The following is a 144,179-nucleotide window of genomic DNA, read 5'->3' as shown; positions in this document are numbered from 1 at the left end:
GTAAAATAAATAAATAATAATTTAAATAATGTGGTTCCCCCCATATTTGATACCAGCCAGGATAAAGCTGCAAGGCTGGAGGCTGGTATAGTCAGGATGGGGAGCTCCATGGCATGGGGAGCCCTCAAGCCTAACAATATCACCCAGCAGCCGGCCCGGAACTGCCGCATTCATTAGCTGCGACAGTCCCGGGGCTCCACCCAGCTCATCCCGAATTGCCCTGGTGCGGTGGCAATCGGAGTAATAATGAGTTTAATCATGCCAGGCGTCTCCCCGAGACACCGTCCATGATTAAACTGAACGTGAAAGTAAATAAACACACACAGCGAAAAATCCTTTATTTGGAATAAAAGACAAAAAACACCCTGTTTCACCCCTTTATTAATCCCCAAATACCCCTCCAGGTCTGACGTAATCCACACAACACTGTCAGCTCTGCTCCCTGAAGATGCAGCAGCACCGTAGAACACTATCGCGCTGTATCAGCTGCACATAGCAATGAAGTGAATCGTGCGGTCAGCAGAGACTTCAGCAATGCAGACTTCAAGATTACCAAATGTGCCTAACTTTATCCATAGAGTCAGTAGCTCAGTGGATAGAGTGCTCGCCTCAGAAACATCAGGTCGCGAGTTCTAATCCCGGTAAATAATTTATTTGTTTACTTTTTTTTTATTTTTAATTTTAAATTATAATTATTAGATATTTATAATTATAATTCAATTATGCACTGAGGGGAGGAGCCGGACATCAGCTGTGAGCCGCGGGACACATCTCTAAAATCGGAGCAGTTCACGGAATGAGGCTGCATTGCTCTCTCTCCTCTCTCTCTTCTCTCTCTTCTCTCTCCTCTCTCTCTTCTCTCTCTCTCTTCTCCCTCTCTCTTCTCTCTCACTCTCTCTCTCCCTCTCTCCTTTCTCTCCTCTTTCTCTCTTTTTCTCTCTTTTTCTCGCGCTCTCTTTTTCTCAGTCTCTCTTTTTCTCTTTTTCCCTCTCTCTCTCTCTCTCTCTCACACTCTCTCTCCTCTCTCTCTTCTCTCTCTCTTCTGTCTCTTTTCTCTCTCTCCTCTCCTCTTCTCTCCTCTTCTCTCTCTTCTCTTTCCTCTCTCTCTTATTTTTCTCTTTCTCTCCTCTCTCTTCTCTCTCTCTCTCTTTTCTCTCTCTTTTTCTCTCTCTCTCTCTCATTCCCTCCTCTCTATCCTCTCTCTCTTTTTCTCAGTCTCTCTTTTTCCCTCTCTCTCTCTCTCTCCTCTCTCTCTTCTCTCTCTTCTCTCTCTCCCTCTCTCTTCTCTCTCCCTTTTTTCTCTCTATTTTTTCTCTCTCTTTTCTCTCTCTCTTCTCTCTCTCTCAGACCTGGCGATGATCAGCTGATGCGTTCAGTGAGGCCGGCTAACCTATCAGCTGATGCTGTCGGACAGGAATCTGCACAGAAGTGTGTAGTTTGTTTGTTTGGTTTTTTTTTGCACTGATGCATCACCTGATTGTATAAAAGCAGTTTATACAATCAGCTGCTATGTCATGTGATTCAGGCCCTTGAACCTGACACATCATCTGATCGCTTTGCCTTCCAGCAAACTGATCAGATGATATTGGATCCAGATTGGACGGCGCGGGACCCTTGACCCAGGATTACTGCGGAGGAGGGGGGTGTTCTTTATTTCAATAAAGATGGAGTCACTAATTGTGTTGTGTTTTATTTGTAATAAAAATATTTTTCTGCGTGTTGTGTTTTTTTTATCTGTACTAGAAATTCATGGTGGCCATGTCTAATATTGGCATGACACCATGAATTTCGGGCTTAGAGCCAGTTGATAATATACAGCTAGCCCTAACCCCATTATTACCCAGCGAGCCACCCGTCACCAGGGCAGCTGAAAGAGTTGGATACAGCGCCAGAAGATGGCGCTTCTTTAAAAGTGCCATTTTCTGTGGCGGCTGCGGATTGCAATTTGCAGCAGGGGTGCCCAGAAAGCTTGGGCACCCTGAGCTGTGGATTCCAATCCCCAGCTGCCTAGTTGTACCTGGCTGGACACAAAAATTGGGCGAAGCCCACGTCGTTTTTTTTTTTTTAATTATTTCATGAAATTCATGAAATAATTAAGAAAAGGGCTTCCCTATATTTTTGGTTCCCAGCCAGGTACAAATAGGCAGCTGGGGGTTGGGGGCAGCCCGTAGCTGCCTGCTGTACCTGGATAGCATACAGAAACATGGCGAAGCCCACGTAATTTTTTGGGGGGGCAAAAAACTCCTGCATACAGTCCTGGATGGAGTATGCTGAGCCTTGTAGTTCTGTAGCTGTTGTCTGTCTGCATGGAGAAGAGCAGACAGCAGCTGCAGAATGACAAGGCTCAGCATGCTCCATTAACTAGTGTATGCAGGAGAGCAGACAGCAGCTGCAAAACGTTAAGGCTCAGCATACTCCATCCAGGACTGTATGCAGGAGTTTTTTGCCCACCGAAAAAATGACGTGGGCTTCGCCATATTTTTGTATGCTAGCCAGGTACAGCAGACAGGTATGGCTGCCCCCAACCCCCAGCTGCCTATTTGTACCCGGCTGGGAACAAAAAAAATAGGGAAGCCCTTTTTTTAATTATTTTATAAATTTCATGAAATAATTAAAAAAAAAATTGACATGAGCTTCACCACATTTTTGTGTCCAGCCAGGTACAACTAGGCAGCTGGGGATTGGAATCCGCAGCACAGGTTGGCCCGAGTTTTCTGGGCCCCTCTGCTGTGAATCCGCAGCCGCCCCAGAAAATGGCGCTTTCATAGAAGCGCCTTCATTTGGCGCTGTATCCAACTCCTCCAGCTGCCCTGGTGACTGGTGGCTTGTTGGGTAATAATGAGTTAATACTAGCTTTGTTTTACTAGCTAGTATTAAGCCAGAGATTCTTAATGTCAGGCAAGTTTGACCCGGCCATTAAGAATCTCCAATAAAGGGTTAAAAAAAAGACACCACATAGAGAAAAAATACTTTAATAGAAATAAAGACACAGACACACTTAGAGACTCCATGTTTATTACTCCCTCTTATCCCTCAACGATCCATAGTCTTCTGTCTTCTTTCTCCTTCAAGCCATGCAGCTCTGCTACATCAGCAGCGCTGCATGGGAGAAAGACGCTGCTGCTTCCCGTGCAGTCTTTTCACCCCGTGAGTGAGCTGAGGCTGCTGGCTGTAAGCGGTGACGTCACCGCTAACAGGCGCGTTGATATAGCAACGGTGATCTCCGTTATTGACCGGCTGTGGCAGCCGGTGAATAACGGAACAGGGAAGCAGAACAGGGAGCCGACCATGTGCCAGAGCATATCGCCGGTACACGGGGATGCACAAACGAGCACCGCGTACCGGAGATATGTACTGACAGGACCTAGCAATGACGTCTAGCCATGTGACCAGTCTGTAGCCAATGAGATAACAGACATGTGACTGGTCACATGGCTATTTTGACATCACGATAGGTCCTATGCTGGTGCTGGTTACCGGGAGGACGCAGCGATTATCGGAAGGAAAAGCGTCAGGAGACAGAGTGCAGGATGAGTCGCGGAGACCAGTGTTATGGCAATGTTTATTAACTGTATGTGTACATTTATAATGTGTTTTTATGTGTTTGTGATTGCCTCCCATTGTTTTCTATGGGGTTCGAGAGGTTCGTCGAACAGCTCGCCGAACCGAACTCGAACGCGGTCTCCGTTCGACAAACCGAACTGAACTCGAGCCTCTAGAGGCTCGCTCATCTCTACTCGCGGGCCCACACCACTGCCACCATTCTCCGTGCCTCCGCTTTCCAGTCCAGCATTTGTTGCAGTGACTGAGCTCGCACCTGGACACAGAACCTCGCTAGTTCTCGCTCCAGCCAGGCAGCGGTCCCCGGTGGTAAGCGGTCCGATTCTTGCTCCTCTGTGGGGGCCACCGCTCCGCCTCTGCCACTTCTAGGCGCCGACATCTTTCCGCTTCTGCCCCTCGGTTTTTCAGGAGCAGTCTGCAGACGCATCTCTCCAGTTTCGTTTTCGGCCTCAGGGTCTTAAGGGTGCTTTACACGCTGCGACATTGCTAGCGATTGCTAGCGATTGCTAGCGATGTCGCGAGCGATAGCACCCGCCCCCGTCGTTGGTGCGATATGTGGTGATCGCTGCCGTAGCGAACATTATCGCTACAGTAGCGTCACACGCACATACCTGTTCTGCGACGTCGCTGTGACCGCCGAACAATCCTTCCTTCAAGGGGAAGGTGCGTTCGGCGTCAGCGACGTCACAAAACGGCCGTCCAATAGAAGCGGAGGGGCGGAGATGAGTGGCCGGAACATCCCGCCCACCTCCTTCCTTCCTTCCTTCTTTTCCGGTGGACGCAGGTAAGGAGATGTTTGTCGTTCCTGTGGTGTCACACATAGCAATGTGTGCTGCCACAGGAGCGACGAAAAACATCATACCTACAGCAGCAACGATATTAAGGAAATGAACGACGTGTCAACGAGCAACGATTTTTCAAGTTTTTGAGCTCGTTGATCGTCACTCATTTGTGTCACATGCTGCGATGTCGCTAACGACGCCGGATGTGCATCACTAACGACGTGACCTTGACGATATATCGTTAGCGATGTCGCAGCGTGTAAAGCGCCCTTTACTTCCTTCCGGCCGTGTTCCCAGGGGGCGAGGCTTCAACTTCGCGCCCTTTCTCGGGGAAGAAGATGCTGGGTTGTCGTTTTTCGCGCCCAAAAATGGCGGCTTTTCAAAATTTTGCAGCGGAGCATCGCTGACAGTCCAGAACAAGGCGCACTTCCACCAGGTAGGTGGATGGGTTACAATCCTGTTCGTGACGCCAGGTTTTGAGGTGTGCCACCCCCGTGTCAGCAGCCGGGCTGCTCGGATCCGGATCCGCAGTGTGGCTCGAGGAATTCTACCAGACCCGGGGGTCGCGCGGACACGTCAAATAAAAAGGGAGGTATTTGTACGGGATTTGCCGTAAACAGTCTGTGACGCCACTCACAGTGTGTGGTGAAAAGTGGCACCACCGCTGCTGTTGTGGGGCACCCGGGGGACGATGGGATGGCAGCTGGATGTTAACCCCTCCTCCATGGGTAGGGATGGATGCCCCGGGGCCCAGTGTCTCTTATGCTGAGGATGGTGCCTGCAGGGGCTGGCGCGCCCGGTCAGACCGGGGGATGTTAGTTTACTCACGATTAAATGAATCACACAAGTCCAATGGTAAACCAAGGTGCTGGTCGCCGGCCGCCACGATCGTGTGTATCTGGTCCCACAGCTGGGCTGGTGGTGTGTGTCACTTTCCTCTGCACTCTGTGTTTGGTGTAGTAGACTTCCCGGTGTGAAACACGGGAGTCCGCTCCCGGTCCTTTTGTTGGGAGCCGTGCCCGCTGACGCTGGCCCGTAGGATCTACCGGGTCCTGGCGGATGCCCTATCCCCCGCGGTGGGCTGTTGTCTGCTTTTGGGACAGGACCTATAATCCTCCCCTCAATTGATTAATTAGCTAGGCTGTTGGTTCCGGTCCTGGCTTCAGGGTCCAAGTACCCCCTCTGTTCACGGTTTCCAGGTCGGTTCTCCGGTGTCGGTACCGGTGGGCTCAAACCCTGCCCCGGTCCACCTCGGATCTCCGGCAGCCGTCTTCCCGTCTTCTGACAGACACGGACCACTGTCTGCCACCTAGCCAGTACGTCGGGGCTCCAACCCCGACGCCTTTTTCTTCTGTCTCAGCCTTCACTTTCTCTTCCTCAACTACTCCACTCCTCTCCACTTGAACTTCAGACTCAACTCCTTGACTGCACTTCAACTCAACTCAGACCCAACTCAACTCTTTTCCCACCCCGGGTTCTCCAGACCCCCTAGGTGGGCGTTCTCCATCCGCCTGGTCCTGCCCACTGGTGTGCCTTTCCTTCCCTGGGGGGAGTGACAAGGGTTTCAGGTCGGCTGTGTGTAACCCTGTGTGGGATGGTGTTGTGCGGGGGCCTATTCTGTGTGACTACCTGGATTTGCCAGGGCGTCACAGTTACGCTTATAACACACAGGTGGATCATACCGGTCACCGCCTCGTCCTCTGTACGCTGAGGTCCACTTTCTCATCCAGGGGACGTCCTCTGGGCAATCCACCAGCTGATCTGTCTCGACGGGGTGGTCTTGGGCTTCAACTGCATGGCTTCCAAAATCCGGGCGACTTCCTTAGTTAGTTGTACTTGGGTAGATAAATCGGGTACTCCGCTCCCAGTTGCTGTTAAGGGGGCTGTTGTAAGCAGGGCCAGGGCAGGGGGCATCACTTGCGCTGGGGAGGCATCAGCCTGCCAGGCCGGGAGTGGGGAGTCAGGAGCCTCTGGGGGCTGTAGGGCCTTGATTGGCCGCTCTTTTAGGGTAGCAAAGTCCAAATCAGGATATTCCAAGGTCCATAGCCGGAGCTGCTTGCGGTCCTCCACCGAACCGAGGCCTTGCAGGAACTGCTCCACCAGCATCTTGTTCTCCTCCGGCTCTCCGACATCGTTAGTCAATCTCAGGGTCCGCAGCGCTGCTTGCAATTTCAAGGCGTAATCTCGGATGCTATCCTGGGGCTGTTGCTTGCAGCTGTAAAACCTCATTCTCAGCTCCGCTTCGGTGCAGGTTTCAAAGGCATCTCCCAGTCTCCTGAAAATGGCGGTTACTGATGTCCGATCGTCTTCAGTCCACGTCTACACTTCCAACTCGGCAGCACCGGTCAGCTGCCCCAGTACCACCGATGCTCGCTGCCGCCCATTCAAGGCATACATGTCCAGAACGTTACAGATTTTCCTCTTAAATCCCTGCAGGGCATCTGGTTTGCCGTCATACTGTGGAAGCCAGGCCGCAGCCAGCACATATGGCAATGTTATGGGCATGATGGGGACAACCGCCTCAGCTCCCAGCGCCGCCACTCTTACGGCCAGAGCGGCGCCCGTTGCTCCATCGTTACCTTGGTCAGGCAGAGGGAGCGCCACCACATTTCTATCATCCGGAGCTGACATCTCTGCGCGCCCCCTTGGTCTTTTCGCAGCACTCTCTTGCTACCCGTGGCCCTCTGGGAACGTCCGGTTCCGGCCTCAAAAGGAGGACGAAGGGCGGGGCTTAGGCTTTGTGCGCATTCCAATGAAGACAGCTTTTTGGTGCGAAAAGATGGCGGACAATGGCGGAATTGGCGGGAAAGGGACTCTTGACTCGCGGTTTTTGATTTTCAAGACGCACGTCACCCAGGTAAGTGGGTCCTGCTCGTATCCTGTTCGTGATGCCAGGTTTTTCAAGGTGTACCGCCCCTGTGCCAGCAGCCGAGCCACTCGGATCCCAAGCCGCAGTGGCTCGAGGAGTCTCCGGATCTGGGGGGTCCGCGCGGACACTCGAATTAAAAAGATGAGTGGGGGGAAGTATATACGGGGGGTTTTTAGAAAGTTCATGACGTCACCCACAGTGCGTGGTAATGTAGGAAATCACCGCTGCTGTTGGGGGAGCCCGTGGCAATGGTGTGGCAGCAGGATGTTTAACCCCTCCGTGGGTAGGGGGTTTGTGCCCCGGGGCCCGTTGGGAAGATGGTGATTGGTGTGCCCCTGGGCAGAGGAAAAGGGTTTTTCAGTGTACTCACTCAGTCCAGGAATAATGACACCGACAGCTTGTAAACCAGAATTCTGAGCACCACTGCAGCTTGGAGGGAGCACGCTGGGATCCGTGCCCCTTGGTGTTGCTGTTAGCCTGAGGCCCTTTCCTTGGCACCTTTGTCTCTATTTGGACCCTCAAGTGTAAAACTCTTTGGGTCCCGCTCACCCGTATGGCTAAGGGAGTGAGCTTGCTCTGAGGGTTCACGCATAGGATTTCTTTGGACTGTATTGGGAAAGTCCTATCCCATCGGTGCACTAGTACCCCGATTTTGGAGCAGGTTGGGGATGAACCTTGAAGTCTTCACCCCCGTCGGGAAAATTACTGGAACGCGTGAAGCTACTTTGCGGCCTGGGGTCCACGTACCCCGTCGTGACCTGGCCCCTGCCCGGTGATGGCTCAAGGCCGCCAGCTTGAGAGTCACCACACCCCTCCTCTCACTTTTTCACTTTCCCCTACCAACCCCCATATGGGCGGCCCTATTCCCTTCAGACCCCCTAATGGTATGTCTGGTGGGTTCAGTGTCAAGTGTTTCTAGGATTTTTACTGGCTAAGCTGTTAGCAACACCAAAGGACCAGGACCCGTAACCAAGGAGGAGTGGATACCGTGCAGAAGGGCAGGTTGCACAATACCCTGTGATGACCTGATAGGCCAGGGCATCACACATAGTGGTGGGCAGCCACCAGAAAAATGTAGCATAGCTAAAGCCATAACAGAGAAAAAGGAGCCAGCACGATCTGAAAATGGCATGCATCATATAAAAAGTGTAAAATCACATATTTATTTCAATTGTACTACAATAAAACAAAATAAGATTTTTATCAAATAATTGTGGAAAACAAACTTACAAACCTCCATCTACCTGGTGAAGAATCAAGCATTGAATGGAGAGGAGGTGAGTACTGAGGAGCGATCAGCTGAGATTTAATTAATCAGCTTTGCCAAATTTGGCAGTAAAATTCACTTCATACATATTTGATTAGCCATGATTCAGAAGTTCTCCAAAGCCTCCAATTGCCCAGAAAAAAATTGTATGTTTGATTGAATGTCAGCAGCACTGTAACCACACTGATCAACAAAGCAGTAGCTCTGCGTCCCTCCCTGACCCTGCCTTACAGACTCAGCCTATTCTCCTATTTCTCTCCATAGAGTTTAAATCTGTATTATTCTCTTTTCCTCAAACACTATTCTTCTTCACAGCTGTGTATCACACATTGTTTGTACAATTTTTTCAGTGTTTTATGCTTTTCTTTGCTAATTCCTATGGTTTGTGACCTATGATGTCCTCTCTCCATCCAGATTCATTAGAAAAATGTCTGCTGCATTTGCTACTTCTGCTTTTAAACAGGCTATGATAGTCCATCCTGATGGGACCTGCTATACCATGTAATGTGATAGCTGTAAGGAATTATAGGAAAGCCTGTCTGGCCATGCTTGACCACATGTGATCCTTAATCTGCTGCAATGTGTGAAATGTTGGTACCCATGTTATGAAAGTTTTGTGAAGTGAATCACATATTCTTCAAACGCATTAACTTCAGAGAAAAATGTGATTAAAACTACATTAGATTAGAAACTTTTATCTCATCTTTACTGGTCAGCATTGTGTATAGCTCTTTTCATCCATTTCTATGGGAGTTAGGGAAATAGCTAAGCAGTGTATCCCATTTACATAATGATCTCGGAGGTGAAACACGCATCCATCCAAAATGTAAGCCATACTACCATATGTGTAAGTTATAAATGTATTATGGTTGTCATATACATTACATAGTTGTCTCTCCTAAATACCCCATACACATGCCCAAATTTACCAAGACTTGCATAATTCAGCCATAACTGGTTTGATGACTCAAGGCCTATATGTTCTGTATGGGAAGACTGAAGTAAGACAGACAGTCTCTGACATTGGTCATCTCTAGAACAAAAGGATTGGGCATTGAAATGTAAACTGATCGATCTCTCAACATCATGTGTTGAGGGAGAGTTGGGAGCCATCACATACAGTTAGGTCCAGAAATATTTGGACAGTGACACAATTTTCGCGAGTTGGGCTCTGCATGCCACCACATTGGATTTGAAATGAAATCTCTACAACAGAATTCAAGTGCAGATTGTAACGTTTAATTTGAAGGTTTGAACAAAAATATCTGATAGAAATTGTAGGAATTGTACACATTTCTTTACAAACACTCCACATTTTAGGAGGTCAAAAGTAATTGGACAAATAAACCAAACCCAAACAAAAACATTTTTATTTTCAATATTTTGTTGCGAATCCTTTGGAGGCAATCACTGCCTTAAGTCTGGAACCCATGGACATCACCAAACGCTGGGTTTCCTCCTTCTTAATGCTTTGCCAGGCGTTTACAGCCGCAGCCTTCAGGTCTTGCTTGTTTGTGGGTCTTTCCGTCTTAAGTCTGGATTTGAGCAAGTGAAATGCATGCTCAATTGGGTTAAGATCTGGTGATTGACTTGGCCATTGCAGAATGTTCCACTTTTTTGCACTCATGAACTCCTGGGTAGCTTTGGCTGTATGCTTGGGGTCATTGTCCATCTGTACTATGAAGCGCCGTCCGATCAACTTTGCGGCATTTGGCTGAATCTGGGCTGAAAGTATATCCCGGTACACTTCAGAATTCATCCGGCTACTCTTGTCTGCTGTTATGTCATCAATAAACACAAGTGACCCAGTGCCATTGAAAGCCATGCATGCCCATGCCATCACGTTGCCTCCACCATGTTTTACAGAGGATGTGGTGTGCCTTGGATCATGTGCCGTTCCCTTTCTTCTCCAAACTTTTTTTTCCCATCATTCTGGTACAGGTTGATCTTTGTCTCATCTGTCCATAGAATACTTTTCCAGAACTGAGCTGGCTTCATGAGGTGTTTTTCAGCAAATTTAACTCTGGCCTGTCTATTTTTGGAATTGATGAATGGTTTGCATCTAGATGTGAACCCTTTGTATTTACTTTCATGGAGTCTTCTCTTTACTGTTGACTTAGAGACAGATACACCTACTTCACTGAGAGTGTTCTGGACTTCAGTTGATGTTGTGAACGGGTTCTTCTTCACCAAAGAAAGTATGCGGCGATCATCCACCACTGTTGTCATCCGTGGACGCCCAGGCCTTTTTGAGTTCCCAAGCTCACCAGTCAATTCCTTTTTTCTCAGAATGTACCCGACTGTTGATTTTGCTACTCCAAGCATGTCTGCTATCTCTCTGATGGATTTTTTCTTTTTTTTTCAGCCTCAGGATGTTCTGCTTCACCTCAATTGAGAGTTCCTTAGACCGCATGTTGTCTGGTCACAGCAACAGCTTCCAAATGCAATACAACACACCTGTAATCAACCCCAGACCTTTTAACTACTTCATTGATTACAGGTTAACGAGGGAGACGCCTTCAGAGTTAATTGCAGCCCTTAGAGACCCTTGTCCAATTACTTTTGGTCCCCTTAAAAAAAGGAGGCTATGCATTACAGAGCTATGATTCCTAAACCCTTTCTCCGATTTGGATGTGAAAACTCTCATATTGCAGCTGGGAGTGTGCACTTTCAGCCCATATTATATATATAATTGTATTTCTGAACATGTTTTTGTAAACAGCTAAAATAACAAAACTTGTGTCACTGTCCAAATATTTCTGGACCTAACTGTACATTAGGTGGTCTGCCAGTCATGCTGAAATCAGCGGGTTCGGCTAATTTTAGTCTAATGTGCACCTTGGAAGCAAGCTGCATTCTGTAAAGAATGACAACAGATATGTATCTCATATGAGAGTATAACATTGATGTGGATATGTGAACTGTCACACAATAACTAAATAGGAGAAATTCTGGAAACCCTTCGGGGCTGGTTGGAGAGTTCCATAGTGTACTAAGAGACGTCATTGATAGGGCACCTAAGGGGCCGGCAGAGGTGTATCTAGGGGGGGGCTGGCGGGGCATCTGCCCCGGGCGCAACTGTCAGGGAGGCGCTGTCAGGCTGCCTGATGCTGCGCTGTGAAAGTCTCCCCTTGGGCTGCTTTTGCCGCAGTAGTGGGAGCCACTATTCTCTGAGCGCAGCTGTCACGCTGACAACCGCACTCATAGAAACTGCAGCGCGCGGCTCCCACTGCTCAATTGTCCTTATCTGTCAGACGCGAGAACAATTGGAGCAGTGACGCCGGCGCTGACTTCCGGGTCACAGCAACGGCTTTACTGTGATCAGGTCAGCTGATCACACTGCTGACCCGGAACTCAGGGCCGCAGCGCAGAAGCGGTAGAGAGCGCTGATAAGTGCTCCAGTGTGGAGCTGAAGACACGGAGGAGGAACATTATGGGATGAAGGGGGAGATATCTATGCACACGGAATGGGGGGACAGAGGGTGGAGAGAGGGAACTATCAGTGGACACAGTATGAGGGGATAGAGGGTGGGGAGGGGTCAGTATCTAAAGACACAGTATGAAGGAGCGAGGATGGGAAGGGAGCAGTATCTATAGACACAGTAGGGGTGAGAGGGAACTATCAGTATGGTGGGAAGATAGGATGGGGAGGGGAAAGCATCTTTGGACACAGTATGGGGAGAGCGAGGATGCGGGGTGATGTATGGGGAGAGTGAGGGTGAGGGGTCATGTATGGGGAGAGCGAGGATGAGGGGTGATGTATGGGGAGAGCGAGGATGAGGGGTGATGTATGGGGAGAGGGAGGATGTGCGGGGATGTATATGGAGAGGAAGGATACGGGGTGATTTATGGGGAGAGGGAGGATGTGGGGTGATGTATGGGGAGAGGGAGGGTGAGGGGTGATGTATGGTGAGAGGGAGGGTGAGGGGTGATGTATAGGGAGGAGGGTGATGTATGGGGAGAGGGAGGGTTGGGGTGATGTATGGGGAAAGGGAGGGGTGACGTATACAGACATGGTATGGGGAGCAAATGGGAAAGAAATATTGAGGACAAAGAATAAAGAGTGACATGGTATGAGGAGCAAGTGGGCAGGATGGGGAGTGAGGTAGAAAAGTATATGGACACGCAGGAGATAGTGAGGAGACAGTAAGGGATGAGAAAAATGTGAGGGAGCACAGAATAGAGACTGGGTAGTGGAGGGGGCAGTATGGAGAGGGGATAGTATCAGGAGACAGTGTGAGGTCATAGCAAGGAGGGGGGAGTGTGATGCGGGCACAGTATAAAAACTGGGCAGTAAAAGGGGACACAGTGTAAAGGACAGTGTGAAGAGTATGCTCAGTATGGAAAGGAGAGGGTAGTGTGTGGGGCATGTACCATAAGAGGGACAGTGTGGGGTCATATTTTGTGCAGAGAACACAGTGAGGGCCATTATTTATTCTGGGGCACAGTGTAGGGCAGATATTTTTAAATATGAGTTTTCTAATTCTAATTTATTCTGCTATTTTTCAGGGCATCGTGTCGGGATGTGCTGCAGAAGACCGGAGAAGATGGAAGTCTGCAGAGATGAGATGTGAATTGAAAAGTCATCATGGTGTCAGGACAAGGTGATGAATAGAAAGAAACGACTCAGAGACAATATCATCTATAAGGTACCTGAATCTAAATGTTTATTTGTGATACTAACTATGTCTCATCATTAGGCCTTGGTCCCACTTGCGCATTGCTTCTGATGTGAGTGCAATGGGGCCCCCACTGATCAGCTGTTCTTGGTGCAGGTGGTCGGAAATGCTTATTTCTGGATCTGCTCCGTCCTCTGATGGTGTCCGTGGCCGGGTACTGCACATCAGCCTCATTGATTTTAATAGGAACCTGCTGCCACTATCAGAAGATGGAGCAGATCAAGAACTGAGCACTTCCAACCACCTGCCACCACCGGCATAGCACCTAGAACAGGTGATTGGCTGGCGTGCCAGGTGCCGGTCCCCGACCCCGACTAATCAGACATTGGTGATTTATCCTAAGGAAAGGCCTTCAGTGTTAAAGTAGTGGACAATCTCTTTAATAAAGTCTTGTGCCATCCGACAAGTTAAGGGTTACTATTTTTTATTTATGTTGTTAGGATCATTAAATGGGTTGTCCAAGTTTGTGATGAGCCTGCAGTCACTCCATGTGTCACTCTATGTGACTGCAGACTGCTGAATTCTCACAGTGCGCACACTGTCAGGATTTTCTGATGCTGGCAGTGACAGTGGGAGGTTACGAAGCTGCAAGTATGCGATTTACACAGATGTGGTCACGTGCTGAACAGACATGCTCAATGAAAATGAATTGACTGACTGAGGTCGGACACATCAAACCACAAAGTGGCCTGAAGTATACAAATCTCATACTTGTGCTCACATGATCATCTCGTCACTGGCAATGGAGAATTGTAAAAGTGTGCAGAGCATGCATTTACAGAATTAAGAAGCCTGAAGTAACGAATAGAGTCACTGCAGATTTCATCTCTAATCTGGACAACCCCTTTAATTACAAAATTAAGCAGTGTAGTATCCTCAGTTCTAACAGCGTGTAATATACCCACTGTCACAATTCAGCTCTGCTCGCTGGTCACCACATGGCCACTCCAGTCATATCTGATTTTCATACTTACATGTGACAATTAGCGTTTCTTCATATGATTCTCATTGAACATTGAGAGAAATATTAAGAGAAGCTCATTACCACGTGACTGTAAGGCGGGCTTTGCACGTTGCGCCATCGCAAGCCGATGCTGCGATGTCGCACGCGATAGTCCCAGTCGCAGGTACGATATCGTGTGATAGCTGGCGTAGCAAAAATTATCGCTACGCCAGCTTCACATGCACTCACCTACCCTGCGACCGTCGCTCTGGCCGGCGACCCGCCTCCTTCCTAAGGGGGTGGGTCGTGCGGCGTCATAGCGACGTCACACGGCAGGCTGCCAATAGCGGCGGAGGGACGGAGATGAGCAGGATGTAAACACCACGCCCACCTCCTTCCTTCCGCATATCCTACGGAAGCCGCGGTGACGCCGGTAGGAGATGTTCCTCGCTCCTGCGGCTTCACACACAGCGATGTGTGCTGCCGCAGGAGCGAGGAACAACATCGGACCGTCGTGTCAGCATAATTATGGATTACGCCGACGCTGCACCGATGATACGATTACGACGATATTGCGCTCGTTAATCGTATCATCTAGGCTTTACACATTACGATGTCGCATGAGATGCCGGATGTGCGTCACTTTCAATTTGACCCCACCGACATCGCACCTGCGATTTCGTAGTGTGCAAAGCCTGCCTAAGTGTGCAAATCACGTATGAGTGATTGGTCACATGACGACCACTCAAAGTGCCCCGGGGGGAGGCGCCAAACTGAATTCTTGCCCCGGGTGCTGGAAAGCCTAGATACACCTCTGGGGGCCGGTCATGTGGAACAGGGCTGAATTTAAAGGGGTCCTCCAAGAACAGAAAGAAAAATAAAGAAAATGTGTTTACAAATCACTTTCATTTTGACTAATTGGTCCATGTGGAAAAACATTGTTGAGACCCCACTAAGACCAAGAATACGTTTCTATACACCTTCCGAGAAAAGGATTCCAGCATGGATTCTGTATGGAAACCTCATCAAATCCACTGACATTCTACCCCTGAGCGGAATCCAACACAACAAGGAGTAGGGTCATATTTTTCTTGATTCTGCATAGAAATGCAGTGGATGGGATTAATCCTCATGTAGATCTGTGACATATCAACAGCACATCTATGGCAGAAATCCAGGTGTCAGCCATAGGAAAATCTGTGATGTGTGAACAAACTCTTACGGTGTGTGCATTAGGGTCATTTGTGGCGCCCCTGAGGCTTCAGTCGCCACAGGGGTGTGCCATCGTGGGCAGGACCCGAAAAGAGCGCAAAAGCGTGGGTGGAGCCCAGAAAGAGCACGACAGAGAGCCCCGCTGCCAGAAACCAGCAGGAAACCCTGTGCCTGCAAGGATATGTCAACTGAGGAGGAAGCTTCAGCAACCCGGAATTGGTGCCAGCTGCACCAGTAATGGTGGAAGCCAAGGAACAAACCTTGGGAAAGGACTCCATCAATGAACTGCGGCGTCAGATCCTGGAATTGATTAAAGGTATGACTACTCTGATCAAAGCGGTGCAATCCAAACAAGGGACTCAACCACCTGTAACCATTGAAATGGCTCCCAGTGCTGATGACCTCCCCTGGCGGTGACGCTGGAGAAACCCACTACCACAAGTCCTGGACCGGAACGATGCCGACGGGCACTGTGACAAGGTTAGACACTTTGCCCGGGGATGTCCCTTGAGTACCCAGAGCCAGGGGGCTGGGACCAGCCCTCTGGCACCACCAGCAGTCAAGATTAACTGTTTTACATATGCAAATGTTGATGTTTTATTGCGTGATGATACTGATGACTGGTAACCGTTGAAAATGTTTGAAATTGTTTATTGATGGTGCCTCCCATAACGTGAAAAATGTTATTTGTTAACCTGTTTATTGCATACTAAAAATTGTGGTGCACTAATTTTGTTTGGGTGCAGCCCGGGAGTGCTGCCATTTGCCATGGAGGAATGTGGCTCCCTTGAGGCTTCAGTCGCCACAGGGTACTGCAGCTCATTTTAAGATGCAGTATTCCTCTTGGGTAAGGAGTTAATCACCAGTGTTTCCACATTTACACTTTTTTATACAGCTTAGGAGCCTTATCACTGGGGAGCTGGACTAGGGTAGGCAGGGGGGTGGCATCACGACACATGAGACTTTCCTGGTCACTAGGACAGCCACCTGGGGGGCGGGATCCACTTGGGGTAGAAGTAGGAGCCACCTGGACATTAAGCCAGTCAGTCTAGCCAGGACTTCAGTTCTGGTGACACAACACCACTCTCAGCTTCTTCTTTTTAATTCACAGGGCCTGAGGCTTGGAGCAGGACGCTCACCACTGGAGGGGCAACTCTTATGCGGGCGTCACACGGTACGATCTATCATGCGATCGCACGAGCGATCGTACCCGCCCCCATCGTTTGTGCGTCACGAGCAAATCGCTGCCCGTGTCGCACAAAGTCGTTAAACCCCCGTCACACGTACTTATCTGCTGAGCGACCTCGCTGTGGGCGGCAAACATCCTCTTCCTGAAGGGGGAGGGACGTTCGGCGTCACAGCGACGTCACACAGCGGCCGGCCAATAGAAGCGGAGGGGCGGAGATGAGCGGGACATAAACATCCCGCCCACCTCCTTCCTTCCGCATAGCAGGCGGGTACCACGGGACGCAGGTAAGCTGTGTTCATCATTCCCGGGGTGTTACACGAAGCGATGTATGCTGCCCCGGGTACGATGAACAACCAGCGCTATGAAAAATAAACGATTTTTTAAAAGTAAGCGATGTGTACACGACTCACGATTTGTGATCGATTCAGCGTCGCTCGGAGGTGTCACACGAAACGACGTCGCAAATGATGCCGGATATGTGTCACGAAAACCATGACCCCGACGATGCATCGCACGATAGCTCGTCTCGTGTGACGCCCGCATTAGAAAGGACACTTTCAAACTACCGGTGATGTCACAGGCCGTTCACGATACTTCACTTGTAAACGCGGCGGACAATAGAAGTTAGTGACTGAGGAGCGCTGACGTCAGGAATTTAGCAGCGTTCATCACCCAGATAATGTAGCTAGCTAACCTCCTGAAGTCAGCGCTCATCATGGCCTGCAGTGTCCTGGGCTGACCTAATGATGTTAGCTCAGGTCACTGCACTGCTCTTCCAGCCAATGGGGAACATTCTGTTCTTCATTGACTGGGACAGTGAGTTTGGATCGTCGTGGGACGCTTATTGGATTTTTTTTTGTTTCCAATAAATTGGTGAAAGAGGGAATGTGTTGGGCAGTGTTTTTTCATATAAAAATGTGCTTGTCTTTTTAATTTTTTTTATTACTGACTGTGTTAGTGATGTTGAGTACCGGATAGACGCAGTGACACACTAACCCCAGGGCTTGATGCCAGGTGACATTACACAGCTGGTACCAACCCCATATATTTACCACTGCACCAGGGCATTCGGGATGAGCCGGGTAAAGTCCCGGGACTGTCGCATCTAATGGATGCAGCAATTCCTGCTGGCTGCTGGCTGATATTTTTAGGCTGGGGGGCTCCCAATAATGTGTGTCTCCTTAGCCTGAGAATACAAGTAAGCAGCTGTGAGTCTCTATCTTGGCTGGTATCAAAATTGGGGAGGACCACACACCGTTTTTTTTAAATGATTTATTGTACTGTACGATATAGACCCACCCACTGGTGACTGTGATTGGTTGCAGTCAGACAGCTGTCACTCGGCGTGGGGGTTGGTCTGACTGCAAACAATCACAGACGCCGGTAAGCAGGGAAAAAGTTAATATGAAATGAGACTAATGAGCGGCCAGCTTTGAAAGAACAAAGAGCTGCTGCGGGAGTATTGTGATCGTTGAGTATGTAGTGCTTCCTCCTACCCCTTTGCGCCAGATTCTTTTCCCCATAGACCTTATATGGGGACCAGCATATGGCCAGATACCCTGGACTGTATATAACTCTCCTTCCCCTTTTTTTTTTTTTGCAGTCCGCAAAAAAAAAACAAAGTCACACAGATGACACACACGGACCGTATACTGAACGGAACGGGATGGATGCGGTTGTCACACGGATGCCACATGGATGCATTAGTGGAGAAACAGGACCGTTGTTTTCCAGACCGCAAAAATGGAATGGTCATGTGAATGTAGCCTAAGGTAAATCACTGACTAAGGCCATTTGCGCATGCTGCGGATTTACCCACAGAATTGCCACGGTTTTCGTTGCAGAAATGCTACAGAAAATGTTTAGAACATTTCTGCAGTCCTTCTCCAGCAAAATCTATGGGGATTAAAAAAAAGCTGTGCGCACACTGCTTTTTTTTGTCCCTGTGGATTAACCCACAGAATTTCCGCTGCGAAATTAATGTGCATGTCACTTCTTTTCTGCAGGTCCCTGTGGTTTTGCCATTAATTATTGGTAAAAAAACGCAGGGATCAACCTGCGGCAAAACCGCAGAAATTCCGCCCCAAAACGCGGCAAAACCGCAGAAATTCCGCCCCAAAACCGCATGTGGATTTCATTGTGGTTTTGGTGCGTTTTTTTTACCGCAGGTGTGGGATTCTTTCACAGGGTCCGTTTTTTTTTTAAGAAAAAGTAATTTTCTAGTGCGCACATAGCCGAAAGGGGAAGAGGTATTATTACTCAGTCAAGAGCCCACCAGGGTTATCTGCTCACATTATAGACCTGCAGAGTCTGTCATATCTCAGATGTCTATAACAGTAATATTTGAGTATGAACACGCATGTAAATAGTGTGTTGGTGGGAAGGGTAAGAAGGTAGTGTAGGTATAACTAGTGCTGAGGTGGACACACACTGACACAAACTGACAGTGACACAAACACACTGACAGTGACGCACACAATCTGACACACAGACACTTGACATATAGTCTGATACACACAGACACAAACACACTAACACACACTGCCAGCGACACATACACACTACACACTAAGCTTAGTGTGTAGTGTGTATTTAAATGCCCTTTTATTATACTATCCCTCTGCTCTGTTTGTGTATATATTTGTGTTTCTGCAGATACTTTGTTATACCATGCCTGAGGAAGAGACAAAAGGAGCCTCGAAAGCTTGCTCTATAGCACCATTTATTTTATTTTAGTTAGCCATTCAAACGTAAAAGATTATAATTTTGTTTTTCTCACTGAGAGCAATCAACCATACACACTGACAATGACATGATGCTGAAGTTGGTTTCTTATTCGTCCAGTTTCTTATTCGGGGCTGAAGTTGGTTTCTTATTCGTCAGTTTCTTATTCGGCAATTTAGTTTTTTCAGTTTTTTACACGTTTAACAACAAAAACAACACATGACAATAATAAAATACAATGCACTGATGTGCCCTAATATACATACACTCAAAACCAGCTGCAAAAATTATAAAACTGGCATAAAAATGGGCATCAAAGTGGGCACCAAAGTATGTTAGTGAAAGGGCTAAATGGCTTTGGGCCACTGATCTAACACCAGAATTGCATATCTAGTGATGCCTCTAATCAAACTGAAGTGACTCCAGCCTGGCCAAAAGGGGTTCTGGGCATCAGAACTGGCATCAAAGTGGGCACACAGCCAATTTTCACAGATTTGAATAAGTAACTGGTGTTTTTGAGGGGTTAAATGGCTTTGGGCCACTGATCTTACACCACACTTACATACCTAGTGATGCCACACATCAAATTCAGATCACTCCAGCCTGGCCCAAACAGGTTCTGGGCATCAGAACTGGCATCAAAGTGGGCAAAAACCTAGTTTTACAGATTTGAATAAGTAACTGGTGTTTTTGAGGGGTTAAATGGCTTTGGGCCACTGATCTCACACCACAGTTACATACCTAGTGATGCCACACATCAAATTCAGATCACTCCAGCCTGGCCCAAACAGGTTCTGGGCATCAGAACTGGCATCAAAGTGGGCACACAGCCAATTTTCACAGATTTGAATAAGTAACTGGTGTTTTTGAGGGGTTAATTGGCTTTGGGCCACTGATCTTACACCATATTTACATACCTAGTGATGCCACACATCAAATTCAGATCACTCCAGCCTTGCCCAAACAGTTTCTGGGCATCAGAACTGGCATCAAAGTGGGCAAAACCACAGTTTTCACAGATTTGAATAAGTAACTGGTGTTTTTGAGGGGTTAAATGGCTTTGGGCCACAGATCTCACACCACAGTTACATACCTAGTGATGCCACACATCAAATTCAGATCACTCCAGCCTGGCCCAAACAGTTTCTGGGCATCAGAACTGGCATCAAAGTGGGCAAAACCTCAGTTTTCACAGATTTGAAAAAGTAACTGGTGTTTTTGAGGGGTTAAATGGCTTTGGGCCACTGATCTCACACCACATTTACATACCTAGTGTTGCCGCACATCAAATTCAGATCACTCCAGCCTAGCCCAAACAGGTTCTGGGCATCAGAACTGGCATCAAAGTGGGCAAAACCACAGTTTTCATAGATTTGAATAAGTAACTGGTGTTTTTGAGGGGTTAAATGGCTTTGGGCCACTGATGTCACACCACATTTACATACCTAGTGATGCCGCACATCAAATTCAGATCACTCCAGCCTGGCCCAAACAGGTTCTGGGCATCAAAACTGGCATCAAAGTGGTCAAAACCCCAGTTTTCACAGATTTGAATAAGTAACTGGTGTTTTTGAGGGGTTAAATGGCTTTGGGCCACTGATCTCACACCACATTTACATACCTAGTGATGCCACACATGAAATTCAGATCACTCCAGCCTGACCCAAACAGGTTCTGGGCATCAGAACTGGCATCAAAGTGGGCACACAGCCAATTTTCACAGATTTGAATAAGTAACTGGTGTTTTTGAGGGGTTAAATGGCTTTGGGCCACTGACCTTACACCACATTTACATACCTAGTGTTGCCGCACATCAAATTCAGATAACTCCAGCCTGACCCAAACAGGTTCTGGGCATCAGAACTGGCATCAAAGTGGGCAAAACCACAGTTTTCATAGATTTGAATAAGTAACTGGTGTTTTTGAGGGGTTAAATGGCTTTGGGCCACTGATGTCACACCACATTTACATACCTAGTGATGCCGCACATCAAATTCAGATCACTCCAGCCTGGCCCAAACAGGTTCTGGGCATCAAAACTGGCATCAAAGTGGTCAAAACCCCAGTTTTCACAGATTTGAATAAGTAACTGGTGTTTTTGAGGGGTTAAATGGCTTTGGGCCACTGATCTCACACCACATTTACATACCTAGTGATGCCACACATGAAATTCAGATCACTCCAGCCTGACCCAAACAGGTTCTGGGCATCAGAACTGGCATCAAAGTGGGCACACAGCCAATTTTCACAGATTTGAATAAGTAACTGGTGTTTTTGAGGGGTTAAATGGCTTTGGGCCACTGACCTTACACCACATTTACATACCTAGTGTTGCCGCACATCAAATTCAGATAACTCCAGCCTGACCCAAACAGGTTCTGGGCATCAGAACTGGCATCAAAGTGGGCAAAACCCCAGTTTTCATAGATTTGAATAAGTAACTGGTGTTTCTGAGGGGTTAAATGGCTTTGGGCCACTGATCTCACACTACATTGACATACCTAGTGATGCCACACATCAAATTCAGATCACTACAGCCTTTCCCAAACAGGTTCTGGGCATCAGAACTGGCATCAAAGTGGGCACACAGCCAATTTTCACAGATTTGAATAAGTAACTGATGTTTTTGAGGGGTTAAATGGCTTTGGGCCACTGATCTCACACCACATTTACATACCTAGTGATGCCACACATCAAATTCAGATCATTCCAGCCTGGCCCAAACAGATTCTGGGCATCAGAACTGGCATCAAAGTTGGCAAAATCGCAGTTTTCACAGATTTGAATAAGTAACTGGTGTTTTTGAGGGGTTAAATGGCTTTGGGCCACTGATCTCACACTACATTTACATACCTAGTGATGCCACACATCAAATTCAGATCACTCCAGCCTGGCCCAAACAGGTTCTGGGCATCAGAACTGGCATCAAAGTGGGCAAAATCGCAGTTTTCACAGATTTGAATAAGTAACTGGTGTTTTTGAGGGGTTAAATGGCTTTGGGCCACTGATCTCACACTACATTTACATACCTAGTGATGCCACACATCAAATTCATATCACTCCAGCCTGGCCCAAACAGGTTCTGGGCATCAAAACTGGCATCAAAGTGGGCAAAACCCCAGTTTTCACAGATTTGAATAAGTAACTGGTGTTTTTGAGGGGTTAAATGGCTTTGGGCCACTGATCTCACACCACAGTTACATACCTAGTGATGCCACACATCAAATTCAGATCACTCCAGCCTGGCCCAAACTGGGCATCAGAACTGGCATCAAAGTGGGCACACAGCCAATTTTCACAGATTTGAATAAGTAACTGGTGTTTTTGAGGGGTTAAATGGCTTTGGGCCACTGATCTCACACCACATTTACATACCTAGTGTTGCCGCACATCAAATTCAGATAACTCCAGCCTGGCCCAAACAGGTTCTGGGCATCAGAACTGGCATCAAAGTGGGCAAAACCCCAGTTTTCATAGATTTGAATAAGTAACTGGTGTTTTTGAGGGGTTAAATGGCTTTGGGCCACTGATCTCACACTACATTTACATACCTAGTGACGCCACACATCAAATTCAGATCACTCCAGCCTGGCCCAAACAGGTTCTGAGCATCAGAACTGGCATCAAAGTGGGCAAAACCCCAGTTTTCACAGATTTGAATAAGTAACTGATGTTTTTGAGGGGTTAAATGGCTTTGGGCCACTGATCTCACACCACATTTACATACTTAGTGATGCCACACATCAAATTCAGATCACTGCAGCCTGGCCCAAACAGGTTCTGGGCATCAGAACTGGCATCAAAGTGGGCACACAGCCAATTTTCACAGATTTGAATAAGTAACTGGTGTTTTTGAGGGGTTAAATGGCTTTGGGCCACAGATCTTACACCACACTTACATACCTAGTGATGCCACACATCAAATTCAGATCACTCCAGCCTGGCCCAAACAGGTTCTGGGCATCAGAACTGGCATCAAAGTGGGCAAAACCCCAGTTTTCACAGATTTGAATAAGTAACTGGTGTTTTTGAGGGGTTAAATGGCTTTGGGCCACTGATCTCACACCACATTTACATACCTAGTGATGCCACACATCAAATTCAGATCACTACAGCCTGGCCCAAACAGGTTCTGGGCATCAGAACTGGCATCAAAGTTGGCAAAATCGCAGTTTTCACAGATTTGAATAAGTAACTGGTGTTTTTCAGGGGTTAAATGGCTTTGGGCCACTGATCTCACACCATATTTACATACCTAGTAATGCCACACATCAAATTCAGATCACTCCAGCCTGGCCCAAACTGGGCATCAGAACTGGCATCAAAGTGGGCACACAGCCAATTTTCACAGATTTGAATAAGTAACTGGTGTTTTTGAGGGATTAAATGGCTTTGGGCCACTGATCTCACAACACATTTACATACCTAGTGTTGCCGCACATCAAATTCAGATAACTCCAGCCTGGCCCAAACAGGTTCTGGGCATCAGAACTGGCATCAAAGTGGGCAAAATCGCAGTTTTCACAGATTTGAATAAGTAACTGGTGTTTTTGAGGGGTTAAATGGCTTTGGGCCACTGATCTCACACTACATTTACATACCTAGTGATGCCACACATCAAATTCATATCACTCCAGCCTGGCCCAAACAGGTTCTGGGCATCAGAACTGGCATCAAAGTGGGCAAAATCGCAGTTTTCACAGATTTGAATAAGTAACTGGTGTTTTTGAGGGGTTAAATGGCTTTGGGCCACTGATCTCACACTACATTTACATACCTAGTGATGCCACACATCAAATTCAGATCACTCCAGCCTGGCCCAAACAGGTTCTGGGCATCAGAACTGGCATCAAAGTGGGCAAAATCGCAGTTTTCACAGATTTGAATAAGTAACTGGTGTTTTTGAGGGGTTAAATGGCTTTGGGCCACTGATCTCACACTACATTTACATACCTAGTGATGCCACACATCAAATTCATATCACTCCAGCCTGGCCCAAACAGGTTCTGGGCATCAAAACTGGCATCAAAGTGGGCAAAACCCCAGTTTTCACAGATTTGAATATGTAACTGGTGTTTTTGAGGGGTTAAATGGCTTTGGGCCAGTGATCTCACACCACAGTTACATACCTAGTGATGCCACACATCAAATTCAGATCACTCCAGCCTGGCCCAAACTGGGCATCAGAACTGGCATCAAAGTGGGCACACAGCCAATTTTCACAGATTTGAATAAGTAACTGGTGTTTTTGAGGGGTTAAATGGCTTTGGGCCACTGATCTCACACCACATTTACATACCTAGTGTTGCCGCACATCAAATTCAGATAACTCCAGCCTGGCCCAAACAGGTTCTGGGCATCAGAACTGGCATCAAAGTGGGCAAAACCCCAGTTTTCATAGATTTGAATAAGTAACTGGTGTTTTTGAGGGGTTAAATGGCTTTGGGCCACTGATCTCACACTACATTTACATACCTAGTGATGCCACACATCAAATTCAGATCACTCCAGCCTGGCCCAAACAGGTTCTGAGCATCAGAACTGGCATCAAAGTGGGCAAAACCCCAGTTTTCACAGATTTGAATAAGTAACTGATGTTTTTGAGGGGTTAAATGGCTTTGGGCCACTGATCTCACACCACATTTACATACCTAGTGATGCCACACATCAAATTCAGATCACTGCAGCCTGGCCCAAACAGGTTCTGGGCATCAGAACTGGCATCAAAGTGGGCACACAGCCAATTTTCACAGATTTGAATAAGTAACTGGTGTTTTTGAGGGGTTAAATGGCTTTGGGCCACAGATCTTACACCACAATTACATACCTAGTGATGCCACACATCAAATTCAGATAACTCCAGCCTGGCCCAAACAGGTTCTGGGCATCAGAACTGGCATCAAAGTGGGCAAAACCCCAGTTTTCACAGATTTGAATAAGTAACTGGTGTTTTTGAGGGGTTAAATGGCTTTGGGCCACTGATCTCACACCACATTTACATACCTAGTGATGCCGCACATCAAATTCAGATAACTCCAGCCTGGCCCAAACAGGTTCTGGGCATCAGAACTGGCATCAAAGTGGGCAAAACCCCAGTTTTCACAGATTTGAATAAGTAACTGGTGTTTTTGAGGGGTTAAATGGCTTTGGGCCACTGATCTCACACCACATTTACATACCTAGTGATGCCACACATGAAATTCAGATCACTCCAGCCTGGCCCAAACAGGTTCTGGGCATCAGAACTGGCATCAAAATGGGCACACAGCCAATTTTCACAGATTTGAATAAGTAACTGGTGTTTTTGAGGGGTTAAATGGCTTTGGGCCACTGATCTCACACCACATTTACATACCTAGTGTTGCCGCACATCAAATTCAGATAACTCCAGCCTGGCCCAAACAGGTTCTGGGCATCAGAACTGGCATCAAAATGGGCAAAACCCCAGTTTTCACAGATTTGAATAAGTAACTGGTGTTTTTGAGGGGTTAAATGGCTTTGGGCCACTGATCTCACACCACAGTTACATACCTAGTGATGCCACACATCAAATTCAGATCACTCCAGCCTGGCCCAAACTGGGCATCAGAACTGGCATCAAAGTGGGCACACAGCCAATTTTCACAGATTTGAATAAGTAACTGGTGTTTTTGAGGGGTTAATTGGCTTTGGGCCACTGATCTCACACCACATTTACATACCTAGTGATGCCGCACATCAAATTCAGATAACTCCAGCCTGGCCCAAACAGGTTCTGGGCATCAGAACTGGCATCAAAGTGGGCAAAACCCCAGTTTTCATAGATTTGAATAAGTAACTGGTGTTTTTGAGGGGTTAAATGGCTTTGGGCCACTGATCTCACACTACATTTACATACCTAGTGATGCCACACATCAAATTCAGATCACTCCAGCCTGGCCCAAACAGGTTCTGGGCATCAGAACTGGCATCAAAATGGGCAAAACCTCAGTTTTCACATATTTGAATAAGTAACTGGTGTTTTTGAGGGGTTAAATGGCTTTGGGCCACTGATCTCACACCACATTTACATACCTAGTGATGCCGCACATCAAATTCAGATAACTCCAGCCTGGCCCAAACAGGTTCTGGGCATCAGAACTGGCATCAAAGTGGGCAAAACCCCAGTTTTCATAGATTTGAATAAGTAACTGGTGTTTTTGAGGGGTTAAATGGCTTTGGGCCACTGATCTCACACCACATTTACATACCTAGTGATGCCACACATGAAATTCAGATCACTCCAGCCTGGCCCAAACAGGTTCTAGGCATCAGAACTGGCATCAAAGTGGGCACACAGCCAATTTTCACAGATTTGAATAAGTAACTGGTGTTTTTGAGGGGTTAAATGGCTTTGGGCCACTGATCTCACACCACAATTACATACCTAGTGTTGCCGCACATCAAATTCAGATCACTCCAGCCTAGCCCAAACAGGTTCTGGGCATCAGAACTGGCATCAAAGTGGGCAAAACCACAGTTTTCATAGATTTGAATAAGTAACTGGTGTTTTTGAGGGGTTAAATGGCTTTGGGCCACTGATGTCACACCACAGTTACATACCTAGTGATGCCGCACATCAAATTCAGATCACTCCAGCCTGGCCCAAACAGGTTCTGGGCATCAAAACTGGCATCAAAGTGGTCAAAACCCCAGTTTTCACAGATTTGAATAAGTAACTGGTGTTTTTGAGGGGTTAAATGGCTTTGGGCCACTGATCTCACACCACATTTACATACCTAGTGTTGCCGCACATCAAAATCAGATAACTCCAGCCTGGCTCAAACAGGTTCTGGGCATCAGAACTGGAATCAAAGTGGGCAAAACCTCAGTTTTCACATATTTGAATAAGTAACTGGTGTTTTTGAGGGGTTAAATGGCTTTGGGCCACTGATCTCACACCACATTTACATACCTAGTGATGCCACACATGAAATTCAGATCACTCCAGCCTGGCCCAAACAGGTTCTAGGCATCAGAACTGGCATCAAAGTGGGCACACAGCCAATTTTCACAGATTTGAATAAGTAACTGGTGTTTTTGAGGGGTTAAATGGCTTTGGGCCACTGATCTCACACCACAATTACATACCTAGTGTTGCCGCACATCAAATTCAGATCACTCCAGCCTAGCCCAAACAGGTTCTGGGCATCAGAACTGGCATCAAAGTGGGCAAAACCACAGTTTTCATAGATTTGAATAAGTAACTGGTGTTTTTGAGGGGTTAAATGGCTTTGGGCCACTGATGTCACACCACAGTTACATACCTAGTGATGCCTCACATCAAATTCAGATCACTCCAGCCTGGCCCAAACAGGTTCTGGGCATCAAAACTGGCATCAAAGTGGTCAAAACCCCAGTTTTCACAGATTTGAATAAGTAACTGGTGTTTTTGAGGGGTTAAATGGCTTTGGGCCACTGATCTCACACCACATTTACATACCTAGTGTTGCCGCACATCAAAATCAGATAACTCCAGCCTGGCCCAAACAGGTTCTGGGCATCAGAACTGGCATCAAAATGGGCAAAACCCCAGTTTTCACAGATTTGAATAAGTAACTGGTGTTTTTGAGGGGTTAAATGGCTTTGGGCCACTGATCTCACACCACAGTTACATACCTAGTGATGCCACACATCAAATTCAGATCACTCCAGCCTGGCCCAAACTGGGCATCAGAACTGGCATCAAAGTGGGCACACAGCCAATTTTCACAGATTTGAATAAGTAACTGGTGTTTTTGAGGGGTTAATTGGCTTTGGGCCACTGATCTCACAACACATTTACATACCTAGTGTTGCCGCACATCAAATTCAGATAACTCCAGCCTTGCCCAAACAGGTTCTGGGCATCAGAACTGGCATCAAAGTGGGCAAAACCCCAGTTTTCATAGATTTAAATAAGTAACTGGTGTTTTTGAGGGGTTAAATGGCTTTGGGCCACTGATTTCACACTACATTTACATACCTAGTGATGCCACACATCAAATTCAGATCACTCTAGCCTGGCCCAAACAGGTTCTGGGCATCAGAACTGGCATCAAAGTGGGCAAAACCTCAGTTTTCACATATTTGAATAAGTAACTGGTGTTTTTGAGGGGTTAAATGGCTTTGGGCCACTGATCTCACACCACATTCACATACCTAGTGATGCCGCACATCAAATTCAGATCACTCCAGCCTGGCCCAAACAGTTTCTGGGCATCAGAACTGGCATCAAAGTGGGCAAAACCCCAGTTTTCACAGATTTGAATAAGTAACTGGTGTTTTTGAGGGGTTAAATGGCTTTGGGCCACTGATGTCACACCACATTTACATACCTAGTGATGCCACACATGAAATTCAGATCACTCCAGCCTGGCCCAAACAGGTTCTGGGCATCAGAACTGGCATCAAAGTGGGCACACAGCCAATTTTCACAGATTTGAATAAGTAACTGGTGTTTTTGAGGGGTTAATTGGCTTTGGGACACTGATCTTACACCACATTTACATAACTAGTGATGCCACACATCAAATTCAGATCACTACAGCCTGGCCCAAACAGTTTCTGGGCATCAGAACTGGCATCAAAGTTGGCAAAATCGCAGTTTTCACAGATTTGAATAAGTAACTGGTGTTTTTCAGTGGTTAAATGGCTTTGGGCCACTGATCTCACACCAAATGTACATACCTAGTGATGCCACACATCAAATTCAGATCACTCCAGCCTTGCCCAAACAGTTTCTGGGCATCAGAATTGGCATCAAAGTGGGCAAAACCTCAGTTTTCACATATTTGAATAAGTAACTGGTGTTTTTGAGGGGTTAAATGGCTTTGGGCCACTGATCTCACACCACATTTACATACCTAGTGATGCCGCACATCAAATTCAGATAACTCCAGCCTGGCCCAAACAGGTTCTGGGCATCAGAACTGGCATCAAAGTGGGCAAAACCCCAGTTTTCATAGATTTGAATAAGTAACTGGTGTTTTTGAGGGGTTAAATGGCTTTGGGCCACTGATCTCACACTACATTGACATACCTAGTGATGCCACACATCAAATTCAGATCACTCCAGCCTGGCCCAAACAGGTTCTGTAGTTATGGTAGTGGTGGTATGTAGTGGTGTAAGATCAGTGTCCCAAAGCCAATTAACCCCTCAAAAACACCAGTTACTTATTCAAATCTATGAAAACTGGGGTTTTGCCCACTTTGATGCCAGTTCTGATGCCCAGAACCTGTTTGGGCAAGGCTGGAGTTATCTGAATTTGATGGTTGGCATCACTAGGTATGTAAATGTGGTGTGAGATCAGTGGTCCAAAGCCATTTAACCCCTCAAAAACACCAGTTACTTATTCAAATCTGTGAAAACTGCAATTTTGCCAACTTTGATGCCAGTTCTGATTCCCAGAATCTGTTTGGGCCAGGCTGGAGTTATCTGAATTTGATGTGTGGCATCACTAGGTATGTAAATGTAGTGTGAGATCAGTGGCCCAAAGCCATTTAACCCCTCAAAAACACCAGTTACTTATTTAAATCTGTGAAAATTGGCTGTGTGCCCACTTTGATGCCAGTTCTGATGCCCAGAACCTGTTTGGGCCAGGCTGTAGTGATCTGAATTTGATGTGTGGCATTACTAGGTATGTAAATATGGTGTGAGATCAGTGGCCCAAAGCCATTTAACCCCTGAAAAACACCAGTTACTTATTCAAATCTGTGAAAATTGCGATTTTGCCAACTTTGATGCCAGTTCTGATGCCCAGAACCTGTTTGGGCCAGGTTGTAGTGATCTGAATTTGATGTGTGGCATCACTAGGTATGTAAATGTGGTGTGAGATCAGTGGCCCAAAGCCATTTAACCCCTCAAAAACATCAGTTACTTATTCAAATCTGTGAAAATTGGCTGTGTGCCCACTTTGATGCCAGTTCTGATGCCCAGAACCTGTTTGGGAAAGGCTGTAGTGATCTGAATTTGATGTGTGGCATCATTAGGTATGTCAATGTAGTGTGAGATCAGTGGCCCAAAGCCATTTAACCCCTCAAAAACACCAGTTACTTATTCAAATCTGTGAAAACTGCGATTTTGCCAACTTTGATGCCATTTCTGATGCCCAGAAACTGTTTGGGCCATGCTGGAGTGATCTGAATTTGATGTGTGGCATCACTAGGTATGTAAATTTGGTGTGAGATCAGTGGCCCAATGCCATTTAACCCCTTAAAAACACCAGTTACTTATTCAAATCTGTGAAAACTGCGATTTTGCCAACTTTGATGCCAGTTCTGATGCCCAGAACCTGTTTGGGCCAGGCTGTAGTGATCTGAATTTGATGTGTGGCATCACTAGGTATGTAAATGTGGTGTAAAATCAGTGGCCCAAAGCCAATTAACCCCTCAAAAACACCAGTTACTTATTCAAATCTGTGAAAATTGGCTGTGTGCCCACTTTGATGCCAGTTCTGATGCCTAGAACCTGTTTGGGCCAGGCTGGAGTGATCTGAATTTGATGTGTGGCATCACTAGGTATGTAACTGTGGTGTGAGATCAGTGGCCCAAAGCAATTTAACCCCTGAAAAACACTAGTTACTTATTCAAATCTGTAAAACTAGGTTTTTGCCCACTTTGATGCCAGTTCTGATGCCCAGAACCTGTTTGGGCCAGGCTGTAGTGATCTGAATTTGATGTGTGGCATCACTAGGTATGTAAGTGTGGTGTAAGATTAGTGGCCCAAAGCCATTTAACCCCTCAAAAACACCAATTACTTATTCAAATCTGTGAAAATTGGCTGTGTGCCCACTTTGATGCCAGTTCTGATGCCCAGAACCTGTTTGGGAAAGGCTGTAGTGATCTGAATTTGATGTGTGGCATCACTAGGTATGTCAATGTAGTGTGAGATCAGTGACCCAAAGCCATTTAACCTCTCAAAAACACCAGTTACTTATTCAAATCTGTGAAAACTGAGGTTTTGCCAACTTTGATGCCAGTTCTGATGCCCAGAACCTGTTTGGGCCAGGCTGGAGTGATCTGAATTTGATGTGTGGCATCACTAGGTATGTAAATGTAGTGTGAGATCAGTGGCCCAAAGCCATTTAACCCCTCAAAAACACCAGTTACTTATTCAAATCTATGAAAACTGGGGTTTTGCCCACTTTGATGCCAGTTCTGATGCCCAGAACCTGTTTGGGCCAGGCTGGAGTTATCTGAATGTGATGTGCGGCAACACTAGGTATGTAAATGTGGTGTAAGATCAGTGGCCCAAAGTCATTTAACCCCTCAAAAACACCAGTTACTTATTCAAATCTGTGAAAATTGGCTGTGTGCCCACTTTGATGCCAGTTCTGATGCCCAGAACCTGTTTGGGCCAGGCTGGAGTGATCTGAATTTGATGTGTGGCATCACTAGGTATGTCAATGTAGTGTGAGATCGATCAGTGGCCCAAAGCCGTTTAACCCCTCAAAAACACCAGTTACTTATTCAAATCTGTGAAAATTGGCTGTGTGCCCACTTTGATGCCAGTTCTGATGCCCAGAACCTGTTTGGGCCAGGCTGGAGTTATCTGAATTTTATGTGCGACATCACTAGGTATGTAAATGTGGTGTGAGATCAGTGGCCCAAAGCCATTTAACCCCTCAAAAACACTAGTTACTTATTCAAATCTGTAAAACTAGGTGTTTGCCCACTTTGATGCCAGTTCTGATGCCCAGAACCTGTTTGGGCCAGGCTGTAGTGATCTGAATTTGATGTGTGGCATCACTAGGTATGTAAGTGTGGTGTAAGATTAGTGGCCCAAAGCCATTTAACCCCTCAAAAACACCAATTACTTATTCAAATCTGTGAAAATTGGCTGTGTGCCCACTTTGATGCCAGTTCTGATGCCCAGAACCTGTTTGGGCCAGGCTGGAGTGATCTGAATTTGATGTGTGGCATCACTAGGTATGTAACTGTGCTGTGAGATCAGTGGCCCAAAGCCATTTAACCCCTCAAAAACATCAGTTACTTATTCAAATCTGTGAAAATTGGCTGTGTGCCCACTTTGATGCCAGTTCTGATGCCCAGAACCTGTTTGGGAAAGGCTGTAGTGATCTGAATTTGATGTGTGGCATCACTAGGTATGTCAATGTAGTGTGAGATCAGTGGCCCAAAGCCATTTAACCCCTCAAAATCGCCAGTTACTTATTCAAATCTGTGAAAATTGGCTGTGTGCCCACTTTGATGCCAGTTCTGATGCCCAGTTTGGGCCAGGCTGGAGTGATCTGAATTTGATGTGTGGCAACACTAGGTATGTAACTGTGGTGTGAGATCAGTGGCCCAAAGCCATTTAACCCCTCAAAAACACCAGTTACTTATTCAAATCTGTGAAAACTGGGGTTTTGCCCACTTTGATGCCAGTTCTGATGCCCAGAACCTGTTTGGGCCAGGCTGGAGTGATATGAATTTGATGTGTGGCATCACTATGTATGTAAATGTAGTGTGAGATCAGTGGCCCAAAGCCATTTAACCCCTCAAAAACACCAGTTACTTATTCAAATCTGTGAAAACTGCGATTTTGCCAACTTTGATGCCAGTTCTGATGCCCAGAACCTGTTTGGGCCAGGCTGGAGTGATCTGAATTTGATGTGTGGCATCACTAGGTATGTAAATGTAGTGTGAGATCAGTGGCCCAAAGCCATTTAACCCCTCAAAACACCAGTTACTTATTCAAATCTATGAAAACTGGGGTTTTGCCCACTTTGATGCCAGTTCTGATGCCCAGAACCTGTTTGGGCCAGGCTGGAGTTATCTGAATTTGATGTGCGGCAACACTAGGTATGTAAATGTGGTGTGAGATCAGTGGCCCAAAGCCATTTAACCCCTCAAAAACACCAGTTACTTATTCAAATCTGTGAAAATTGGCTGTGTGCCCACTTTGATGCCAGTTCTGATGCCCAGAACCTGTTTGGGCCAGGCTGGAGTGATCTGAATTTCATGTGTGGCATCACTAGGTATGTAAATGTGGTGTGAGATCAGTGGCCCAAAGCCATTTAACCCCTCAAAAACACCAGTTACTTATTCAAATCTATGAAAACTGGGGTTTTGCCCACTTTGATGCCAGTTCTGATGCCCAGAACCTGTTTGGGCCAGGCTGGAGTTATCTGAATTTGATGTGCGGCAACACTAGGTATGTAAATGTGGTGTGAGATCAGTGGCCCAAAGCCATTTAACCCCTCAAAAACACCAGTTACTTATTCAAATCTGTGAAAATTGGCTGTGTGCCCACTTTGATGCCAGTTCTGATGCCCAGAACCTGTTTGGGCCAGGCTGGAGTGATCTGAATTTGATGTGCGGCATCACTAGGTATGTGAATGTGGTGTGAGATCAGTGGCCCAAAGCCATTTAACCCCTCAAAAACACCAGTTACTTATTCAAATCTGTGAAAACTGAGGTTTTGCCCACTTTGATGCCAGTTCTGATGCCCAGAAACTGTTTGGGCAAGGCTTGAGTGATCTGAATTTGATGTGTGGCATCACTAGGTATGTAAATTTGGTGTGAGATCAGTGGCCCAAAGCCATTTAACCCCTGAAAAACACCAGTTACTTATTCAAATCTGTGAAAACTGCGATTTTGCCAACTTTGATGCTAGTTCTGATGCCCAGAACCTGTTTGGGCCAGGCTGTAGTGATCTGAATTTGATGTGTGGCATCATTAGGTATGTAAATGTGGTGTGAGATCAGTGGCCCAAAGCCATTGAACCCCTCAAAAACATCAGTTACTTATTCAAATCTGTGAAAATTGGCTGTGTGCCCACTTTGATGCCAGTTCTGATGCCCAGAACCTGTTTGGGAAAGGCTGTAGTGATCTGAATTTGATGTGTGGCATCACTAGGTATGTAAATGTGGTGTGACATCAGTGGCCCAAAGCCATTTAACCCCTCAAAAACACCAGTTACTTATTCAAATCTATGAAAACTGTGGTTTTGCCCACTTTGATGCCAGTTCTGATGCCCAGAACCTGTTTGGGCCAGGCTGGAGTGATCTGAATTTGATGTGTGGCATCACTAGGTATGTCAATGTAGTGTGAGATCAGTGGCCCAAAGCCATTTAACCCCTCAAAAACACCAGTTACTTATTCAAATCTATGAAAACTGGGGTTTTGCTCACTTTGATGCCAGTTCTGATGCCCAGAACCTGTTTGGGCCAGGCTGGAGTTATCTGAATTTGATGTGCGGCAACACTAGGTATGTAAATGTGGTGTAAGATCAGTGGCCCAAAGCCATTTACCCCCTCAAAAACACCAGTTACTTATTCAAATCTGTGAAAATTGGCTGTGTGCCCACTTTGATGCCAGTTCTGATGCCCAGAACCTGTTTGAGCCAGGCTGGAGTGATCTGAATTTCATGTGTGGCATCACTAGGTATGTAAATGTGGTGTGAGATCAGTGGCCCAAAGCCATTTAACCCCTCAAAAACACCAGTTACTTATTCAAATCTGTGAAAACTGGGGTTTTGACCACTTTGATGCCAGTTTTGATGCCCAGAACCTGTTTGGGCCAGGCTGGAGTGATCTGAATTTGATGTGCGGCATCACTAGGTATGTAAATGTGGTGTGACATCAGTGGCCCAAAGCCATTTAACCCCTCAAAAACACCAGTTACTTACTCAAATCTATGAAAACTGTGGTTTTGCCCACTTTGATGCCAGTTCTGATGCCCAGAAACTGTTTGGGCTAGGCTGGAGTGATCTGAATTTGATGTGCGGCAACACTAGGTATGTAAATGTGGTGTGAGATCAGTGGCCCAAAGCCATTTAACCCCTCAAAAACACCAGTTACTTATTCAAATCTGTGAAAATTGGCTGTGTGCCCACTTTGATGCCAGTTCTGATGCCCAGAACCTGTTTGGGCCAGGCTGGAGTGATCTGAATTTCATGTGTGGCATCACTAGGTATGTAAATGTGATGTGAGATCAGTGGCGCAAAGCCATTTAACCCCTCAAAAACACCAGTTACTTATTCAAATCTGTGAAAACTGAGGTTTTGCCCACTTTGATGCCAGTTCTGATGCCCAGAAACTGTTTGGGCCAGGCTGGAGTGATCTGAATTTGATGTGTGGCATCACTAGGTATGTAACTGTGGTGTGAGATCAGTGGCCCAAAGCCATTTAACCCCTCAAAAACACCAGTTACTTATTCAAATCTGTGAAAACTGAGGTTTTGCCCACTTTGATGCCAGTTCTGATGCCCAGAAACTGTTTGGGCAAGGCTGGAGTGATCTGAATTTGATGTGTGGCATCACTAGGTATGTAAATTTGGTGTGAGATCAGTGGCCCAAAGCCATTTAACCCCTGAAAAACACCAGTTACTTATTCAAATCTGTGAAAACTGCGATTTTGCCAACTTTGATGCCAGTTCTGATGCCCAGAACCTGTTTGGGCCAGGCTGGAGTGATCTGAATTTGATGTGTGGCATCACTAGGTATGTAAATGTGGTGTAAGATCAGTGGCCCAAAGCCAATTAACCCCTCAAAAACACCAGTTACTTATTCAAATCTGTGAAAATTGGCTGTGTGCCCACTTTGATGCCAGTTCTGATGCCCAGAACCTGTTTGGGCCAGGCTGGAGTGATCTGAATTTGATGTGTGGCATCACTAGGTATGTAACTGTGGTGTGAGATCAGTGGCCCAAAGCCATTTAACCCCTCAAAAACACCAGTTACTTATTCAAATCTGTGAAAACTGAGGTTTTGCCCACTTTGATGCCAGTTCTGATGCCCAGAAACTGTTTGGGCCAGGCTGGAGTGATCTGAATTTGATGTGTGGCATCACTAGGTATGTAACTGTGGTGTGAGATCAGTGGCCCAAAGCCATTTAACCCCTCAAAAACACCAGTTACTTATTCAAATCTGTGAAAACTGAGGTTTTGCCCACTTTGATGCCAGTTCTGATGCCCAGAAACTGTTTGGGCAAGGCTGGAGTGATCTGAATTTGATGTGTGGCATCACTAGGTATGTAAATTTGGTGTGAGATCAGTGGCCCAAAGCCATTTAACCCCTGAAAAACACCAGTTACTTATTCAAATCTGTAAAACTAGGTTTTTGCCCACTTTGATGCCAGTTCTGATGCCCAGAACCTGTTTGGGCCAGGCTGTAGTGATCTGAATTTGATGTGTGGCATCACTAGGTATGTAACTGTGGTGTGAGATCAGTGGCCCAAAGCCATTTAACCCCTCAAAAACACCAGTTACTTATTCAAATCTGTAAAACTAGGTTTTTGCCCACTTTGATGCCAGTTCTGATGCCCAGAAACTGTTTGGGCAAGGCTGGAGTGATCTGAATTTGATGTGTGGCATCACTAGGTATGTAAATTTGGTGTGAGATCAGTGGCCCAAAGCAATTTAACCCCTCAAAAACACCAGTTACTTATTCAAATCTGTAAAACTGGGGTTTTGCCCACTTTGATGCCAGTTCTGATGCCCAGAAACTGTTTGGGCCAGGCTGGAGTGATCTGAATTTGATGTATGGCATCACTAGGTATGTAAATGTGGTGTGAGATCAGTGGCCCAAAGCCATTTAACCCCTCAAAAACACCAGTTACTTATTCAAATCTGTGAAAACTGCGATTTTGCCAACTTTGTTGCCAGTTCTGATGCCCAGAAACTGTTTGGGCCAGGCTGGAGTGATCTGAATTTGATGTGTGGCATCACTAGGTATGTAACTGTGGTGTGAGATCAGTGGCCCAAAGCCATTTAACCCCTCAAAAACACCAGTTACTTATTCAAATCTGTGAAAACTGAGGTTTTGCCCACTTTGATGACAGTTCTGATGCCCAGAAACTGTTTGGGCAAGGCTGGAGTGATCTGAATTTGATGTGTGGCATCACTAGGTATGTAAATTTGGTGTGAGATCAGTGGCCCAAAGCCATTTAACCCCTGAAAAACACCAGTTACTTATTCAAATCTGTGAAAACTGCGATTTTGCCAACTTTGATGCCAGTTCTGATGCCCAGAACCTGTTTGGGCCAGGCTGGAGTGATCTGAATTTGATGTGTGGCATCACTAGGTATGTAAATGTGGTGTAAGATCAGTGGCCCAAAGCCAATTAACTCCTCAAAAACACCAGTTACTTATTCAAATCTGTGAAAATTGGCTGTGTGCCCACTTTGATGCCAGTTCTGATGCCCAGAACCTGTTTGGGCCAGGCTGGAGTGATCTGAATTTGATGTGTGGCATCACTAGGTATGTAACTGTGGTGTGAGATCAGTGGCCCAAAGCCATTTAACCCCTCAAAAACACCAGTTACTTATTCAAATCTGTGAAAACTGAGGTTTTGCCCACTTTGATGCCAGTTCTGATGCCCAGAAACTGTTTGGGCCAGGCTGGAGTGATCTGAATTTGATGTGTGGCATCACTAGGTATGTAACTGTGGTGTGAGATCAGTGGCCCAAAGCCATTTAACCCCTCAAAAACACCAGTTACTTATTCAAATCTGTGAAAACTGAGGTTTTGCCCACTTTGATGCCAGTTCTGATGCCCAGAAACTGTTTGGGCCAGGCTGGAGTGATCTGAATTTGATGTGTGGCATCACTAGGTATGTAAATGTGGTGTGAGATCAGTGGCCCAAAGCCATTTAACCCCTCAAAAAAACCAGTTACTTATTCAAATCTGTGAAAATTGGCTGTGTGCCCACTTTGATGCCAGTTCTGATGCCCAGAACCCCTTTGGGCCAGGCTGGAGTCACTTCAGTTTAATTAGAGGCATCACTAGGTATGCAATTCTGGTGTTAGATCAGTGGCCCAAAGCCATTTAACCCTTTCACTAACATACTTTGGTGCCCACTTTGATGCCCATTTTTATGCCAGTTTTATAATTTTTGCAGCTGGTTTTGAGTGTATTTATATTAGGGCACATCAGTGCATTGTATTTTATTATTGTCATGTGTCATTTTTTTGTTAAACGTGTAAAAAACTGAAAAAACTAAATTGCCGAATAAGAAACTGGACGAATAAGAAACCAACTTCAGCATCGTGACAATGACACACACTGACAATGACACACACACACACACACTGACACAGAAGACCACACACACTGACGGTGACACAGTCTGGCACACACACGCACTGACAGCACCACACACTGATACACACAGACACTGACAGACACTGACACACTCTCTCGCTCACTCTCTCCAGGTGTAGCACCCATGAGTGGAGGTGTCCTGGGCGGGGAGCTAGAGGAGAGAGGGGCAGGCTGGCTGGTGGGCGGGGCCTGTGGCTCCTCCCCCTCCCTCTTAGCCCTCTCTCCCGGCGCTCGCGGTCCTCTTCTTCTCCTGGCAGCTGTCACCTTCCCTCCATCCCGTGTGCACCATGTTCCGGGCTCCTCTCCTGCTGCTGCTCCTCTTCTCCTCCTCAGCACTGATCAGGGCGGACGCCGAGGAGGAGGACAATGAGAATGACACCGAGCTGGTGATTGAGACTGTGGTGAGTACAGGGAACCCCGGGGCACGTGTAATGTCACCCACAGGTGGCAGCTGCTATATCCCCTATGCACCCCGTGCCTCCCCCCACACTATACACCCCAGTGCTACTTACCCCAGTACTATACCCCCTATACACACACATATACCTCCCCCATACACAGGTATTACACCCATGTGCCCCCCACATAACGGGCCGCCACTCTCCCTGCTCCCTCTGATACAATGATGCCCACTTCACTTGTGTGCAGCTACTTATGTGCCCACAGTGCCACTGTCCCACATGTGACATCGCTATAGCCGTCCAGTTACAGCTGATCTCTATGCTCAGTGTACGTGAGTGCTCATCGTCACATCTGCCACCTGCTCGGCATGTCCCCACTGTGCCCATCCTCTGGTGTTGTGCCCCCTCTATGCCCATAAAGTCATGGTGTTGTGACACTTCTGTGCACATCTGGTTCTCTGCCCCCTCTGTGCCCATCATGTCCAAGTGTTGCGCCCCCTCTGTGCTCATCATGTCTGGTTGTTGTGCCGCTTCTGTATCCATCTGGTGTTGTGCCCACTCTGTGCCCATCATGCCCTGGTTGTGCCCATTCTGTATCCATCTGGTGTTGTGCACAGAATTGTGCCCCCTCTGTGCTCATGTCCTAATGTGGTGCCCCCTCTGTGCCCATAATGCCCTGGTTGTGCCCCCTCTGTATCCATCTGGTGTGGTGCCCCCTCTGTGCCCATCATGTCATAGTGTTGTGCCTCCTCTGTGTTCATCATGTCCTAGTGCTGTGCCCCCTCTGTATACATCTGGTGTTGTGCCCCCTCTGTGCCCATCATATCCTGGTGTTGTGCCCCCTCTGTGCCCATCATATCCTGGTGTTGTGCCCCCTCTGTATCCATCTGGTGTGGTACCCCTCATGTCCTCGTGTTGTCCTTCTCTGTATCCATCTGGTGTTGTGCCCCCTCTTGCCCATCATGTCCTAATGTTGTGCCCATCATGCCCTGGTTGTGGCCCCTCTGTATCCATCTGGTGCTGTGCCCATCATGTCCTGGTTGTGCCCCCTCTGTGCCCATCATGCCCTGGTTGTGCCCCCTCTGTATCCATCTGGTGCTGTGCCCCGCGGTGTCTTCTCTCGGTGTCATCCCTTTATCTCTCCCACAGGTGAAGCCGGAGTCGTGTGTGGACACGGTGGAGTGGGGAGACACCATCCAGCTCCACTACACGGTGAGTACACGGTCACTGCTCCGGAGGCCACATCTGGGCCTCAGCGGTAACATCTGTAACAACAATCACACGTCAGCACTCGGCCCGGCCTGCACACCCCGGGGGAGGGGACGGTGCGCTGGGGGCGGAGAGCCCGCACTGAGGAGGCCTCCTGACACTGGAGCTCCACGTCACAGCACTGGAGCCGGCACTTGTCTGTCATCACTCGTGTCTGCCGCGTGGACGCACATTCCTCTCAGAATACAGCGGGAAAGAAATGTACGAGAGCTGAGGAATGGAGCCGCATAGCAACCAATCAGATCTCAGCATTCATCTGTGACTCCTCACATGTAGGGTGAGAGCAGGGACCCGATTGGTTGGGGCAATTACAACTTGTACTTGGAGACATATAGTGTGTGTGTGTGTGTGTGTGTGTGTGTGTGTGTGTGTGTGTGTGTGTACTTATATTCACATACATAATGTATACATTACTCACAAACAGGATATTTGGCTTTCAGGTGAAATATATGGAAAAAGTTCACTCTACAGTGATATTTTATCTTGACAGTAGGGTATTTAAAGGGAACCTGTCAGGTGTAATATGCACCCAGGACCACGAGCAGTTCTGGGTGCATATTGCTAATCCCTGCCTAACCGCCCCTGTATACACTAGCATAGATAAAGAGATCTTGAGAAAAAGTATTTCTAAAGATCATATACCGTATGCTAATGAGCAGTGGCATAACTAGAGTTTGATGGGCCCCGGTGCAAAGTTCAGACCTGGGCCACCCCACACCACGTACACCGACACTTGGGGTACGGGATAATGACGCTGACACTTGGCTCTCATACCCTCAGCACCCAGATTTCCCATGATCTGAAATCCCTCTATCAGCACCCAGCTTTCCTATGTTCTGATATCCATCTTGTCCTCAGCACCCAGCTTTTCCCATGCTCTGTTAAACCTCTTTCCCGCAGCACCCAGCTTTCCCGTATCAGAGCATGGGAAAGCTGGGTGCTGAGAGAAGATGTATAGCAGAGCATGGGAAAGCTGGGTGCTGAGAGAAGATGTATAGCAGAGCATGGAAAAGCTGGGTGCTGATGAAAAGAGCCTTTTTCCCTCAGCACAAAACGTTCCCATCCCCTGCTTGTATATTTATCCCCTCTTGTATATAGTTCTCCAAATACTATAATGGCTCCCACATAACCCTTTATATATTAGAATGCACCTCCATAGTCCTCCATGTATTATAATGCATTTCCCATAGTCCTCCATGTATTATAACTCACCCCATAATCCTCCATATATTATACTGCACCATAGTCCACCATATATTATAATGCACGCCCATAGTCCTCCATGTATAAGGTAACCCTCGTAGCCCTCCACTTATTATAATGAATTTCTCATAGTTCTCCATATATTATAATTTACCCCATAGTCCTCCATGTTTTATAATGCACCCCCATAGTCCATGTATAAGGTAGGCTCCATAGTTCTCCATATATTACAATGTAACCCCCATAGTCCTATATGTATTATAACGCAACCCCATAAAACTTCATATTGTATTATGCAGCCCCATACTCCTCCATGTATAATGCACTTCTATTTTCCATGTATAAGGTGTCCTTCATTTTGATTTATGCAGCCTCATACTCCTCCATGTATAATGCAGCCAGCCTCCCCAGGCCTCCATGTATAATATAGCAGCCAGCTTCCCCAGGCCTCCATGTATAATAATGCAGCCAGCCTCCCCAGGCCTCCATGTATAATAATGCAGCCAGTCTCCCCAGACCTCCATGTATAATAATGCAGCCAGCCACCCCAGGCCTCCATGCTCTACCTTAGCACATCAGACTCTCCCCTACCATGGAAAGCTTCAAGAGGAACCTCAAGACCCACCTCTTCCAACAAGCCTACAACCTACAATAGCCCTCAGTCCAGTACACCACTGCGCAACTAGCTCTGTCCTCACCTATTGTACCATCACCCATTCCCTGTAGACTGTGAGCCCTCGCGGGCAGGGTCCTCTCTCCTCCTATACCAGTCTGTTTTGTACTGTTAATGATTGTTGTACGTATACCCTCTTTCACTTGTAAAGCGTCATGGAATAAATGGCGCTATAATAATAAATAATAATAATGCAGCCAGCCTCCCCAGGCCTCCATGTATAATGCAGCCAGCCTCCCAAGGCCTCCATGTATAATGCAGCCAGCCTCCCCAGTTCTCCCTGTATAATGCAGCCAGCCTTCCCAGGCCTCCATGTATAATGCAGCCAACCTACACAGGCCTCCATGTATAATAATGCAGCCAGCCTCCTCAGGCCTCCATGGTGACTTCCGTGACTGCGGTAGTTACGCCCCTGCCCACAGCGGCATGGAGAGCTGGGGGGGGTAGCGGGGAATGGGGGGGAGTCATTGGAGACGTTAGCAGCGGCGGCAAGGGGAGAGGAGCTGGTACTCACACAGGCCGAACGGGTGACAGAGGTAAAGTGCAGCACACAGCATACACTGTGAGCTGCACAAAAACGGTACCGATCTCCTCCCTCTGCTGGACAGCCCAGGGGATGTGTCCAGGTCACAGCAGGCAGTTTTCCTGTATTAAGTATAGGTTGCAGTCTGACTATCAAAGTGAATGCACAGAGGGCTGCCATAAAGGAGGTGAGTAACCGTCGTTACTCACAGCAAATCCAAGATGGCAGCCCCCAGTGCTTCAGTAAAACTAGAATTCAATAAAAACTAACTAAACAGTGAGTTTATTTTTGTGTTAAAAATACTTGATTTCATAATCTCTATTATTAATACAAAATAAAAAATGCGACACCTTCCCTTTAATCCTGAAGCTCCCCAGGGGGGAGCGGCGGTGGTAGAGCGACTCAGGAAGGACACAGGAGGAAGAGCGATGCTGTGCGCTAGGTGGAGGGAGTGTTGCTGCTCAGGAGGGTCAGCAATGCTGTGGCTCGGGGGTGTAGCCTCGGGCGCATTTGAATCCACCGGGTATGGCTTACCAGGGCGGTGGTGGTGGAGCAGAGTCACAGGATGCGCTCGGGGGTGTTGCAGTGGCCGCCATTGATCTGCGGGCGGCGGGGGTCTGCGGAGGTGTCACAACACAGAGTGTCTCGGCGGCGGGCGGTCTGTGGAAATGTCTCGGCGGCAGGTGCATTGAGCTGACTGCCGGCTGCATTGAATCGCCCGCGTTTGACAAAATGGACTTGAAGAAAATGACCGTGGAGGCGGCGCATGCTCAGATAGGACTCCATGGCTATTTTCGTGACATCCAACGCCTCAATCTGCGCAAGCGCCGCTTCTGCAGCTATTTTCTTAAAGTACATTACATGAACTGTGGGCGATTCAATTGAGCCGGCAGTCAGCTCAACGCACCCGCCGCCGAGACACCCTTGCAGCCTGTTTGCCCCCAGATCAATGCTGCCCATCGCGACACTCCCAAGCGCGTCCTGTGAGCCTGTCTCCTATGAGCCCGCTCAACCACCGCCGCCTTCATAAGCCATATCTGTTTTGTAAGATGCCCATTTTACCGCCAGTTTTGAGGAAAAAAAGTGCATCTTACAAAGCGAAAAATATGGTAAATGAGAATACTGAAGTTATATGAACACGTTCAGGATTGTTTCTTTGCAGATTTAGTTGTAGAAAAATAACTGCAGCATGTCAATTCTCTCTGTGTTTTTTCCTGCGTTTTCCCCATTAAAAGTAATGAAAAAAAAAAACACAAGCAAAAATACATACAACGCATCAAATTGTGGCAAAACCCCTTGTTTTTGCTGCAGCATTTCTCCTGTCAGTAGATGTAGATTTGGTGCAGAAATTTCTGCAACCAAATCTCCATCTTGTGCACATCCATTGCTGCCACTGGCGCTGGACCCCCCTGACTCACGTGCTAATATTAGCACTCAGCAGTGCACAGTCATTTAGCCATACTGTACTTAGTGCAAAGGACCTGGCTGCCTGCAACAAACTGCTCCAAATCCTTCCCCACTGCTCACATTCATTGTATGTGACCCACACCAACTTACCAGCCTCAGCCCCTTATCTCCCAGATTCCAAAATGTTCTAGGCACTGGCAGCTTAGTGAATCTTTTCATGTTATAAATATCTAATGCAAAAAGGGTCAGATGCAGTTTTCTGCATTATAGCTACTGTCAACCCTGTCCAGCACATGGCTGCCTGCACATTACTAAATAAATGAAGGGTCCACATCGGGTCACTGACCAGAGCTAGTGGGAGGGGGAGACAGAGGCTGTTCCTCACAAGTCGCAAACTTTGTTACTGTGTCGGCCACTGTCTGCCCCTCAGACCGCACTGCAGCCTCCAGTTCTGACCTGATTCTTCATCTCCTGCGACTGCTGACATGCATCCACACAGTCACTGCCTCCACAGCCTGTAGACCCGTAGAAGACGAGGCAGGCAGTCAGCCCGAGGTCACAGGTAGGAAGAGGCTGGAGGGGGTGGAGCCCAGCGCTGCCAACCACTTGTATTAGAGCTAGTCAGTATAGTTACATCGCAGCTTCTCTGTCACAGAGCGGAGACGACTGTTTATCTGCTGGGCGGGCGGTGCCGGGCCCCTAACCTGCCGGGCCCAGTCGCAATGGCGACCACTGCGACCGCAATAGTTACGCCCCTGCTAATGAGTGAGGGCAAGAGCCCGCTGGGCATTAGTCCCCCGGCCAGTCGCCCCCATTAGCATGTTAGTACATCCCCCGACGGGGGATTTCGGCTTAGTGCTCCTGATCCCGGACTTTCGGTCATGCGCACTATGAAGCTGGGTGTACGCGTCCCAGCTTCAAACTGAAGTAGTGTGCATGACCCAAACTCCAGGGTCATGCATACTGAGCTGAAATCCAGTGTCAGACGACGATGGCAGCGGAGAGGTGAGTGAGATCATCCTCTGATGCTGCACATTCATTAGCATGTTAGAACGCCCGCAGTTTCACACTTGCGTTGTTTTGTTGGAACGGATTCCGTCACAAATGTAGTACAGTTCATTTATTTACAGTGGAAGCGCAACACCATGTGGACACATGCGGGTAGTGTATGAAGCACACAATAGCATGGTGTCACGCTTCCACTGTAAATAAATGAACTGTACTGCATTTGTTACGGAACCCGTTCCAACAAAACAACGCAAGTGTGAAACCGGCCTAACATGCTAATGGAGCCGACTAGCCAGGGAAGCAACGCCCAGGGGACTAGTGCCTGGCCTCATTAGCATACGGTAAAAGATCTTTAGAAATACTTCTTTAAGGCTATGTGCCCACGGGACTCTGTATCTGCGGATTTTTCTGCATCAAAATCCGCAGCTTTCCCCCGGAATCCGCACTTTTTCATAGGTGTGGATTTGATGCGGATTTTGTTGCGGATTTTGCATTTTGTTTTATTTTTTTTTTAATTCAATTGAATAGGCAAAAGCCGCACGAAAATCCGCAACAATAATTGACATGCTGCAGATTTTTCCGCACGAAAATCCGCACGATTTCCGCTGCGGAAAAATCCGCAGCGTGGGCACAGCATTTCCCAAATGCCATAGAAATGGCTGGGGAGTAGCTGTGCTGCAGATTTCTGGAAAATCCGCGGCTTTTCCGCGAGAAATCCGCGGCAAAATCTGCGCATTTTCCGCAGCGTGGTCACATAGCCTAAAGATTCCTACTACTTGTGGTTCTTGGTACATATCGGACCTGACAGGTTCCCTTTAAGTAGAAGAATCCATTGGTGATTTTCTCATTTCACACAATTTATTGAAACAAAAAAGCCAACAGTAGTGAGTATACCCCCACAAATGTCAATGTCTCTATAACCTGTCATGTGGCCTTGAGCATCAATTACAGCTGACAGTGATATCTCATGCTGTTCACAAGTGGAGTTACTGTCTGCTGAGACATGGCATCCCACTCTTCTTGAAGGGCGTCCCTCAGGCCATTGAGGTTGTGGGGTACAGAGTTATGAGCCTCTACACCAAGGGTATCAAACGCAGCTGGGTGAATGGGCCGCACATAGAAAAAAACATTTGAGAGGGGCTGCATTCTTTGCAGGACAAAGTGACATTTTTTAACGATCCAATGTTTTTTTTTTCTATACACCTTTGGATCACTTTCTTGAGCATTGTTTTGCTTGTTTATTATAACAAACCTGCACTTTTTTTTAGGTAAGTTTATATATAAAAAAGCATTTTTAATGGCAAAACAAAAAGTTATGCTTTATTTTGAATTTTTTTTTTTACATTTTATCCCCTTCTTGTAATATTATTTTACAATTAGCAGCATCATATAATAATCTTAGCCAACATCTTGTAGTAATGTCCCCATCTGTGTGCCCTGTTGTAAGGTGTTCATCCTTGTAGTATTGTGCCCAGGATTATTGTTCTCATCCTTGTGCCCTGTAGTATTGTGCTCATCCTTGTAGTATTGTGCCCAGTAGTATTATACCCATCCTTGTAGTATTGTGCCCAGTATTATTGTGCTCATCCTTGTGCCCTGTAGTATTGTGCTCATCCTTGTGCCCTGTAGTATTGTGCCCATCCTTGTGCCCTGTAGTACTGTGCTCATACTTGTGGTATTGTGCCTAGTAATATTGTGCCCAGTAGTATTGTGCTCATCCTTGAGGTATTATGCCCATCCTTGTGCCCTGTAGTATTGTGCCCATCCTTTAGTAATACACAAAAAAAGTTTCACCTATCCTCCATGACGATCGCGGCCCTATGCCGGGGGTCGGTGCCAGCATGACTTTACTACAGTTGAATCATTTGCGGTGACGTGCAGAGGAGATGTCTGCGCTGTACCAATGGTTTCCGCCCACCAATCAGATGCAAGAAGGTGACGTCATACAGTGATGTACCAGAAAAAACACGTATCTTTGAAATAAAATTATTTTTATACTCACCTATCTCTAGTGATGCTGTCTTCGGCCTTCTGTCTCCTGCTTCCAGGCCGGCTAATTATGTTCATGAATACTCACTGCACCGCGACCTGGAAGTAACAGCAGCGGCCAAAGACAGCAGCGCAGGAGATATCAGCACCACGGTGAGCAGCAGCGTGGACAGGTGAGTACAGAAGTACCTGATCTCCGTGTGCTATATCACGTATAGCACACGGAGAACACACGTGTGCCAAAATCACGGCACACAGAGGGCCATATGCATTTTTAACACGTCAGTTTAACACGTGTGTGTTTTTCATTGAAGTGTGAATGAGGAGTTAGGCAGCAGGGAGCCAGCTGTCAATCAGCATGATATCAGCAGTCACGCCCAGTTAACAGAGCATAGCGGAAAAGAAACGGCTGCTCTTTCAACATGACAACTGTGAGACGGAGAATCCCCAGCAGGAGCTGCCTGTGACTGCTCTGTACTGGCAAAGATCGGCATCTGGCAGGCAGCTAAGTATTACTGGCCTGTTAGTTTTTAGGTGCATTGAAAAAAAAAATATAGTCCATGATAACCCCTGTAAGGAAAGTAGGTTACGTGAGTTTTTTTTACTTGTTTTTATTGTGTTTCTGAGGCCTGTCTCACACGTCAGTGATTCTGGAACGTATGTGCTAGTTTTTATACGTACCAGAATCACGAACATACGCAGACCCATTATAATCAATCGGTCTGCGCACACATCAGTGATTTTTCACTGACCGTGTCTCCGTGATTACCGCACGAAGACATGTCCGTTTTTTTCTGGCATCATTGATGTCTCACGGACCATACTATCATGTAGTCCGTGAAACACGTACCAGAAAAACACGGACATTGAAAATAATAAACATTTCATACTCACCTTCTCCAGCTACGCTCGCTTCGGCCTATGCATGCTGCTGCTTCAGAGCCGGCTCATTATTCTCATGCATATTCATGTATGCAGCCACAGCCAACCCGGAAGTAGCTGCAGCGGGGGTGGAAACACAGCAGAGCCGAAGAGTTCAGCACCACAGACAGCAGGGGCAGGGACAGGTGAGTTTATCTCCATGTGCAATTATGGATGATGGATAACGTATCACGGATTGCACATATACAACACACGTGTGCCGTGAATCACGGAACACGGAGGGACATATGCGTTTTTTACACGTCATTGAAAAACGTTTGTGTTTATCACTGACGTGTGAAACAGGCCTGACACAGTGGTTTCTCTCTTTTTGGTATATCAGGTTTTAGATAAAACTTCTTTGTTTTTTATACTTCTGGATATGTCTTTGCCAAAACTTTTAATGAGGATTATATGCATTTTTACTGCATTTCGGAAACACATGAAAAACACAAGTTTTTTACTTGTGAATTTCCGCATACAATGTAATTCTATGAGGAAAATCTGCACATAAAATTCAATGTACCTGCAACAGAAATTCAGATTTTGTGAATTTGAAACACACATCGCAGGTCAATGTTCCCAGCGTTAAAAAAGAAGCACAGTGGGTAGATTTCTATAAATCCCCTCCACATGACTAGAACTTTACATAGCGTCAAACGTTTACGAAAAACTCATTCTGTGCGCAGCTTTAGGGGTACTTTCCATGTTGCGACATCGCTACTGCGATATCATCGGGGTCAAATCGAAAGTGACGCACATCCGGCGCCGGTAACGACGTCGCAACGTGTAAAGCCTAGGAGAGAAGATGAACGAGCGTGAAACAGTCAAAAATCGCTGATCTGTGTCACGTCGTTCATTTTCATAATGTCGGTGCGTCCGCAGGTACGATGTTTGTCGTTCCTGCAGCTCCACACATCGCTGTGTGTAAAACCGCAGGACCGACAAACATCTCCTTACTTGCGCCCGCCGTCCACCGGCAATGCGGAAGGGAGAAGGTGGGCGGGATGTTTACATCCCGTTCATCTCCGCCCCACCGCTTCTATTGGCCGCCTGTCGTGTGACGTCGCTGTGACGCTGCACGACCCGCCCCCCTTAGGAAGGAGGCGGTTCGCCGGCCAGAGCAACGTCGCGGGGCTGGTAAGTGCGTGTGAAGCTGCCTTAGCGATAATGTTCTCTACGGCAGCTATCGCAAGAGATCGCATGTTCGACGGGGGCGGGTACTATCGTGCTCGGCATCGCAAGCATCGGCTAGCGATGTCGCAGCGTGCAAAGTACCCCTCAGGGTTTGTTTCGATGATGATATTTTCGAGTTGTAAACTGTCCTTGTATGATATTGACCGCACACAGACCAACCCAAGTGAATGGTCTAAATTACATAAACGTTTTACTCAGCAAAAAAATGCGGCACGCAGTATTCTGATCCATTAAGTTCAGACTCTCCCATTAAACTCAATGGATGCCTACAAATACAGATGCCATATGGACACCATCCATTTGGTATCTGTGTTTAGCAGATCCATTGCAATCATTCACATAGAAACGGTATTTGGTCTTTTTTTGAATAGTTCAAAGGTGAGTACCCCCTCACATTTTTGGAAATATATTTTATATATTTATCTTTTCATGGGACAGCACTGAAGATATGACACTTTGATACAATATAAAGTAGTCAGTGTACAGCTTGTATGACATGGTATATTTAGTGCCCTCTAAATAACTCCACACACAGCCATTAATGTCTTATCCTTTGGCAACAAAGTAAGCACACCCCTAAATGAAAATGGACAAATTATGATTAAAATATCAATATTTTGAGTGGCCATCTTTATTTTTAGGTGCTACCTTAACTCTCTTGGGCATGGAGTTCACTAGAGCTTCACATGAGCCACTGGAATCCTCTTCCCTCCTCCAGGATGACATCACGGAGCTGGTGGATGTTAGAGACCTTGTGCTCTTTCACTGTCCATTTGAGGAGGCCCTACAGATGCTCAATATGGTTTAGGTCTGAAGAAATGATTGGTCATTTCAGGACCTTTACCTTCAGTTTCTTTAGCAAGGCAGTGGTCATCTTGGATGTGTTTGGGGTCACTGTCATATTAGAATACTGCCCTACAGCCCAGTTTCCAAACCGAGGGGACCGTGCTATGTCATAGTACATGTTGGTATTCATGGTTCCCTCTATTAACTGTATTTCCATATAGCCGGCAGCACTCATGCAGAGTTAAATCAAACAAATCAAACAATGACACTTCCACCACCATGCTTCACTGTAGGCAAGACACACATGTCTTTGTACTCATCACCTGGTTGCTGCCATACACACTTGACAACATCTGAAACAAATAAGTTTATCTTAGTCTCATCAGACCACAGGACATGGTTCCAGTATTCCATGTCCTTAGTCTGGTTGTCTTCAGCAAAATGTTTGTGGGCTTACTTGTGCATCATCTTTAGGAGAGGCTTCTTTCTTGGAGAACAGCTTGCGGACCAATTTAATGCAGTGTGCTATGTATGGTCTGAGCATTGACAGGTGGATCCCAACCACCCTTATCACTTCTGCAGCAATGCTGGCAGCACTCATACGTCTATTTTTAAAAGACAACCTTTGGATATGACGCAGAGCATGTTCATTCAACGTCTTTAGTCGATCATGGCGAGGCCTGTTCTGAGTGGAACCTGTCTTGTTAAACCGCTGCATGGTCTTGGCCACTGGGGTGCAATCAGGGTGTTGGCAATCGTCTTGTAGCCTAGGGCCATCTTTATGTACAGCAACAATTCTTTTTTTTTTTTCTTTTTCAGAAAGAGAATTTTTTGCCATGAGGGGGCCATGATTTCCAGTGACCAGTATGAGAGAGTGTGTGAGTGAGAACACCAAATTTAACCCATCTGCTCCCCATTCACACCTGCTACCTTGAAACATTAATGAGTCACATGACGCCAGGGAGGGAAAATGGCTGATTGGGTACAATGTGCTAATTTTCACTTAGGGGTGTACTCAGTTTTGTTGCCAGCAGTTTAGACATTAATGACTGTGTTGAGTTATTTAGAAGGCACCAAATTTACACTGTTATATAAGCTGTACACTGACTACTTTACATTGTATCACAGTGTCATATCTTCAGTGTTGTCCCATGAAAAATTATAATAAAATATTTACAAAAATGTGAGGGGTGTACTCATTTATGTGATATACTGTGTAAGGCATCCTTCACATGTCTGTTTTTTTACACAATAAAATGTTTGGGGGTTTTTTTCACATTGAAAGAATGGTACTGGGTTAAAGGTTATAATGGGTATGTCCACACATACTGGAAATAAGGACGTGTGAAGGAAGCCTAAGGCTATGTGCACACGCTGCGTTTTTTTGACGCTGCGTTTTTGTGCGTTTTTGGCCGCTAAAAACGCACAAAAACGCACCTGCGTCGAAAAAACGCGGCAAAAAACGCACGCGTTTTGCCGCGATTTGGTGCGTTTTTTTGCTGCGTTTTGCTGCGTTTTTGCTCACTGCGTCCTTATGCGTTTTTTATCAGTGAACAAAAAAAAAAAAGGTCTGATGTCATTTCCTTCTTCAATGTGTTCTTCATTCTCCACTAGTGTATGCAGAAGAGCAGACAGCTGCAGAACTACAAGGCTCAGCATCCTCGATCCAATAGTGTATGCAGGACAGCAGCTGTCGAACTACAAGGCTCAGCATCCTCCATCCAATAGTGTATGCAGGAGAGCAGACAGCAGCTGTCGAACTACAAGGCTCAGCATCCTCCTTCCAGGACTGTATGCAGGATTTCTTTGCCCCCCCCAAAAAAAAAAATGACGTGGGCTTCGCCATATTTTTGTATGCTAGCCGGGTACAGCAGGCAGGTACGGGCTGCCCCCAACCCCCAGCTGCCTATTTGTACCCGGCTGGGAACCAAAAATATAGGGAAGCCCTTTTTTTTTAAATTATTTCATGAATTTCATGAAATAATTTAAAAAAAAAAAATGACGTGAGCTTCGCCCCATTTTTGAGTCCAGCCGGGTACAACTAGGCAGCTGGGGATTGGAATCCACAGTGCAGGGTGCCCATGCTTTCTGGGCACCCCCCGCTGTGAATTGCAGTCCCGCAGCCACCCCAGAAAATGGCGCTTTCATAGAAGCGCCATCTTCTGGCGCTGTATCCAACTCTTCCAGCTGCCCTGATGCCGGGTGGCTAGCCAGGTAATAATGGAGTTAGGGCTAGCTGTATATTATCAGCTAGCCCTAAGCCCGAAATTCATGGTGTCACGCCAATATTAGACATGGCCACCATGAATTTCTAGTAAAGATAAAAAAAAAAACACAACACAGAAAAATATTTTTATTAGAAATAAAACACAACACAATTAGTGACTCCATCTTTATTGAAATAAACCCCCCTCCGCAGTAATCCTGGGTCAGGGTCCCGCGCCGTCCAATCCAGATCCAATATCATCTGATCGGTTTGCTGGAAGGCAAAGCGATCAGATGATGTGTCAGGTTCTAGGGGCTGAATCCCATCACACATCAGCTGATTGCATAAACGCCGATTATACAATCAGCTGATGCATCAGTAGAAAAAAAAAAAAAAAATAATACTCACTTATGTGCTGAATTACCGGCAGCTCCCGGAGCGATGGGGCGGGAGTCTGATCCTATACGATCGCTGCAGCAGCTGCCGGTAATCAGGGATGAAGTCTCCTGACGCATCCGCTGATACCGGCCGGGCGCCCGCGTCAGCCCGAGACTCGATCAGCTGATGCGTCAGGTGACTGCATCAGGTGATCCATCGCCAGGTCCTGCAAGCAAGGTCCTGCCCCGGGGAGACTGCACACAGCCGGAGCGGGAGCGGCGATACCGTGACAGGAGCTGGGAGCGGGCATGGCACCGCGTGGCTGCACACAGGTGAGTATAACTTTTTTTTTTTTATTCTACTGTTAACTTTTGTTTTCACAGCCGCTTCCACCTCCTGCCTGTACATGGCGCCGCACGGCAGCATACATGCACAGGACGGGAGATGGACGCGGCGGTGACGGTACCGGGAGGATTCATGCTTCTGTCTATACTGACAGAAGGAATCCTCTTCCTGTACACGTCACTTTACTACCCACCTCCTGCGCTTATAGCTGCGTTTTTGGTCTTAGAAACGCACCAAAACGCAGCTATTTGCGTTTCTCATTGCGTCTTTCAACATCCCATTGAACTCAATGGATGAAAAGCGCAGTGAAAAACGCGGGAATAATTGACATGCTGCGTTTTTGTGGTCACCACAAAAACGCAGCTGAAAAAAAACGCTGTGTGGGGACAGCAAAAATGAAAACTCATAGACTTTGCTGGGGAAGCAAAGTCATGCAGTTTTGAGGCCAAAAACGCACCCGAAAAACGCGCAAAAACGCCGAGAAAAACGCACCGTGTGCACATAGCCTAACACAAGTCGTAAACATGCCATAAGGATATAAAATACCGATATAATGACATTTTATTGACATTAAAACCGAACATACAGAACAACATACCACACTTGGAGTATTGTGTGCAATTTTGGGCGCCGGTGCTCAAGAAAGACATTACTAAACTTGAAAGGGTTCAGAGGCGGGCAACTAAAATAATAATTGGAGTGGGTGCAATACAATACACGGAAAGGTTATTAAAATTAGGTCTATTTACTCTAGAAAAGAGAAGATTTAGGGGAGACCTAATAAATATGAAAAGTATATCAGAGGGCAATACAGAGATCTCTCCCATGATCTGTTTGTACCAAGGACTGTGACAAGAACAAGGGGGCATTCTCTTCGTTTGGAGGAAAGAGAATTTCTGCACCAGCATAGAAGAGGGTTCTTCACGGTAAAAGCAGTGAGGCTCTGGAACTCTTCCTGAGAAAGTAGTGATGGCCAACTTACTGAATGAATTTGAGAGGAATGGATGCTTTTCTTGATAGAAACAGTATAGAAGATTATAAATAGCATAATATTACAGGTAGATAGTTGACCCAGCGTAGGAGTCGGGAAATAATTTTTTTCTCTATGAAGAACACTGGCTTCTACTCTGTGGAATTTTGCCTTCCACAGGTTCAACACTGGAGAACAGCGGTACTAAAATAGGCTGAACTAGATGGACATAAGGTCTTCCTTCAGCCTTAGAAACTATGTTATTATGTTACTATGTTAACATATGTAAGATAAGTCCATTGTTTCTTGAAGAAAACCAGCCAATTATTGGTAGGCTCATCTGAACCTGGACTTAGACATATGATCACTATGGCCACTGCTTCTGCTCCGCAATCATAACTCTAAAGGCCCTGTCACACACAGATAAATCTGCGGCAGATCTGTGGTTGCAGTGATATTGTGGACAATCAGTGCCAGGTTTGTGGCTGTGTACAAATGGAACAATATGTCCATGATTTCACTGCAACCACAGATCTGCCAAAGATTTATCTCTGTGTGTGGCGGGGCCTTAAGGCCTAATGCGGGCGTCACACGAGACGAGCTATCATGCGATGCATCGTCGGGGTTACGGTTTTCGTGACGCTCATCCGGCATCGTTTGTGACGTCGTTTCGTGTGACACCTTCGAGCCACGCTGAATCGGTCACAAATTGTGAGTCGTGTACACGTCGCTTATTTTTAAAAAAATCGTTTGTTTTTCATGGCGCCGGTTGTTCATCGTACACGGAGCAGCACACATCGCTCCGTGTGACACCCCGGGAACGATGAACACAGCTTACCTGCGTCCCGCGACACCCACCGGCTATGCGGAAGGAAGGAGGTGGGCGGGATATTATGTCCCGCTCATCTCCGCCCCTCCGCTTCTATTGGCCGGCGGCTGTGTGACGTCGCTGTGACGCCGAACGTCCCTCCCCTTTCAGGAAGAGGATGTTCGCCGCCCACAGCGAGGTCGCTCAGCAGGTAAGTGCGTGTGATGGCGGTTTAACGATTTTGTGCGACACGGGCAGCGATTTGCCCGTGACGCACAAACGACGGGGGCGGGTACGATCGCTCATGCGATCACACGATAGATCGTACCGTGTGACTCCCGCATAAGACACACGGCATGAAAATCGGTGCGAGTGGAGTGCGATAAAACATTGCATTCCACTCGGACCAATATTAGCCTATGTGTCAGCGCACATGAGCGATTATTTTCTTGGCCCCAATCGGACCGAGAAACAATCGCAGCATGCTGCGGGTGCAATGCGATCCTCTTTCTCTTGCACCCATTCAAGTCTATGGGGCGAGAGAAAGATCGCACTGCACTCGCGGTACACCGGTGTACCGCGAGTGCAGGGCGAGAATGGCAATAGCTGGCAACGGAGGAGAGAGGGAGATAAATCCCTCCCTCCCCTCCTCAGCGCCGGCCCTCCCCACCTCAGTCGCAGTGACACTCGTATGACACTCGGCTCCCACTGTGCTGCCAGCCTGAGCAGAGTGTCATGCGAGGATCGCATTAGTCCCCGTGTGGCTCCGGCCTTACCTTATTTCTGAGCTCTGGGCCGTGTAGTGATCCAGTCCAAATAATAAAGGTGGTTTGAATGATCTGCACCAAATTAAAAGGCACTGAGAGCTGGAACCTAAATGGATGCGTGTTTAATACCACAGTGTCTATTGGCAATAGATATTTACAGGTCACATGATGGGTACAGTGATTTGATGTAACTATTAAAGGGGCTGTCCCAGTTTAGCAAATTATCATCTCCGGTATTTGCAGGACTCGATTACTGGGGATCCAACTGATCCTGAGAATAGGGCACTGAAGTGCCCCATTTGACTAGCGTGATCGTCATGTATGTACACCACCACTTTTGTTTACTGTCTATGAGACTATGGAGATTGGCAAGTGCTGTATTCAGCAAACACAGTACAGTAGACAATGATTGGCATTCACTTTTCACTACTCCATAATTCTATGCACTTCATTTGCTTTAGTGCACAGATAACTGAAGCTAGTCAGACTTCACAGCACAGTAAGTATTAAATTAGTGCACAAAATACTCAGCATAATCACTTTTCACCTATCAATATAACTTTAAGCCAGCCAAAACCCAGAATACTTAGTCACAAGGATCATAGGCGTAGTCCCTGCAGGTTCTTCAACACTCCCCAATACAATTGTTTTATTAATTCAAGCAGCCTAATTAGCTCAGAGTTAGGCTGGGTTCACATGACTGTATATTCTTCATCTGAGAAAAACTGTCCGATTGTGCTAATCAGACTCTGATCAGAGTGAGATCCATTTTTCGCAGACTTGGAGAAGTAAAAAAAAAAATTCTCCATGCTGTTAGTCCTTGAAAATTGGACAGCACGCTGATATCATCCAAGAGCGGTCCGTTTTTTTCACTGACCCATTGACCTAAACAGCCAAGTGAGATCGGATTCTCGGAGGCAAATCGTGCATTCTGCGATATGATGAAAATCTGACCAAACTGAAGGTAAAAAGTGAGACTGACAAAAATCTGATGAAACTGATAATAAAAACTGATTAAGCTTGGACTGTTTTTTGCATACGAGAAACATCACTGATGTGGGAACGAGCCCTAAAGGATACAGTCACACATCTGTGTCATGTTTCCACCTGTGTAAGGCCAGGTTCATATAAGTACAGTGGAACCTTGAATTACCAGCATAATTGGTTCCGGGAGTGCGCTCTAAAACTAAATTACTCTTATATCAAAGCGAATTTTCCCATAGGAAATAATTGAAATGCAGATAATTCGTTCCACAACCAAAAATATTTACTGTATTTATACAAACTTATTACAGTAATACAAAATAATGTACTGCATTCATATAACATTATTACAGTACACTAATACAAAATACTGTACAGTAAAAAACATAAAAACAAATTAAACTGCACTTTAGCTTACAATGGAATTGTTGGTGTGCGAGAGGTACAGTATAAGCAATGTGCTGCACTGGTTATCAATAAGTACAATACTGTATCCACAAATGCAAATTGATAGACATGCTGTATAGTATATACTGTACTGTACAATGGTATACTGTATAACTTTCTGTACAAATGTAGTGTATACTGTATACAGTATACCATTGTACAGTACAGTATATACTATATAGGATGTCTATTAATTTGCATTTGTGGATACAGTATTTTATCTGTATATTGTATTGTAGCACCCTCCAGAGTGAGTCAGAACATGGTGAAAGGACAGAACCAGAAGTGTGCGCAGGGAGTATTTGCTCTTCTTGCAAAGCATTGCTCTTAAACCAAGTTATAAATTTGTAAAAAGCTTTGCTCGTCTTGCAAAACGCTCTCAAACTAAGTTACTCTTAAATCAAGGTTCCACTGTATTTAAAAATAAAATATATATATATATATATATATATATATATTTTATTTTATCACTTGGCATCTGTATGCAATTTGTTTTTTTACCATAGCGGCTATTACCATTACCTTTTTCAGTTTTCTATGTTACAGATGCTATACAAATGGAATCCATTTTTTTTTTTGTACCCGGACTACAAAGGGTGAGTCTCATCCAATACATTGAAGAAACTAGTGCATGCTGCAATTTTTTTTTCACACAGATTTAGTCCATGAAAAAAAACGCTTGTCTGTACTCCCCATTAAAATCAATGGTCCAAGTACTGTTTGTTGTTTTTTTTTTATTTTTAAAAGACAGCACTCAGACTAAAATCACAGTCATGTAAACTTGGCCTAAAAATGATAATTTTTCTCTTGTGTGTCGTTTGTTTTGCGTCTGTTTCTTTCTCGTCCGTTTTAAAAACTGACTTATCCATTGACTTTTAACACATTGGATAAAGGATGTATTCTGAATTTCATCCCTGTTAAACCCCTTAATGATGCACTCAGTTTTGTTTTTGTGTTTTAATTTTTTTTATTCCCTTTTTTAAAGAGCCATACATATTTATATTTTCCCCAACAAGAAAGTCTTATGAGCAGTGATGACCAAACCCGTGGATATTCGGCACTGCTCCATAGCATAACATTGGGCTGAGTGGTAACACACAAAACATCGGATAGCACTCGGTCGTGTTATACACTCATGTGAGCAAGCAATAAAGGTATCCTGTCAGGTCCAATAATGCTATTAACCTGCAGATATAGGGTTAATTGTTGGTTAATAGCGTTATGGAGATGCCCATCTTCCATATTGAAAGTGCTACGCCCTGGAGAAAATCACTTTTATCTCTCCCGGGGACCGCTGGATTTCAGTCATGCAGGCGTATCCAGGGCAATTACATACACCACTGAGAGTGTCAGCTATAAGCACGCCCGGCACTGACTGAAAGCTGGCTCTACACTGATGCACTGCAGAGCTAGCTGTCAGTCATTGCCAGGGCGTGCTTGGATCGCTGGTTATAGGTGGAAATAGAGAGAATTTTTTTTTATCTCATTCCCGACAGTAGGAAGAAACTATTGTACAAGTATGACATGGTACATCACAGCTGACAGGCTGCGGCAGTGGCTGCAATCAGTATTAGTACCGATTGTGGCCGTTTGACCCTTTAAATGCCATCAGCAAAAGTGTCAGCGATATCTAAATGGTTATTTGATTGTTGGTCTTTCTTTTAAAGCCTACTACAATTTTTTTAAGCCTACAAATTGCCATATCAACCTGAGGCCAAGTAATGGCCTTTGGGTTAGGGAATTACAGTAGACTGTAAGGGATGCTTTACACGCTGCAACATCGCTACCGATATATCGTCGGGGTCACGTCGTTAGTGATGCACATCCGGCACCGGTAGCGTCATCGCAGAGTGTGGCACAAATGAGCGACGATCAACGAGCACAAACACATGAGAAATCGTTGCTTGTTGACACGTCGTTCATTTCCTTAATATCGCTGCTCCCACCTGTACGATGTTGTTTGTCATTCCTGCGGCATCACACATCGCTATGTGTGACATCGCGGGATCGACGAACATCTCCTTACCTGCGTCCACCGGCAATGCGGAAGAAAGAAGGTGGGCGGGATGTTACGTCCCGCTCATCTCCGCCCCTCCGCTTCTATTGGCCGGCCGCTTACTGACGCCGCAGTGACGTCGCTATGACGCCAAACGCCCCTCCCCCTTGAAGGAGGGATTGTTCGGCGGTCACAGCGACGTCGCTGTCAAGTTATGTGCGTGTGACGCTGCCGTAGCGATAATGTTCGCTACGGCAGCGATCACCACATATCATTACAACGACGGGGGCGGGGACTATCGCACGCGACATCGCTAGTAATTGCTAGCAATGTCGCAGCGTGTAAAGTACCCCTAAGACCCTGCAATATGCATGGTCTAATAGGCAAAGTGTCAGTGTAAAACTGACAAATCTAATACCCTGCAGTAAACAAATATTGCAGGATATTAAATCAATGATATAGCAAGTAGATGTTAAAGCGTTATTCCCATCTACCAGATCCTATCCCAAAATGTTATAGGCATAATAATAATAATATTAGCAAATACCTCAGATTAGAAATGTAGTATATGTAAAAACCCAGAAGGAGCCATAACAAAAGTTTCTGCATTCATAGAAGTCTGTAGAATAATGTATTGCCTGGTGTCATTCTGTCAAATTTACTGTAAGCTATTACTCTGTAATACCACCGGAGACCAGCAGGTGGTGGTATATATATTCTCTATAGCCTGGTCACTATGGTAACCAGGGAGATGACAGTTGGCAGTTGAGACAAGCTGAGCTGGAGGTGATGAGCAGGTGACAAGGGCGGCTAATGTCCTGTACCTGCCAGACAGTCTAATACACAGCAAGGCCAAACCGCAGTTATAGATTTTCTATATCAGCGGTCCAGCTGCCAACTAACCAAAGCCTGTATAAAGATCCAGTGTTACCTCTAAATTCTCCAGAAGATGTGAACCATCATTGTGTTATCCAGTAAAGTGTTTGAACTGTTCTTACCAAGGTGCGGTCTGCCTTATTCCTACCTGCCTCATACAGATGTACCCTGGGAACAGGTTTAGAGCGACAGGAACCAGGTAGCACCGTAACACCCAAAATTAGACAACACTGCAGAAGAGCCACACCACTGCTCGGTACCTACATCTGGGCCTAATAGTGCCTCCTGTACCTACTACCCTGCTGTGACGTATGTTACATATAGTTCTTCTGATATAGCCATGCCTCTTACCTCATGTGCAGGGCACTGTAGCTTAAGTATCCATGATTACAATCACTCGTATAGTGACATTTAGTTAGCTGCAATGCCCTACACATGAGGTAACTGACATGGAAATATCAGGAGATCTATACTACAGTTCTAATTGGAGGTATTATCTAGTATTATTATTATACCTACCACATATTTGGATAGGATCTTGGAGAGCACTACTCCAGTGTTTTATTTTAAGCACTGGAGTTGCGCTTAGTCCCGTGCCTTCAGTCTTATACTTACCCTCCGGCGTTTTAACCTTTTACCGACAGCACTCCGGTCCCACGGCAGCATATTGTGATCTCAAATGCTGACTGGCTGGAAGTCAGAAATTACATCACAAGTGCTCAGTGCAACACTATGTGAGCCAGAACAAGGCTGTTGTAGAGTTGTGACCTCCGGCGCACTCCATGAAACACTGGAGCAGCCGGCAAGTCACAAATCGCCAGAGACCAATCAGAGTGTAAGGCTATGTGCCCACGGGACAATGTACCTGTGGATTTTGCTGCAGGAAACCCACGAATTTATCTGGATTTTCCACTACAACTGGGTGCCCTATGTGACCAACATACACTTTGCAACATGTGTACCACATGTAACCAATATACACTGCAACTTAGGCATATGTGACCAGTATACGCTCTGCCACCTAAGAGCCACATGTGACCAGCATACACTCTGCAATATGAGCACCACAGGTGACCAACATAAATTCCGTGACCTCTGCCCACATGTGGCCAATATACACTCTGTAACCTAAGAGCCACATGTGACCAATATACACTCTGCGACATAGGCACCACATGTGACCAACATAGTCTCTGCCACCTGGGCAACCATGACCAATATACACTCTTTGACCTGGTCACACATATGACCAACATATACATGGTGACCAAAGCTCCACATGTGACCACCATGCACTCTGCGACCTTCACATCACATGTGACCAACATACACTCTTCCACTTGGGTGCCACATGTGACCAAAATATACTCTGCTACCTGGGCGCCACATGTGACTAACATACACTCTGCGACCTGAGCACTACATGTGACCAACATTCGCCTTCAACCAGATGTGACCGACATGCTCTTTGCAATCTGGGTGTCACAAGTGACTGATGATGCCATTCTGTGTAGCTTGGAAGGATAACCAGTGATCATTTTCACATGACTAGAACTGATTCATGAATGGTGTGGCGAGAGGAAACGCTCGGAAGCATGCACACGTCTTGCAGATGTTGTGTTTGGTGGGCATTCAGTTTCCCATGGTTTCTTTTCTAAAATTGAGTCATCACTGTTTATTACAACTTCTATATCTCCCTATGTTAAAGTTCTCCTGTGCGTCTTTTTTATCAAATAGAGAGAATGATTCTTTCGCCATAGTGTCGAGATCAGATCTTCTTTTTGATGTGAAATAGACTAACAGGAGAGCAGAACGTCCTTACGCATTACTGTGATTTTGGTAAGTGTGAGTGTTCTGAATCTGAATGTTCTCTATATGACTTTCCTGTGTAATTTGTGAAATTATTACTGTCTGACCCTGTAATATTTATACATAGTGAAAGATGACTGTATACATTATATTAGCTGTGATCCATATTTGTACATAGACTATATACTCAGGATGGTTACAGAAAAGATATCAAGGATAGATATACAGTGAGTACGGAAAGTATTCTGACCCCTTTAAATTTTTCACTCTTTGTTTCATTGCAGCCATTTGGTAAATTCAAAAAAGTTCATTTTTTTTCTCATTAATGTACACTCTGCACCCCATCTTGACAGAAAAAAACAGAATTGTAGAAATTTTCGCACATTTATTAAAAAAGAAAAACTGAAATATCAAATGGTCATAAGTATTTAGATCCTTTGGTTAGTATTGAGTAGAAGCACCCTTTTGAGCTAATTAGTCTTCTTGGGAATGATGCAGCAAGTTTTTTCACACCTGGATTTGGGGATCCTCCGCCATTCTTCTTTGCAGATCCTCTCCAGTTCCGTTAGGTTGAATGGTGAAAGTTGGTGGACAGCCATTTTCAGGTCTCTCCATACATGCTCAATTGGTTTTAGGTCAGGACTCTGGCTGGGCCAGTCAATAATGGTCACAGAGTTGTTCTGAAGCCACTCCTTTGTTATTTTAGCTGTGTGCTTAGGGTCATTGTCTTTTGGAAGGTGAGCCTTCGGCCAAGTCTGAGATCCACAGCACTCTGAAAGAGGTTTTCTTCCAGGATATCTCTGTACTTGGCCACATTCATCTTTCCTTCAATTTCAACCAGTCGTCCTGTCCCTGCAGCTGTCAAACACCCTCATAGTATGATGCTGCCACCACCATGTTTCACTGTTGGGATTGTGTTCGGCAGGTGATGAGCAGTGCCTGGTTTTCTCCATACATGCCACTTAGAATTATCACCAAAATGATCTATCTTCGTCTCATCAAACAAGAGAATCTTATTTCTCATAGTCTGGGATTCCTTCATGTGTTTTTTTCAAACTCTATGCTGGCTTTCGTATGTCTTGTGCTGAGGAGAGGCATCCGTCAGGTCACTCTGCCATAAAGGCCCAACTGGTGGAGGCCTGCAGTGGTAGTTGACTTTGTGGAACTTTCTTCCATCTCCCAACTGCATCTCTGGAGCTCAGCCACAGTGATCTTGAGGTTCTTCTTTACCTCTCTTACCAAGGCTCTATTCCCACGATTGCTCTGTTTGGCTGGACGGCCAGGTCTAGGAAGGTCTAGGTAGAGTTCTGGTGGTCCCAAACTTCTTCCATTTAAGGATTATGGAAGCCATTGTGCTCTTAGGAACCATGAGTACTGCAGAAATTCTTTTGTAACCTTGGCCAAATCTGTGCCTTGCCACAATTCTGTCTCTGAGCTCCATGTGCAATTCCTTTGACTTCATGATTCTGATTTTGTCTGACATGCACTGTGAGCTGTGAAGTTTTATATAGACAGGTGTGTGACTTTCCAAATCAAGTCCTATCAGTTTAATGAAACACAGCTGGACTCCAATGAAGGAGTAGAACCATCTCAAGGTGAATCACAAGGAAGTGGACAGCATGTGACTTAAATATGAGTGTCTAAGCAAAGGGTCTGTATACTTATGACCATGTGATATTTCAGTTTTTCTTGTTTAATAAATTAGCAAAATTTTCTACATTTCTGTTTTTTTTTCCCTGACAAGATGGGGTGCAGAGTGTACATTAATGAGAAAAAAATTAACTTTTTTGAATTCACCAAATGGTTGCAATGAAACAAAGAGTGAAAAATTTAAAGGAGCCTGAATACTTTCCGTACCCACTGTAAGTTGAAGGAAGCTCTTCTTATTGAGAATGCAGGCAGATTAGTAAGCAGTATGTTATACAGCAGAAGGAGCTGAGCAGATTAATATAAAATATTTGGAACAATAACTGTTGTGTCACCTGGAGAGGAGGATCCTGAAAGGCTTTGTTCTGGATGAGCAGATGGAATGCAGCACGTACTAATGATGTTGATGCAGCGAGGTGAAGCGGTTGGAGCAACTGAGGCTTGATGGCAGGTGGAAGAACAGAGGTGGGATGACAGCTGGCAGAATGGAGGCTGTAGATGCAGGATGGTAGTTTGAAATGGCACAGTAGTGTAGGCCCATAGATGTAGCAGAGAGAAGGTCAGGTGATACATAATAGAGATAAAACATGGTAAAGTACAGTAGCAGAGCTACGACTGTCAAGAGGCTTACTTAGTGAATGTAGCAGAGTACAGCAGTTGCTTGCAGAGCTCGATTTGTAAAGAGATTCTATGAATGTAGCAAAGTCCAGCTTTTGTAGCAGAATTTAATTTCCCAGGAGAATGTCTTGGTCAATGTGATGTGTTATGATGGACCTTACCACTCAAGGGGATGAACAAACCAGGAAAACTTGCAATCTATAGGTCCCTATTCAGACTAGGAGAAGCTCTAAATCTGACCCTGATTTGCACCCTGAGGTTGGCACCGTCAGTTTACGTAATGGCAACCCCACTCAATGTCGGCTGATCCTGAGTGTTCTTAACTGCACCCTCAACTATAAACAAAGTGTAACATAAAACAACGACAATAATTGAAGGGCACAAAGGCAGAGGGTGAGGCTAGGGCCCCACTTTGCGTTCATCTACTTGCATTTCTAAACGCACGTTTTGGGCTTAATTGATTTGACCAAAGTTGCCTTTTTCAGAAAATTAGCGCTGAAAACGCATGCGTATTTACCGTGTTTTAGTTGCGTTTTCAGCGCTTTTTACCTGCTTTTCCACCTGCGTTTTGATAGATGCGTTTTGAACATCATGACACTGCTAAATAAAGTTTAAATAGTCAAACTCAATGAAAAAATTGAAAAAAAAACCCAAATCTATATTTTTGTGAAAAATAATGAAAATAGATTAATTTAATGAAATTATAGCGGTAATATGATATTTAATGGAAAAATAGCAATAATTTATTAAAATTCTTATTTTTAATTGTCGGACTATGTGTGTGTGTAAAGGGACATATGAAATCATTATTTTGATGGCATGCGTTTTTGAAGTCCAAATTGCATGTTTTCTGCACTGGAAAAGCAGCTAAAACGCAGGAATTTGCTGGAATCTTGGTTTTTGCCATTTCTCATAGACTTCAATGTTAGCAAAACGCACCCAAAATGGCAAAAACAATTGACATGTTGCTTCTTTGAATGCATGTTTTTTGCCACAAAATATGCAAATTAAACGCAGCGTTTTAAAACGTAAAGTGGGGTCTAGTAATCCCCATTTTTCATAGACTTTGCTGGGAAATCAAAACGCATGCCTTTTTGCATGAATAAAGTGCTTCTCAAAACAGACCTAAAAAGCACCAAAAACGCAGGTGGAAATGCAAAGTGGGGCCCTAGCCTGAGACACAGGGATAAGAACATGTTCACACAGTCATACAGGAATAGCTGAGGAAAATCAAAAGACTAATGGAATATGTGGATACCCCCAGACCTTGAACTCAACAATGGGAAGAGTGCTGGGAAGGGAAACTCACAAACAAACTACAGGAGAAAGAAATAGAGATAATTCAGTAAGATAATCCTTAACCCCTTCACGACCGCGGGCCGTAAAATTACGTCCTATTTTAACGTGACTTAACGACCAGGGACGTAATTTTACGGCCTAAACTTCATTTGATTGCCGTGGCCATAGCAACGGCTTTCAAATGATGTCCCCTGCTGTTTCTTACAGCAGGGGACCTTTGCTTGACCCCAGGGGGGGCGGCATCGCCACCCCCTATCGACGATCGATGTGATTGGCTGTTCAAATCTGAACCGCCAACCACATCGATCGCACTAATTTCGGCAAAAATAATGCCCGAATTAGTGCGATCCTGTGAGATCCAGCTATGAGATGCCGCAGCTGCAGCAGCATATCATAGGTGGACCTCAAACATGCCGCCCCCAGCCCCTGCAGCACTGATTGGAGCGATCGTGCTATGACGCGCAATCGCTCCAATCAGTGTGCAGTGGGGCGGTCTGATCTGCCGGTGGCCGCCCTCCCCAGGCCTGTGCTGGCCTGCGAGCCCTCCCCCAACATGGCTGCAGCGTGCAGTGGCTGGTACTTGTGGTACCACGCCACCGCTGCTGCCGCCGCCGCCGCCTCTGATGTCTCCGCCGCTGCAGCTCTAATGGTAAGTATTCTGCTCCCTGCGCGCTCCCGTGAAGGCCCCTGCGCGCTCCCGTGAAGGCCCCTGCCCGTGCCCCCCCCGATCTGCCCCCCTACGCCCCGATCTGCCCCCCTACGCCCCGATCTGCCCCCCCGGCATCCCGATCTGCTACCACCGCTGCTGCTGAGGTCACCGCTGCTGCTGCAAAGTGAGTACTGTGCTCACTTTGCAGCCCGTGCGCGCTCCCGTGGTGCCCCTGCGCGCTGCCGTGATAGCCCCTGCCGTGCCCCCCCCCGCGATCTGCTCCCCCCCAACCCCCCCCCCCCCCCGACATCCCAATCCGCTCCCCCCGCGATCTGACTGCCTCCCCCATTATTTCTATTCTGCTTCTGCAGCTCCCTCTCCGGTCTCCCCCTCTGCTCTCCCCCCCCTCCCCCTCTGCTCTCCCCCCCCTCCCCCTCTGCTCTCCCCCCCCTCCCCCTCTGCTCTCACCCCCCCCCCCTCTCTGCTCTCACCCCCCCCCCCCCCTCTCTGCTCTCACCCCCCCCCTCTCCCCCTCTGCTCTCCCCCGACGTCCTCTTACCTGTCTTCACCGGCCTGATCACATCTGCGTCCATCGCTGGGTCCTTCCTGGGCATTCTGCTGATCTGCCTGCTGCTCCTGTAAAGCTGTCCATCTCTCTGCCATCTGTTCCTCTGCAGCTCTTCTGGTCAGTGATCCTCCTGCTAGTCCTCTGGGTACTGTGAGTATAACTTTTTTTTTTTTTTCCGTATCCCCTGTCAATTTTTACACCTCATCCGTCCGTGCGTCCCGCCAAGCGCTGATCAGGGATGCAGATAACGGATCGGCATCCCTGCTCAATTTTTGGCGTGACTTTTTTTTCCGTATCCCCGATGCTTTTTGTATCGCATCCGTCCGTGCGTCCCGCCAAGCGCTGATCAGGGATGCAGATAACGGATCGGCATCCATGGTCAATTTTTGGCGTGACTTTTTTCCGTATTCACGACGCTTTTTGTATCGCATCCGTCCGTGCGTCCCGCCAAGCGCTGATCAGGGATGCAGATAACGGATCGGCATCCATGGTCAATTTTTGGCGTGACTTTTTTTTCCGTATCCCCGATGCTTTTTGTATCGCATCCGTCCGTGCGTCCCGCCAAGCGCTGATCAGGGATGCAGATAACGGATCGGCATCCATGGTCAATTTTTGGCGTGACTTTTTTCCGTATTCACGACGCTTTTTGTATCGCATCCGTCCGTGCGTCCCGCCAAGCGCTGATCAGGGATGCAGATAACGGATCGGCATCCATGGTCAATTTTTGGCGTGACTTTTTTTTCCGTATTCACGACGCTTTTTGTATCGCATCGGTCCGTGCGTCCCGCCGAGCGCTGATCAGGGATGCAGATAACGGATCGGCATCCATGGTCAATTTTTGGCGTGACTTTTTTTTCCGTATCCCCGACGCTTTTTGTATCGCATCCGTCCGTGCGTCCCGCCAAGCGCTGATCAGGGATGCAGATAACGGATCGGCATCCATGGTCAATTTTTGGCGTGACTTTTTTCCGTATTCACGACGCTTTTTGTATCGCATCCGTCCGTGCGTCCCGCCAAGCGCTGATCAGGGATGCACATAACGGATCGGCATCCCTGCTCAATTTTTGGCGTGACTTTTTTCCGTATTTGCGACGCTTTTTGTATCGCATCCGTCCGTGCGTCCCGCCAAGCGCTGATCAGGGATGCACATAACGTATCTGCATCCATGGTCAATTTTTGGCGTGACTTTTTTTTTTACGTATCCCCGACGCTTTTTTTTATCGCATCCGACCGTGCGTCCTGCAGCGGCCGATCAGTGCACTGCGTCTGTGCGTTTGAAAAGTCAAATGGCGCTCCTTCTCTTCTGAACCCCGCCATGCGCTCAAACAATTACTTTCCACCACATATGAGGTATCTGCGTACTCAGGAGAAATTGCACAATACGTTTTATGGTGCATTTTTTCCTGATAGCCTTGTGAAAAAAAAAGCTACCTAGTTGAAGCAACCGTTTTGTGGTAAAAAAAAAAATTTTTCTTTTCACGGCTCAACGCTATAAACTTCTGTGAAGCCCCCAGGTGTTCAAAGTGCTCACCAAACATCTAGAAAAATTATTTGAGGGCTCTAGTTTCCAAAATGGTGTCACTTGTGGGGGAGCTCCACTGTTTAGGCACCATAGGGGGTCTCCAAACGTGACACGGTGTCCGCTAATGATTCCAACCAATTTTGCTGTCAAATGGCGCTCCTTCTCTTCTGAGCCCCGCCATGCGCCCAAACAATTACTTTCCACCACATATGAGGTATCTGCGTACTCAGGAGAAAATGCACAATACATTTTATGGTGCATTTTTTCCTGTTACCCTTGTGAAAAAAAAAGCTACCTAGTTGAAGCAACCGTTTTGTGGTAAAAAAAAATTTTTTTCTTTTCACGGCTCAACGCTATAAACTTTTGTGAAGCCCCCAGGGGTTCAAAGTGCTCACCAAACATCTAGAAAAATTATTTGAGGCCTCTAGTTTCCAAAATGGGGTCACTTGTGGGGGAGCTCCATTGTTTAGGCACCTCAGGGGGTCTTCAAACCCGACATGGCGTCCGCTAACAGGTGCAGCTAATTTTGCACTCAAAATTTCAAATGGCGCTCCTTGCCTTCCGAGCACTGCTGTGTGTCCAAACATTTGATTTCCACCACATATGAGGTATCTGCGTACTCAGGAGAAAATGCACAATACATTTTATGGTGCATTTTTTCCTGTTACCCTTGTGAAAAAAAAAGCTACCTAGTTGAAGCAACCGTTTTGTGGTAAAAAAAAATTTTTTTCTTTTCACGGCTCAACGCTATAAACTTTTGTGAAGCCCCCAGGTGTTCAAAGTGCTCACCAAACATCTAGAAAAATTATTTGAGGCCTCTAGTTTCCAAAATGGGGTCACTTGTGGGGGAGCTCCATTGTTTAGGCACCTCAGGGGGTCTTCAAACCCGACATGGCGTCCGCTAACAGGTGCAGCTAATTTTGCACTCAAAATTTCAAATGGCGCTCCTTGCCTTCCGAGCACTGCTGTGTGTCCAAACATTTGATTTCCACCACATATGAGGTATCTGCGTACTCAGGAGAAAATGCACAATACATTTTATGGTGCATTTTTTCCTGTTACCCTTGTGAAAAAAAAAGCTACCTAGTTGAAGCAACCGTTTTGTGGTAAAAAAAAATTTTTTTCTTTTCACGGCTCAACGCTATAAACTTTTGTGAAGCCCCCAGGTGTTCAAAGTGCTCACCAAACATCTAGAAAAATTATTTGAGGCCTCTAGTTTCCAAAATGGGGTCACTTGTGGGGGAGCTCCATTGTTTAGGCACCTCAGGGGGTCTTCAAACCCGACATGGCGTCCGCTAACAGGTGCAGCTAATTTTGCACTCAAAAATTCAAATGGCGCTCCTTGCCTTCCGAGCACTGCTGTGTGTCCAAACATTTGATTTCCACCACATATGAGGTATCTGCGTACTCAGGAGAAAATGCACAATACATTTTATGGTGCATTTTTTCCTGTTACCCTTGTGAAAAAAAAAGCTACCTAGTTGAAGCAACCGTTTTGTGGTAAAAAAAATTTTTTTTCTTTTCACGGCTCAACGCTATAAACTTTTGTGAAGCCCCCAGGGGTTCAAAGTGCTCACAAAACATCTAGAAAAATTATTTGAGGCCTCTAGTTTCCAAAATGGGGTCACTTATGGGGGAGCTCCATTGTTTAGGCACCTCAGGGGGTCTTCAAACCCGACATGGCGTCCGCTAATGAGTGCAGCTAATTTTGCGTTCAAAAATTCAAATGGCGCTCCTTCCCTTCCGAGCTCTGCCGTGCGCCCAAACAATTGATTTTTACCACATATGGGGTATCAGCGTACTCAGGAGAACATGCACAATAAATTGTATTGTGTACTTTCTCTTTTCTCCCTTGTAAAAATGAAAATTTTATGGCTAAAGTAACATTTTTGTGTTAAAAAGTAAAATTTTCATTTTTTCCTTCCACATTGCTTTGGTTCCTGTGAAGCACCTAAAGGGTTAATAATCTTATTGGATGTGGTTTTGAGCAGTGTGAGGGGTGTAGTTTTTAGAATGGGGTCACTTTTGGGTATTTTCTGTCACCTCGGCCTCTCAAAGTCACTTCAAATGTGATGTGGTCCCTAAAAAAATTATTTTGTAAATTTTGTTGGAAAAATGATAATTTGCTGATGACCTTTGACCCCTTCTAACTTCCTAACGGAAAAAAAATTTGTTTCGAAAATTGCGCTGATGTAAAGTAGACAAGTGGGAAATGTTATTTAGTAACTATTTTGTGTGACATATCTCTCAGATTTATGGGCATAAATTTTCAAAGTTTGAAATTTGCGAAATTTTCAAAATTTTCGCCAAATTTCCTAAATTTTCACAAATAAACGCAAAAAATATCGGCCTAAATTTACCACTGACATGAAGTACAATATGTCACGAAAAAACAATCTCAGAATCGCCAGGATCCGTTGAAGCGTTCCAGAGTTATAACCTGTCAAAGTGACACTGGTCAGAATTGCAAAAAATGGCCCGGTCATTAGGGTGTTTTAGTGGCCGGGGGTGAAGGGGTTAACTGAGTAGTTGGGACTCCAAATATCCATCTATTTTGGAATATAGCCAGAAATGAAGATATGCACATGCTGAATCCCAAGATGTGAGAGTGTAACATACGTCACACCTGGGTAGTAGGTGCCGGTGGCACTATTAAGCCCAGCTTTGGTGTGGCTTTTCTGCGGTGTTGTGCACTTTGGGGTGTCACGATGCTCCTACCTGGCTCCTGGCACTCCAAACCCATTCCCAGGGTACATCAGTATGAGGTAGGTAGATAGCAGTAAAGCGGGCTTTACACGCTACAAATTTATCTAACGATGTATCGGCGGGGTCACCTCGTAAGTGACGCACATCCAGCATCGTTAGTTAAATTGAAGTGTGTGAAACCTCCGTGCGATTGCGATTGAACGTTAAAACGTTCATCGCATGCATGTCGTTCAATTCCTAAAAATTGAACGTCGGGTTGTTCAATGTTCCCGAAGTATCACACATCGCAGTGTGTGACACCCCGGGAACGATGAACACAGCTTACCTGCGTCCCGCGGCTCCCGCTGGCGGCTATGCGGAAGGAAGGAGGTGGGCGGGATGTTTACGTCCCGCTCATCTCTGCCCCTCCGCTTCTATTGTCCGGCTGCCGTGTGATGTCGGAGTGACGCCGAACGTCCCTCCCACTCCAGGAAGTGGATGTTCGCCGCCCACATCGAGGTCGTATGGACGGGTAAGTACGTGTGACGGTAAATAATCGTTTGTGCGGCTCGTGCAACAAATTGCACGAGCCGCACAAACGATGGGGGCGTGTGCGATCGCATACGAGATCGCACACACAATTGTAACGTGTAAAGCAAGCTTTAGGCAAACCGCACCTTGGTAAGAACAGTTCAAACGGTTTACTGGATAACACTGATGGTTCAAATCTTCTGGAGCATTTAGGCACGACACTGGATCTCTATACAAGCTTTGGTTATTTGGCAACTGGACTGGTGCTCTGATAGAAAATCTATAACTGAGGTTTGGCCTTTCTGCGATGGGCTCCAAAAAGACTGTCTGTAGAGGTACAGGACATTAGCCACCCTTGTCACCTGCTCATCACCTTAAGCAAGAATTGTCTCAACTGCCAACTGTCATCTCTCCTTGGTTACCATAGAGACCAGGCTATAGAGGATACTGATCAGACATCCTCCAATACAGTCCCTTGCCAACACATTCCACCTCCTGCTGGCCTCTACTGGTATTACAGCGCAACAACTTACATTTAATTTGACAATGACACCAGGCAATACATCAAATCATAAATTATTAACGCCTGTGTCCTATCGTACTGCAACTTTAGGATTTTTCTGTTACTGGTGTTCTAGAACTGCACTTGAGTTCTCGAGGCTATGCTTCATGCTGCATGTAGCTCCCATCTATGCTAAGTGTCACAGACCCATATCCAGTTCCCTGACTAGGCTCTGACTAAAGTGTATTTTACTTCTTACTAATACTAGTGTTTCATGGCAAAGACTAGTCCTAGTGAGCACAAGGATTTGGGGGCATGGTTATCCCAACCACTCAATCAATTAAACTAATCTACCTTCAGAAGGGTGTCATGAAACGGTTATCCCCTCAAGTGTGTCAAGCGTATAATTACTCTACATGCTTCAGGACCTTGATACCATCTAGTGTATATTCGTGCCTGCTTGTGACCTCACATGTAGGTAAGTACATTTCCTAGGATTCACAGCTACACAGTAAAATGAAACCATTACACGTCGATCCTCAGAGGCAGGACGTTTCTGTAGCAGTAGCTCTATGGAAACCTTGAAACATCCAGCACTGGAACCATGGTTTCTTCTTTAGGACCTGCAAGGCCTATCTATTCTGCAAATCTCATAGTTAGGAAAGAGTCCATATTGTAAGAGCAATGAGTCTTTTAGTAAAGTGCAATAGATTTTGGACAACCAGAAGGAATTCACACAATGGGCATTAGTACTTGAACTGGATAACTCGGGTTAACGTGTAAACCAAGAAAGACCACAAACAGGGTGGAGAAAAGGATTCAAGGCACATTCTCTGGATTAAAAGGTAGTTTTCTTTATTCCAAGTTACATTAAAACATGGCGTGAGGTCATCTTTCACTCCTGGCCCTTACGCATTTCCAATGCATTAATGCGCCCTTAGTCATGGGGTGCTTTCCAGTAAAAAACAGCATTTCAGGGAGCTCAAGTATCAGTCTGAGTCTTTTCCCTGGGCACAGGCTTCAAACACCATATAGCTGGTGGCTTAAGTACTTATTGTTAAAGAGTTGACTCTAGACTTTTGGTCTAGACTTTGGGACAACTCATAAGAGTGTTGATAAGGGGGAAGTTGTCCCTTTTTCTCCCTTTCAGATCTCCGCAATGTGTCCTGAGAATCTTCCACCCAAACTGGACTTCTTGCAGGTTCAAAGTCTCTAAGTGAAGCAACCCTGTCCTCTGGAGAGACAATATTCTCAATCAAAGGGGCAAGAGGTTGCTGCTGAGACACCGCCGAAACAAGGCTTGTTGGTATAGGTATCTTCACCAGGATCTGCGGTTAAAATGACAATAGAAGCAGGTCAGGTAGAGAAGACATCTCGAAGGGAGAGTCCTTGAAGAAGATGATGGGCCAGTTAGCTCACTTTCTCTTGACAGTTGCTGAGGAATGGGCTCTTGCAGGCACCTTTTCAGCCGTTTTCTGTGGACTTTTTGGGTTCCTCAGTCCGCTCGATAAATCAGGTAGACTTTAGGAAAGAGACTGTCCCTAACTACATATTGCTCACACTCCCATCTGCTGCCTAGCTTACAGGTAGGGTGATTGTTCTTTAGCCACACTTGATCCCCTTAAGGCCACTTTACACGCTGCGACATCACTAGCGATGTCGCTAGCGATCGCACCTGCCCCCGTCATGCGTGCGTCACGGGCAAATCGCTGCCCGTGGTGAACAATATCGCTGGTACGCGTCACACCAACACACCTTCCTAACGACGTTGCTGTGGCCGGCGAACAATCTCTTGTTTAAGGGGGAGGTTCGTGCGGCGTCACAGCGACGTTACACAGCTAGGCACCAATAGAAGCGGAGGGGCGGAGAGCAGCCGCATTAACGGCACTCCCACTTCGTTACCGGAGGATGCAGGAACGCTGTTGTCCGTCGTTCCCACGGTGTCACACATAGCGATGTGTGCTGCCTCAGGAACGACGAACAACATGCGTCCAAAACGAGCAAAGATATTTTGAAAATGAACAACGTGTCAACAATCAACGATTTGTGCCGCTTTTTGGATCGTTAGCGGTCGCTCGTAGGTGTCACACGCAATGACGTCGCTAACGAGGCCGGATGTGCGTCACGAATTCCGTGACCCAGCGACATATCGTCAGATAAATCGTAGTGTGTAAAGCGGCCTTTAGTGTAAAGGTTTGGCACTGGCATGGAGGTCAAAGTTTTTCTTCTGTCTTTGTTGAGCTTTTTCAAGTCTAGAGTCCACAATTTCTCTGGCATCTTCCAAGCATCTCTGGTGCTGTTTGACCCAATCAGATTGAGAAAGGAGAGGCTCTTCTGGTCTAGAGATATCCAGAGTAATGTCAAGAGGCAAGTGTCCATACTTCCCAAACATCAAATAGTAAGGTGTATATCCAGTGGAGCAGTGCATTATATTATTGTAGAGATATACTAGCTCCAGGAGAAGTATAAGGCTATGTGCCCACGCTACAGGATTTACCGCGGATTTACCGCGGATTTTGCCGCGGATTTACCGCGGATTTGCCGAAAATCTGCAGCAGCAGCACTTCCAAGCGATTTCAATGGCATTTTGGAAATGCTGTGCCCATGCTGCGGATTTTTCCGCGGCGGATTTGCCGCGGATTTTGATCCGGAAAAATCTGCAGCATGTCAATTGTTTGGTGCAGATTTGGTGCGGATTTTTGGCTTTGAATGGGGAAAAAAAAAAAAAATCCGCATAAAAATCCGCGGCAAATCCGCGGTAAATCCGCGGCAAATCCGCGGCAAATCCGCGGGTGCGGATTTGCCGCGAAAGTCGCGGATTTTCAGGCAAAAAAATCCGCAGGGACATTCTAGCGTGGGCACATAGCCTTAGCCAGTCAGTTCGCTAGTGTGGAGGAACCGCCTTGAGCATGCTGTTAAGGATTTGGTTCATCTGCTCACACAGGCCATTTCCCTGATGATGATAGACTGTAGTTCTCAGCTTCTTACAATTATATAGTGCAGACAGCTTCTGAAATAACTGAGACTCGAAGGCTGCTCCCTGATCTGTGAGAATCTTTCTAGGGCTCCCATACCGTAAGATGAAACTTTTCCACAAGGTCCGGGCAGTCAGGTCTCTCACGGGGATGGCCACCACAAACCTTGTGTAGTGGTCAATGATCCTCATAGCATACATATACCCTGAGCGACTGGGCTCCAGTTTGACATGGTCAATGGCTACAAGCTCCAAGGGGCTGTTGCTCTCAATGGGGTGAAGAGGAGCACGCTGATTCTGTCTTCACCCCTGGCCACAGCACAGGTGGGGCACTCAACACCAAGCCTCGATGTCAGCTCTCATGTTGATGCAATAAAACTGTCATCTGATGGTGGCCTCTGTCTTCTGGACCCCAAAGTGAACAGACTGGTTGTGATATATGACCATATCCATTTTAGCATCCCTTCTGGGAACCACCACTTGGAAGATTGTCTCATAAGTGCCTGGATCCAAGGTTCTTCAATACAATAGGCCCTGCTGTAGAAAGAGCAGCTTTCTCTGTCACCAGAGGTGTCCCAGTTTCGCATCAGCTCTCTTCCTCCGGATTCTTTCTGGCACCAGTCCCTGGAAAGTAATCCAGAAGTCCAAAAAAAGGTTTCTTTAACTCTGAAGTGGTCCTTAATTCAAAAGTGATCTTTAGTCTCTCAAGTTCTGATCGATGGTTTGGCGTTCAGGCTGAGGCCAGGAGATCTTCACTTTCTGCTCCTTAGTGACAGGACACAGTTTGAAGGTACCCTGCATTCCCTCTCTGAACTCCCTATATGTGTGAGGTGCTCCCTCATATCGGGGAAACCAGGGAGCCCCGAAGTAATATGGTATAGTCAGAGGCATGATACTACTGGCTGCTGTGAAGCTGAGGATGGACAAGCATTCATTGGAGTACTAGGTAAACCTCTCAGTCGCTGCGGCTCTTGGGTCCCGCTCCATGCTGTAGCTATCTTCACTGCAAGACATTACTCTCAATATCCTGCACCAGACTAGATGGTTCAATTTGAGCTAACTCGAAATTTTGAAAGGTGTTGCTATGGGCAATAGCTGAGAAACGGGAGTGTGGCCCCTTTAAGAGTTGCTGCGGCAACTTACTTTGGTAAAGTGGGTTATACCAGAGGGCAGATAAAGATTCAGACAGTCTCTCCCCCTTGGTTTCCCCAGTCGCACTCACCCAACCATCTGCAGCTTGCTATTTTCAGGCCAAGATGATCATAAGGCATAGAAGTGAATAACCTGTTCGCAACGCGAAAATTTTAAATGTAACTTACGTCACACCCAAGTAGTAGGAGCAGGAGGCACTATTAGGCTCAGACGTAGATGCCGAGCGGTGGTGTGGCTTTACTGCGGTGTTGTACAGTTTGCGGTGTCACGGTGCTCCTACCTGGTTTCTGGCGCTCCAAACCCATTGCCAGGGTACATCTGTATGAGGTAGGTAGGAATAAGGCAGACCGCACCTTAAACACTTAACTGAATCACACACTGATGGTTCACATCTTCTGGAGCATTAAGCCGTGACATTGGATTTCCATACAGGCTTTTGTTAATTGGCAACTGGACTGGTGCTCTGCTATAGATAACTGCAGTTTGGCCTTGCTGTGATGGGCTCTGATAAGGCTGTCTGGCAGGTACAGGACATTAGCCGCACTTGTCACCTGCTCATCACCTCCAGCTCAGCTTGTCTCAACTGCCAACTATCATCTCTCCCTGGTTACCATAGTGACCAGCCTATAGAGGATATTGATCAGATATCCTACAATACAGTCCCTTGCCAACACTTATACCACCACCTGCTGGTCTCCAGTGGTATTACAGAGCAACAGCTTACACTTAATTTGACATATACCGTGTCTGGAGAACTGAAGAGGTTAACACCACGCTACCAAGCTCATGGATCAGACAGAAATTATTAAAGGTGATTTGATTCTTCGCGTTTCGGAGCCTATGCCTTTCTTCAGGACAAATCACAAATATTCCACAAGGATAAGACCCCATTGCACCTCTTGTCTTTTCAGAAATTTAATTTGACAGAATGACACCAGGCAATACATTAAATCATAAATTATTCTACAAACTCCTATGAATAGGGCAAACAAAACTAGGACGTGAAAACACCTGAAGAGGAAGCCAAGGCAAAGTAAAGGAAAGACAAGAGAACCATCAGCAGTTGGATAGATACAAAACAGGCTGTGGTCCCACAGAGAGGGAAACCGAGCACACAAACAGAGGTCAGCGGATTGAGCACTGGAGTTGAGCCATGACAGAATGTAGCAAAATCTAGCAGTTGTACAGTAGCAGTGCTGGGATTGTCAAGAAACCCAGTTAGTGAATGTAACAAAGTCCAGCGGTTGTAACAGAGCTGGGTTTGTCAAGAGATTCTGTGATTGTAGCAGAGTCCAGTGGTTGTAAAAGAGTTGGGTTTGTGAGGATACTCCCTTAGCAAATTTGTAATGTAACAGAACTTTCACAGGGAAGCAGACACAGTAATGATGTGGATGTGAGCTACTTGAATATACCTATCAGGCCAGAGAGCGTGATATCAGAGGTATGCGCTGGGTTGCTACAACAATATGTTGTACCAAAGAGCAAAGAGAGCCAGTGGCAGGTGGAGGAGGCAAAGCCTGCTTCTGAATCCAGGAGAAGTACTATATGTAATTTATTGATGGAAATCTTTACTAATTGTGTGTTTAGGAGTGTACTGAGCGGTCCTACACAAAACTTGACAGCCATCACTACAAGTGCATAATCAGAATATCATCAAAAAGTTCATTTATTTCAGTAATTCAATGCAAAAAGAGAAATGTATATATTATATGGAGTCATTACAGAGTGATCTATTTCAAGTGTTTATTTCTATTAATGTTGATGATTTTGGCTTACAGCCATTGAAAACCCATGTATTTGGCTGCCTTTTGTTGCGCTTGCTTTTGCACCTCTTTTTACCACACTTTTTCCTTCCACTCAACTTTCCATTAATATGCTTGGATACAGCACGATGTGAATAGCCAGCTTATTTAGCAATGACTTTTTGTGGCTTACCCTCCTTGTGGAGTGTGTCAATGACTGCCTTCTGGACATCTGTTAAGTCAGCAGCCTTCCCCATTATGTAGCCTACTGAACCAGACTAAGGGACGATTTTAAACACTTAAGCCTGGTTTACACGCTTCAATAGATCTTTCAATCCGTCGTTGGGGTCAAGTTGTAAGTGACGCACATCCGGCATCGTTCGTGACGTATTTGCGTGTGAAACCTACGTGCAATCAGGATTGAACGAAAATACGGTGATCGCATACACGTCGTTTATTCCTCATACATTGGACGTTTTGTTGTATGAACCTAGTCAATTGTAACGTGTGACATCTCTCATACGATTTTGATGTCTGATGCTATGTGCGCAGGTGTGCGCTCTGCACCGCAGCTTAAAAAAGGTCCGCTTCAGAGCGCAGCTGAAAAGCTGCGTTCTGAAGCGCCTCACAATGTCTGTCATTCACTAATCTCTGTCAGTCGGTCACTATCTCTGTCCCTCTTTCTCAGTCCATGTCAGTCTATCCCTCTTACCCCCTCTCTCATACTCACCGATCCCCGATCTCCGGCCCGGCTCTGCACGGCATTCACACTGGTCCGGCGGCTTTTACTGTTTTGAAAAAGCCGGCCACCCATTAAACAATCTCGTATTCCCTGCTTTCCCCGCCCACCGGCGCCTATGATTGGTTACAGTGAGACACACCCCCACGCTGAGTGACAGGTGTCACACTGCACCCAATCACAGTAGCCGGTGGGCGTGTCTATACTGTGCAGTGAAATAAATAATTAAATAATTAAAAAAAACGGCGTGTGGTCCCCCCCAATTTTAAAACCAGCCAGATAAAGCCATACGGCTGAAGGCTGGTATTCTCAGGATGGGGAGCTCCACGTTATGGGGAGCCCCCCAGCCTAACAATATCAGCCAACAGCCGCCCAGAATTGCCGCATACATTAGATGCGACAGTTCTGGGACAGTACCCGGCTCTTCCCGATTTGCCCTGGTGCGTTGGCAAATCGGGGTAATAAGGAGTTATTGGCAGCCCATAGCTGCCAATAAGTCCTAGATTAATCATGTCAGGCGTCTATGAGACACCTTCCATGATTAATCTGTAAACTACAGTAAATAAACACACACCCGAAAAAATCCTTTATTAGAAATAAAAAACACAAACATATACCCTGGTTAACCACTTTAATCAGCCCCAAAAAGCCCTCCTTGTCCGGCGTAATCCAGGATGATGCAGCGTCGCTTCCAGCGCTGCTGCATGGAGGTGACCGGAGCTGCAGCAGACACAGCCGCTCCGGTCACCTCCACGCAGCTAATGAAGAGAGCCGTGTGATCAGCTGAGCTGTCACTGAGGTTACCCGCTGTCACTGGATCCAGCGGTGGCCGCGGGTAACCTCAGTGACAGCTCAGCTGATCGCGCTACTCACCGCTGCTCCTCTCACCTCCACGCAGCAACTGAGGTGAGTAGCGCGATCAGCTGAGCTGTCACTGAGGTTACCCGCTGCATCCACCGCTAGATCCAGTGACAGCGGGTAACCTCAGTGACAGCTCAGCTGATCACGCGGCTGTCTTCAGTTGCTGTGTGGAGGTGGCCGGAGCGGCTGTGTATTCTGCAGCTCCGGTCACCTCCATGCAGCAGCGCTGGAAGCGACGCTGGAGCATCCTGGATTACGCCGGACAAGGAGGGCTTTTTGGGGCTGATTAAAGTGGTTAACCAGGGTATATGTTTGTGTTTTTTATTTCTAATAAAGGATTTTTTTGGGCGTGTGTTTATTTACTGTAATTTACAGATTAATCATGGAAGGTGTCTCATAGACGCCTGACATGATTAATCTAGGATTTAGTGGCAGCTATGGGCTGCCAATAACTCCTTATTACCCCGATTTGCCAACACACCAGGGCAAATCGGGAAGAGCCGGGTACTGTCCCAGAACTGTCGCATCTAGTGTATGCGGCAATTCTGGGCGGCTGTTGGCTGATATTGTTAGGCTGGGGGCTCCCCATAATGTGGAGCTCCCCATCCTGAGAATACCAGCCTTCAGCCGTATGGCTTTATCTGGCTGGTTTTAAAATTGGGGGGGACTGCACGCCGTTTTTTTAAACTATTTATTTCACTGCACAGTATAGACACGCCCACCGGGTGCTGTGATTGGGTGCAGTGTGACACCTGTCACTCAGCGTGGGGGCGTGTCTCACTGTAACCAATCATAGGCGCCGGTGGGCGGGGAAAGCAGGGAATACGAGATTGTTTAATGGGCGGCCGGCTTTTTCAAAACAGTAAAAGCCGCCGGAGCAGTGTGAACGCCGTGCAGCGCCGCGCCGGGGATCGGGGATCGGTGAGTATGAGAGAGGGCTGCTAACTTTAGTCACTCAGGGGATTAGCGGTCACCGGTGAGCCCTTCACAGGTGATCGCTAATCAGGACGTGGCACAGACAGAGCCGCAGCATGACAATGAAGTCGGGTGAAGTTCACCCGAGTTCATTCTGATCGTGCGGCTCTGTCTGTATCTGCTGTCATCTGCCATTCAGCTCTGCTACATGGCTGTCTGTGTCTGCTGTCAGCGGCCATGTAGCAGAGCTGAATGGCAGATGACATAGTAAAAAATACGCAGTACACACGCATTACACACGCTAGTAAAATCATTAATTTATTCAGAAAAAGCATCGCACTTTCGTTGCACTCGGACCTAACGTGAACTAAAATCAGCCGAGTTTTTTTCAGCCCAGTCGGACCGATTTTACTCGCATAGATGTGTTTCCAGCCTTATAGCACAGCTGGGCTAATTTTCACTAGTGGTATCTTTTTGATTGACGCATTCAATGCAGCTATACGTGTCTTTGTTATGCTCTCCACAAGAAAACAACATTAAAGCCATTTGATTAATGTTTTTATGTGCCAGGCATCTATTGGAGTGCATATTTCTCATTGTGCATATATGGGATCACTAAAAAGTATTACTGTCCATATAGAGCATATAACATGTATTTTTGATTCATTATGAATATGATTTGATGTTACAGAGTTCTCCTTTTGAAAAATAAAAGAGAAAAAAATCTGCGAGATCAGAGCTCTATCTTGTATAACATAAGAGGAGGCCATTTATCTCTGTCCCATAAGAGCTTTTCCTCATTAGCCTGCTTTCCTGCTTGCAATAAAAGGCAGGTAATTGCAGTAATAACCTGTGTTATCATCACACAGGCAAGGAAAGACAGACAGGTTCTTTTTGGCTCTTGTTTTGTTCTATAAATATGTAATGACCGCAGTAAACAGGGAATCAAATCTCTTTTTTTTAAGTGTGATGCCATTGTATTTTATTGTAGCGATGGTCTCATGTTGGGTAATTATTGTGTGGTGTTTCGAGAACCCAATAGTGGCAGTCTGGTGATGTCACCTTTTGTCAACTCTATTAGACTGAGGGCCTGATTTTTATTATTATTTATTATTATAGCGCCATTTATTCCATGGCGCTTTACAATGAAAGAGGGTATACGTACAACAATCATTAACAGTACAAAACAGACTGGTATAGGAGGAGAGAGGACCCTGCCCGCGAGGGCTCACAGTCTACAGGGAATGGGTGATGGTACAATAGGTGAGGACAGAGCTGGTTGCCCAGTGGTGTAGTGGACTGAGGGTTATTGTAGGTTGTAGGCTTGTTGGAAGAGATGGGTCTTGAGGTTCCTCTTGAAGCTTTCCACGGTAGGGGAGAGTCTGATATGCTGAGGTAGAGCGTTCCTGAGTATGGGGGAGGCACGGGAGAAATCTTGTGCACGATTGTGGGAAGAGGAGATAAGAGTGAAGTAGAGAAGGAGATCTTGTGAGGATCTGAGGTTGCGTGCAGGTAGGTACCGGGAGACTAGGTCACAGATGTATGAAGGAGACAGGTTGTGGATGGCTTTGTATGTCATGGTTAATGTTTTGAACTGGAGTCGTTGGGCGATGGGAAGCCAGTGAAGGGATTGGCAGAGTGGCGAGGCTGGAGAATAGCGAGGGGAGAGATGGATTAAGCGGGCCGCAGAGTTTAGGATAGATTGGAGGGGTGCAAGAGTGTTGGAAGGGAGGCCAGAGAGCAGGAGGTTGCAGTAGTCGAGGCGGGAGATGATGAGGGCATGCACTAATGTTTTTGCTGATTCTTTGTTAAGGAAAGCACGGATCCGGGAGATATTTTTGAGTTGTAGTCTGCATGAGGTGAAGAGGGCTTGGATGTGTGGCTTGAAGAATAGAGCAGAGTCGAGGGTTACTCCAAAGCAACGAGCTTGTGAGACTGGGCAGAGTGAGCAACCATCAAGTTTGATGGAAAGGCTTGTTGGAGGAGATGAGTGAGGAGGAGGAAAGACAATGAACTCTGTTTTGTCCATGTTAAGCTTTAGGAATCGCACAGAGAAGAAGGATGAAATAGCAGACAGACATTGTGGAATTTTGGTTAGTAGAGCGGTAATGTCAGGTCCAGAGAGGTAGATCTGTGAGTCATCGGCATAGAGATGATACTGAAAGCTGTGGGACTCTATGAACTGTCCCAGGCCGAAGGTGTAGATGGAGAACAGCAGGGGTCCAAGAACTGAGACTTGGGGGACACTGACAGATAGTGGGCGAGATGAGGAAGTGGTGTGAGAATGGGAGACGCTGAAAGTTCGGTCGGTTAGGTATGAGGAGATCCAAGATAGGGCCAAGTCTGTAATGCCCAGAGATGAGAGAATCTGTAGTAGGAGGGAATGGTCTACTGTGACAAAGGCAGAGGACAGGTCCAGGAGGATGAGGATAGAGTAGTGTCGCTTGGCTTTGGCGGTTAGTAGATCATTGGTGAGTTTGGTTAGGGCAGTTTCAGCAGAGTGATGTGGTCGGAAGCCAGATTGTAGCTGGTCAAAGAGGGAACAGGAGGAGAGGTCAAGATGGACATGCTGTTCCAATAGTTTTGAGGCATAGGGGAGAAGGGATATGGGGCAATAGTTTGACACAGAGGATGGGTCAAGGGAGGGCTTTTTGAGGATGGGTGTAATGGAGGCATGTTTAAAGCATGAGGGGAATACACCACTTGTTAGTGATAGGTTAAAGAGATGGGTTAGGGCTTGGATGAGGACTACGGTGATGTTGGGGATGAGGTGCGATGAGAGCGGGTCCAGTGCACAGGTGGTTAGATGTGATCTTGAGAGTAGAGTGGAAAGATTGTTTTCTGTCATGGTGGAGAAGCTGGATTTGGAGGAAGAGGCCTGAGTAGCTATGATGAGGGGCCGTGGTGATTGTGGGCCAAAGCTTGTTCTGATGTTGTCAATCTTCTGCTTGAAGAAAGAGGCAAAGTCTTCAGCTGAGATGAGAGGAGAGGGAGGTGGTGCTGGAGGACGGAGGAGAGAATTGAAAGTGTTGAATAGCTGTTTAGGGTTGTGAGAGAGAGAGGATATGAGGGATGAGAAGTAGGTTTGTTTTGCAGCAGTGAGTGTGGACTTGAAAGTGGTGAGGGACTCTTTATATGCAATGAAGTGCTCAGTGGAATGAGACTTCTTCCATCTGCGCTCAGCAATTCTAGAAGCCCGTATCAGTTCTTTAGTCTGACTCGTGTGCCAGGGTTGCCTGTTGATTGTGCTGGTTTTGGTGTGTGTAAGGGGGGCAGCTGATTCGAGAGCTGCAGAGATTGTAGTGTTGTATAAAGTTGCAGCAGCATCTGCATCGTGTAAAAATGCAATGTCTGTGAGAGGGAGAAGGGACTGAGAAAGTGCGTGTAAATCAAGGTGTTTGATACTTCTGCGAGGGTGTGAAAGTTTGTGCCTGATCCGATCATGTGTTTGCTCATGTTTAGTATGTACGGCTAGAAAACACCCAACGTACCCACTGACATATCCAAAAGGCTTCATTATCAGATGTAAGTCAGGGTCTAGACAGTATGAAGGTGTAAAACACATGGAATAACACAATAAACTAGACTTTTCCATCCTGCTGATGGAATAGAAAATGTATATATTTTCCACCACCAGGAGCAAAACAGTAACAATGCAGTGACATGACAAAAATCTGCATAACTAATCATATGCTGTATATTTGCAAGTCAAGTCTATGTACAAGATAGCCAAGATGATTGTCTATAAAAATGAAAGTAGTTTTACTTTCGATGTTGTTGTGGATGGTGAGATATTTAAATGATTAATATATACTTTTTTATTCCATTCACTGGATGGAAAAGTCTAGTCTACTGTGCTATTCCTTGTGTTTTACACAGAACCTGAAAGTCAAATGTTCATAACATTGTTAAAGGGAACCTGTCACCACGTTTTTGCCCTATAAGCTGCGGCCACCACCACCAGGCTCTTATATACAGCATTCTAACATGTATATAAGAGCCCAAGCCGCTGTGACATAAAAAACACTTTATAATTCTTACCTAACGGTCGTGCGGTTGGCCATATGGGCGTCTTCGTCCTCCGGTGCTGGCGCCTCCCCTTTCGGCCATCTTCGTCCTATTTCCGAAGCCTGGGTGCATGACGCGTCTATGTCATACACACTCGCTGGTCCTGCGCAGGCGCACTACAATACTTTGATCTGCCCTGCTCAGGTCCTGAATGCCAGCGAGTGTGGATGACGTTGGACGCATCATGCACCGCAGCTAGAGAAGGAGAACAAAGATGGCCAAAAGAGGCGGCGCCAGCACCGGACAACGGAGACGCCCATAAGGCCAACCGCGCGACCGTTATGTAAGTATTATACTGTAAAGTGTTTTTTATGTTCTTACAGCGGCCTTGGCTCATATATACAGCGTGTTGGAATGCTGTAGATAAGAGCCCGGTGGTGGAGGTCGCAGCTTATGGGCCAAAAAAGTGGTGACAGGTTCCCTTTAAACTGTTGCTCCTCAGTGTATATACGATATATCGTGAAGTATCAGATTCTTTTGCTGCCTCTTTGTGATACATAGCTATGACAGATTCCTAATAGTGGGATCATCACCTATACTCTGTCTCATGATGTATCCCTTAAAGGAAACCTTTCATGTCTGAAAATGGTATTTATCCACAGATACAGGGCTAATTGGCAGGTTAGTAGCATTACAATTCTAACAGACTGCCTTACTAAATGTGCGGCTACTGGAAGAAAATGAACTTATTTTCTCCAGGGAGCCGCCAGCTGTCCGTCATGTGGGCATGAATCTTGGGGTGATTATTGATTGCTCGCTTCATTGTGAGCAGTGCATGCGCCTGGAACTTAAATTGACAACTTGCTTTGCACTGATATGCAGGTCAAGCTGTCAATCTGCTCTGAGCACGCCTCTCTGAAATCCGGCGGCTCTTGGAAGGAAATAAGTTTGTGTTCTCCCCATGGGTGGGCAACATGTAACACAACTTACTTGCAGATTAACCCTACATCTGCAGACACATAGCATTTTCCAAGGAGACAGGTTCCATTTAAACACAGACACTAAGAAGTTATGGTGGGGGCGTGTTCTTATTTTCCTTGAGTGTTACTGCTCGCATATGATTGGTTAGAATCATAGGGGAGAAGCACACGTCCCGAGTGAAAACTGTCTGACAACACCCACTTGGACATAAAAAAGTGAACTTATTGGGTACTAAATACTTTGCTATAATCTCTGCAACGAAGATTCGAAATTAAAAGAAAAATACTTTATTCTGCTCTATTACATCCTATTTCCAGTTCATAATGAAAAATATGGTGAAAGATCTTACCACTATAGACAATGGAGGCCAATGTAAGGCTACGTTCACATGTCCATGTAAATTTTACATCCCTGAGAAAGGAACAGGGTTTTTTTCTTAGGTGTCTTTCTAATTTGTATCTGCTTTTTTCTCGTCTATTTTTTTCACTGGTGTGTTTGTTCGAAGCTGAGAAATGACTTTTGGAGGGTCACATTTTTATTCAACTTAATGAAAAAGCTACTTCTGGTGTACAGAGATTAAAATACATGATGTAAGCAGGGCCTAGAATATTAATAAATGACATTTAGGAGGGCAGCTGACCTATTCCCAGTTACTTATGTAGTGATAGCATCCTCTCCAGCACTGTACAGAGATCATCACTTAGATCAGTGCTTGTCTCTATTAGTCTATTCTCCTGCACACACTAGGACCAATGTATTAGATTGCCAATTCACCTATCAGTATGTTTGGAGTCTGGGAGGTTGATCTGAAGGGCACAAACACTGGGAGAACATAATATGCCTTGAAAAAGTATTCATACCCCGTGAACTTTTTCATATTTTTTTCATGTTTTGGGCTCCGCATTTTAAGAAGGACATACAGAAGTTAGAATCAGTTCAACAGGGTTTTCCAGAGAAAGCAACCCACTAAAGTTCCAAGTGCCAGCCCTTGGGAGCAAGTGTTCACTTAAAAACTGAAGAACAGGACCTTACAGCTTCAGGCTATAGGGACCCACACGGACACAAAACTGTGCACGGAGGCAGGCTCCGGATTACTATGTGACACCGGTGAGACCGGGTACTTGGACGGGCTCCCCACAGTGGCAGCGGCACACAGAGAATTTGGTTTACCTACAGCGTGTGTGTGTTTCCTTTATAAACCTCATCCAGTACCATGACTACCCACAGTGAGTACCCTGGTCCCCTACACCCTGCTCTCCCAAACAACGACCAACACCCCTGAGCCCAGTGCCTTCCCTACCTGTGGAGAGACTAACTTCAGGCTGCTTAACTCCATCTGCCCCGGTACTCCTTACAGCAGCGGCGGAACTCCCATTACCGCAACCCACAGGTGGCGTCACAAACTTTTTCCCTATAAATATCCCCTTATACGGATCAAAGTGTCCACCAAGCTGGGTCCGGACCCCCTAGAGCCACGATCCCGGATCTGAGCAGCCCGACAAACACCGGAGCGGCACACCTTTGTGGTCAATATAAAGGACTGGCACATGACTTATTTCTTCCAAAGACAGTACTAAGGACCAGGGGACACTCACTGCGAGTGGAAGAAAAGCAATTCCAGCAGCTAAATAGGAAAGGGTTCTTTACAGTTAGAGCAGTCAGATTGTGGAATGCCCTACCACAAGAGATAGTAATGGCAGATACTATAACAGCTTTTAAAAAAGGGCTGGATGATTTCCTCAGTACACAACATTGTCGGTTATAAATGATTTAGTGAGAAAATATATAATTTGTGGACTTAGGTCTTTCTTCAACCTATGCAACTATGTAACTATATGTTACACCCACAATCCTAAATTTATTTCATTGGGATTTTATGTGTTATACCAACATAAAGTAGAGAGTATTTATGAGGTGTAAAGGTAATGATACATGATTTTCTAAATATTCGAAAAATAGAACTAAAATTGTGATGTGCATTTGTATTCACCCCTCTGTAGTCTGATACCCCTAAATAAATTGCTAAGTCACTAATTGCCTCCAGAAGTCTCCAAATTAGTAAATGTATTCAACCTGTTTATTCCTAGTATAACTACAGCTGTTCTGTGAATCACAGAGGTTTGATGAGAACATTAGAAATCATACAGCATCATGAAAACCAAGGAACACACCTGCCAGGTCAGGAATAAAATTGTGGAGTAATGGAAGGAGTATGTCACTGCTGCAAACCTACCAAGACACGGCCTTCCACCTTTACTGACATTCCAAGCAAGGAGATCACTGGGCAGCCAAGAGGTACATGGTCACTCTGGAAGACTTGCAGAGGTCCACAGCTCAGGTGGGAGAATCTGTCCACAGGATAACTATTGGTTGTATGCTTAACAAATCTGTCCATAATAGAAGAGTGGCAAAAAGAAATCTATTTTTGAAAGCAAGTCATAGGAAGTCCCATTTTCAGTTTGCAAAAAGCCATGTAGGGGACACAGCTATCTTATGGAAGAAGGTGCTTTGGTCAGATGAGACCAAAGTTGAAGTTATAAGGCAAAATGTAAAACACTATTTGTTGTGGAAAAGTAACACTGCCCATACCCTGAAAACACCATGCCCACCATAAAACGTGGAGGTGGTAGCATCATGCTGTGCGGATACTTTTCTTCAGTCAGGACAGGAAAGGTGGTCTGAGTTGATGGGAAGATGAAATGAGCTAAATACAGGGCAGTCCTGGAGTAAAACCTGTTAGAGGCTGCAAAAGACTTGATACTTAGTTGTAGGTTCACTTTCCAGCAGGACAAAAACCTTAAACGGACCTACAATGCAATGGTTTAGATCAAAGCCTATTCATGTGTTTGAATGGAACATTCAAAGTTCAGACCTGTGATTAGACTTGAAAATTGCTGTTCACAGATGCTCTCCATCCAATCTCACTGAGGTAGAGCTAACAAAAGGGCAAACATGTCAGCCTCTAGATGGGCAAAGCTTGTAGACACATACCCCAAAAGACTTACAGCAGTAATTGCAGTGGAAGATGATCATCCGAAGTATTGACTCTGAGGCTGAGTACAAATGCACTTCACAATTTTCAAATGTATATTTTTAAAATATTTAGAAAACTCTAATTTCCTTTACACTTCATAAATACTTGCGACTTAAAGGGGATATCCGTAACTTAAAAAAAAAATGTGCCTAAGCACTAATAGGCGGGTAGTTGCTCACTATCTGCTTGTTGTGCCCGATTCCGTTCTATTCTTAAAGAGGGGAGGAGCGCACCAGAGATGTATGGCAATTGAATAATAAAAGGGGTGCTAAGAAGTGCAGCAAGTGAGTACTATATCAAAAGGAGAGAAAGATGTTGCACATAAACCAAGCACGACCCATAAATACAAAAATAGTAGAAAAACCTTTATTGAACAACAAGAAAAACAGTTAAAATACAAAGCTGCAAACCCAGTAACCCCAGATCTGAAATGACCCCATATAATATGTTAAAAAATGGAAACAACAATAATTAATGGTAATTCACAGGAGTGTGATACCCAATATAGCAAATAATACATTCTAATAGCCAAATAACAATGGAATGGCAATTCAAATAGCAGAGGAAAAGCTATAAAGGTAGATAATATCTACAGTAGTGTTTATGCAAACATGCAGTCAAGGCAATTTGATAGAGATTGGGAAGTAAAAAAAAAAGCAGAAAAGCTCTGTCAATAGCCAGAAAAGACTGAGAAAGAGTATTATAACAAACCAGAGCTCTGCATAGGGATAAAACAACCCCTGAGCCCAGCTGCACAACCTCCCACCCACCCCTGTGTCTTGTCACAGGAGTCGTCCCCCCCCCCCCCCCCTCCTCAGCCATCCTGCCCTTGGCATTGGTGCACCAACAGGCTTCCAGTCCATTCTGCCCTGCAATTCCTGGGGTTGTTTTATCCCTATGCAGAGCTCTGGTTTGTTATGTGTTGCTGGAAGGAGTGGTCTGTGACCGCTCTGTGCCAACGAAGAACGGTGCAGGGCACAACAAGCAGGTAAGTAGCAGTACCTGCTTGTTAGTGCTTTTGCACATTTTTTTTATATTTCTTATTTTAAAGTCCCGGATATCTCCTTTTAAGTATTGGTATATCACAAAAAATCCCCCAATAATATATTATAATATATATTTAAATTGTGGGTGTAATGTGAAAAAATGTGAAAACGACTCAAGGTATGAATATTTTTTTCAAGTCACTGTATAGGGCCTGATTCATCAAAGCTTTCACACCACAATACTGACGTAAAAGTCTTAAAACTCAGAAAGGCTGTGTGTGCACGTTGCGTTTTTTCATGCGTTTACGCAGCGTTTTAAATAGTAAGTTATAAAATGTACTACTATAATGTTAATATGACAGGTGCCCTCCATCTATACCCTCCAATCAGGGGTGCAACAGTTCCAGTTCTGGACCTTTGCTTATTTTTTATGTTCTCTACAGTGGCCTATGTTCTTGTATACAATATTTTAGAATGCTGTATATAAGTGGTGGCTGCAGCTTATAGTGGCCAAATCTGGTGGCAGGTTCCCTTTAAAGGGATTCTGTTAGTAGGATCAACCCTCCTAAGCCGTCTACATGGGTATGTAGGTCATAGGAAGCTGAATACAATTCTACCTTGATATCTGGGATCCGATGTCTTGTTCCAGAGAAATCCACATTTTTCTTATATGCAAATGAGCTGTTAAGATCTATGGGTCGGACATAGAATCTCCCTGAGAATCCACCTCCAAGGTTTAATATAAATAAAAGGAGGAGTTACCAGTCTAAACTAAGTAATCACTGACACTTTGGTCTCATAATCTCACACAGCTTTGCATTGAAATTAGAAATAACAGTACTGCAAAAGTAAAGTTTGTTTCATTACAAAAAACATTTCAGCTGTAGTGCTCAGTGCTACAGCTTCCATCTCAGCCAATGTGAGGGGAGGGCAGTACAGCAGAGCTGACAGCACTGTGAGACTGGAAAGGTGTTTGTTGTGTTTGTAATGAGACAAGTTTAAACTCTGCTGTACTGTGTTAGTTCTTATCTCACTGCAGAGCTGTGTGTGATTATGAGAGCTAAGTGTCAGTCATTACATGTCTCACACTGATAATGTACCTTTCAGTTAAAATAAGCTCTGGAGACGGATTCTCTTAGCCCATAGATCTTAACAGCTCATTTATATATTAAAAAAATATTGATTTCTCTAGACAAAACGTTGGCTCGCAGATAAGAAGGTATAATTCTATTCAACATCCTATGACCTACATACCCATATACACGGCTTGGTAGTATTGGTCCCTTTAACAAGTGGTTGGCGACTTTTCGGGGTAATTTTTTTCTTTTAGTTAATTACATTTATCTTGAACTAAAAATCATTTTTACATTTGAGCTCCTCCAATAGTAAAGCATCTTTCCTATGTGAGGTGTTTTATGATTGGAGGAGCTGATGGACAGGTCTGGTCACATGACACCCCACCAGCAGCCATTATATGGACAGAGGTGCTGGTCAGTACGTGAGGAAACGTGCAAAAAGAGAAATTGAGCGACCTCTTTACTTGAGAATCGGTCAGTGAGCTCTTTCTCACTTAACAGGAACACTATATTCTTTATCTGTATTTTTCTGTGCTCCTCTCTGCTGATTTATGGCCACAAACTGTATTGAAGTTGAATGTGCAGTGAAACAAAGAGCCTGTAAAAGCAAAGCTGTGCAAAATTTATAAAGAATCACAATTACAAAAGTAATTTTTAGTCCCAAATGCATCTATTTACGTAAGAAAATAATCTAGAAAGGTGGCTAACCGCATTTAGACATTGGCCAACCCTTTTGATTGACTTCCAAATAAGAGTACCGTAACTAAAGAAATGACAAGTTAAAGAGTTTAATAACCTTGTTGTGCCTAAGGGAAAATATCAATTATTGGTGGTGATTGCACCCCATAGATTGGTGAGGGATTCCCATCACTGTGGATAATGGTTCTGTCCTCTTGATTTTCGTGGACATTATCAGATACCTTTCTTGCTTGTCTCATTTAACTTAGTAATGAAAATATTTCTCTGTGTCCCTAGGGAAGACTTGATGATGGACGTGTAATTGATAGCTCCCTATCTCGGGATCCACTTGTGGTCGTGCTTGGCAAGAAACAAGTGATACCAGGTAATCCACACTTAGATTATAATTTCTCAAGGATTGCTCAAAGCCATGAGAATATATAGTGTGTGTCCCAATGCCACAGTGACAATTTTGAGTACTTTAGAAGAACATTTTACCACATTGTGACTGGAAAGTGTATGTCTTGTTCTTAAAGAGGACATGACATAAGGGGGCTTTACACGCAACGACATCGCTAACGAGATGTTGGGGTCACGGAATTTGTGACGCACATCCGGCCTCGTTAGCGACGTCGTTGCGTATGAAACGTACGAATGACCGTTAACGATCAAAATTACCTAATCGTAGATCGTTGACACGACGTTCTAATCCCAAATATCGTTGCTGTTGCAGGAAGTAGGTTGTTCGTCGTTCCTGAGGCAGCACACATCGCTACGTGTGACACACCAGGAACGACGAGCAACACCGTACCTGCGTCCTCCAGCAACGAGGTGGGCGTCACTTTCTTTCGGCTGCTCTCCGCCCCTCCGCTTCTATTGGACGGCTGCCGTGTGATGCCGCACGAACCGCCCCCTTAGAAAGGAGGCGGTTTGCTGACCACAGCGATGTCGCTAGGCAGGTAAGCACGTGTGACGGGTGCTAGCGATGTTGTGCGCCACGGGCAGCGATTTGCTCGTTACGCACAACTGGCGGGGGCTTTCACCAGCGACATCACTAGCGATGTCACTTCATGTAAAGCAGCCTATATACAGTATATGTAATTTTTGGAAATGATAAATGCTGCTGTTCTCTCCAATCTAGTGTTGTTTATATTTTGTTCTTCGTTCCTCAGGTATGATATTCTCTTCCCTGTGTGTACAGCTAGTGTTTTAGCCATTCGGGTATGGTACTCAAGAAGCCACTAAAGCTAAAGGGGGCTTTACACACAGCGACATCGCTAGCGATGTCGCTCGTGAAAGCACCCACCCCCGTGGTTTGTGCGTCACGGGCAAATCGTTGCCCGTGGCTCACAATATCGCTAGTACCCGTCACACTATACTTACCTTTCTAGCGACGTCGCTGTGGGCAGCGAATAGCGTCCTTTTTAAGGGGTCGGTTCGTGCGGTGTCACAGCGACGTCACATGGCAGGCGTCCAATAGAAGCGGAGGGGCGGAGAGCAGCCGAAGTAAAGTCACGCCCACCTTGTTGCTGGTGGACGCAGGTAAGGTGTTGTTCGTCGTTCCTTGGGTGTCACACGTAGCAATGTGTGCTGCCTCAGGAACAACGAACAACCTGCGTCCAGAACAAGGATGGATATTTGGGATTTGAACGACGTGTCAACGATCAACGATTGGGTGAGTATTTGTGATCGTTAGCAGTCGTTCGTACGTGTCACACGCAACGACGTCGCTAACGAGGCCGGATGTGCGTCACGAATTCCGTCACCCCAACGACATCTCGTTAGCGATGTCATTGTGTGTAACGGGGCCTTTGTATACCAGAATTTGAGGGTCACAAACACTTGGCTAAAATATACTAAATTTACATACATATCTCAGGATCAGAGATGCGCAGGAACAAAAGAAAAACATTGCAAGGTTCAGGAGAACAGTGACATTTACAGCTGATAAAACATTACACAATGAAAGAATTATACCTACAGAGAACATTTATCAGCGGCCTGTTATTTAATGTACTGTGCTCGGCTGTTTCCGCCCCTGGCCTTTACATTGGAAACATGTGCGTGCCACTATATGGCACCTGTTGGAAATATCGAGAACTTTTTCTGGTTTATACTACAAATTGCGTCCATAAATGTCATATAAACAGAGCCTTAAAAGTGTACAGTACACATAGATTATTATGCTTGTGGGGAGAGCATGGTATTAATGGGTGCACTGGACCAAAAGTGCCATTCACTTGCCTGGAGGAGCGTACTGGACCGACCGCCCAGTCTTCACTATGGCAAAAGGGACACACGTTGGTAAGCAGTCAGCAGAGGGCAGCCCCAGGGAATCTGAGATACCTCGGCAGCTGGCGCTGAGTATACAATACAGCCTCTGGTTGAAACAGCAGCAGCAGGCATACTTGCAGTGGCGGGCATCGTGTTAACCAGCCGGTGTGGATGGTAGCAGCAGCAGCAGATCGGCAAACTCGTAGAGCACTGAAACACGGATACGAGTCAGCAGCAGAACACAGCACAATGACAGCAGCACAATGGGACTTGAGAACTAGTAACATTAGGAAGTTGTTACCAAGCACCTCCCTTAAAAGGAAGGTGCCTTAATTGCTTGAAATCTCTCAGCTGACCTGAGAGGCACTTCCGAGTCAGGGCGCACTGACACTTTAAGAAAAAGGGGCGTGGCCATGCACACATCCTACGGGCATTCCAAGGAAGCGTGATACGTGCAGGCCTCGGGAGATGGCAGCATGAACTGAAGACTGGGTGGCCACTGCAGGACGACCAGGAAGGTGAGAGAACTGACGTCCACACCAGGGGAGGGGGCACGACAGCACGGGGCGCTGGTATGGGCGTTACATAGATTTTGGAAAAAAAATAAGTTTCCCAATTTTCTGTATTAAAATAAATTGTTCCTGTGCTGAGAAAATCTTTTAACTGTGACCCTACTATGTGCTGTGTAATAATGGCAGTGTCTGACCATGTAGTCATATGAGGTTAAACATGCAGGGAAATGTTTTACTTCAGAGAAAGAAGCATCTGTGATCTCAAGCTGTCCTGTCTGTATACTCTTTTGTCACCATCCCTTCTTGACCTAGAGCGGTGATATGTACAATTTTTTTAGGGTGCCAACCTCAGCGGCTAGGCAGGGAAACAAATACACTGTGTGCAGAATTATTAGGCAAATGAGTATTTTGATCACATGATACTTTTTATACATGTTGTCCTACTCCAAGCTGTATAGGCTTGAGAGCCAACTACCAATTAAGTAAATCAGGAGATGTGCATCTCTGTAATGAGGAGGAGTGTGGTGTAATGATATCAACACCCTATATAAGGTGTGCTTAATTATTAGGCAACTTCCTTTCCTTTGGCAAAATGGGTCAGAAGAGAGATTTGACGGGCTCTGAAAAGTCCAAAATTGTGAGATGTCTTGCAGAGGGATGCAGCAGTCTTGAAATTGCCAAACTTTTGAATCGTGATCACCAAACAATCAAGCGTTTCATGGCAAATAGCCAACAGGGTCGCAAGAAGCGTGTTGGGCAAAAATGTCGTAAAATAACTGCCCATAAATTGAGGAAAATCAAGCGTGAAGCTGCCAAGATGCCATTTGCCACCAGTTTGGCCATATTTCAGAGCTGCAACGTTACTGGAGTATGAAAAAGCACAAGGTGGGCCACACTCAGGGACATGGCCAAGGTAAGGAAGGGTAAAAAAGACCACCTTTGAACAAGAAACATAAGATAAAACGTCAACACTGGGCCAAGAAATATCTTGAGACTGATTTTTCAAAGGTTTTATGGACTGATGAAATGAGAGTGACTCTTGATGGGCCAGATGGATGGGCCAGAGGCTGGATCAGTAAAGGGCAGAGAGCTCCACTCCGACTCAGACACCAGCAAGGTGGAGATGGTGTACTGGTATGGGCTGGTATCATCAAAGATGAACTTGTGGGACCTTTTCAGGTTGAGGATGGAGTTAAGCTCAACTACCGGACCTACTGCCAGTTTTGGAAGACAACTTTTTCAAGCACTGGTACAGGAAGAAGTCGGTATCGTTCAAGAACAACATGATTTTCATGCAGGACAATGATCCATCACATGCATCCAACTACTCCACAGCGTGGCTGGCCAGTAAAGGTCTAAAAGATGAAAAAATAATGACATGGCCCCCTTGTTCACCTGATCTGAACTCCATAGAGAACCTGTGGTCCCTTATAAAATGTAAGATCTACAGGGAAGGAAAACAGTACACCTCTTGGAACAGTGTCTGGGAGGCTGTGGTGGCTGCTGCATGCAATGTTGATCGTAAACAGATCAAGCAACTGACAGAATCTGTGGATGGTAGGCTGTTGAGTGTCTGCACAAACAGATATGCTCCTAAGATAGCCAAATATAAAAAAAACAAAACACTCCAACTTCCAAAAAATAATAAGCTTTGATGTTATGAGTCTTTTGGGTTGATTGAGAACGTAGTTGTTGATCAATAATAAAAAAAATCCTCTAAAATACAACTTGCCTAATAATTCTGCACACGGTGTATGGTAAACAACCCGTTTTTCTTAACCTTTTTGAATTGGAACCTTGCGTATTTACGCAGCAATGTGTTTTCTGTCATACCTGTTTTTAATATTTATCAATAAAGTATGTTTTTAATGCTTTTTGTTTAACTAGAGAAAAAGAAAACCTTAATCTTGGACCATAGCCAGGAAGAATCTTTTCAATTCTCGGATTTATATACATTTTACTGGATACGTAATTCTAATTTGGTGGCATGCTTCCATGATTGTTTCTGGGAATTAGTCTACATCAGGCCATGTCTTTACTGCTTCGCATCACTTCTCAGTTGTGCTTCTTGTAGCTTAACAGCTGCTGTATTTGTAAGAGGATAGAAGCTGCTGGGGAGAGAGAATATACTTATTACTGGAGTGTCCGGAGCGAGAGCACATCAAACAGTTCACATTTCATGCCTGATATTTCCTATCTCTGCAGAGCGGCCGCTCTAAAAGCCCATTTATTAGAGCATCGGGATGTATTTTACAAGCAGCACTGAAGAAATGACATGTCTCTTGGTCAAAGAGCTTTGCGGTTTCGAGCTATTTGATTTTGCACTTAGGTGCCTGGACCTCAATTAGATTTCCACTATTCACACTATTCGTAAATTATCACACCGAGTAGATACCGAATAAAACCATTTCTGTTTAGAGAAGGTTTTAAATGAACACCGAAAATCATTATGATATTTAATATGGTAAGTAACGATTTTCCACCACTTTTTCTTAGAGCGTCTCTTCAGTTTTGTGCATAAATTAATGATATTATAATAAATTATTTACATCATTACACACTTTGGTTTTATCATTTATATATTGAAGAATCAGAGGACTCTGCCTTCTAGGCTTCTGCACTCAGTTCATTCATTAAGGGACATTTCAGTAGTAGCTCCTAGTACGGGACTCTAGAAGACACAGCCCATCCAGTTCATTCTCAAAAGTACCAAGCAACACTAATGCATAAAGTAAGGGATCTTTTCCACTTGCGATTACCATGTGTGAGTGCGATCCGATAAAACATCGGATCTCACTCGCACCAGTGTTAGTCAATGAGGCAGTGTCTTCTTGATTATTTTTCTTCGACACGAATCGTGCTCTCGGTGGAATCGCAGCATGCTGCGTTTTGCAGTGAGTCTAAGCTCACGCTCCCCCATACAAGCCTATGGGAGCATGTGAAACATCGCACTGCACTCACATGTTATGCGACTGCAGTGCGGTGCACGCAGAGACAGGCAGTGGAGAAGATGGGGAGAAAGTGTTCCCTCTCTCTTCTCCGCACCTGTGATGTGATCGCAAGATCGCATCACAGTCGCATGACCCTTGGCTCACACCCGCAGCAGAGGGTCATTAGCGTATCGCTTCCGATGCTCTCGCATCGGAAGCGGTATGCAAGTGGAAAAGAACCCTAAAGGATAAAATATTTTAGATTTTTGCTTTATATTATGCATTTACTAGTTGTAAAATGTAATGGAGAAATTATTTGATAAAACTGTGTTTAAATTGCCGTACACATTTTCTCAACTACTTGCACCAGAAATACACCACATCACACAATGTAAGTGCCATTTAGTGATTTTGTTGCAATCCATTCTTTTTTTATTTCTTTTTATCCAAGCTTTGATCACATAAAACATTAAGGGCCCAATTCATCATTGCATTTGCGCCTTTTTTAGTCTACTTTTTGGTGTTTTTTGCCTATTTTTGATTTGCATCTAATTTTTTTATTTTTTTATTTGCAGGTATGTTAGTATTTTTTATATGTCTGCATTCTTTATATATTTACCATTGTGGCCCGGGTTTTGAGTTTCTAAATGATAGTGATTTTTCGAAAAGTCGCAGAAAAAAATTCACAAATGCACACTAATGCTGCCCTCTGGAGTGATTTCATGTACACCAGAATTTTGTGCAATTTTTGTGATATTTTATGAAACCTGTCTGTCTTTGCTCCAAAAAGTCCCCCCAAAAACCCATTCTTTATTTTCTTTAAAACTCAAACTGCTTGTGCCATTTTGAAAAATTTGGTGAAAAAAACAGCAACAGATAGCAAAAGACCAAAAAGAAAAGTGACTTAAAAACACACAATTGATAAATCGGTGCCAAAGTGCTGACTGAATGCAATAACCTCTAGAGGAATCTTACTACACATTGTTGTATATTCAACTCAATAAGTTGTAAATCTCTGTCTCACAGGGGATTTGGAGCACTGTATCACAGCTTTTACATATTTAGAAAATGGATTCACTGGTTTAGGTAAACGAGTTATCCAGGGGTTGTAATGGCCACCGGGGACATGCTGAAGACCTTCATCTTAGTCCTTCCGTGATGCTGAGCCTGTGGCTGGACTTCATAATGCTGATTGACAGCCGACTCCCCGCTGCCTAATCGATATAATGCCAGCAGTGACAGCCCATTGACAGAGTCGCCCATAAGAGGAAGATGTTGACATGGAGTAGCTGAATCACCATGCGGAGTAGTGAATACCATTCTATGGTGGCACTAAGTATAACCGGCAGGTAGTTACTTCTGATAGACACGACCTGACATTTTTTTAGGTACTGTGATGATGTGACTGTAGGTAAGTGAGGGACAGGGTCTCCTAAGCTGTCCCTCACACTATGGATCCCAAGGCTATTCCTAACATCAGGGTTACCTCTAATGGTGGAGATGCCTGAGTCCCATGCCTGGCTAAGTTCCTGACCAGAACTGATCTGATTCCCCCTTCCCACGAGAGAAGGAAAGGGCAGGAGAGATGGAAACACAGATGAAGACAGACAGAGAAAACCAAAACTCTGCACACTGCAAACACACAGGAACTAACAATGAGAGACTCAGGAGAAAAGAAAGAGAAGGAATTCAGCAAAACGACAACAAAAGTTAACATCACAACCGCACACAGCAACAAGTACTACCACCTCCAGTTAGTTTGGAGCACAACACTTCACCAGACCAGCTAAGATAAACTATAGCTGGCATTTATGGAAGTGTCAAGACAGCATATAGGAGGGGAGCAGATGTGATTGGCTCTCCCACAAGATGTGATCAAAGATGATTCACAAGCAGAACAACAGAGATTAACCCTTGCTATCCTGCATTTGAACTACCAATCTGTTGGTTGACACCTGAGTCAGCCTGCGCTGATTAGACCTTAGAGAAGTTATCAGGTGGAGTGTCAGAATCAGTAGTCTGAACAGATCCAGCCACCATGACAGTTGACGATGTTTGTAAAAACCTCCGTGTAACAGGTACATAGTATAACAAAAACTAAAAAAGAGCATGGATAACTTCTTCAAACAGGATACATTACTCAATTTACAAAACTTCTTGATGTTTCATTGAAGTTAACCTTTAGGGGTACTTTGCACACTACAACATCGCAAGCCGATGGTAGCGATGCCGAGCATGATAATCCCCGCCCCCGTCGCAGCTGCGATATCTTGTGATAGCTGCCTTAGCGATAATTATCGCTACGGCAGCTTCACATGCACTTACCTGCCCTGCAACGTCGCTCTGGCCGGCGAACCGCCTCCTTCCTAAGGGGGTGGGTCGTGCGGCATCACAGCAACATTACACAGCAGGTGGCCAATAGAAGCAGGGGGGGAGAGATGAGCGGGACGTAAACATCCCGCCCACCTTCTTCCTTCCTCATTGCAGGCGGGACACCTATAAGGAGATGTTCCTCGCTCCTGCAGCTTCATAAACAGCGATGTGTGCTGCCGCAGGAACGAGGAACAAGATCGTAACATCGGTCCTTTCCAAATTATTGAAATAACTGACGCTACACCGATCATACGATATTGACGCTTTTGCGCTCGTTAATCGTAGTAAAAAGGATTCACATACTCCGATGTAGACAGCGACGACGGATGTGCGCCACTTTCGATTTGACCCCACCGACATCGCACCTGCGATGTCGTAGTGTGCAAAGTACCCCTAAAACTTTAACTTTCATTCTAAAATGAGACTCCAAATGCTAAAGTAACCACCATCAAATTCTGAAAACAGAGCAGCTGTCTGGTATCTCCCAGCAGAAAATGTAATGTTTAGTCCGGAGGGTATGATGGAAATTAACTTAATGAGTTTGCGTATCCAGCTTGTATTAAATGTCATTCTTTTTTTATTTGACAGCTTAGAAAATGCAGACCACAAAAGTCTAAGCATTTCTGCTACTATTGTCATTAACTAGTCATATGCCGCAGGTCACTAGTCACCAACATCCCATGCAAAACCTCCTTGGGCTAAAGGTTTATTCACACAAGCCGGTAGTGTGTCTCACTGCAAAACATTCTCAGTTTACTCCATTACCACATTTCAGCAATGCAGCTTTTTGCCACACAGTTTTTACAGGTGAAACTCTGATTTTGTTTTTAACCACGACTGCTGGCCCTTGTAGATACATCAAAGGGATTAACGAGTAGTCACTTGTCATACATTTATGGCATATCTATGGAGATAGTACATGCAGATCTCACCAAGGGAACCAGCGTTTATTGTAAGAACGGGACCCCGTTACGTACTGATGTCAGCGGAGAAGAGGTTGGAGTTCCTTTACAAATAAATTGAAATTTCAACCATCTCTCTGATTTCATTTGTCAGGGCCCCGATCTTGAGATAGGGGCTGGTCTCATTTTCAGAATCCACATGGGAATGCCCTTTAAACAAAGTAGCTATCATCTGAATATGGAAAATGTCATATAGTTTACATATTTATGTTAATGCCTAATTTTGTTTTTTTATTACTTTCCATATTCATATGCTTCAGCAGTTTTCTTTTTTTACTTTCATATTGCAGTGAAATTAACAAACCAAATAGCAGTAATTCATGAAAGGGTGTGTGGTTATGTGCATTAAAAGATGGGGATAAATGTATGAAGGATGGTGGGTCCCCATTGATCTCGAGAGTGGGAGTCTTGTGGTGGTTGTGAATCCACACTACGGCTTCATTCATTGTCTATGACACTTAAGCGCACGTTACACGCTACGATATATCAAACAATATGTCATCAGGGTCACGTCGTAAGTGACGCACATCCGGCATCGTTTGACATATCGTAGCGTGTGACAGCTACAAGCGAGTGTGAACCAGCAAAAATACTCACCTTATCGTTGCTCGTTGACACGTCGCTCATTTTCTATAAATCGAACGTCCGATTATTCATTGTTCCCGAGGCAGCACACATTGCTCTGTGTGACACCCCGGGAACGATGAACACAGCTTACCTGCGTCCCGCCGGCAATGCGGAAGGAAGGAGGTGAGCGAGATGTTTACGGTTCACTTATCTCCTCCCCTCCACTTCTATTGGCCGGCCGCTGTGTGACGTCGCTGTGACGCCGAACGTCCCTCCCCCTTTAGGAAGTGGATGTTCGCCGCCCACTGCAAGGTCGTTAGGGAGGTAAGTACGTGTGACGGAGGGTTATGACTTTGAGCGACACGGGCAAGAAATTGTCCGTTCCGCACAAACGATGGGGGCGGGTGCGATCGCAAATGCGATCGCACAAGGAATTGCAGCATGTAAAGCAGGTGTTAGACTGGAGTCACACTGGTGTATGACTCGCACGAGTGGAATGTGAGGAAATCTTGCATTGCACTCGGCCCCATGTAAGACAATGCTGCAGCTCAGATCTGCATGTTTTTCTGAGCCCTAATCGGACTGAGGAAAAAATCGCAGCATGCTGTGATTGTCTGCGAGAGCCGTGTCACTCGTACCCATACACAAACATCGGATGGCACTCGGATGTTATCCAAGTGCGTGTGCTATAAACACAGGCTGACAATGGAGGGCTGTGACCCGATCGCAGAATCGGGTCACAGTCGCATGACACTCGGCTTACACTCCAGCAGAGCCTGAGCCACGGTTCATTCGATATCGCATCCGTGGCTGTCGCATCGGATGCCATACGCTAATGTGACTCCAGCCTTATGCGGGTGTCACACGAGACGAGCGATGCATCGTCGGGGTCACGATTTTCGTGACGCACATCCGGCATCACTTGCGACGTCGTTTCGTATGACACCTCCGAGCGGCGCAGAATCGCTCACAAATCGTGAGTCGTGTACTCGTCGCTTATTTTTAAAAAATTGTTCATTTTTAATGGCGCCGATTGTTCATCGTACCCGGGGCAGCACACATCGCTCCGTGTCACACCCCGGGAACGATGAACACAGCTTACCTGCGTCCCGCGGCTCCCGCTGGCAATGCGGAAGGAAGGAGCTGGGCGGGATGTTTACGTCCCGCTCATCTCTGCCCCTCTGCTTCTATTGGCCGGCCGCTGTGTGATGTCACTGTGACGCTGAACGTCCCTCCCCCTTCAGGAAGTGGATGTTTGCCGCCCACAGCGAGGTCGCTCAGCAGGTAAGTGCGTGTGACGGCGGTTTAACGACTTTGTGCGCTACGGGCAACTAATTGCCCGTGACGCATAAACGACGGGGACGGGTACGATTGCTCGTGCAATCGCACGATAGATCGTACCGTGTGAAGCCCGCATTAGACTACGCTTACACAATCAGCTGTTAGTGAGTTTTCGTTGTTGCAGAATTAGCTTACGTGCGTTTTTCATTGCGTTTTTATGTGCATTTTTTATCATGCGTTTTTATCTCATTTTTTACTCTGTTTGGTGTGTCATGCTTTAAATAAAGCTGTTTTATTACTTCTTGGTATTTGACTTTGAGAAAACTTTATTGTAATGCATTTCCACTGCGGATACATACTAAAAACGCATGTGCGTTTTTTTACCTCTGATTTTGCACATCTAATGTCAAGCTATGTGCCCACGTGGCGTTTTTTTTTGCATTTTTTCATTTTGTTTTCCTCGCTTTTTTTAATCAATAAAAGCAAGGAAAAAGCATCCCAGCAAAGTCTATGAGAATCATGAGTTGCTGTCACACACTGCTTCTTTTTTCCTTGCAGATTTTGTTGCTGAAAAAACAAGCAGCATGTCAATTGTTTCTGTTTATTTCCTGCGTTTATATAATCCCATGCAATGCTTTATCACTACAGGGGATTATAGCGCAGCACTTCGCCTCACACATCGTGCAAACAGCATGGTGTGTGAGGCTCTCCATAGGTCAGTAACCCGGGGTCATCATGGTGAAAACACAGGGTTACTATGGCAGCGATTGGGTCTCTGTGATTGCATTACAGGGACCCGATCACCAGGGAGAGGTAAGCGATTGCTTTCCTTGCCTCCAGAATGCTGCGATTGCACTGATCGCAGCATTTAGGGGGTTAAACTGCTGCTCCGGGAAGTGAGAGCCGGGTCCTTGCTGTAACATCAGCCGGAAACCTGGCGGTGATTGGGTGAGTACAGCTGCTAAACCCCCGCCATAAGTAAAAAAAAAAAAGCACAAAAAGAAGCAGGAAAAAACGCACAGACGTTTTTTCTGCCAAAATATGCTTTTTAAGGGGAGAAAAGAAGCACACAAAAAGCAACGTGGGCACATAATCTATGGGGAAAAGCTGCACAGAAAACTCAGCGTGCTTGAAAGAAACATTGACAGGTTGCGGATTTCACAGAAGCACATCTTGGAAGTTTATGATGATTAAAAAGAAGCGCAGTCGGCAAATTTCTATAAATCTCGTCCACTTTGCTGGAACTTTAAGACATTGTGTTTTTAATGTAGCAAAAATATGCCACATCAAAAACACTTCAAAACCTCATCATGGCAAAGGTAACCTTATAGAGATGGCCAACTACAGCGCTCAGCAGGGTTCACCAGTTCCATAGACTTTGGCCATGTGCGCACGTTGCGTTCAGTAACTTGCAGAAATGAACGCATCCTCTGGCAGAATTTGTCATTGTCAAATATGGTTTTGACCACATAAACGAGGAAATATGCAAGCGTTTTTATAGCGTTTTGACCGCGTTTTACATGCATTTTCAGTGCTTAAATTGAGATGCGTTTTCAATACAAATACACAACTAAATAAAGTTTGACCATTCAAACAGTAGGAAAAAAATGATAAAAAAAAAAGTAATAAACTTTAAATCAAACACTATAATGATAATTTACCGAAAATGATTAATGAGATTTAATAATTATGTTCTAAATAAAGTAAAAGTATTGTTTGACTCATTTTTTAAAGTCGAGCTGGATGTGAGGGCAAATGGAAACCTCTTGACCTCACTATAATGCCAAAAACGCATGCGTTTAGCATCAAAAAAGCATGTAAGACGCTAGAAATTTCTTCAAGGATGCGTTTTGATAATTCTCATTGACTCTAATGTTAGCAAAACGATGCCAAAATGGCAAAAACAACTGACATGTTGCTTCTTCAAACGCAGAGATTTTGACAAATTTTTGACACCAAAAACGCTGCGTGTTTAAAAGCATCGTGCGCACAAGAAAGCCCTATTTCCCATCGACTTTGCCTGGAAATGAAAACACATGCAATTTTGCATTAAAACGCTGCAGCTCTAAATGCTTTGGAAACGCATGCAAAAACGCAACGTGCGCACATGGCCTTTGTTGCAGTAATTAATGAATATGTAGTCAGTGTAGAGACTTATACATCCATTGAAATTAATAGTTTTTTTTCTATGTTTTCAGGTTTAGAAAAGAGCCTTCTGGGAATGTGTGTTGGGTGAGTATCTCAGAATCGGAATAGTGTCCATCTTCAGCCATCGATCTTTTCTGCCCTGTACTCTTCGTACTCTTGTACTATCATTCTTTGTCTCCCTGGGCTGCACACAGAAAGATAATGTTGGATCACGTAACTGGTGCATCCAATGCCATAATCCTGGGTATTTGGATAAGTGTGATATAAATATCCTATCCCATATAATTAACTATAACAAAACAACCTTGTGAAACTTGTATTCACCTTTTGCTTCCCACATATTCTGCTAGTTTGCTTTCTGTCTCTTTGTTGAGATGGCATAGTTGGCTTTGTTGAAGTCTTAGTACATCATATTCTCATCTATTGATAGTATTATATAGATAAAAAGCACTTGATGAGATTCTCCCACAGAAAAATGAATATCAGCTCTTACATCTCTTTTGCTCAGTTTTCTTTGTCCTATAATCCAAGCCACATATCTCTGAACAGCGGAGCTACGGTATGTGGCTTTGAAATAAATAATAGAATGTTTGATATATACCAGGCCCTGCCATAAAGAATGGTATTTTAATGGTAGAGCCAGGTTGGATTTGCAATAACCTCTCAAATCTGTTGAAAATGAGTGATGTATGAGGATTTGTTTAGTTGTGACCTTCAGTTAGCCATAGTATAAAATGAGCATATTTTATTTATAGTCAAAATATCACATTTAACTTAAAAAAGGGGTCCTCCAGCAGTTTATTGCTTTCTAGCCCTTCTCTATGAAGTGCTCCTAAACAATGGTTATTTTGTATTTATAATGGAGAAATGCTAGACCAAGGGTGAAAACTACCATAGTCTTCTATGGCAAAAAAGCATCAGGAATTACAATAAAGGATTATACAGTGACAAGGTCAATGGCATATGCATGTGGCACTTGAGTAAAGTATTAGCTCAAGTCTTATCCAGTGCAAGATTGTTTTACTTAGTATACAATTAAGCTGTCCTAAATTGATTGATTTATTTAGGCCTAGGTTTAAGGGCCCCTTCACACGTCCGTGCTAGGTCCGTGCCCGTATGTACCAGAGACACGGGCACACGTATATGCGGGTGCACGTGACACGCGCCGGAGAAACACGTGGCATTGTAAAAAATAAAAAAAACACAAACTCTCCTCCACGAGCCCTGCAGTCTCTGCCGCGGCTGTCACCTACATCCGACACCCAGTGAATTTGAACAACGCGTTCAGTTCTTCTTCACTGGGGGCCGGAAGCAGCATCAGCGGGGCGGGGCCTGTGACGGACGCTGTCATTCAGCACCACAGACAGCTCCGGAAGAAGCAGGTAAGGCGGGGCTTTCCATTCTCCGTGTGTTATTACGTATAACATACGGTGAACAGGAATGTGCCACAAACACGGCACACGGGGAGCAAACCACCCCTTTAACACGTACGTGAAAAAACTGATCGTTTTTTCACGGACGCGTGAAGGGGGCCGAAGAGAAAGGTAAAGCTTTCTGTGGTACAGGTATACAGAAAGGGGTAGTGATCTATTTAAGGCTGTAGTCACATTAGCTTATGGAATCCGATGCGAGAGCCCACGGCTCAGGCTCTATTGCGATTGTTAGCCAAGTGTCTTGTGATCGGGTCACATCTGCGGAGGAGAGGGCGGGCGCTGCGGAGGAGAGGGAGGGGTTAATCTCACTATCTCCTCCATTGTCAGCTTGTGGGTATATCGCACTGCACTTGAATAACATTCGAGTACAGTCCGATGTTTCTCTCGCACCCAAAAACTTGAATAGGTGCGAGTGGCACAGCTCTCGCAGACAATCCCAGCATGCTGCGATTTTTTCTTCAGTCCGATAACGGCTGAGGAAAAACCCGCAGATGTGAGCTGCAGCATTGTCTAACATGGGGCCGAGTGAAACGCGAGATTTTCTCACATTGTGCTCGTGCGAGTCATAGACCAGTGTGACTCTGCCCTAAATCAGATTATTTCCTTGAGGGAGATGGGCTCACAGAATTTGATCAAATTTTGCATTTAGGGTGCCCATACATGAGATAAAATGTGCACTTAGGGTGCCATTTGGCTGACAGCTATCTCTCTCAACACTAAAGCCTGCTTTACACGCTGCAATGTGTCTTACAATGTGTCGGCGGGGTCACGTCGTAAGTGACGCACATCCGGCATTGTAAGTTACATTGCAGTGTGTGACAGGTACGTGCGATTGCGATTGAACGTTAAAACGTTCATCGCATACACATCGTACCTGTCTCTAGAATTGCACGTCAGATTGTTCATCGTACTCGGGGTAGCGCACATTGCAGTGTGTGACACCCCGGGAACGATGAACAGATCTTACCAGCGTCCTGCGTCTCCCGGCCCACAATGCGGAAGGAAGGAGGTGGGTGGGATGTTTACGTCCCGCTCAGCTCCGCCCCTCCGCTTCTATTGGCCGGCTGCCGCATGACGTCGATGTGACGCCGAACGTCCCTCCCACTCCAGGAAGTGGACGTTCGCCACCCACATCGAGGTCGTATGGACGGGTAAGTACGTGTGACGGGGGGTTACTCGTATGTGCGGCACGTTCAACAAATTGAACGTGCCACACATACGATGGGGGCGTTGCAAATCGCATACGAAATCGTATGCAAAATTGCAACGTGTAAAGCAGGCTTAACATACACATCAAGGCTCCTTTCACAAGTCCGTTTAAAAAAGCGCACGTGCGGCACATTCCATTTGACCATCCATATGGCCGTCGTGTGTACGTGTGTGCTGTCCGTGTGACATCAGTTTTTTATGTGTTAAAGATGTGCAGAGATAGATAACTACATCTAATAGCGATCTATATCTATTAGACAAATAATAATTAATTGAAAAAAAGCCAATATGGGGCCCCCCTAATTTTGATAACCAGCAAAGGTAAAGCAGACAGCTGTGCACTGATATTATCAGACTGGGGAGGTCGATGGTTATTGTACCCTTTACAGCCTAAACATTCCAACCTACAGGAGCCCCAGAAGTGGCACATCACATTGGATGCATCGATTCTGTCTCTTCCCAATTACTCTGGTGCATTTTCAATCTGGGTAATGATAGTTGGAGTTGATGCAGCCCTATAGTATCAACTGGCATCAAGCCATGGTGTTAGTGATGGAGGGGTGTCTAGTAGACACTCGCATTACTAACCCATTAATAAAAAAAGACACACAGAAAATAAAATAATTTATTTCAATAAACACTCCCCAAAACTTTCCTTTATTTACCATTTTATTAATGCAGTTCTGCAGTAGTCCACCAAATCTGGCTTAGTCCAGAAAAGGATATCTGAAAAAAACCAGAGAAAAATAAAACAAGACATTTACCCTTAAGGAAAAAAAGATTCCCAGCATCTCTGACGTAGTCCAGGGAGGATACCAGTGAACAAAGTCTATGAACCATCCTTCTGACACGGACGTTTGAAAATCAACACAGATATTAATGTGTTTACGTGTGAACGTGTCTCCAGGTCGTTTAACCATACTGGGAACAGGGACCTGTGAAGGCGGCCTAATACTAAGCCAATCTGTCTTTAAGGCCTCTGTCACACGTTCGTGCCTCCGGTACGTGTTTGCCAGTTTTTTCACGTACCAGAGGCACGTACACACGTGGACATATGATTTCATAATGGTTTGGAGACACGTAAGTATTTTGGAACGGAACATGTGTCCGTTCCGTACTTATGTGTGTCCGTGTGTTCCTCACTCCTCACGCCGACATGTCCACGTTTTCTCCGGCACCAAGGGTGTAACACGGTCGGCACCCGTACCACACGGATGTAGTGTGGATGTGGTCCCGTGTGACACACGCCGGAGAAACACGTGTCATTATTTTAAAATAAAAAAAAAAACACATACTCACCTCCACCAGCCCTGCAGAATCTTCCGCTCCAAACAGTTGCTGCCGGCCGCCGCTCATTATGAGCGTGTAAAGGAGGTGAGCGTGTTGTCACGGGCTCTAATCTCCGCCCATCCGCTCGGCCAGAAGCAGCATCAGCGGGGAGTGGGCGGGGCTGGAGCCGAAGATCAGAACCGTGGACAGCAGCCAGGACCACGTGAGTATATAAATTACCGGTTCTCCGTGTGTTATCGCGGATAGCACACGGAGAACACACGTGGACCACACGTACCGGAGACACGTACTTACCACACGCAACACGCAGGGAAAATACGTGTCTCGCGGCACGTGTGTAATTTCCACGTGAGTGTGGCCGGGACCAAAGAGGGAGAGGGTAGTAAAGCTCTGCCAGACTGCTCTGACAGCAGCTTATATCCCTTGAAACCCACCCGCCTGACCCTTACCAATAAGTCAATAGGACGCTTACACATCATAAGGTTGACAGGTCCCACTGAGATGGGCAGATTTGTCAAACTTTAATCCTATTTGTATAAGGGGTGTTTAAGAATAGAATTTTATTTTAAGTAAATAAACTTGTTTGGATGTTGCACAAAAAAATACTTGCAGCACACAAGTATTTGTGGAGCGACTTTTACCATTCACAGGTGTACATCCTGTCTCGGAAATGGTTCTCCATTGATTTCAGTGGAGCAATGAGCTTGCATTAAAATCTGCAATAGATCAAATAATATCTGTAAAAGAAATCTGCATTTTAGTTCACAACTAAACCTAAAATGCTGAACTATTCCAGACATTACAATAAGTCTGCAACTTCTGAACTTAGTCAAATGTTTAAGTATAGTGCACCGCAATACAGTAAAGCTGGTGTCACACATAACGACGACGACAACGACGTCGCTGCTACGTCACCATTTTCTGTGACGTTGCAGCGACGTCCCGTCGCTGTCGCTGTGTGTGACATCCAGCAACGACCTGGCCCCTGCTGTGAGGTCGCCGGTCGTTGCTGAATGTCCAGCTTCATTTTTTGGTCGTCACTCTCCCGCTGTGACACACACATCGCTGTGTGTGACAGCGAGAGAGCGACGAAATGAAGCGATCAGGAGCCGGCACTGGCAGCTGCGGTAAGCTGTAACCAGCGTAAACATCGGGTAACCAAGGGAAGACCTTTCCCTGGTTACCCGATGTTTACGCTGGTTACCAGCCTCCGCTCTTGCTGCCAGCGCCGGCTCCTGCACTGTGACATGTGGCTGCAGTATGCATCAGGTAATTAACCCGATGTATACTGTAGCAAGGAGAGCAAGGAGCCAGCGCTAAGCAGTGCGCGCGGCTCCTTGCTCTCTGCACTGTGACATGTAGCTGCAGCACACATCGGGTTAATTAACCCGATGTGTGCTGCAGGAGAGCAAGGAGCCAGCGCTAAGCGCGGCTCCCTGCTCTCTGAACTGTGACATGTAGCTGCAGCACACATCGGGTTAATTAACCCGATGTGTGCTGCAGGAGAGCAAGGAGCCAGCGCTAAGCGCGGCTCCCTGCTCTCTGAACATGTAGCACAGCGACCTTATGATCGCTGCTTCTGCTGTGTTTGACAGCTAAGCAGCGATCATAACAGCGACTTACAAGGTCGCTGTTACGTCACCGAAAATGGTGACGTAACAGCGACGTCGTTGTCGCTGTCGTTTAGTGTGACACCAGCTTAATTCTTACTAGCAATACAACATGCTTGCATACATCTTGTGCCCAAAGTGCTGCTGCAACTTGGTGTTTGTTTGCGTTTGCATTGCAGTCACAGCAGATTTGCACATTTATGTCATAATGTTAGGAATTGCTGACTAAGGCTAGGGCCCCACTTTGCGTTTTAGGTGCTTTTTAGGTCTGTTTTGAGAAGCACCTTTTTCATGCCAAAAGGCATGCGTTTTGATTTCCCAGCAAAGTCTATGGAAAATGGGGATTTCTAGACCCCAGTTTTCGTTTTAAAACGCTGCGTTTAATTTGCATATTTTGTGGCAAAAACCATGCATTCAAAGAAGCAGCATGTCAATTGTTTTTGCCATTTTGGGTGCGTTTTGCTAACATTGAAGTCTATGAGAAATGGCAAAAACCAAGATTCCAGCAAATTCCTGCGTTTTACCTGCTTTTCCAGTGCAGAAAACATGCGTTTTGTCTTCAAAAACGCATACTTTTTGGACATCAAAAACATTATTTCATATGTCCGTTTACACACACATAGTCCGACAATTAAAAATAAGAATTTTACTAAATTATTGCTATTTTTCCATTAAATATATTACCGCTATAATTTCATTAAATTAATCTATTTTCATTATTTTTCACAAAAATATAGATTTGTTTCTTTTTTTCCAATTTTTTCATTGAGTATGATTATTTAAACTTTATTTAGCAGTGTCATGATGTTCAAAACGCATATATCAAAACGCAGGTGGAAAAGCAGGTAAAAAGCGCTGAAAACGCATCTAAAACGCGGTAAATACGCATGCATTTTCAGAGCTAAATTTCTGAAAAAGGCAACTATGGTCAAATCAATTAAGCCAAAAACGTGCGTTTAGAACTGCAAGTAGATGAACGCAAAGTGGGGCCCTAGCCTTAGAGCGCATTTAGATGGGGCGATAATCATGAATGAGCATACTTAGGGAAGTATTTCCCAATTATTGGCCAGTCTAAACAGGCAGGCGTTAACCCTACAAACAAGCACAAAATGCTCGTTCATTGTGTGTGATGATATTTAACCAAACATAAAGTGAATAGGTCAACTCAGAAATTATTTACTTGCATTAATTTGCAGGTAAATAGCATTTCAATGCTGGTTGGCCACCATAGTGAAATTATGACTAATGGGAGAAAATTAGTCCCAGGAGCCACTGCCTTCCAGGCATGGGGGCGGGCACGGAACTGTTAGGCTATGTGCCCACGCTGCTGAAAATGCACGGATTTTGCCGTGGATTTCTCGCGGAAATGCCGCGGATTTTTCAGAAATCTGCAGCACAGCTACTCCCCAGCCATTTCTATGGCATTTGGGAAATGCTGTGCCCACGCTGCGGATTTTTCCGCAGCGGAAATCATGCGGATTTCCGTGCGGAAAAATTTGCAGCATGTCAATTATTGTTGCGGATTTACCTGCGGATTTTGCCTATTCAATTGAATGTAAAAAAAAAAAACGCAAAATCCGCAACAGCTAAAGGCTACTTTACACCAGACAATCTATCGTGCGATAGATCGTCAGGGTCACGGTTTTTGTGACGCACATCCGGCATCGCTGGCGATGCCAGCCTGTGTGACACCTCCTAGCGACGCAGTATCGCTCACAAATCATGAGTCGTGTACTGCTCGCTAGGTTCCATAATATCATTTAATTTAGTTGTTCATCGTTTCCGGGGTAGCACACGTCGCTCCGTGTGACACCCCGGGAACGATGAACAGCAGCTCACCTGGGTCACGCGGCCGCCACCGGCTATGTGAAGGAAGGAGGTGGGCGGGATGTTTACGTCCCGCTCATCTCCGCCCCTCCGCTTCCATTGGCCGGCGGCCGTGTGACGTCGCTGTGACGCCGAACGTCCCTCCCACTCCAGGAAGTGGACGTTCGCCGCCCACAGCGAGGTCGCACGAGAGGTAAGTATGTGTGACGGGGGTTACTGACTTTGTGCGACACGGGCAGCGATTTCCCCGTGACGCAAAAAGGACAGGGGCGGGTACGATCGATTGTGAAATTGCACAATCGGTCGTACCGTGTAAAGCCCCCTTTAGAGTCACTACATTGTGAGCGGTGGCTGTATTCACACCCATTGAAAGCTAGTTCTGCAGCAAATTTATACAGAGCATACAAATTGCAGGGGCGTGCTTACAGTATAGTGATCAGTGCTGTGAGTGGGTATTGTAGCCACTCTATGTACACCCCTATGACTGGAAGTGACAGGTTCCCTTTTAAAAATCACTGCTCTCGGCAGAACATTATTCTTTGTAAACAGAACATGTGCTGCAGAGAACATAGCCTATGCTCACAGAATGATAGTATGAACGATTATTCTGTGTAATTAGTAGTATGGTCAGCCTGTCCGAAACAGGCCATTACAGGGGTACTTCGGGGTGATAAAAAATTATTCTAATAGCCATGCCGTCATAAATCTAAAGATAACATCCATAGTGTTTCCCATCCTCACAGTACGTGCAATTCTCTGTAACACTGGAGCTGCTCCTTGGTGCTCCCCCTCCCTTCTAGGACCTTACATCACATCTCAGGGAGCGTAGCCTGCTTCCAGCTAGTAGCTGCCAGGTCCCTGATAACATCAGCTTTTCTGCAGTCCGAGAACAGGGGTCATGGTGGAGGTTGTGTCCATCTCCCCCTGTTGTCGTACTGCAAGAAGCAAATATCAGGAACCCGGTAGCTACTAGCAGGTAGCAGGCCACTCTTTCTGATGTGTGATGTAAGGTCCCAGGAGGGAGGGGGAGCACCAAGGAGCAGCTCCAGCGGCACACTGAATTGCAGGTACTGTGAGGATGGAAAACAACATTATTGATGTTATCTTTAGAGTTTGAGAGCATTGTCATTAGAATAATTTTTTATCTCTCCAGAGTATCCCTTTAAACAACTGCTGATTGTCTTGCATGTAGCTGGTCAGCGGTCATTAAACAGATGTTGTTGGCTTGTCTACATTCTTCATTACTTTTTATCTTTTGTGCTATTTTATTCTGTCTCCATAACGTTCTAACCAGCTTTTCTAAAGTCCCAATAAATACAATTTTACATGCAGATGGCAAAGCTGTCATGTATAAAGCCTCCTCTCGGGTGTTTGTTCTTTCCACACTCAAATCATCACAATGTGTCCACAGTAAATGATTCGCTTAGACAGACCTGGCAGGACTCTAAAGGTCGTTGGTCTATAAAACACATCACCTTTCCAGTAGTGAATCATTTTCCATGCCAGGGAAAACCACTGAGCATCGGACCAAGCGATAATAAATAGAATTATGTATGTCTGTTGTGGAACTTGCAATTAAATGAAATGATTGCTGTTGTCTTGGTTAACATTATTTAATCTTGGATTATTAAATTTCACACTCTGTGGTTTGTATGCAAATTTTATATTTCAGTGTTATGGCATTATTTCAGCAAATGTATCTAGGGAAAGCTTGGTACCCCTCCATGCACAAAATCCATTTTCTTATGGTCATTAACAACTGATTGCAAACTGCATTTTTCTTGTTAAGAATACCTGGCACTAACAAGCATCTGTAGATGTAGTGTAGTCAGAAATGCTGCTCCTGTTGTCCTGGTTGGGCTCGTCTTGTTGTTGGCTGCACCTTGTTCTCTACTTTACATCTCTCTCCCAAAGGGTACATTCCCACGATCTGGAAGACACTGCGTTCTAGATGCCATGTCATCCCTCCTTATTTCTCAGAGGAGCATTGCGGCTTAAAGTCTCCTCACTGGCATGCTGGAATGGTGTGTCAGTCTCCATTGGGAGAATAGCTTCCCCTTTAGGCTACATCTTAGGCTCTCATACAGCCAGATCAGATCTCATACTTTGCACTGATGAGGGACAACCATCCTGAAACACCATGTCTACAAACTGAGGTTCTGACCTGGCATAAATCCTAAGTCATATGACAAGACTCGTTGGAGGGTCACTTTTGACTTTTAGGATTGCTACTTCCAATAGGTGGCATTAGAGTTCGTCTTCTTCCTCCCTGAAGGGATAATTTGAATCCCTCCTGGTGAGATATGAGTGTTGTCCGCAGGAGAACGCAGTGTCCATGCCCACGATCAGGGTGCTGGGCGCTCTGGACTTTCGTTGAGAACACATGCGTCTCCGCAAGCATAAATTGACACTCTGCTGCTCAGGAAGCCGCACCGCAGTCAATTTGCGCTACAGAAAAAAAAAAAAGCACAGTGGGCATTGGATTTCTACAAATCCCATCCACTGTCCTTCTACTGTACAATGCATCATTTTGAAAGCAGGGAAAATACGCTGCATCCAAAACTCTGCAAACACTGATTGTGAGAACATACCCTAAGGGTATGTGCACATGATCAGTGTTTGCAGCGTTTTGGACGCAGAGTGTTTTTGCTGCTTCAAGAACACTGCGTTGTACAGTAGAAAGACAGTGGATGGGATTTCAAGAAATCTCCTGTCCACTGGGCTTTTTTTCCAGTTATAACTGACATACGGTGTGGCTTCCCAGGATGTCAATTTATGCTTGTAGAGAGGCGAGTGTTATCAGCAGGGAGAAAACAGCTAAAATCCGCGGCATCCCAAACCCTGATCATGGACACGGGCAGCTGCGGTCTCCTGCGGAGAACACTCTCGTCTCACCAGGAGGGATGACACTGCATCTATAACGCAACCTATCTGGATTGTGTACACATATCGTTATTGTCCACCAACCCCCTCTCAGCACAAATGTTAACATAATCCCCCTACCCTCAATTTTCCGCAGAGGGAGGGGTACTGCTACAGCTGCCCCCTTACTACAAAGTTCCTTATGTTCTCAAATATTGCTGGTTACAGCTGTTATACTTAATATTTTATATCTTGCTTTATCATTTAAACACTTTATTTTTATATACAGTGACTTGCAAAAGTATTGGGTCCCTTGAATTTTTCAACCTTTTCCCCACATTTCAGGCTTCAAACATAAAGATAAAAAATTTAATGTTATGGTGAAGAATCAACAACAAGTGGGACACAATTGTGAAGTTGAACAAAATTTATTGCTTATTTTAAACATTTTTTAAAAAAATAAATAACTGAAAAGTGGGGCGTGCAATATTATTTGTCCCCTTTAAGTTAATACTTTGTAGCGCCACCTTTTGCTGAATTGAACCTGAATTGTAAAGCGCTACGGAATATGTTGGCGCTATAGAAATAAAGATTATTATTATTTTGCTGCGATTACAGCTGCAAGTCGCTTGGGGTATGTCTCTATCAGTTTTTCACATCAAGATATTGAAATTTTTGCCCATTATTCCTTTGAAAATAGCTCGAGCTGAGTGAGGTTGGATGGAGAGCGTTTGTGAACAGCAGTTTTCAGCTTTTTCCACAGATTCTCGATTGGATTCAGGTCTGGACTTTGAATTGGCCATTCTAACACCTGGATACGTTTATTTGTGAACCATTCCGTTGTAGATTTTGCTTTATGTTTGGGATCATTGTCTTGTTGGAAGACAAATCTCCGTCCCAGTCTTAGGCGGGCTTTGCACGCTGCGACATCGGTAACAATGTGTTACCGATGCTGCAGCGATAGTCCCGCCCCCGTCGCACGTGCGATATCTAGTGAAAGCTGCCGTAGCGATTATTATCGCTACGGCAGCTTCACACGCACATACCTGCCGTGCGACGTCCCTCTGGCCGGCGACCCGCCTCCTTCCTAAGGGGGGCGGGTCGTGTGGCGTGACAGCGACGTCACACGGCAGGCGGCCAATTGAAACGGAGGGGCGGAGATGAGCAGGATGTAAACATCCCGCCCACCTCCGTCCATCTCATTGCAGCCGGGAGGCAGGTAGGTGATGATCCTCGCTCCTGCGGCTTCATACACAGCGATGTGTTCTGCCGCAGGAGCGAGGAACAACATCGCACCTGTCGCTGCACCGGCATTATGGAAATGTCGGAGGCTGCAGCGATGATACGATAACGACGCTTTTGCGCTCGTTCATCGTATCAAAAAGGTTTTACACGTTGCGATATCGACTGCGACGCCGGATGTGCGTCACTTTTGATTTGACCCCATCGACATCGCACGTGCGATGTCGCAACGTGCAAAGCCGCCCTTAGGTCTTTTGCGGACTCCAACAAATTTTCTTCAAGAATGGTCCTGTATTTGGCGCGCCATCCATCTTTTCATCAATTTTAACCATCTTCCCTGTCCCTGCTGAAGAAAAGCAGGTCCAAACCATGATGTTGCCACCACCATGTTTGACAGTGGGGATGGTGTGTTCAGGGTGATGAGCTGTGTTGCTTTTACGCCAAAGATATCGTTTAGCATTGTGCCCAAATAGGTCGATTTTGGTTTCATCTGACCAGAGCACCTTCTCCCACATGTTTGGTGTGTCTCCCAGGTGGCTTGTGGCAAACTTTAAACAACACTTTTTATGGATATTTTTGAGAAATGGCTTTCTCCTTGCCACTCTTCCATAAAGGTCAGATTTGTGCAGTGTACGACTGATTGTTGTCCTATGGACAGACTCTCCCACCTCAGCTGTAGATCTCTGCAGTTCATCCAGAGTGATCATGGGCCTCTTGGCTGCATCTCTGATCAGTCTTCTCCTTGTTTGAGATGAAAGTTTGGATGGACGGCCGGGTCTTGGTAGATTTGCAGTGGTATGATACTCCTTCCATTTCAATATGATCGCTTGCACAGTGCTCCTTGGGATGTTTAAAGTTTTGAAAATCTTTTTGTAACCTAATCCGGCTTTAAACTTCTCCACAACAGTATCATGGACCTGCTTGTTGTGTTCCTTGGTCTTCATGATGCTATCTGCGCTTTAAACAGAACACTGAGACTATCCAGAGCAGGTGCATTTATACGGAGACTTGATTACACACGGGTGGCTTATATTTATCATCATCAGTCATTTAGGACAACATTGTATCATTCAGAAATCCTCAATGAACTTCTGGAGTGAGTTTGCTGCACTGAAAGTAAAGGGGACAAATAATATTGCACACCCCACTTTTAAGTTATTTATTTTTTTAAAAAGTTTAAAATAAGCAATACATTTCGTTTAACTTCACAATTGTGTCCCACTAGTGGTTGATTCTTCACCATAACAATAACATTTTTATCTTTATGTTTGAAGCCTGAAGTGTGGGAAAAGGTTGAAAATTTCAAGGGAACCCAATACTTTTGTAAGGCACTGTATAGAATAGATAGAAAGATAGAATAGATAGAAAGAAATAACAGAATAGTTCAATAAAGGGATTGCTAGCTTGGCCAACTGTTTTTTTTTATTTTTGTTTGTAAAAAAATGACATGAAAGCCCCCCATTTTTCATATCCAGCACAAGAACAGCAGCTGCAGGCTGTAACCCTCAGCTGTCTGCTGTACCTTGGCTGGCTATGAAAAATTGAGGGGATCCCACACTTTTTTTGTAAGTATTTGATTTATTTAAAAAAAAAAAAAAATATGACTTCGGTTCCCCCCCCCCCATTTTTCTATAACCAGCTAAGGTACAGCAGACAACTGGGGGCTGATATTTTTAGGGTGGGAAGGGCCATGGTTATTTGGCCCTTTCCAACCTAACAATAGCATCCCACAGCCGCCCCAGAAGTGGCGCATCCATAAGATGCGCTAGTTCTGGCACTGGACCCAGCTCTTCCCATTACCCTGGTGCGGTGGCCATCGAGGTAATAAGGAATTAATAACAGCCCACAGATGCCACTAAGTCCTAGATTAGTAATGGCAGGCATCTATGAGACACCCACCATCATTAATCTATGAGTGAATAGAAACACAAACTCCGAAATAATGCTTTATTTGGAGTAAAAGACAAAAAATCACCCTCTCACCACTTTATTAACCCCCCAAAAACCCCTCCAGGTCTAATGTAATCCACACAAGGTCCCAGCAACGATGCTTCCAGCACTGCTACATATCTGAAACTCAAAGCGAGAGTCATAGAACAAGACTGCCCGCTGTGAGATCCACACAGCAACTGAAGTGAGCCGCGCGATAAGCGGTGACATCACTCAGGTGAATTCCAGCCACAGCTTTAGCCCTCCAGCAAATACTGGTAGTGTAGTGTAGTATAGTGACAGCAAATCACCTGAGTGATGTCCCACTATCGCGCGGTTCACTTTAGTCGCTCACAGTGGGCAGTCTTGTTCTATGATGCTAACTGTGAGGTTCAGATATGTAGCAGTGCTGGAAGCTCGTGGGACCTCATATGGATTACATCGGACCTGGAGGACTATTTAGGGGGTTAATAAAGTGGTGAAAGAGAGTGCTTTTTTTGTCTTTAATGTCAAATAAGGGATTTTTTGCATGTTTGTGTTTATTTACTTTCACTTACAGATTAGTAATGGGGGGTGTCTCAGAGACATATTCAAGAATCAGTGCTAGGTGAAAAAACAATGTTTACATAGAAACGATTTTGTTCAGTAGTATTTACAATTCATTATATTTATTGTACACAGGATTGCTGCTCTTGAGTGGAGCGGTTTTGGGGCACAAAGCACTTTAACGATTTTTGATACCACTTTTTTATCTATACTTATTGGATATCATTATATATCAATTTCTGATTAATCCTGCATCATCATATAGTAAGGCCCATATTATATGATTTACGACTACTGAGGGTTAGAACCCTCCCTCTTTTCCACAAATGTATGAATTGAGGTAAATGAGGGTTCTATAAAAGTCAATAAGTGGGGTTATCTTGTTATCTATTTAGTCCTTACCCCCGGTTGACAGTAAAGGACATTGTAATTGGTGCTTGTAATGTGTACTTATTTTTAGGCCTCCTCTGCACCCCCTTTTTCCCAGACTAGCTGCACTGGAGATCAGCATAGGGACATAAGGGTAGGCCATCACGCTTAATTAGGGTGCCAACCTCCGCGGCAAGGTAGGGTAATTATCAGGGTGTGTGTTCAAATCCTGATTTGTACACTGTAGCACTTTATGTCCTTATATATAATACTAGCAGGTGGCCCGATTCTAACGCATCGGGTATTCTAGAATTTATTGTGTAGTTAATGTATGATTTTTGTTATATATATAGATGTTGTTGTGTGTAGTTGCCAAGTGTTTGTGTAGAACACTGTAAATGTTCTGGGTGTTGTCTGGGTAGGGGGGGGGGTGTGAGAGCGGTGTTGTTTGTGTGTTGCGTTGTTTGTGGAGCGCTGTGTGTCTGCAGCATTGTGTGTGTGTGGTGCTGTGTGTGTTGCGCAGTTTGTGTTGGTGTGGCTGTGGGGTGCGTGTGTGTGTTTTGGGGGGAGGTATGTTTTGTGCAATGTGTGTGTGTTGCGCGGTATGTGCGTATATTTGTGTATGCCGCGGTTTTTGTGTGTTGGGTGTTGTGTGTGTGCGGCGTTGTCTGTGTGTGTGGGTGTTTGTGTAGGGCGGTGTTTGTGGTTCCCAGTGTGTGTGTGGTGTGTTGTGCGGTGCGCTTGTGGCGGTGTGTGTGTGTTTTGTGTGGAGGTGTGCACCCTTATCGTGCTCCATCCCCCATGCTGCGCACCCCCCATCGTGCTCCTTCCCCCATGCTGCGCACCCCCATCGTGCTCCATCCCCCATGCTGCACACCCCCCATCGTGCTCCATCTGACATGCTGCGCACCCCCCATCGTGCTCCAACCAACATGCTGCGCACCCATCGTGCTCCATCCCCCATGCTGCGCACCCTCCATCGTGCTCCATCCCCCATGCTGCACACCCCCATCGTACTCCATCCCCCATGCTGCACACCCCCCATCGTGCTCCATCTAACATGCTGCGCACCCCCCATCGTGCTCCATCCCCCATGCTGTGCACCCCCCATCGTGCTCCATACCCCATGCTGCACACCCCCCATCGTGCTCCATTCTCCATGCTGCACACCCCCCATCGTGCTCCATCCTCCATGCTGCGCACCCCCCATCGTGCTCCATCCCTCATGCTGCGCACCCCCCATCATGCTTCATCCCCCATGCTGCGCACCCTCCATCGTGCTCCATCTCCCATGCTGCACACCCCCCATCGTGCTCCATCTCCCATGCTGCGCACCCCCCATCATGCTCCATCTCCCATGCTGCGCACCCCCCATCGTGCTCCATCCTCCATGCTGCACACCCCCCATCGTGCTCCATCCCCCATGCTGGGGCCGCCGGGGGCGGGGCCGAGCGTGCCAACAAGTGCCGGGTGCGGGGTCGAGCGGGCAAGGCATCAGCGTATGCCGGCTTCCTGCACATGTGTACCGGGAGCCGGTGTACGCTGGTAATCATGATAAACATCGGGTAACTAAGGGAAGCGCTTCCTATAGTTACCCGATGTGTATCATGGTTACCAGCGTACACCGGCTCCGTCACAATCCCAGCATTGCAAGGTTATGTCCACCGGGGGCGGGGCCAAGCGTGCCAATGTGTGCCGGGGGCGGGGCCGAGCGGGCGAGGCGTCAGCGTATGCCAGCTCCCTGCACATGTGTACCGGGAGCCGGTGTACGCTGGAGAGGGCGATGCGTGCGGAGGGCCGGGGCGAGCGGCCAATCCATGCGGGGGCGGGGCCAGGCCGAGGCGAGTGGCCAATCCGTGGTTCGGCGGGGCCAGGCCGAGCCCAGCGGCCAATCCGACTGTTGTCACTGTAACGACACTGTCACTGTAACGACACAATTTTGGAGCAAGACAGACAGACAGAATAAGGCAATTATATATATAGATTTTTGTTGTTGTTTTGGGGATTCTTCCTGGTTTTAAACGAATGTTAACTTTCAATGAAGGTGTTTTTAGGGGTTTTTTTCTACAATCTTTTGGGTGTCTCATAGACGCCTGCCATGACTAATCTAGGACTTAGTGGCAGCTGTGGCCTGCTGCCATTAACTCCTTATTACCCCGATTGCCACCGTACCAAGGCAATCGGGATGAGCAGGGTAGAGTCTCAGGACTGTCGCATGTAATGGATACGGCAATTCCGAGCGGCTGCTGGCTATTTTCAGGCTGGGGGGATTCCAATAACGTGGGTCTCCCCAGCTTCAAAATACCAGCCCTCAGCTGTAAGGCTTTATCTTGGCTGGGTATCAAAATTGGGGGGGACAACACACTGGTTTTTTTTTATTTATTGTACTGTACGATATAGACCCACCCACCGCCAGCTGTGATTGGTTGCAGTCAGACAGCTGTCACTCAACATGGTGGCGCGTCTAACTGTAACCAATCACAGATGGGGGCGGAGTGAATATGTATGGGCCTAATGAGCGGGTGCAGGGAATATGTAATGAGAAAGAAGAAGAGGCTGCGGGAGCAGCGTAACAGCCACATGGTGTCGGTGATTATGAAGCACTTGAAGAGAGCGAAAGGTACTGACGTTCCAAAATCACTCCAGCATTGATTTTGTCATTCTGGAACTAAGTTGCCCTCCAGGTAGGGTGCTCGGTCCAGCGGATCCACCTCCTGGGCCTACCAGTCCTCCTTGGCCCTCACGCTATTTCTTGTGAATTGATTCTCAAAGTAGAAAGCAGCCCAGTGATCCAGACATATTGCCAGTCATTACCGGTGGAAGTTACATTTCATAATCGTGTATCTATACCACAATAGCGAATGTTGTATTTTGTTGCAAAATGTTTGGTTTATTATGTAGATCCCCCCCTTAATGCTGCCTTTAGCAGTAGGGGGAGGGCAGAAAACTGAAATATTAGTAGTTCTTCTAAAGTCTTTTTTCTGTGGATTACAACTTGAGAAGAAAAGTGATCAGCCTTTTCACAGCGACACATCTTATCCCCCACTGGCTGCTCCTGGAAACGACTAGTTGTTGGAACCCCCCGACAATCTGCTGCTGAGTCTTCCAAACCTCCCAATTACAGCAGGATAGATTTCTCTTTAGCACGGCTGCTATAATTGAACTCATTTTCTATCAGTATCACAGCAGGACAGAAGCTACAATAATTATCACACTGTGTTTCTAAGCTGTTACTTGTCTGTGCAACCTTTATAATCTTGCTATTACTTTATTATCAGAGAGAAGCGTAAAGTTGTCATCCCGCCTCATCTGGCTTACGGAAAGCGAGGATTCCCACCCTCCATACCAGGTAATACATGATCCTCTCTAATCCTATTTTTCTGTGGCATTTTGAATAGAATCTATTATTGCATTAGGTTTTATTGTCTACTGCTTAACAAAAGTTTTACTGAGTCAAGAATATTCCCCATCATTTCTGGAACAGACAAACTCTTAAGGGGGCTTTACACACTACGACATCGCTAATGCGGAGTCGTTGGGGTCACGGAATTTGTGACTCACATCACGCCGCATTAGCGATGTTGTTGTTGTGACACCGATGAGCGATTTTTGCATTGTCGCAAAATCTCTCATCGGTGACATGGGGGTCCATTCTCAATTATCGTTACTGCAGCAGTAACGATGTTGTTCCTCGTTGCTGCGGCAGCACACATCGCTATGTGTGACGCCGCAGGAACGAGGAAGTTCTCCTTACCAGCCTCCCAGCCACTATGAGAAAGGAAGGAGGTGGGCGGGATGTTACGTCCCACTCATCTCTGCCCCTCCGCTTCTATTGGGCGGCCGCTCAGTGACGTCGCTGTGATGCCGCACGGACCGCCCCCTTAGAAAGGAGGCGGTTCGCCGGTCACAGCGACGTCGCCGGGAGGGTAAGTATGTGTGATGTTGTGCAACACGGGCAGCGATTTGCCCGTCTCGCACAACCGATGGGGGCGGGTGCCCACGCTAGCGATATCGCAGCGTGTAAAGTAGCCTTTAGGCTATGTGCGCACTAGGCCGTTTTACCTGCGAATTTACCCGCGGATTTGCTGCGGAAATTTCTTGAGAAATATCTGCAATCTTTGTGCAGACATTTCCCAGCAAATCCTATGAGAAAAAAAAATAGCTGTGCGCATGCTGCGGATTTTTCTCAAAGAAATTTCCTTGAAGATTTTCTTGAGAAAATTTCTTGAGAAAATGAGCATGTCAATTCTTTTCCGCCGGTACCTGCGGATTTCTGCAGTACAGCCTGCAAAATCCGCAGGGAACAACCTGCGGCAAATCCGCATGCGGATTTACCGTGTATTTTTTCCGGAGGTCCGGAAATCTTCCACTCCCAGAAGTTTCTCAAGAAATTTTCTTGAGAAACTTCACATTTCTAGTGTGCACAAAGCCTTAAAGAGGATAGAAAGAAATGTGTGTATCTGACATGTCACAGAACATCTTAGTTTGTATACCTGTGAAGTTTAGATAAAATTAACAGGATATGAATGGACTGAGTATTTTAACAACTTTTTGCAAACCTAGCTATTAAAGGGGTTGTCCAGTTTAAATCTAGAAATCTGCAGACACTCTAGGTGACTGCAGACTTATGAATGCTCACATCGTATGCACTGTGCGGTTTCGATTGTTTCAGATCCGGGAACGGTGGTCACGTGGCTGTGAGTAGGCGATATGCATATTCCTGCCCATTTTATGACTAGAGAGGCACAGCCTCATTCAATGCAAGTGTATTTAGCAGGGCTGCACCCCTCTAATCGGACTCTTGCTGGGAGTATGCATATTGCATACTTGCAACCATGCGACTACGGTTCCTGGCGTGAACGCTGCTGAGCATGTGGAATGAAGTCCCCCTTCCAGCGCATGGTAAATGCCGCTGCCAGAGATTAATGGTGGCATGTAGCAGGTTAACAGTTGCGGACGGAGCCACTAAATCAGCCATCACTGGAAAGATGCGGGTTCAGTATGCAAACCTACATCAAAGACAGGGACCCCACATATGATGTACTTGTTCGTCGTATGTCATGAAGGGGTTCAAACATTATTCCCACAACTGCAATGTATATATATATATATTTTTTTTTATGAAACACATTATTGCATATCTATAGTTAGTGTATAGTATAGTACACCATAAAGCAGGGGTCTGAAACTCAGCTGGGAGTATGGGCCGCACAAAAAAAATTGCAGGGCTGCATTCTTTGCATGACAAGGTGACGTTTTTAGTGATACTGTATTTTTTTCTATACATTTTTGGATCACTTTTTTGGACATTTTTTGCTTGTTTATTACAGCAAATGTGCACTTTTTTGTTTAAGTAAAAAAGTCATGCTTTATTTTTTTTTTCTTTACATTTTATCCCCCTCTTGAAGGTAATATAATTTTACAATTGGTAGCAGCATACAGTAATCTTGGCCAACATCTTATAGTAATGTGCCCATCCTTGTGCCCTGTAGTAATGTGCCCATCCTTGTGCCCTGTACGATGTCCATCTTTGTGCTTTGTAGTAATGTTCCCCATCCTTGTGCCCTGTAGTAGTGTGCCCATCCTTGTCCCTTGTAGTAATGTGCCCATCCATGTGCCCTGTACGATGTCCCCCATCCTTGTTCCTTGTAGTAATGTGCCCATCCTTGTCCCTTGTAGTAATGTGCCCATCCTTGTCCCTTGTAGTAATGTGCCCATCCTTGTCCCTTGTAGTAATGTGCCCATCCTTGTCCCTTGTAGTAATGTGCCCATCCTTGTCCCTTGTAGTAATGTGCCCATCCTTGTCCCTTGTAGTAATGTGCCCATCCTTGTCCCTTGTAGTAATGTGCCCATCCTTGTGCCCTGTAGTAATGTGCCCATCCTTGTGCCCTGTAGTAATGTGTCCATCCATGTGCCCTGTAGTAATGTGCCCATCCATGTGCCCTGTAGTAATGTGCCCATCCATGTGCCCTGTACGATGTCCATCTCCTTGTGCCCTGTACGATGTCCATCTTTGTGCTTTGTAGTAGTGTGCCCATCCTTTAGTAATGTGCTCATCCTTGTGCCCATCCTTGGGCCCTGTAGAAATGTGACCATCCTTGTGCCCTGTAGTATTGTGCCACATCTTTGAGACCCAGGGGTCTCAAACTCAGCTGGGTGTATGGGCCGCACATATAAAAAAAAAAAATTTGCAGGGGCCACATTCTTTGCAGGACAAAGTGACATTTTTAGTGATATTTTTTATTGTATACATCTTTGGATCACTTTTTTGAACATTTGTTGCTTGTTTAATATAACAAATGTGCACTTTTTTAAGTTTCTATATAAAAAGCATTTTTAATGGTAAAAAAAATGTCATGCTTATTTTTAATTTTTTTTTCTTTCTTTACATTTTATCCCCTTCTTGAAGATAATATAATTTTACAATTAGCAGCATCATATAGTAATCTTGGCCGCCTACATCTTGTAGTAATGTTCCCCATGCTTGTGCCCTGTACTAATGTGCCCATCCTTGTGAGGCATGCAGGTGACATCATATACCGGTGGATGTCATTGGTATAGTGCAGAGAGCTCTGTGGTTCCACAAATGATTCAAAGGAAGTAGAGCCATGTCGGCGCCGGTTCCCTGCAACGGACCACAGTCATCCCTGATTTACCCTAACCCTTATTATGGTCTTATGCGGGCTTTACACGAGACGCTCTATCGTGCGATGCATCGTCGGGGTCACGGTTTTCATGACTCACATCCGGCATCATTCACGACGTTGTCTTGTGTGACACCTCCGAGTAGTATCGCTCACAAATCGTGAGTCGTGTACTCGTCGCTCAGTTTTAAAAAATTGTTTAATTAAAATGGCGCCGGTTGTTCATCGTACCCGGGGCAGCACACATCGCTCCGTGTGACACCCCGGGAACGATGAACACAGCTTACCTGCGTCCCGCGGCTCCCGACGGCTATGCGGAAGGAAGGAGATGGGCGGGATGTTTACGTCCCGCTCATCTCCGCCCCTCCGCTTCTATTGGCTGGCGGCTGTTTAACGTCGCTGTGACGCCGAACGTCCCTCCCCCTTCAGGAAGAGGATGTTCGCCGCCCACAGTGAGGTCGCTCAGCAGGCAAGTACGGGGCTTCACGACTTTGTGCGACACGGGCAGCGATTTGCCCGTGACGCCAAAAACGACGGGGGCGGGTACGATCGATCGTGAAATCGCACGATCGGTCGACTCGTGTAAAGCCCGCATAAGGTGGGGTATGTGTTGTAAATTGATGTGCAGTAGTCTTTGTACATACTAATTATTGTTTGTATCAGTAGCAATTAGGATGTGGGTTTTATGGGCTTGTTCCATGGTTTTAATATTTTATTGGTGGTTTTAATAAAGATTTATAATGAGTGATATATTGTGGTGTGACGATTTTTTGCTGGTGTTTTTACTTTTTACTATTGTGGCCACAAGTATGATATTCCCAGCCAGAATTCTACTAGATGGGTGTTGTGGTGTTCAATTTAAGTCTATTGAGCGAGGCTGGATCCCTCTTGTCGGCATGTGGACAGGAGTATACATATTGCATACTCGTGGCCACGTGATTGCCATTCCTGGCTCTGACAGCGGAGAATGCTCACACTTTAACCTGTGAGGAATGTGAAGGTTCATAAGTGTGCAGTTACATAGAGTGACTGCAGACTTTTCAATTTAAAGCAGACAACCCCTTTAAGGCCCTGTGCACACACTTCGCTGTTACCCACGGCTTTTTTTGCGTTTTTGCTGCAAAAATTTCTTGAGAAAATGTTTGTAACCTTTCTGCAGATATTCCCCAGCAAAACCTATGGAAAATAAAAATAGCTGTTGGCACACTGCGTTTTTTTTCTCAAGAACATTCTTTCTGCAGAATTTCTTGGGAAAAAGAATGAGCATGTCCCTTCTTTTCTGCAGGTACCTGCGTTTTTTGCCATAGATAATGGTAAAAAAACGAAGGGACAAACCTGCGGAAAAAAAGCATCAAAAACGCATGCGTTTTTCGGTGCGTTGTTGGTGGTTTTTTTAATGCAAGTGCGCTAATCTTTCAGACTCTCGAAATTTCTTGAGAAAAATCCTTTTTCTAGTGCGCACAGGGCCTAATGGTATATTCAAGTGCAGAATTTATGCTGCATTTCTTTTACTGCAGCCCAAACCTCTCTTGGCATACATGCTACAGAAAATTCTATTTACCAAAAACTCTGCAAAATGCTGAAAGAATTGACACACTGCAGACTTTAAAAAAAAGAGAGAGAAACCGCTACAGTTCTCAAATTCAGTCAGGAAAAATAAAGCGTGAGCATAAGATTTCTGAAATCTCATAGCTTTTGCTGTTACTGTAAAAAACAGCTTCCTTTCTGCATGAAAAAAAGCAATGCTGTCTGTGAATATAGCATTTTCCTGTATAGAATATTGTTTTTTTTCTTTGTTTCATTACATATCAGGAACATAATGTGCATTAAAAAAGTAGAACTTGTTTTCTAATGTATTTTCTTATGTTATTACTTAATATTTCTATATATTAATGCCTATTTGTCACTTTTGTTTTCTCATAGCTGATGCTGTGCTCCAGTTCGAGACTGAAGTCATATCATTATCTAAGCCCACCCAGTGGCAGACCCTGGTGAATGATGTACTTCCCATGCTCTGCATTGGTTTAGTGCCCACCCTTTTAGCGTTGATTGGTTACCATCTATACTCCAAGTCCAAGTCTCCAACTGTATCTAAAAAGAAACTGAAGGAAGAAAAAAAGAACAAAGCAAAAAGGAAATAAAGAACTCTAATTTTCTCAAACACCTGAGTCTCATTTTCTTCTTAACGGTGTTCTTGTGGGTCTTGGAGAGTAGATTGGAGTGTGTGCTGGTCGCTCTTATGTTCTCAGCTGTCATGTAAGGTTGTAAGGTTATCATACTGTAGTTTCTTACATACATACAGTGGAACCTCTCTTAACGAGTAACCCAGTTAGCAAGTATTTTGCCTAACAAGCAAAGCTTGCTGTAAATTTGTAACTCTGTTTACGAGAAAGCTTTACCGTACAAGCAAAATACTCACCGCACACACTTCCGGTTCCGTACATCCACCGCGCTCTAACCCGCACTTGCAGTCCACACAAACGTGCACACACAACACACAAACACGCACACACATACAGTATTATGCTCACCTTACCTTCCGTTCCATTACCCACCTCATGGTTCTTGTAGTTGCCGGTACATCGCGATGAGGGAGGAATCCTCGCGGCGAACTAAAAGAACCATGAGGCTGGCGATGGAACGGAAGGTAAGGTGAGCCTAATATGTGTACCTTCCGTTCCATCGCCGGCCTCCTGGGTCCTGTAGTTTGCCGGTATTGGATGTGTATCGGCATTCGGCAAGCATCGCGACCAGGCAGGAACTTCCCCCTGCCAGCCGCTACTCAAAGGCAGCACGCTGGCCAATCAGAGGCAAGTGGCTCCTGCCTTTGACGTCAGCGCTCTGGCAGCGGAAGTTCCTCCCTCGTCGTGATGGTTACCCGATACACAGAAGGTAAAGTGAGCATAATGTGCGTGTCTGTGCATGTCTGTGCGTGTTGGCACAATAGGGGACCAGGATGGGACACTTAACAAGCTGTGGAATGAATTGTCTGCATTGCAATGATTTCCTATGGGAAATCTTGCTTTGCTGAAGGAGTAACTTGGTTAACAAGCACACTCCCAGAACGGATTGTTCTCGTTAACAAAGTTTCCACTCTATATGTTTATAAAGTCATGGCCGAAAGTGTTGGCACCCTTCAAATTTCAGTTTCAGTACATGTGATATTTCTCCCATAAAGAATTACTCGTCTTTTCATACACAAATTTATTTAATTTGTGTGTATTGAAACAACACAAACAAAAGTAGAGGGGGGAAAAAGGGAAATTGGACATAATTTCACACACCCCCCAAAAATGGTCTGGAAAATTGTTAGCACCTTTACAAAATTGTGGCTAAACAACTTTGTTTTAAGCATGTGATGCTCATTCAAACTCACATGTGGTAAGTAACAGGTGTGGAAAATATGGAACCAGATAAAAGGAGAGAAGATGATTCAATATTTGCATTGTGTCTGTGTGTGCCACACTAAACATAGGGAAGAGAAAGAGGAGAAGAGAACTGTCTGAGGACTTGAGAAACAAAATTGGAACTGGACTTGTAAACTTGAGATTGCTGATATTTTTCAACCAAGAGCTTGATCCTTTGTCCAGTGTGCAACATAATCAAGAAGTTTACAATACATAGCACTGTAGCTAATGTCCCTGGATGTGGACAGCAGTGAAAGAATGTATGAAAAGGTTGCAACTCAGGATAGTTCGAATTGTGGATAAGCAGCCCCAATCAAGATCCAAAGAAATTCAAGCTGTCCTGCAGGCTCAGGGTGCATCACTGTCAGCGCAAATTATCTACCGACATTTGAATGAAAGGAAATGCTATGGCAGGAGACCCAGGAGGACCCAATTGCTGACAAAGAGACATAAAAAAAAAGCTTGACTGCGGATTGCCAAAATGTACGTGAGCAAACCAAAACAATCTTGTGGACAGATGAGACCAAGACAGAGCTTTTGTGGTGAAGCACAACATTCTACTGTTTAATGAAAACGGAATGTCTACAAAGAAAAGAGCACAATACCTACAGTCAGATATGGTAGAGGTTCAGAGATGTTTTGGGGCTATTTTGCTGCCTGTGGCATTGGGTGCCTTGACTGCATGCAGAGTATCATGAAATCTGAGGATTACTATAGGATTTTGGGTTGTAATATAGTACACAGTGTCAGAAAGCTGGATTTGCCTTGTAGGTCATGGATCTTTCAGCAGAACAATGACCCCAAACATACTTCAAGAAGCAGCCAGAAATGGATGGAAACAAAGCACTGGAAAGTTCTAAGCTGGCAGCAATGAGTCCAGATCTAAATCCCATTGAACACCTGTGGAAAGATTCTAAAATTGTTGTTGGGAGAAGGTGCCTTCAAATATAAGAGATCTGGAGCAGTTTGCAAAAGAAGAGTGGTGCAAAATTCCAGTTGAGAGATGTAAGAAGCTTGTTGATGGTTCTAAGAAGTGAGTGATTGCAGTTATTTATACCAAAGGATTTGCAACCAAATATTAAGTTGAGGGTGCCAACAATTATATCCAAACCATTTTTGGAGCTTTGTGTGAAATTATGTCCAATTTGCCTTTTTGTGTGTATATTGTTCCAATGCACACAAAGGAAATAAACGTGTGTGTGTGTATAACAAAACATGTGTAATTGCAATAATTTTCTGAGAAGTACTTAATTTTCTGAAACAATTTCAAGGGTGCTAACAGTTTTGGCCATGACTGTATATGGGAAGGTACATGTACAATTAGCTAACTTTCTCTGAAATTTGGATTTTCTACTGATCATGGACACTAAAGGCTGCTTTACACGAGACGACAGATCGTGCGATAGATCGTCGGGGTCACGGTTTTTGTGACGCACATCCGGCATCGCTTGCGACGTCGGTCTGTGTGACACCTCCGAGCGACGCAGTATCGCTCACAAATCGTGAGTCGTGTACTCGTCGCTCGGTTTCATAATCTCGTTTAATTAAAATGGCGCCGGTTGCTCATCGTTCCCGGGGTAGCACACGCCGCTCCGTGTGACACCCCGGGAGCGATGAACAGCAGCTTACCTCCGTCCCGCGGCACCCGCCGGCTATGTGGAAGGAAGGAGGTGGGCGGGATGTTTACGTCCTAAACATCTCCGCCCCTCTGCTTCTATTGGCCGGCGGCTGTGTGACGTGGCTGTGACGCCGAACGTCCCTCCAACTTCAGGAAGTGGACGTTCGTCGCCCACAGCGAGGTCGTCCAGATGGTAAGTACGTGTGACGGAGGTTAAACGAGTTTGTGCGCCATGGGCAGCGATTTGCCCGTGACGCAAAAATGACGGGGGCGGGTACGATCGATTGTGAAATCGCACAATCGGTCGTCCCGTGTAAAGCAGGCTTAAGTACTGGCGGTTAATTTAATCACAACACAATTCTTGATTTATTACTTTATTTAAAGTGTTTTTGCAGGCTCCACGCAATATAGCTCATTTTCCTCAGTATTGCAACTACATGATATTAATCTCACTGGTGGTCTAATAGCTTGTACAATATAATTTTTGCCTTTGCTATCAGAGAAAGCAACTCTATTCACAACTGTCCTGCTAAGCTCTGGATGGACCCATTAGAAGAGACATAACTACAGAGAAAAGAAGACAGTGGTTCACACTGTCAATGTGTCTCAAACTACCGCAGACTCCCTGTATGCACTGTAGTCACTGATCAGAACTCTACGTCAATGGAACTAAAGTATGAAGAAACCAATCAGCAACAACTGAAGAACAAATACAGTTGGTAAGTATTACCTGTAAGTATTTTCTTACATGTGATGTTTAGCCCACAACTGGAGATTTTCTTTAACTACTCCCAGTCCGCCCATATACTTAGTTGACTGGATGCCTGATTAGACAAGCATCCATTCTCTACCATTGTTAAAGATTTTTTAATTATTTTTGTTGTTGTTCTTTGGAGCTCATGTTTTTAATATGAACAATAAACGTATTATTTCTTTATCGCTCCTAATTGGGAGACCCAGACGATTGGGTGTATAGCTACTGCCTCCGGAGGCCACACAAAGCACTACACTTAAAAGTGTAAGGCCCCTCCCCTTCTGCCTATACACCCCCCGTGGGATCACGGGCTCCTCAGTTTTCATGCTTTGTGCGAAGGAGGTCAGACATCCACGCATAGCTCCACTGTTTAGTCAGCAGCAGCTGCTGACTTTGTCGGATGGAAGAAAAGAGGGCCCATATAGGGCCCCCAGCATGCTCCCTTCTCACCCCACTTTTGTCGGCGGTGTTTGTTAAGGTTGAGGTACCCATTGCGGGTACGGAGGCTGGAGCCCACATGCTGCATCCTTCCCCATCCCCCTTAGGGCTCTGGGTGAAGTGGGATTTTACCGGTCTCCAGGCACTGAGACCGTGCTCCATCCACAGCCCCTGAAAGGATCTGCTGCATATGGAGCTGAGTATCGTCAGGGACAGGACCCTGCTTCATCAAGGTACTCTGTGTCCCCACACAGACGCAGACACACTGCAGCATTGCTGGGTGTGTTAGTGCGCCGGGGACAACAGCGCGCACGCTTGTGCCACTGCTCACTACAGCTCTGCTGAAGGAGTATATGTATTTGGAACTGCCGCGCCGGCCGCTGCTGTCAGTTTGCTGCGGCGCGGCTGGGACTTGTGGGGGCACTCCAAGCTATTTCAGCTGGTCTTACACAGGTTGACACTGTCACACGGGCATCTGTGCCGCAGGTGGCATCCTTAACCTCTCAAATGTCTGCATTTGCGTCTTACGCGATTAATGCGGTTCTGGACTCTACGAGCCGTACGGCAGTGGCGTCCGCCAACTCTGTGGTTTTACGCAGAGCCTTGTGGTTAAGGGAATGGAAGGCAGATTCTGCTTCCAAAAAGTGCTTAACCAGTTTGCCATTCTCTGGTGACCGACTGTTTGGTGAGCGGTTGGATGAGATCATTAAACAGTCCAAGGGTAAGGATTCATCCTTACCTCAGCCCAGACAAACCAAACCCCAGCAGAGGAGGGGACAGTCGGGGTTTCGGTCCTTTCGAGGCTCGGGCAGGTCCCGATTCTCCTCGTCCAAAAGGACTCAAAAGGATCAGAGGAACTCAGATTCTTGGCGGGCTCAGTCACGCCCAAAAAAGACAGCCGGAAGACCCGCTACCAAGGCGGCTTCCTCATGACGTTCGGCCTCCTCTCTCCGCATCCTCGGTCGGTGGCAGGCTCTCCCGCTTTGGCGACATTTGGCTGCCACAGGTCCAAGACCGTTGGGTGAGAGACATTCTGTCCCACGGGTACAGGATAGAGTTCAGTTCTCGTCCTCCAACTCGATTCTTCAGAACGTCTCCGCCTCCCGACCGAGCCGATGCTCTTCTGCAGGCGGTGTGCACTCTAAAGGCAGAAGGTGTGGTGATCCCTGTTCCTCTTCAGGAGCAAGGTCACGGTTTTTACTCCAATTTGTTTGTGGTGCCAAAAAAGGACGGATCCTTCCGTCCCGTTCTGGACCTAAAACTTCTCAACAAGTACGTAAAAACCAGACGGTTCCGGATGGAATCCCTCCGATCCGTCATCGCCTCAATGTCTCAAGGAGATTTCCTAGCATCAATAGACATCAAGGATGCTTATCTCCACGTGCCGATTGCTCCAGAGCATCAGCGTTTTCTACGGTTCGTTATAGGAGACGAACACCTTCAGTTCGTAGCTCTGCCTTTCGGTCTGGCGACAGCCCCACGGGCCTTCACCAAGGTCATGGCAGCAGTAGTAGCAGTCCTGCACTCTCAGGGACACTCTGTGATCCCTTACTTAGACGATCTGCTTGTCAAGGCTCCCTCTCAAGAGGCATGCCAACACAGCCTGGACGTTGCACTGGAGACTCTCCAGAGTTTCGGGTGGGTCATCAACTTTTCCAAGTCAAATCTGACCCCGACCCAATCGCTGACATATCTTGGCATGGAGTTTCATACTCTCTCAGCGATAGTGAAGCTTCCGCTGGACAAACAGCGTTCACTACAGACAGGGGTGCGATCCCTCCTTCAAGACCAGTCACACCCCTTGAGACGCCTCATGCACTTCCTAGGGAAAATGGTAGCAGCAATGGAGGCAGTCCCTTTCGCGCAGTTTCATCTGCGTCCACTAAAGTGGGACATTCTACGCCAATGGGACGGGAAGTCGACGTCCCTCGACAGGAACGTCTCCCTTTCTCAGGCGGCAAAGGAATCTCTTCAGTGGTGGCTTCTTCCCACCTCATTGTCAAAGGGAAAGTCCTTCCTACCCCCATCCTGGGCGGTGGTCACGACGGACGCGAGTCTGTCAGGGTGGGGAGCGGTTTTTCTCCACCACAGGGCTCAGGGTACGTGGACTCAGCAAGAGTCCACCCTTCAGATCAATGTTCTGGAAATCAGAGCAGTGTATCTTGCCCTACAAGCCTTCCAGCAGTGGCTGGAAGGGAAGCAGATCCGAATTCAGTCGGACAACTCCACAGCGGTGGCATACATCAACCACCAAGGAGGAACACGCAGTCGGCAAGCCTTCCAGGAAGTCCGGCGAATTCTGACGTGGGTGGAAGACACGGCATCCACCATATCAGCAGTTCACATCCCAGGCGTGGACAACTGGGAAGCAGATTTTCTCAGTCGCCAGGGTATGGACGCAGGGGAATGGTCTCTTCACCCAGACGTGTTTCAAGAGATCTGTCGCCGCTGGGGGACGCCGGACGTCGACCTAATAGCGTCCCGACACAACAACAAGGTCCCAGTCTTCATGGCGCGGTCTCACGATCACCGAGCTCTGGCGGCAGACGCCTTAGTTCAAAATTGGTCGCAGTTCCGGCTCCCTTATGTGTTCCCACCTCTGGCACTGTTGCCCAGAGTGCTGCGCAAGATCAGGTCCGACTGCCGCCGCGCCATCCTCGTCGCTCCAGACTGGCCGAGGAGGTCGTGGTACCCGGATCTGTGGCATCTCACGGTAGGCCAACCGTGGGCGCTACCAGACCGACCAGACTTGCTGTCTCAAGGGCCGTTTTTCCATCGGAATTCTGCTGCCCTGAACCTGACTGTGTGGCCATTGAGTCCTGGATCCTAGCGTATTCAGGATTATCTCAAGACGTCATTGCCACCATGAGACAAGCTAGAAAACCAACCTCCGCCAAGATCTACCACAGGACGTGGAAGATATTCTTATCTTGGTGTTCTGCTCAGGGAGTTTCTCCCTGGCCATTTGCATTGCCTACTTTTCTTTCCTTTCTACAATCCGGTTTGGAAAAAGGTTTGTCGCTCAGCTCCCTTAAAGGCCAAGTCTCAGCGCTATCTGTATTTTTTCAGAAGCGACTAGCACGGCTTCCTCAGGTACGCACGTTCCTGCAAGGGGTTTGTCATATCATCCCTCCTTACAAGCGGCCGTTAGAGCCCTGGGATCTGAACAGGGTTCTAGTTGCTCTCCAGAAGCCGCCTTTCGAGCCTATGAGGGATGTTTCCCTTTCTCGACTTTCACAGAAAGTGACTTTTCTAGTAGCGGTCACCTCGCTTCGGAGAGTGTCCGAGCTAGCAGCGCTCTCATGCAAATCTCCCTTCCTGGTGATTCACCAGGACAAGGTGGTTCTGCGCCCGATTCCGGAGTTTCTCCCTAAGGTGGTATCCCCCTTTCATCTCAATCAGGATATCTCCTTACCCTCTTTGTGTCCTCATCCAGTTCATCAATGTGAGAAGGATTTGCATTTGTTGGATCTGGTGAGAGCACTCAGAATCTACATTTCCCACACGGCGCCCCTGCGCCGCTCGGATGCACTCTTTGTCCTTGTCGCTGGTCAGCGTAAAGGGTTGCAAGCTTCCAAATCCACCTTGGCTCGGTGGATCAAGGAACCAATTCTTGAGGCCTACCGTTCTGCTGGGCTTCCGGTTCCCTCAGGGCTGAAAGCCCATTCTACCAGAGCCGTGGGTGCGTCCTGGGCATTACGGCACCAGGCTACGGCTCAGCAGGTGTGCCAGGCGGCTACCTGGTCGAGTCTGCACACTTTCACCAAGCATTATCAGGTGCATACCTACGCTTCGGCGGACGCCAGCCTAGGTAGACAAGTCCTTCAGGCGGCGGTTGCCCACCTGTAGGAAGGGACTGTTTTTACGGTCCTGTCACAAGGTGTTATTTTACCCACCCAGGGACTGCTTTTGGACGTCCCAATCGTCTGGGTCTCCCAATTAGGAGCGATAAAGAAGAAGGGAATTTTGTTACTTACCGTAAATTCCTTTTCTTCTAGCTCCAATTGGGAGACCCAGCACCCGCCCTGTTGTCTTAGGGATTTTTGTTTTTCCGGGTACACATGTTGTTCATGTTAAATGGTTCAGTTCTCCGATGTTCTTCGGATTGAATTTGTTTTTAAACCAGTTATTGGCTTTCCTCCTTCTTGCTTTTGCACTAAAACTGAGGAGCCCGTGATCCCACGGGGGGTGTATAGGCAGAAGGGGAGGGGCCTTACACTTTTAAGTGTAGTGCTTTGTGTGGCCTCCGGAGGCAGTAGCTATACACCCAATCGTCTGGGTCTCCCAATTGGAGCTAGAAGAAAAGGAATTTACGGTAAGTAACAAAATTCCCTTCTTTATGGAATATTACTTGTGCTGACTTCTACATGGATCTACCCAGCTACACAAGATCTTGCAGAAGTGGGAAGCTGGCTGTCGGACATAGCTGGACTCCCTATAGAGAAGACAAATCAAAAAAGTCCATGGAGCCTGTGTTAGGAGTCTCAACACACAAACTAGCCAGATATCCCTCCGGGAAGGACCTAGCCAAGGAGTGGCTCGTTTTAGGAAACCACCATAACCACCATATTAAGTGGCCCTTTTAGTCAATATCCAACTCTTTAACAAGTTTAAATATATGACAAGGGAATAACCAAGGCCAGGTATCCATCCACAAACCGCTATTTCGGGGTATTGCCCCTCATGAGTGTGGAGTAGGATTTTGGCCAGGTGGGAGCAATGCCTAGTAGACTAACAAAACAAAACAATCACTGATCTCAGGGAGACCAGCATATTTCCCAGGGGGCAATGCACCTAGGATTTCACTGTTTTGAGCGCCCTTGTTGGCTGCTGGCAGTGTTTTCTCTGGCTGGTCTCCCCGAGATCAGTGATTGTTTTGTTTCATAGAGAAGGCAGAGACAGTTTCTTGCAGTCTACCACGTCTAGCTGTCCACCTCCAGTAGGCGAATGCTCCCGAAAATGGTGGATGACCGCACATGGTGACTCCGTCTGCACCATAACTGCTGCTGACAGTGATTGATGTCAACTAGTGATGAGCGAGCACTACCATGCTTGGGTGCTCGATACTCGTTAACAGCAGTTGAAAGCTCGGATGGGCACGACTTGAGCAACCGAGTATAATGGAAGACAATGGGGGGCTGGAGCATTTTTCCAGAAGATTTCCTGTAAAAATGCTCAAGTTTCCCATTGACTTCCATTAAACTCGGGTACTCAATTCGTGCCCATCCGAGAATCCAACTGCTGTTAACGAGTATCGAGCACCCGAGCATGGTAGTGCTCGCTCATCACTAGTTGACATCAATCACTGTCAGCAGCAGTTAAATGACAAGATACTGCCATTATACATACTGCCATTGAGTGGTGATGGCAGGTTGTCATGCCAGCCACAAGCCTGCTAAAGCCTCCCCACTGCCACCTCCCTCAGCTGCCATTTTAGTCCTCCTGGGCTTCATACGTGCGTATCATGCGTATAATTTTTTTTCTAATTGCAGGTTCAAGATCCCTAAACAAACCCCCCTAAAAAAAAATAACAATAAATAAGATTATACCGTAGGTGTGGTTAAACCAAATATAAGTTCAATCTATAAAAATATAAAACAAATCGGCAAGAATCCCCTAACCTCCCTAAAAATCGCAATAAAACGCAATCAAAAACATTGTATGTAACTCAAAATAGTATCAATATAACGTCAGCTCACCACAAGAAATAAAAAAAAGCCTTCTTAGAAAAGCCATTGATGGAAAGAAAAAAAGTTACGGGCCTCAGAAAATGGTGCTGCAAGCTAAAGTATTTTTTTTTTTTTTTACAAATTTCTGTATGTGTATGTACGCATATATCTAATATATAAAACTGAGTGTATGTGTGTGTGTGTGTGTGTATGTATGTATGTATGTATGTCCACTAAAGGAATCCGCACCGTCACATTTAGGCTATGTGCGCACGTTGCGTACTGTCCCTGCAGAAATTTCTGCAGCGATTTGAACAGCACACATGCGCTTCAAATCGCTGCAGAAAGAGTCCGTAATGAAAAAAAAAGCCAATTCCATGCACTCTGACTGCAGCTCCTCCCATAGACAGAGCGGGGGCTGCATGCAGAGCGCAGGAAAGAAGTGACATGTGACTACTTAGAGCGCACGCTTCGGGCAGCAGCCGAAGCGCTGCGCTCTAATACGCCACGTGCGCACATCTCCTGCATAATCTTCATAGATTATGCAGGGGACGCAGGACGCATGCAGTTACGCTGCGGTGCAGATCGCAGCGTAACTGCATGCAAATACGCAACATGCGCACATAGCCTTACAATCACAAAATTTTGCACACACGCCTCATGTGACCCAGGGAACGTCATAGACTATGTTTTGACAGGAAAATTTAACCCCACACTTTACAGTTACTCTCCAAAAAACATGCCTCCATTAAAGTAAATGGAGCCTGGAACTACTGGTTTTAATAGCAGCTGTGATTGGTTGCTATAGGAACAAAAGACATTGTTAGTATAAGAAGCTTATGTGTGAGGTAATATGATGTTAGTGGGGAAACGGAGAGAGAGAGACAGACAGAGACAGACGGTGACAGAGATACAGACAGACAGACAGTGAAAGAGACAGACAGAGCAGACGGTGAAAGAGACAGACCTGGAAAGAGACAGACAGGCAGACAGGGAAAGAGGAGACAGCCAGAGAGACAGACAACGTAGATGGGGAAAGAGACAGACCTTGATAGAGACAGACTGGGAAAGAGACAGGAAAAGACACAGACAAAGAGATAGACAAAGACAGACAGGAAAAGATACGGGGAGACAGACGGGGAAAGAGACAGACCTGGGAAAGAAACAGATGGGGAAAGAGACAGACAGAGAGACAGGTAAAGAGACGGACGGGGAAAGAGACAGACTGGGAAAGAGACAGAGGGGGAAAGAGACAGAGGGGGAAAGAGACAGAGGGGGAAAGAGACAGACCTGGAAAGAGACAGACCTGGAAAGAGACAGAGGGGGAAAGAGACAGAGGGGGAAAGAGAGAGACAGACAGACACAGAGATAGAGACAGATGGACTGATAGAAAGACAGAGATAGAAATCGACAGAGACATAGACACAGACAGATAAGGAAAGAGACAGACAGCGACACAGAGACAGAGACTGGGAGAGAGACAGTTACTATCCTGGGCAACGCCCGGGTACTACAGCTAATCTATTATATAAAGCTGAGTGTATGTATGTCCGCTAAAAGAATCCACACCGTCACATTTGCAATCACAAAATTTTGCACAGACGCCATATTTGACTCAGGGAACTTCATAGACTATGTTTTGAGGTTTTGAAAGGAAATTTTAACCCTGCGCTTTACATTTACATTTATTTGCCAAATAAATCCGCTTACTTACTGTTTGGATGTCTGAGGTAATATCTTGGCTGTTTTTACAGTTAACCTGGATACTTATCAGGTGACCTATAGCAACCAATCACAGCTCTGCTTCTATTTTGCTACAGGTCATTAATATGAGCTCTGATTGGTTGCTATAGGCAATGAAGGACATTCTTAGTATAAGAGCTTATGTGTCAGTTAATATGATTTCGATGGTGAGAGGGAGAGTGGAAGTTAAGGAGAGTGGGAGAGAGAGAGGGAGAGAGAGAAAAGGAGAGTGGGAGAATGGGAAAGTGAGAGAGAGGGAGCGTGGGAGAGAGACGGAGAGAGAGAGACTTAGTTAATATCCCGGGAAATGCCGGGTACTATAGCTAGTGTATGTATATATATATATATATATGTATGTATGTATGTATATATATATATATATATATATATATATGTATGTATATATATATATGTGTGTGTGTATATATATATATATATATATATATTATAAAACAAAAAACCCTAAGGTTATGTGCGCACGCTGCAGATTTACCACGGATTTGCCACGGATTTGCTGCATTTCTTCAGTCATTTTAACATTTCTTCAGTCATTCCCCAGCAAAGCCTATGGGTATAAGAAAAATGCTGTGTGCACACTGCATTTTTTTATACCTGCGGATTTACCCACAGAATTTCCGCTGCGGAATTAATGAGCATGTCACTTCTTTTCCGCAGGTACCTGCGTTTTTTTCCATAGATAATGGTAAAAGTCTGCAGGGACCAACCTGCGGAAAAAACGCAGCAAATCTGCGGCCAAACCGCGGCAAAACCGTATGCGGATTGCGTTGCAGTCTTGGTGCGTTTTTTTTACCGCAGGTGCGGGATTCTCTCAGAGGGTCCAGTTTTTCCTTAAGAAAAAGTCAATTTCTAGTGCGCACATGGCCTAAAATTGTTTGTTGGGAAAGTACTATATGATAAAATCCTATTCATCCCTTTTGGGATCAGATCCAATTTTTTAATTAAGAATGAATGGAAAGAGCTCTCTGAAGTCTTAAAAGTTAATCTGTACCTTTATCCTTATTTTTAGGAACAAACTTCACCGCTGATTAATTTATTAATGTATCGTGGTAGCAGCCAGAGAGCTAAGGGACCGATTTCATTATTGCATTTGTGCTTTTTTTTGTCTAGTGTTTAATGTTTTTTTGCCTGGATTTCATTCTCAGCATATTCTCTTTTTAAGCTGTGCCTTTTATTAAGTCTATTTTGTGTGTTCGTGCCTATATTTTTGGTTTATTTTATATTTGTCAGTGTGAGCAAGGTTTGGGGTTTGGGGTTTACAAATGTTTTTGGCTAATTCATCATTTGTGACTAGTGATGAGCGAGCAGTTCCATGCTCGAGTGCTTGGTACTCATAACGAGCAATTGGATGCTTGGATGGGCGTGACTCAAGTACCCCAGTATAATGGAAGTCAATGGGAAACTAGAGTATTTTTCCAGAAAAATGTTCAAGTTATCCATTAACTTCCATTATACTCGGGTACACAAGTTGCGCCCATTCGAGCATCCAACTGCTCTTAACGAGTACCAAGCACCCGCGCATGGTAGTGTCACTATTTGTGACTTTTCAAAAAGTCACAAAATGTATTGGAAATGTATGGCATTCTTGTCTTAGAGTGATTTTATGTGCACCAGATACAGTGACAAGCAAAAGGGTAACAATGTTTTGATCTTTTGACTGTCAGGCTCCATATCTCGCTCTCCACCACATCTTTGAGCGTTAGGCTAGCTTCATTTTTTAGAAAATTATCTTAGCTAGCTCATACATAAATTTGACTTGTAACTACTTAGCATCTCATTAATCATGCAGATTCTTGTCATGTCACTGGATTGTAAAGGTCCAGTCACACTAAGCAACTTACCAGCGATCCCAACAACGATAGGGATCGCTGGTAAGTTGCTAGGAGGTTGCTGGTGAGATGTCACACTGCGACGCTCCAGCGATCCCACCAGCAACCTGACCTGGCAGGGATCGCTGGAGCGTCGCTACACGAGTTGCTGGTGAGCTCACCAGCAACCAGTGACCAGCCCCCAGCGCCGCGTGGAAGATGCTGCGCTTGGTAACTAAGGTAAATATCGGGTAACCAACCCGATATTTACCTTGGTTACCAGTGCACGGAGCTACACGTGCAGAGAGCAAGGAGCAGCGCACACTGAGCGCTGGCTCCCTGCTCTCCTAGTTACAGCACACATCGTGTTAATTACCCAATGTGTGCTGCAGCTAAATGTGCACAGAGCAGGGAGCAGCGCACACTGCTTAGCGCTGGCTCCTTGCTCTCCTAGTTACAGCACACATGGGGTTAATTTCCCGATGTGTGCTGCAGCTACATGTGCACAGAGCAGGGAGCAGCGCACACTGCTTAGCGCTGGCTCCCTGCTCTCCTAGCTACAGCACACATCGGGTTAATTACCTGATGTGTGCTGCAGCTACATGTGCACAGAGCAGGGAGCAGCGCACAATGCTTAGCGCTGGCTCCTTGCTCTCCTAGTTACAGCACACATCGGGTTAATTAACCCGATGTGTCCTGCAGCTACATGTGCACAGAGCAGGAGCCGGCACTGACAGTGAGAGCGGCGGAGGCTGGTAAAGGTAAATATCGGGTAACCAAGGACAGGGCTTCTTGGTTACCCGATGTTTACATTGGTTACTAGCCTCCGCAGAAGCCGGCTCCTGCTGCCTGCACATTTAGTTGTTGCTGTCTCGCTGTCACACACAGCGATCTGTGCTTCACAGCGGGACAGCAACAACTAAAAAATGGCCCAGGACATTCAGCAACAACCAACGACCTCACAGCAGGGGCCAGGTTGTTGCTGGATGTCACACACAGCAACATCGCTAGCAACGTCACAAAAGTTGTTCGTTAGCAGCGATGTTGCTAGCGATGTTGCTAGCGATGTTGCTTAGTGTGACGGGGCCTTTACTGTTCTGCTCCAAAAAATATTTTGTTAGCATTTTGTAAAAATCTTTGGCTTTCAATACTGCCTGAATACTTCTGGGCATGGTCTTCATCAGGTTCAGGACGTCTCTACTTAAATCTGATCTCAGGTCTCATCTATTGACACAAGGAGGTTTTTACAAACATCGACTGTCATGGCGGTGTCAGAATCTGTGGAGACTACAGATCCTGTCACTCTGCTTGCTAGTTTCTGTGATGTCTGTGATCAGCGCAGGGAGACTCAGACATCGATCCACAGATTTGTAGTTTATAGACAGGCTAGCAAAAGTTAATCCCTGCGGCCCTGCTTGTTAATTTCCTTTGATCACATGCTGTGGGGGAGCCAGTCATATTCACTCACCTCCCATATATGCTGGCTGGACTCTTCTTTTAATGCAAGCTATAGCTTCTCTATACTGGTCTGGTGAGGTGTTATGATCCAGGCTTACTGGTAGTTGTAGTACTTTCTTGCTGTGTGTGGTTGTGGTGTTAACCCTGCTTGACCTTTTGCTGCCTTACTTCTTTTGCTTTTCTCTTTTTTTTCTTACTGCTTGTTCCTGTGAGTTTGCAGTGTGTCAGGTTTTTTTTTTCACTTTGTCTTTATCTGTGTTGCCATCACACTCCTGCCCCTACTTTCCTAGTGGGGGAGGAGGGCGAACAGATTCGTTCTGGCCAAGGGAATAGTAAGGTATGGGACTTTAGCATCTAAACCATTAGGGGTAATCCTGAAGTTAGGGATAGCCTAGAGTTTGCTAGTGTGAGGGACAGAATAGGAGCCCCCTGTCTCTTGCAATTCTGCAGTCACATTGTGACATTATAGCTGGCTATACTTTCATTACATTTCAGCATATATCAGGTTGCTGCATTAGTGAGATAATTGCAGACTTTGTCTCTTTAGGTGGCTGAATTAAAAGGGGCGGTAAAGTAGCAAGCTTAATCCGCCACACCGATGCAATCTGTCCTGGATCATCAGAGTTAAAACTGCATCTTCTGGAAAAAAATTTGGTGAAGTGCAGCCAGTTTGCTGCGTTCAGTTCAATGAGGTAAGTTTAACTGCGGTCACAGGTGGAGTACCTTGGGAACCTCCAGCTGTGACCGCAGATAAACTGAGTGACGTCACTGCTCACAGCTGCAGTTCAGCCAGTCTCTGCCTTAAACCGCAGTGTGAAGTCATGTTCTGTAATGTACCCGTGCGCTGCAACTTCAGTATGTAGCAGAGCCGGAATTGTCGTGGGACCTTTTGCAGATTACGTCAGAACTATGTTGAAAACTCATCTGTTCAGAAAAGTAGATTTTAGGTACTCACCGTAAAATCTCTTTCTTGGAGCCTTCATTGGGGGACACAGGAAACCATGGGTTTATGCTGCTGGGACTAGGAGGTGACACTATGCAACTAAGAAAGATGGCTCCTCCCCCGCAGTATACACCCACTGACCGGAGCTGAGGAGATCAGTTTGTGTAAAAGCAGTACGAGGAGAAGCTTGAAATCTATAACATTCCGGATCCATTGAAGTCTTAGAAAAGGGTGGGTGCTGTGTCCCCCAATGAAGGCTCCAAGAAAGAGATTTTACGGTGAGTACCCAAAATCTACTTTTCTCTATCACTTCATTGGGGGACACAGGAAACCATGGGACATCCTAAAGCAGTCCCCAAGGGTGGGAAGAGAAAAACCCGAAAACAGGGTTAGCAGAGACGAGATTCTTTGACCGGAACCTGGTCCTAGACCCCGTAAGGAACCCCTACCCTGCCGGGGGCCGAAGTACAGGAGAAGAGTTAGAGTACTAGGGAGTACTAAGAACTAGTGTAAAATGCGCGTGCTGGGGAATAGGATGATCAGGGAGAAACTGCATCCTCTGAGGTCTGTACCTAAGAAAGCTAAGGATCTAAGGCGACTGACAGCAATAGGTCGGGCTAAGAGAGAAAGAACTCGACAGACCCTGGTACTACGTTTGAGAGTGTAAGAATGAGCGAAAAACTAGGGCACCTGGTAGAGGTAGGAGCCAGAAAGCGGAGGCCAAAGGAGCCTTGGCCCCTTATTGCCGCAGGATGACTAAAAGGGAAACCGGCTGCCTAAAAGGTTGTAAGGGAGTCGGGATACTCGAGAAGCGTGCAAGGGAATTCCGCCATAGGGGCACATAACCCGTTGGTTCCACAGCACCCGAGGAAGTGATCTGACCCTAGTGGAAGAAACAGCCTGCGGGCGGGAAAATAATACGGGAGATAATTCTCCTGTGTATGGAAGGGGTTCAGAGAACCTGTGAGGTTCGGAGAAAAAAGGAATTCCCAGGACCGATTTCCGCTGTGACGTGACAGACAGGAGAAGGGAATCCGAGCATCTACAATGACGTGACTGGGAAAAACTCGAACTCTGTAGTCGGGTACTGGGTAATCATTGCAGTGAATCATGGGAAGGAGAACCTCCATGGGGGAGGGCTCCTGAGAAAGACAAAAAGGCACAAGACCTGGGATGTATGACCTGAAGTGGGAGAAGGAAGACCCTTTTGAGGGCTCGGACTATGTCGTCGGCTTAAACGCTAGCCGACCAGGGGAGGGACACCTATTCCTGGAAGGTGGCAAGGAAGATGGGAGAGTGACGGGAGAATGAATAAAACATTCTTAATATTATTATAAAACGCGTCATCACGTCATAACTAGAAGTGACGACGAGGGGAAGGAAATGAGCGAGAATATGTGAGTCTAAATGGTCTGGCTGGAACTCAGCTTGAAAAGTGCAGGGATGCACAAGCGACTGAGACCAAGCGGTGGAGAGCGGACATGGAATCTGGTATGGCGGAGACTACGGAGAGATCTAACATATCTCCAAGAGCCATCTAGAATGGCTACGAGGGAAGTGAGGCAGACCCGGGACAGAGGAAAAGAAGACCCCTCTTGGCCTGAGTAATCAGGGCTCCCTGGAGGATTCTGTTGCGGAAAGAGGACAGAAGACAAACATTGGAACCTACAACCTGTCCAGAAGAGTGAGCCCAATGACTGGGCCATCAGGATACTAGAAGTCCCTTGGTTGAGACTGGTCCTCCGTGGAATCGATGATTGGACGCTCCTGTGTCTGGTTCTTAACTTCATCTGTTGTCTGAGAAGGGACTGAGGAATCTGAACTCTATCTGAAAGAGAGAGAATGTAAGTAACGACCTATGGATTTGGACATGTACAGTACCTGGCCGGAACCCTAGTGGAGGGCGCAGCCAAGGCTGG

At 45.9% G+C, this 144,179-nt stretch overlaps 1 protein-coding gene across 1 annotated transcript; it reads left to right on the top strand.

The window, feature by feature from the left end:
* Nucleotides 1–38,468: 38,468 nt before the first annotated feature.
* On the top strand, nt 38,469–126,567 carry FKBP11 (FKBP prolyl isomerase 11). The gene is made up of 6 exons (XM_075334403.1): nt 38,469–38,667; nt 39,817–39,879; nt 90,694–90,781; nt 103,494–103,527; nt 121,039–121,109; nt 126,328–126,567. Exons 1-6 carry the CDS (start codon nt 38,554–38,556, stop codon nt 126,543–126,545), a joined length of 588 nt encoding a protein of 195 aa, XP_075190518.1. The 5' UTR covers nt 38,469–38,553; the 3' UTR covers nt 126,546–126,567.
* The last annotated feature ends 17,612 nt before the right edge of the window (nt 126,568–144,179 follow it).

Source organism: Anomaloglossus baeobatrachus, chromosome 2 (genome assembly GCF_048569485.1).
Source record: "Anomaloglossus baeobatrachus isolate aAnoBae1 chromosome 2, aAnoBae1.hap1, whole genome shotgun sequence".
In the NCBI taxonomy this organism is placed as follows: Eukaryota; Metazoa; Chordata; class Amphibia; order Anura; family Aromobatidae; genus Anomaloglossus; species Anomaloglossus baeobatrachus.
The sequence above is the reverse complement of the archived record's forward strand: the minus strand, read 5'-3'. Positions and strand labels throughout refer to the sequence as shown.

What these genes read in the sequence shown, in the direction of transcription:
- FKBP11 (XM_075334403.1), top strand. Translation starts at nt 38,554, where the DNA reads ATGTTCCGGGCTCCTCTCCTGCTGCTGCTCCTCTTCTCCTCCTCAGCA. An exon ending in AGCTGGTGATTGAGACTGTG is followed by an intron (nt 38,668 to 39,816) that starts GTGAGTACAGGG and finishes TCTCTCCCACAG; the next exon opens with GTGAAGCCGGAGTCGTGTGT. An exon ending in CTTCTGGGAATGTGTGTTGG is followed by an intron (nt 103,528 to 121,038) that starts GTGAGTATCTCA and finishes CTTTATTATCAG; the next exon opens with AGAGAAGCGTAAAGTTGTCA.